Source organism: Scyliorhinus torazame, chromosome 1 (assembly GCF_047496885.1).
Source record: "Scyliorhinus torazame isolate Kashiwa2021f chromosome 1, sScyTor2.1, whole genome shotgun sequence".
NCBI lineage: Eukaryota > Metazoa > Chordata > Chondrichthyes > Carcharhiniformes > Scyliorhinidae > Scyliorhinus > Scyliorhinus torazame.
The window spans coordinates 13,855,067-13,999,245 of NC_092707.1; the positions used below are offsets into that span (position 1 = coordinate 13,855,067).

Genomic DNA, 144,179 nt, shown 5'->3' on the forward strand with positions numbered 1-144,179 from the left:
ACCCAGCGGGGAATCGAACCTGGGACCCTGGAGCTGTGAAGCCACAGTGCTATCCACTTGTGCTACCGTGACCCACGCAGACACGGGGAGAATGTGCAAACTCCACACGGACAGTGACCCGGAGCTGGGATCAAACCTGGAACCTCAACGCCGTGAGGCTGCAGTGCTAACCCACTGCGCCACCGTGCTGCCCCCTTTGTCACCATTCATAAGGGCTTCCTTCACATTTGTTTCCACTTTGGGATGTAGCAGGGACTTGGGAACAGGGATCATGTTCCTGCAGAGCCGGGAGAGCATTCTCCAGGGCAGACCTTTCCCTGGCAGCCTGCGCAGACGAAGCAATGCAGCATAAATATCTGAGCTGTCCTGGATTAATTTGTTGAGGTGGTGTTTTGCTGAAGGTACTTCACACTCGGCTGCACCATTCGATTGTGGATAAAGAGGGCTGCTTGTGACATGTACAAAGTGCCATGTGCGTTTGCAAAGTCCTTGGACTTTGGCAGGCACACAAACTGCCTGCCATTGTCTGATATTATCCGTTGTGGAATGCCATGCACAGTGAAGTGTCTCTCCAGCTTCCCGATTACTGCAGTGCTCTTCACGTCAGGTAAGTGATCAACTTCAAACCACCCTGAGAATGAACCAGCAAGGTCTCGATGATATTTCCCATTCCAGTCAAATGTATCTGCTGCAGCGAGGGACCATGGAAGCTCTGGAATCTCATGAAGGTGCAGTCAATCTTTCGCTCGGTGGGACCTGGGCTTGTTGCATGGTGCACATCTGGACACTTCCCTTCTCATGCCAGTATGACACAGTGCTACAGTGGTTAAGCACTGCTGGCTCACAGGCGCCAGGGTCCCAGGTTTGATTCCGACCTCGGGTGACTGTGTGGAGTCTGCACTTTCTCCCCGTGTCTGCGTGGGTTTCCTCCGGGTGCTCCGGTTTCCTCCCACAGTCCAAAGAAGTGCAGGTTAGGTGGATTGGCCATGCTAAATTGTCCTTAGTGTCCAAAATGGTTTGGTGGGGTTACGGGGATAGGGTGGAGTTGGGTGCTCTTGACAAGGGCCGGTACAGACTCGATGGCCAAATGTCCTCCCTCTGCACTGTAAATTCTATGATTCTAAGATGGCTCCGTAAAACCTACTCATTGACCAAGTTCTGGTCACCTTTCCTAATATCTCCTTATGTGTCTTGGTGTCAAATTGTTTGAAAATGCTCTTGTGAAGTGTCATGGGATTTTTCATTACACTAACGGTGCTGCATAAATTACTGTTATGTTGCTAATAAATTAACAACATGGAGAATAGATCCCGAATAGGTTTTAATGCCTGTCTGGGAGTATCAGACAGACGAAGGTCATTCAAACACATTCGTTGTTCACTCATTTACATCAATAACGCTCGATTCTAGGCTATCATTCTGTCAGAGTGGTGCAGCTGAGTGAGATAGAACTATCATTAACATGTGAGATGTGTTAACGAATGGAATGTATCCTTTCATCAAGTGAGCAGCTAAGAGTCCAGCTCTTATAAATTTTATGCCCCGGTATTTAACATACGCTTGGTAAAAGTTTCCATTACCTACACTAAGTAAAAACAAAGTATTGTCCACATTGTCTAAACTCCAGAATTCCCTCTCTGCCCCTCTACCTCACTCTCTTCATTAATCCCAGTAAATTGGCCAACGGTCAAAGATCTGGGGCGGGATTCTCCGCTCACCGGCGGGGCGGGCCGTACCAGCGCCGAGGAGTGGCGTGACCCACTCCGGCGTCGGGGCGCCCCGAAGGTGTGGAATCCTCCGCACCTTCGGGGGCTAGGCCGGCGTTGGGGTGTTTGCCGCCTCGCCAACCGGCGCCGAAGGGCCTCCGCCGGCCGCCGCGAGTTGGCGCATGCATGGGAGCATACGCAGAACCGCTGACGTGATCCCAGCGCATGCACATGGGGTTTTTTCTCTGCGCCGGCCATCGCGGAGGTTCACAGCAGCCGGCACAGAGGGAAAGAGTGTCCGCACGGCACAGGCCCGCCCGCGGATCGGTGGGCCCCGATCGCGGGCCTGGCCACCATGGGGGCCCCCCCCACCCCGGGGCCAGACCCATCGCGCCCCCCCCCCCGAGGACTCCGTAGCCGCCGCAGAGCCAGGTCCCACCAGTATGGACCTTGCGTAATTTATGCCGGCGAGACTGGCCGAAAACGGGTGGCCATCCACGAGGCGGAGAATCGCTGGGGGGCCGCGGCCAGCGGCCGCCGACTGGCGCGGCGCGATTCCCGCCCAAAACCCCAGCGCAGGAGAATTCGGCAGCCGCCGTCGGGGCGGCGGGGCGGGATTAACGCCGCCCCCCCCCCCCGGCGATTCTCGCCCCTGAGTCTTATGCAATACTAATTTGATAATTATTGAAGAACAGTATTTATAAAAAAAGGGAAATGCCATCAACACCTGGTCAACCACAACCACACACATTTATATAGTGCCTCCAGCAAAGTGAAACAACCCAAGATGCTTCTGTAGAGATTTGCAAAAGGGTCATTTAGATCTGACACATTAACTCTTGTTTCTCGTGGGGGCGGCAGGGTGGCACAGTGGTTAGCTCCGGTTCAATCCCGGCCCCGGGTCACGGTCTGTGTGGAGTTTGCACATTCTCCCCGTGTCTGCGTGGGTTTCACCCCCACAACCCAAAGATGTGCAGGTTAGGTGGATTGGCCACACTAAATTGCCCCTTAATTGGAAAATAGAATTTGCGTACTCTAAATTTATTTAATTTTAATTAATTAATTAATTTTTTCAAAAATCCTTGGCCGGGATTCTCTGAGCCCGCGCCGGCTCGGTGAATCGCTGTGCGGGCTCTCGAATCCCTCCGCACAGCCCGCCGAATCGGCACACCTGGCGCGGCGTGCTGGTCCCTGAGCATCCTGCGCGTCTCCGGCCGTTTCTCTGCTGATGGCGTCAATTTAACAGCGATGCCGCGCGGCGTCAATTACTACATTTAAAAAAAGAATATTCCGGAGTTGGGCGGCGGGGAGGGGGGGGGGGGACGGGGGCTGGTGGAGGGGGAGCCATGGATGGATTTGAAAACAAGGACGCAAATGCTAATACTCGAGTGGATCTAAAATCATTAGTTTCCCCCTGAAGCTGGAAGGAATCTATCTCGCAGCGAGTTGTGAATGAAAAGTGACAGATGAAATAACTGCTTGTTAATCTTTCCTGTGCAAATGTGAAATATTGATGCAACAATTTAATTTGTTATTCTGTTTCATCAGTATCAGGTAAAAAAGATAAAAAACCTCACGTTGGCTCTCTCCCTCCCTCTCTGTCTCTCTCACAGCAGAACTGGCAGCTTCAAAAACTATTACAAAATCATGAGGTTACAGAATAAATAATGAGGTCATTGGAGAGGCACTCAGCAACCAAAATATTTCAATAAATTCTGTTTAACTTTAGACAAACCGGGAAGCTCTCTTCAGTTCTGAGTCCAAGATCCATGCTGTTCATGAGGAAAAGTGGTCAATTTTTTTAACCCTTCAGATGCAATGACCTTCACCTGAGGTTTCCAGAATTAACTCCTTCCATTTTACAAAATAGGACCTCTGAGATTCTATTCAGAACCAAGCAGACCATAAGACCAAACTGAGGAGCAGGAGTGGGCCATTCGGCCCATCGAGTCTGCGCTGCCATTCAATCATGACTGATCTGATGTGAAAATCCTCAACTCCACTTTCCCGCTTTATCCCCATAACCCTCGATTCCCTCACTGATTAAAAATCTGTCTATCTCAGCCTTGGATATACTTTTTAAAAAAAATTTAGAGTGCCCAATTATTTTTGTTTCCAATTAAGGGTCAATTTAGCGTGGCCAATCCACCTAACCTGCACAACTTTGGGTTGTGGGGGTGAAACCCACGCAGACACGGGGAGAATGTGCAAACTCCACACGGACAGTGACCCAGAGCCGGGATTCGAACCCGGGTCCTCAGCACCCAGTCCCTGTGCTAACCACTGCGCCACATGCAGTGTGGTTAAAAAAACACACTTTTTTTTTTTTTTAAATTTTTATTCTCCTCCATTTTCACATTTTCTCCCACATTTACATCCATCAACAATAAACAATAATCAGCAAGATATGTCAGTCCCCATAATAACAACGATCCCATTCCCCCACCAACCCCCAAACCTCAACCCGCATGTTTACATAAACAAATGGCAAAAAGGAATCAGGGATTACCCATAGTCACCCTTAATCTTACACAGCTCTCCTGCTCCACCCCCCCCCCCCCCCCCCGCCCCCCAGGTCTCCAGCTCCTCCTGTCCACTGCCTCTTGTAAAACTCCTCCCCCTACCCTCGGTTCCTCCCCCCCAACTTTCCACCCCGGCTAGACCACTCGGACCCTGTTCGGTCAGGCTCCGATGGCCACAGCCCCTCCCCCCACCTCACTCCCGTTCACTGGCCGGCTTAAACCGGCCAGCGTGGAGGCCCCCACCCGGGTCCCTTTCCCCCTTGCCCGGCCCCAGGAAAGCCCAAAGATCCCCTTTTAGCACACAAACCCCGCATATCCACCTACACCCCAAAGAACTCTCATTTCGAGTGAAAGTCCCGTCCCTTCCCTCGTCCAAATATATACCACATTGGCTCCTTTAATCTCTACACCCACGCGCAGTGATACAAAAAAAAAGAAAATACAGTCATGAGGTTACATCGGCACATGACCATTCCTCAATTTGTCAGTTCTGCCACAGTCCTTCTGCCTTCGCAAACTCCTCCGCTACTTCCGCCGTTCCAAAATAAAAGTCCCTGAGCTTGTAAGTCACCCTCAGCTTCGCTGGATATACAATGCCGCACCGCACCTTGCTAATGTACAGTGCCCTCTTCACCCGGTTGAAGGCAGCCCGCCTCCTTGCCAGCTCCACCGTAAAGTCCTGGTATACACGTATACCAGCTCCAGCCCACTGCACCACCCGCTTCTGCTTGGCCCAGCTCAGGACCTTCTCCTTCACCCTGTACCTACGGAAGCACAGAGTCACTGCCCTTGGCGGCTCACTCGCCTTTGGTACAGGCCTCCACGACCGATGAGCCCGATCCAGTTCATATCGGGAGGGGTCCTCCCCCTCCCCCAATAGTTTCGCCAGCATCACGGCAAAATACTCAGTCGGCTTCGATCCTTCAACTCCTTTGGGCAGCCCCACAATCCTCAAGTTCTGTCGCCTGGATCTATTTTCCAGGTCTTCCATTTTTCCTCGCAGATCCTTGTTAGTGTCCACCACCTTCCGCATCTCTTTCCCCATCGAGGCAAGTTGATCACCGTGCTGCAATAAAGTCTCCTCCACTTCCTTCAGCACCTCCCCTTGCTCTCGCACCTCCGCCACTGCGCTCGCCACCTCCGTCCTCACCGGGGAAACCGCCTCCTCCACCAGCACACTCAAAGCCTCCCTCATCTCCTTCCTCGCCGTCTCCATGCATTTCGCAATCTGCGCCAACTGCTTTTCAAATTCCGCAGCCATCACCTTAGTTATTTTTTCAGCCGTAAGCAGGGAGGCCTTCCCTGGTGGTCCAGCCTCCATTTTTCCTGGTGACCCCACGGTGACCTTTCCACTCCCCGACGGACCTCCAGCTGTTTTTTTTCCGGCCGTTTTTCTGCTGACCCTCGACATTTTTCTTTGTTCTTTTTTCCTCCTGTGTCTTCTCAGTGCCTCCTCCGTGCCTTCTCCCTTCTTCTGCCGCCTCCGCGGACCCTGGGACCGGGCTTAAAGCCCCAAAATTGCCGTTCCCGAGCGGGGGCTCTCCATTGTGCGGCCGCCTCCCGCCCGCCATCACCGGAAATTGCCTTGAACACACTTAACGACCCAGCCTCCACAGCTCTCTGCGGTAAAGAATTCCACAGATTCACTCCCCTCTGAGAGAAGAAATTCCTCCCCATCTCTGTGTTAAATGGACAACCCTTGGGGACTTCCGGTGGTGGCCATGAAGGAGTAGGTCGCACATTTGGTGGCTCCCGCTCGGGTCGGACCTTTGGACCTTTTCCCCGATTTTCTCTTGAATTTTACTTGAAAAATTGATAGTGGACACGACTGTAAGGAGGAGTCCCACACCAGTGCATGGCGAGGCGGACCAGGAGTGCTCGCAAAGGAAGAAATAGGCGAACAGAGAAGGCCTGGGTCGAAGCTGCAGCAGGAAAAAGCATGGCGTGCGACCGCTGTCCTGGCTCGACGACCCAGTGGTCGACGGAGCAGTTGATGCAGTTTATACAGGAGGGCTTCGTCAAGCAGAAACAGGAATGCTTGGACCCGATTAGGGAATCGATCGCCCGGCTGGAACATAGACTGGATGCTCAAGATCGGGCGATCCAGAAAGTGGAGAAGGCACTGAACGAGCATGAGGAACACCAAACAGCAATGGAGGTGGAGGTGAAGATGCTGAGGGACCAGGAGAAAAGGCTCCTGGAGAAGGTGGAGGATCTAGAGAATAGGTCCCGCCGGCAGAACTTGAGGATCGTTGGTCTCCCGGAGGAGTCCGAAGCAGCGGATGCGGGGGTATATATAGCGGGTATGCTCGAGAAGCTAATGGGGGATGGGATGTTCACCCGACCCTTGGAGGTGGACAGGGCGCACAGAGCATTAGCGAAGAAGCCGCGTTAGGTGACCCCCCCCCCCCCCCCGAGGCAATGGTGATGTGATTGCACAGACACCTGGATAAGGAGCGTATCTAAGCAGACATGGAGCTGTACGTGGGAGAACAGCATCCAGCGCATTTATCAAGACCTGAGCGTGGAAGTAGCCAGGAGAAGAGCGGGATTCAACCAAGTAAAGTCGACCCTTTTCAAGAAGAAGGTGAAGTTTGGACTGCTGTATCCAGCCCATCATTGGGTCACTTATGAAGAGCAACACTTCTATTTTGAGTCGCCTGAGGAAGCGATGGACTTTGCCAGAAGGAAAGGGCTGGCAGGGGACTGAGGTGTTTGAACTTTGCTGCAGTGTACACGATAAAAATGTTTTTGGACTATATTTGTAATGCCTTCTGTATCGATCCTGGAGCTGCCACGTATTTGTGTAAGTTAAAGTTTGCATTGGTACTGGTGGGGGATGGAGGTGTGAATTTTGGATGTGGGGTTTTTCTCTGCTTTTTGTTTCTTTCGGTTAACTGGGCTGGGAATACTTTCACTTGAATATGTATGTCCAAACGGGGGTGGGGGAACAATAGGTGGGAAAATGTTTGGCGCCATGGGCGGGGGCTACCAAGCTAGCTTGCGGGCTAGCTCACAGAAGCGCAGTGGGGGGTGAGCAGATGTTATGCTTGCTGAAGTGGACTATTTTTACGCTGCTGTTATTGGGGGGAGGGGGAAATTGCTCTGCAGACGGGGGAGGGACTGTTGCAAGGGACAAAAGGGAGGTCGGGGACGGAGGCTGCACAACACGGGCAAGAAGCCCCCCCGACCAGGCTGATCAGGTGGAACGTTAGAGAGCTAAATGGGCTGGTCAAGAGGTCACGCGTGTACGCGTGTTTGAGGGGATTGAAGGCGGACGTGGCAATGTTATAGGAGGCACATCTTAGGTAATCGGTCAGACTAGACTAAGGAAGGGATGGGTTGGGCAGGTATTTCATTCGGGGCTGGACTCTAAGACTAGACTAAGATCTTGATCCTGATTAATAAGCGAGTGTCATTCAAGACGGGAAGAATAGTTGCGGATGTGGGAGGTCGGTACATCATGGTTAGTGGGAAGCTGGAAGGGCTGCCGGTGGTACTCGTGAATGTGTATGCGCCAAACTGGGATGATGTGGAGTTTATAAGGCGGATGTTGGGGAAAATCCCGGACCTGGACTCAGGACGGAGAGATGCGGAGACCCCAGAGGCAGGGCTTTTAAGGGAACGACGGAGGCTACAGGCGGAGTTTGGCTTGTTAACTACAGGGAGGGCGGTGGAGCAGCTGAGGAAAGCGAGGGGGGCGATATCTGAGTATGGAGAGAAGGCCAGCAGAATGCTTGTGTAGCAGCTTAGAAAGAGGGAGGCAGCCAGGGAGATTGGGAAAGTGAAGGACAGAGACAGGAACTTGGTCGGAGATTCAGCAGGGATTAACAGGGCGTTCAAGGAGTTTTATAGCAGGTTATATGAGTCAGAATCCCCAGCTGGGCCGGAAGGGATGAGGCAATTCTTAGGGGGGCTGAGGTTCCCGAAGGTGGAGGAAGGGCAGGTAGAAGGGATGGGGGCCCCGATCGGGTTGGAAGAGATAGCAGATGGCCTGAAGGCCATGCAGTCGGGTAAAGCCCCGGGACCGGAGGGGTACCCAGTGGAGTTTTATTAAAAGTTCTCTGGGATGCTGGGGCCACTGCTGATGAGGACATTTAATGAGGCAAGGGAGAGAGGGGGGCTTCCCCCGACAATGTCACAGGCCACTATCTCATTGATCCTGAAGCAGGAGAAGGACCCGGAGTTATGCGGGTCCTACAGACCGATCTCCTGACTAAATGTTGACGCCAAACTGTTGGCCCAAATCCTGTGCTCTAGGATCGAAGACTGCGTTCCGGATGTGATTGGGGAGGACCAGACGGGATTTGTTAAGGGCAGGCAGTTGGCGGCCAACGTTAGAAGACTGTTGAATGTGATCATGATGCCCACAGAGGGTAGGGACGTAGAGGTACTGGTCACAATGGACAGAGAAGGCCTTTGATCGGGTGGAATGGGACTATCTGTGGGAGGTGCTGGGGCGGTTTGGGTTTGGACGGGGCTTCACCGACTGGGTTAGGCGGCTGCATCAGGCGCCTGTGGCGAGTGTACGGACGAACAGGTTGACATCGGGCTATTTTAGGCTGCACCGGGGGACGAGGCAGGGATGTTCCCTCTCCCCACTGCCATTCGCGCTGGCCATAGAGCCACTGGCACTCGCGCTGAGAGCCTCAAGGGGCTGGAAGGGGAGGGGTGAAACTTAGAGTCTCGCTATACGCAGATCACCTGCTCCTACATGTTTCTGACCCACTAGAGGGGATGGCAGAAATTATGAGGATTCTGGGGGAATTTGGCCGGTTTTTGGGTTATAAATTGAACATGGTGAGATGTTCGGGATCCAGGCAAGGGGGCAGGAGAGGCGACGGGGGGGGCTGCCGTTTCGAGTGGTAGGGGAATCTTTCGGTATCTAGGCATCCAGGCAAGGGAATGGGAACGGCTACATAAGCTAAATTTGACCCGACTGGTGGACCAAGTGAAGGAAGACCTCCGAAGGTGGGACATGCTCCCGCTATCACTGGCTGGGAGGGTGCAGACAGTGAAAATGACGGTCCTCCCGACATTCCTGGTTGTTTTTCAGCGTCTCCCCATCTTTATTCCACGGGCCTTTTTTAAACGGGTAAACAAGGTGATCTCTGGCTTTGTATGGGCGGGTAAGACCCCGCGAGTAAAAAAGGGGATGCTGGAGCGTAGCCGGGGTGGGGGGGGGGGTTGCTGGCACTGCCGAACCTTTGCAATTACTATTGGGCGGCGAATAGAGCCATGATTAGGAAGTGGGCGGTGGGGGGGGGGGGGGGGGGGGGGGGGGTGTCGGTGTGGGAGCACGTGGAGGTGGCATCATGTAAGGGCACGAGTTTGGGGCCCTGGTTACGGCGCCTCTGCCGTTCCTGCCGGCACGGTACTCCACCAGCCCCACAGTGGTGGCAGCCCTGAGAATCTGGGGGCAATGGAGGAAACATGTGGGAGCAGGGGGAGCATCGGTCTGGTCTCCAATCTGCAATAATCATCGGTTTGCCCCGGGGAGGCTGGATGGAGGGTTTCGGAGTTGGCATAGAGCAGGGATCGAGAGGATGGGAGATCAGTTCATAGAGGGGAGCTTCCCCAGCCTGAGGGAGTTGGAGGAGAAATTTGAATTGATGGGAGGGAATGAGTTTAGATACCTTCAGGGGCGGGACTTCCAACGCAGGCAGGTCTCAACCTTCCCGCTCCTACCACTGAGGGGGATACAGGACAGGGTAGCTTCCACAGTGTGGGTGGGAGAAGGGAGGGTTTCGGACATCTATAAAGAGCTCGTGGGATCAGAGGAAACGCAGACCGAGGAGCTGAAACACAAATGGGAAGAGGAGTTAGGAGAGATAGAGGATGGTCTCTGGGCGGACGCGTTGAGTAGAGTCAACGCGTCCACAACATGTGCCAGGCTCAGCCTGATACAATTTAAGGTTGTTCACCGGGCTCACATGACAGTGGCCCAGAAGAGCAGGTTATTAGGGATAGAAGACAGGTGTGGAAGGTGTGCAGGAGGACCAGCGAACCATGTCCACATGTTCTGGGCATGTCCGAAGCTTGGGGGATTTTGGCAGGGGTTTGCGGAGGTCATGTCCACGGTGTTAAAAACAAGGGTGGCACCAAGTCCAGAGGTGGCGATTTTCGGGGTGTCGGAAGACCCGGGAATCCAGGAGGAGAAAGAGGCAGACGTTCTGGCCTTTGCTTCCCTGGTCACCCAGAGACGGATACTATTAGCTTGGAGGGACTCAAAGCCCCGAAGTCGGAGACCTGGCTATCGGACATATCTAGCTTTCTCTGTTTGGAGAAAATCAAGATTGCCTTGAGAGGGTCAATGTCAGGGTTCGCCCGGAGGTGGCAACCGTTCGTCGACTTCTTGAGGGAAAATTAACCGTCAGCAGAGAGGGGGGGGTTAGTGTGTAAGAAAGGTGGGACCTGTGAGGTAGGAAGACGACCGTTGCACTATGCTTGTATTTGTTTGTACACTGTTTCTTCTGTTATTGTTACAAAATCACAAATACCTCAATAAAATGTTTATTAAAAAAAATGGACAACCCTTGATTCTGAGATTTGCCCCCGATCCTCGACTCTCCCACAGGGGAAACAAACTCTCAGCATCGATCCTGTCAAGCCCCCTGAGAATCCGATGGCTGCGAACCAATGGCCATGTTGTGCCCACATTATCTGCATATTAAACGCACATTAACGGCGTTCAAAAGGTATCTTGGCAAACACATAGATAGGATGGGTATAGAGGGGTATGGCACAAGGAAGTGCTGAGGGTTTTGGCCAAGGTTGGTATCCTGACCGGTACAGGCTTGGCGGGCCGAAGGGCCTGTTCCTGTGCTGTGTTGTTCTTTGTTCTTTGTTAAAGTGAGACAGCTAGTCTGACGTTAATGTGCAGATTCCCGGGTACCTGAGGCTTTGGGATACTACTTGGGTGCTAGCCTGGCACTGCCAAGGCACCCAGGTGGCACTGCAAGCTGGCATGGGCACTGCCAAGCTGGTATTTTCTGCATGGGTGCGATCGGGCTGAGGATGCCCCTGCGTGGGGGGTTGGTGGAGTGCGGGTGGGGTGGGGGAGGCGGGGACCCTTCCATAGTGCGTTCGGACTGAGGGGGGTGGTCGCTGCTGTGGCCTCGGAGTTTGCAATACCATTTTTAAATCTCTCGCTACACTGGGGAGTTCCGGCGGGACGCAACTCCTCTGTGCAAAATGGGGCTATGTACGGCCTCGGCCGTGTGTTCCCCGCTGAGGCCCCTTGTACAAAGCGAGTCGTGCTGTATAGCCATGTGTTTTTGGCACTGCGAGTGGTAGGGAAGCACGCGGATAAATGCGCTCACTATGAGACTTTATTCCCAATTAGTTGAATCGAGCCCTATGTGTCCCAAATGGTCACCTCTCATTCTTCTAAACTCCATTGAGTACGGGCCCAACCTACTCAACCTCGCCTCATCAGAAAATCCCTCCGTACTCGGGATCAACCTCATAACCGTGAACCCTTCTCTGGATGGTCTCCAATGTCAGTATATCTTTCCTTGGGTAAGGGAACCAAAACTGTTCACAGTATTCCAGGTGTGATGTAACTAATGCCTTGTATAGTTTTCCCTCGACGTCCCTATTTTATACTCCATTCCCTTTGAAATAAAGGCCAACATTCCATTTGCCGTCCCAGCTACCCGCTGAACTTGCTTTTTGTGATTTATGCAGAAGGACCCTCAATCCCCCCTGTGCTGCAGCTTTCTGCAGACTGTCTCCATTTAAATAATATTCAGCTCCTTTATTCTTCCTACCACAGTGCACAACTTCTGACATTATTTTCCTACATTATATCCTCTTAATTAACCTGCCAATCCCCCCTGCAGACTCTATGGCCAGGATTCTCCGACCCGGCGCCGGGTTGGAGAATCCCCAGGGGGAGGAGCGAATTCCCCGCCACGCCGGTCGGTGTCCGTTGACAGCGCCCCCCCCCGCGATTCACCGGGCCCTGATGGGCCGAGTGGCCGTAAAGTTTTGGCCAGTCCCGCCGGCGTGAATTACTCACCTCACGCACGTGCGGGGACCTGGCAGGTAAGTGTGCGGGGGCGGTCCTGGGTGGGGGGGGGGGGCGCGGGGGGGTTCTGACACTGGGGGGGCCCCACGGTGGCCTGGCCCGCAATCGGGGCCTACCGATCTGCAGGCGGTCTGGTTCCGTGGAGAGCCTTCTTTCCTCCCTACCGGGCCCCTGTAGGGCTCTGCCATGTTGCCCGGGGGCTGGCGCGGAGAAGGGAGCCCCCGCGTGCGGAAATACGCCAGCCGTTCCGCACACGCGCCAACTCGCACCGGCCCTTCGGCGGCGGCTGAAGCAGCGGGGTCGACTCCAGCGGCAACATAGCCCGCTAGAAAGGTGAAAGTTCCTCACTTTGGGGAGCCGTTGACGCCGGAGTCGTTGGCGCGGGGACATAGCCCCATTTTCAGAGAATCCCGCCCTATGTGGCTACTTCACCACTTACCTTCCCATCTATCTTTGTGTCTTCCTCACAGAATCCCAGCCGACATCCTGATATTCCAGGAAATTATTCCAGCACTTAATCTCAGGATGTGGAGATGCCGGCGTTGGACTGGGGTGAGCACAGTACGAAGTCTTACAACACCAGGTTAAAGTCCAACAGGTTTGTTTCGATGTCACTAGCTTTCGGAGCGCTGCTCCTTCCTCAGGTGAATGAAGAGGTCTGTTCCAGAAACACATATATAGACAAATTCAAAGATGCCAAACAATGCTAGGAATGCGAGCATTAGCAGGTGATTAATACAGATCCAGAGATGGGGCAACCCCAGGTTAAAGAGGTGTGAATTGTCTCAAGCCAGGACAGTTGGTAGGATTCGCAGGCCAGATGGTGGGGAATGAATGTAATGCGACATGAATCCCAGGTCCCGGTTGAGGCCGCACTCATGTGTGCGGCACTTGGCTATAAGTTTCTGCTTTGCGATTCTGCGTTGTCGCGGGTCCTGAAGGCCGCCTTGGAGAACGCTTACCCGGAGATCAGAGGCTGAATGCCCTTGACTGCTGAAGTGTTCCCCAACTGGAAGGGAACATTCCTGCCTGGTGATTGTTGCGCGATGTCCGTTCATTCGTTGTCGCAGCGTCTGCATGGTCTCGCCAATGTACCCACGCTTCGGGACATCCTTTCCTGCAGCGTATGAGGTAGACAACGTTGGCCGAGTCGCACGAGTATGTACCACGTACCTGGTGGGTGGTGTTCTCACGTGTAATGGTGGTATCCATGTCGATGATCTGGCACGTCTTGCAGAGATTGCCATGACAGGGTTGTGTGGTGTCGTGGTCACTGTTCTGAAGACTGTGTAGTATTGCTGCAAACAATGGTTCGTTTGAGGTTGCGCGGTTGTTTAAAGGCAAGTAGTGGGGGTGTGGGGATGACCTTGGCAAGATTTCCATCGTCATCAATGACGTGTTGAAGGCTGTGAAGAAGATGACGTAGTTTCTCCGCTCCGGGGAAGTACTGGACGACGAAGGGTATTCTGTCGGTTGTGTCCCATGTTTGTCTTCTGAGGAGGTTGGTCCGGTTTTTCGCTGTGGCGCGTTGGAACTGTCGATCGATGAGTCGAGTGCCATATCCTGTTCGTACGAGGGCATCTTTCAACGTCTGTAGATGTCTGTTACGCTCCTCCTCGTCTGAGCAGATCCTGTGTATACAGAGCGCTTGTCCATAGGGGATGGGCTTCTTTAATGTGTTTAGGGTGGAAGCTGGAGAAGTGGAGCATCATGAGGTTATCCGTGGGTTTGCGGTAAAGCGAAGTGCTGAGGTGACCGTCCTTGATGGAGACGAGTGTGTCCAAGAATGCAACTGATTTTGGAGAGTAGTCCATGGTGAGTCTGATGGTTGGATGGAACTTATTAATGTCATCGTGTAGTCGTTTCAATGATTCTTCGACGTGGGTCCAAAGGAAAAAAATGTCATCGATGTATCTGGTGTATAACATCGGTTGAAGGTCCTGTGCGGTGAGTAGGTCCTGTTCAAACTTGTGCATGAAGATGTTGGCGTATTGGGATGCGAATTTGGTCCCCATGGCTGTTCCGTGCGTCTGGATGAAAGAACTTGTTGTCGAAGGTGAAGACGTTGTGATCCAGAATGAAGCGGATGAGTTGCAGAATTGCATCTGGAGATTGGCAGTTGTCGGTGTTGAGTACTGAGTACTTAATCTCAGGAGGCATGGATTGTCTTACCCATGCCTCCTTCGACATCACCTTCTGAACACACAACCTCCACCACCTAGAGGGACAACCGCAGCAGACTCATGGGAACATCACCACTTCCAAAATTGCCCTCCAAGTCATTCGCCGCCCTGACTTGGAAATATACCGCTGTTCCTTCACTGTCACTGGTTCAAAATCCTGGAAATTCCTCCCTAACTGCACTCTGGGTGTACCTACGCCACATGGACTGCAGCGGTTCAGGAACGCAGCTCACCATCACCTTTTCGAAGGACGACCAAGGATAGGCAATGGGCGCCATCCTTGCCAGCAATGCCCATGTGATGGGCGCCATCCTTGCCAGCAATGCCCATGTGATGGGCGCCATCCTTGCCAGCAATGCCCATGTCCATTGGATGAATTTTGAGTGATCTCCTTTAGGGACAGGATGATTTAAAGTGCCCAGTTAATTCTTTTCTAATTAAGGGGCAATTTAGCGTGGCCAATCCACCTACCCTGCACATCTTTGGGTTGTGGGGGTGAAACCCACGCACACACAGGGAGAATGTGCAAACTCCACACGGACAGTGACCCAGAGCCGGGATCGAACCCGTGACCTCGGCGCCGTGAAGCAGCAGTGCTAACCACTGCGCCACCGTGCTGCTCAGGATGATTTCTTAAACATTTGTTTCTTTCGTCTGGGAAGAGCCCCAATGCCACAACGGCCCCTGGGGAATGGTTAATGGAACATCAGGCTAGCCATCGCAGCCCACACCTACAGTCCCAATAATGTCCTCGCAGCAAGTTTCACCGGCTCTGCATCAAGGCCCAACATCAGACTAACTGCCTGGTCCTCCATTCCTCTAACACTGGAGAATCCACCTACCCTGCACGTCTTTGGGTTGCAGGGGTGAGACCCACGCAGACACAGGGCGGGGTGGGGGGGCGGGGGGGGGGGGGAATGTGCAAACTCCACAAGGCCTGTGGACTTTTATGACAGGAAAGTCGGCGCTGCACCTGGACCGATTCCGGTAACGGTGAGGGGCTGGCACCGGTGCCGCGAGGAACCCCATCGAACCCCATGCAGAACGGTGCGGGACTCGCTGGGTCCTTAATCGGCACTCGCAGGGCTGACAAGCTGCAGTCGCGCTTAAATACACCCCCCCCCCCCCCCCCCCCCCCCGCCACACACAGACTGATGGGGACGAAAAGACGGGACAGAATAGGGCAGCACGGTAGCATAGTGGTTAGCACTGTGGCTTCACAGCGCCAGGGTCCCAGGTTCGATTCCCCGCTGGGTCACTGTCTGTGCGGAGTCTGCACGTTCTCCCCGTGTCTGTGTGGGTTTCCTCCGGGTGCTCCGGTTTCCTCCCACAGTCCAAAGACGTGCAGGTTCGGTGGATTGGCCATGTTAAATTTCCCTTAGTGACCAAAAAGGGTAGGAGGGGTTATTGGGTTACGGGGATAGGGTGGAAGTGAGGGCTTAAGTGGGTCGGTGCAGACTTGATGGGCCAAACGGCCTCCTTCTGCACTGTATGTTCTATGAATGTGCTGGAGTGCCCATACAGCTGATGGAGCAGTTGGGTCCAGAGGGGGGTCACCTATACGACATAGGTGGTTTAAAGTGGGCTGTCGACGTTTTTAAGGTGAAGGAGCATCGCAATTTGGTGTCAAACCGGCGGCTGCCGCGATTTTGGTATCAGAACCGATTCTCCGCCCGATCGCACGCCCCAATTTCGGCATCAGCTGATGGAGAATCGCGCCCATTGTATCTCACTCCACCATTGGTATCCATGGCTTCAGCTGCCTGGGCCCCATGCTCAGGGAATTCCGTCCCTAAACCTCTCCAGTTGTCTCTCTGTCCCTTCTCCTTTAAAATCTCATTCTCTGGCTAAGCTTTTAACAAGCTGCCTTTGTATGGCTCAGTATGTAACTGGTGTTTGATAACAGTCCTGTGTAGTAGCTTTGGATATTTTACTGTGTTAAATAAAGGCACCTTCCCGTTGCTGTGCTCTGATTTACTGTCCGACAGTTCAATCCAATGTGATTTGATCGGAGCTAATGCTGTGATAGTTTTCCATTCCTTCATACTGTCATTACAACTTTGATTTTTAATTCCTTTAATGATGTCATTGGAGACCGACAGAGGTCACCCCTGCCTAAAAGCTGAAGAGCAATCCAGGCAGGACAATGAAAAATCACTGCATTTTCACTTACCCTTCAGCACTGCTGCCTCACGGCGCCGAGGACCCGGGTTCGATCCCGGCTCTGGGTCACTGTCCGTGTGGAGTTTGCACATTCCCCTCCCCCCCCACCCTGTGTCTGCGTGGGTCTCACCCCTGCAGAGATGTGCAGAGTAGGTGGATTGGCCACGCTAAAATTGCCCCTTAAAAAAAAAACTTTCACTTACCCTTCCCTAAGATCTGTTGCCTCAGACAGACGTGGTTAAAGCAGCAGATGTTACAAGCATCAGAGGCCTGCTCAAAAGTCAAGTACACTTGAAAGGGCTTCAAATACCTCAAATCTTCCACTGTTCAACCCAGTGTCAAGATTGGACAGACAACTGCTGCAAAACATTATTGCCTTATAGTGAGGTAGAAGCACCTCAGCGTAAACAGGGACTGAGGTTGTCGGTAATCAAGTGATGCTTTTGCTCCGTTCCTGAGGCAGAATAATTCCATTGGAAGCAGTCCTTCTGGCGGTTTGATCAGCATAAACGTACTTTCAGGCCTGATACTGAAGCCTACAGACCAAGAGTACATCCACCTAATTTTGACCCTGTCTTGTGTGTTGTGTTGAGAGAGAGTGTATGTGGGCCTCAATTCAAGGTCTTCTCTGAAAGAAGGCCCTCTGACAGTGCAGCACTCCCTCGGTACTACACTGGGAGCGTCAGCCCAGATATTTATGCTCAGGTCTCTCGAGTGGCTCTTATCCCACAGCATTGTGACTCCCAGATAAGCATGCTAACCGATAAGCCATGACTGAAGGCAACTTGTTGCTGGGCAATGGAAGGATCTTCCTCAGCTTTCTTGAGGGACAGGACCACAAAGATCCCTCTCGTCATTTACACCACTGTGTTTGAAGAGCTTGTTCTCCCAGTTGGGCAGTTTAGTGTTTTTCTCTGTTGCTGTTTATCTACAAACCCCCCTGACGATTAAGTTACAAAGTACGCCAGCTGCACATGCCTTTATTGACAGAAGAGGAACAGCTTTATTTAATTTACACTGTTCCTTTTGTAGAGCATGAGTTATTAAATACTCAGCATCTGAAACTTGTTGCTGAAGGCTAAATTCAGCGCCATGCCAGACACAGGTTCGAAGCTCCATGCTGCTTGCACTGAAAATCGTGTTCCCCTTGCTCCCCGCAAGACACTCCGCCAACCTCTCTGCCAAAATACAAAATGCAAACAGGATGTTAAGAAAAAAAAAGAAAGAGTTGCATTCATATAGCACCTTTCGCAATCTCAGAATGTCCCCAAGCGATTTGCAATCAATCAAATACATTTGAAGTGTAATTGTGGTTGTAATGTGCATAGCAAGCTCTCACAAACAGCATGGTGTTGAAGACCTGATAATCTGTTCTTTATAAATAAAATTTAGAGTACCCAATTCCTTTTTGTTCCAATGAAGGGGCAATTTAGTGTGGCCAAACCACCTACCCTGCATAGCAAACATGTTATGATTTTGCAATTACTCGAGAGGTGGTAGATGCGCCTTCAGATTAACATCGCCTCTAAACGACTGTACAGCGCTCCTTCGGAACTGTACTGGCCCTGTATCGGCCGTGAAAAAACAGAATTGGGTTCTCGAAATTTATATTTCAAATAAATAAATAAATGCAAGTCTTTCTTTTCGGGAAGTTATGAAGCTTTTAAAATTGTCGTTGGTAATCCTATCTGTTCTCCACAGCATGCCCCACTTCCCTTGTAGAATCTTCTTGTCAAGGGAAAGTAATCTAATTTCCTGTTCCCATAGAAGAAAGAAAAATGTTGGCCTCAGCCACACTGACACCTTCCTCGGGGTAGGTATCGAATGTCTCATAAACTCCACTACCAATATCGGCATTTAATTGGTTGCTCCTTCTGGTTTTTGGCTGCTTATTAAAGCGTTAGTTTGATGAGAGTGCCCGTGTGTTACATTAGCAACACCCTAAAAGCACTGTTTATGCTGATTGTTATTCGATGACACCGAGACCTCAGTCAATCAAAATGGCCACAAGGTGAATGTGTGTCAAACACTAAAGAAAAGCTTGCCTTTCTGTAGCTGCCTTCATAACCTCAGGGTATCCCAAAGCGATGGACAGACGCTGAGCCAGGTTTGGTCTGAATGATGAGTCTGGAGGTGAATTTTAAAGATGGAGAAGTTGGGAAAGACGATTTGGCGGCGAATCTGTTGTGACGTCGAAATCGGGCTGGTTTAGCACAGTGAGCTAAACAGCTGGCTTGTAATGCAGAACAAGGCCAACAGCGCGGGTTCAATTCCCGTACCGGCCTCCCCGAACAGGCGCCGGAATGTGGTGACTAGGGGCTTTTTACAGTAACTTAATTTGAAGCCTATTTGTGGCAAGAAGCGATTATTATTGTATTATCGTGGCGGCCGCTGCGTTTCACGCCAAATCGCAATTTCCGGTGCCTCGACAGCGGCGTCAATGTGTCCCACTCCGCACGTACGGTAAACGTCAGTGGCATATTATCAGGCCTGACCCAGTATTCTCCGGGGCCTCCGCGATTCTCCATCTCCACCAATGGTCTTCCTGGCGGTGCGGTTCACCTGCAATTTCAAAAGTCATGAAGCTGGTGCCGTGGCTGCTGAGGGGGAGAGAGGGGGGACGGAAAGTGTCCCAACATCGCCATAGTTTGCTGACAGTCGTGCCGCTGGCCGGGGGGGGGGGGCTTCTGCCAGGGCTTTTGGTGGGGGGGGGGGGAGTAGCGGGGGGGGGTGGCCAGGAGGTGGGCTGTGGTTAGGTGGATTGGCCACGCTAAATTGCCCCTCAATTGGAAAAAATAAATTGGGCACTCTAAATTTAAAAAAATAAATAAAAATAAAAATAAAAAAATAAAAAAATTTTGTCAGAAGGAATCTTATTTATTCACCCTCACTCTTGGCAGCATGACATCTTGTTGGCTGGGATGAGTGTGTGTGGGGAGTGTAATGTGTGTGTGCGGCTGAGATGAGTGTGTGTGGGGAGTGTAATGTGTGTGTGCGGCTGGGATGAGTGTGTGAGGGGAGTGCGATGTGTGTGTGCGGCTGAGATGAGTGTGTGTGGGGAGTGTAATGTGTGTGTGCGGCTGGGATGAGTGTGTGAGGGGAGTGCGATGTGTGTGTGCGGCTGGGATGAGTGTGTGTGGGGAGTGCGATGTGTGTGTGCGGCTGGGATGAGTGTGTGTGGGGAGTGTAATGTATGTGTGCGGCTGGGATGAGTGTGTGTGGGGAGTGTAATGTATGTGTGCGGCTGGGATGAGTGTGTGTGGGGAGCGTAATGTGTGTGTCCGGCTGGGATGTGTGTGTGTGTGGGGAGTGTAATGTGTGTGTGCGGCTGGGATGAGTGCGTGTGGTGAGTGCAATGTGTGTGCGCGGCTGGGATGAGTGTGTGTGGGGAGTGTAATTTGTGTGTGCGGCTGAGATGAGTGTGTGTGGGGAGTGTAATGTGTGTGTACGGCTGGGATGAGTGTGTGTGGGGAGTGTAATTTGTGTGTGCGGCTGGGATGAGTGTGTGTGGGGAGTGTAATGTGTGTGTGCGGCTGAGATGAGTGTGTGTGGGGAGTGTAATGTGTGTGCGCGGCTGGGATGAGTGTGTGTGGGGAGTGTAATTTGTGTGTGCGGCTGAGATGAGTGTGTGTGGGGAGTGTAATGTGTGTGTGCGGCTGGGATGAGTGTGTGTGGGGAGTGTAATGTGTGTGTGCGGCTGGGATGAGTGCGTGTGGTGAGTGTAATGTGTGTGCGCGGCTGGGATGAGTGTGTGTGGGGAGTGTAATGTGTGTGCGCGGCTGGGATGAGTGCGTGTGGTGAGTGTAATGAGTGTGTGCAGCTGGGATGAGTGTGTGTGGGGAGTGTAATTTGTGTGTGCGGCTGAGATGAGTGTGTGTGGGGAGTGTAATGTGTGTGCGCGGCTGGGATGAGTGCGTGTGGTGAGTGTAATGTGTGTGCGCGGCTGGGATGAGTGTGTGTGGGGAGTGTAATGAGTGTGTGCAGCTGGGATGAGTGTGTGTGGGGAGTGTAATGTGTGTGTGCGGCTGGGATGAGTGTGTGTGGGGAGTGTAATGAGTGTGTGCAGCTGGGACGAGTGTGTGTGGGGAGTGTAATGTGTGTGTGCGGCTGGGATGAGTGTGTGTGGGGAGTGTAATGTGTATGTACGGCTGAGATGAGTGTGTGTGGGGAGTGTAATGTGTGTGTGCGGCTGGGATGAGTGTGTGAGGGGAGTGCGATGTGTGTGTGCGGCTGGGATGAGTGTGTGTGGGGAGTGTAATGTGTGTGTGCGGCTGGGATGAGTGTGTGTGGGGAGTGTAATGTATGTGTGCGGCTGGGATGAGTGTGTGTGGGGAGCGTAATGTGTGTGTCCGGCTGGGATGTGTGTGTGTGTGGGGAGTGTAATGTGTGTGTGCGGCTGGGATGAGTGTGTGTGGGGAGTGTAATGTGTGTGCGGCTGGGATGAGTGTGTGCGGGGAGTGTAATGTGTGAGTGCAGCTGGGGTGAGCGTGTGTGGGGAGTGTAATGTGTGTGTGCGGCTGGGATGTGTGTGTGTGTGGGGAGTGCGATGTGTGTGTGCGGCTGGGATGAGTGTGTGTGGGGAGTGTAATGTGTGTGTGGCTGGGATGAGTGTGTGTGGGGAGTGTAATGTGTGTGTGCGGCTGGGATGAGTGTGTGTGGGGAGTGTAATGTGTGTGTGCGGCTGGGATGAGTGTGTGTGGGGAGTGTAATGTGTGTGCGGCTGGGATGAGTGTGTGTGGGGAGTGTAATGTGTGTGTACGGCTGGGATGAGTGTGCGTGGGGAGTGTAATGTGTGTGTGCGGCTGGGATGAGTGTGCGTGGGGAGTGTAATGTGTGTGTGCGGCTGGGATGAGTGTGCGTGGGGAGTGTAATGTGTGTGTGCGGCTGGGATGAGTGTGCGTGGGGAGTGTAATGTGTGTGTGCGGCTGGGATGAGTGTGTGTGGGGAGTGTAATGTGTGTGTGCGGCTGGGATGAGTGTGTGTGGGGAGTGTAATGTGTGTGCGCGGCTGGGATGAGTGTGTGTGGGGAGTGTAATGGGTGTGCGCGGCTGGGATGAGTGTGTGTGGGGAGTGTAATGTGTGAGCGGCTGGGATGAGTCTGTGTGGGGAGTGTAATGTGTGTGCGCGGCTGGGATGAGTGTGTGTGGGGAGTGTAATGTGTGTGTGCGGCTGGGATGAGTGTGTGTGGGGAGTGTAATGTGTGTGTGCGGCTGGGATGAGTGTGTGTGGGGAGTGAAATGTGTATGTGCGGCTGGGATGAGTGTGTGGGGAGTGTAATGTGTGTGTGCGGCTGGGATGAGTGTGTGTGGGGAGTGTAATGTATGTGTGCGGCTGGGATGAGTGTGTGTGGGGAGTGTAATGTGTGTGAGCGGCTGGGATGAGTGTGTGTGGGGAGTGTAATGTGTGTGTGCGGCTGGGATGAGTGTGTGTGGGGAGTGTAATGTGTGTGTGCGGCTGGGATGAGTCTGTGTGGGGAGTGTAATGTGTGTGCGCGGCTGGGATGAGTGTGTGTGGGGAGTGTAATGTGTGTGTGCGGCTGGGATGAGTGTGTGTGGGGAGTGTAATGTGTGTGTGCGGCTGGGATGAGTGTGTGTGGGGAGTGAAATGTGTATGTGCGGCTGGGATGAGTGTGTGGGGAGTGTAATGTGTGTGTGCGGCTGGGATGAGTGTGTGTGGGGAGTGTAATGTATGTGTGCGGCTGGGATGAGTGTGTGTGGGGAGTGTAATGTGTGTGTGCGGCTGGGATGAGTGTGTGTGGGGAGTGTAATGTGTGTGTGCGGCTGGGATGAGTGTGTGTGGGGAGTGTAATGTGTGTGTGCGGCTGGGATGAGTGTGCGTGGGGAGTGTAATGTGTGTGTGCGGCTGGGATGAGTGTGTGTGGGGAGTGCGATGTGTATGTGCGGCTGGGTGAGTGTGTGTGGGGAGTGTAATGTGTGTGTGCGGCTGGGATGAGTGTGTGTGGGGAGTGTAATGTGTGTGTGCGGCTGGGATGAGTGTGTGTGGGGAGTGTAATGCGTGTGTGTGGCTGGGATGAGTGTGTGTGGGGAGTGTAATGCGTGTGTGCGGCTGGGATGAGTGTGTGTGGGGAGTGTAATGTGTGTGTGCGGCTGGGATGAGTGTGTGGGGAGTGTAATGTGTGTGTGCGGCTGGGATGAGTGTGTGTGGGGAGTGTAATGTGTGTGTGCGGCTGGGATGAGTGTGTGTGGGGAGTGTAATGCGTGTGTGCGGCTGGGATGAGTGTGTGTGGGGAGTGTAATGTGTGTGTGTGGCTGGGATGAGTGTGTGTGGGGAGTGTAATGCGTGTGTGCGGCTGGGATGAGTGTGTGTGGGGAGTGTAATGTGTGTGTGCGGCAGGGATGAGTGTGTGGGGAGTGTAATGTGTGTGTGCGGCTGGGATGAGTGTGTGTGGGGAGTGTAATGTGTGTGTGCGGCTGGGATGAGTGTGTGTGGGGAGTGTAATGTGTGTTTGCGGCTGGGATGAGTGTTTGTGGGGAGTGTAATGTGTGTGTGCGGCTGGGATGAGTGTGCGTGGGGAGTGTAATGTGTGTGTGCGGCTGGGATGAGTGTGTGTGGGGAGTGTAATGTGTGTGTGCGGCTGGGCTGAGTGTGTGTGGGGAGTGTAATGTGTGCGCGCGGCTGGGATGAGTGTGTGTGGGGAGTGTAATGTGTGTGAGCGGCTGGGATGTGTGTGTGTGGGGAGTGTAATGTGTGTGCGCGGCTGGGATGAGTGTGTGTGGGGAGTGTAATGTGTTTTTGGGGCTGGGATGAGTTTGTGTGGGGAGTGTAATGTGTGTGTGCGGCTGGGATGAGTGTGTGTGGGGAGTGTAATGTGTGTGTGCGTCTGGGATGAGTGTGTGTGGGGTGTAATGTGTGTGTCCGGATGGGATGAGTGTGCATGGGGAGTGTAATGTGTGTATGCGGCTGGGATGAGTGTGCGTGGGGAGTGTAATGTGTGTGTGCGGCTGGGATGAGTGTGTGTGGGGAGTGTAATGTGTGTGTGCGGCTGGGATGAGTGTGTGTGGGGAGTGTAATGTGTTTGTGCGGCTGGGATGAGTGATTGTGGGGAGTGTAATGTGTGTGTACGGCTGGGATGAGTGTGTGGGGAGTGTAATGTGTGTGCGCGGCTGGGATGAGTGTGTGTGGGGAGTGTAATGTGTGTGCGCGGCTGGGATGAGTGTGTGTGGGGAGTGTAATGTGTGTGAGTGGCTGGGATGAGTGTGTGTGGGGAGCGTAATGTGTGTGCGCGGCTGGGATGAGTGTGTGTGGGGAGTGTAATGTGTGTGTGCGGCTGGGATGAGTGTGTGTGGGGAGTGTAATGTGTGTGTGCGGCTGGGATGAGTGTGTGTGGGGAGTGAAATGTGTATGTGCGGCTGGGATGAGTGTGTGTGGGGAGTGAAATGTGTGTGTGCGGCTGGGATGAGTGTGTGTGGGGAGTGTAATGTGTGTGTGGCTGGGATGAGTGTGTGTGGGGAGTGTAATGTGTGTGTGCGGCTGGGATGAGTGTGTGTGGGGAGTGTAATGTGTGTGTGCGGCTGGGATGAGTGTGTGTGGGGAGTGTAATGTGTGTGTGGGGCTGGGATGAGTGTGTGTGGGGAGTGTAATGTGTGTGCGCGGCTGGGATGAGTGTGTGTGGGGAGTGTAATGTGTGTGCGCGGCTGGGATGAGTGTGTGTGGGGAGTGTAATGTGTGTGCGCGGCTGGGATGAGTGTGTGTGGGGAGTGTAATGTGTGTGAGCGGCTGGGATGTGTGTGTGTGGGGAGTGTAATGTGTGTGCGCGGCTGGGATGAGTGTGTGTGGGGAGTGTAATGTGTTTTTGGGGCTGGGATGAGTTTGTGTGGGGAGTGTAATGTGTGTGTGCGGCTGGGATGAGTGTGTGTGGGGAGTGTAATGTGTGTGTGCGTCTGGGATGAGTGTGTGTGGGGTGTAATGTGTGTGTCCGGATGGGATGAGTGTGCATGGGGAGTGTAATGTGTGTATGCGGCTGGGATGAGTGTGCGTGGGGAGTGTAATGTGTGTGTGCGGCTGGGATGAGTGTGTGTGGGGAGTGCGATGTGTATGTGCGGCTGGGTGAGTGTGTGTGGGGAGTGTAATGTGTATGTGCGGCTGGGATAAGTGTGTGTGGGGAGTGTAATGTGTGTGTGCGGCTGGGATGAGTGTGTGTGGGGAGTGTAATGTGTGTGTGCGGCTGGGATGAGTGATTGTGGGGAGTGTAATGTGTGTGTGCGGCTGGGATGAGTGTGTGGGGAGTGTAATGTGTGTGCGCGGCTGGGATGAGTGTGTGTGTGGAGTGTAATGTGTGTGCGCGGCTGGGATGAGTGTGTGTGGGGAGTGTAATGTGTGTGAGTGGCTGGGATGAGTGTGTGTGGGGAGTGTAATGTGTGTGCGCGGCTGGGATGAGTGTGTGTGGGGAGTGTAATGTGTGTGTGCGGCTGGGATGAGTGTGTGTGGGGAGTGTAATGTGTGTGTACGGCTGGGGTGAGTGTGTGTGGGGAGTGTAATGTGTGTGTGCGGCTGGGATGAGTGTGTGTGGGGAGTGAAATGTGTGTGCGGCTGGGATGAGTGTGTGTGGGGAGTGTAATGTGTGTGTGGCTGGGATGAGTGTGTGTGGGGAGTGTAATGTGTGTGTGCGGCTGGGATGAGTGTGTGTGGGGAGTGTAATGTGTGTGTGGGGCTGGGATGAGTGTGTGTGGGGAGTGTAATGTGTGTGCGCGGCTGGGATGAGTGTGTGTGGGGAGTGTAATGTGTGTGCGCGGCTGGGATGAGTGTGTGTGGGGAGTGTAATGTGTGTGTGGGGCTGGGATGAGTGTGTGTGGGGAGTGAAATGTGTATGTGCGGCTGGGATGAGTGTGTGTGGGGAGTGAAATGTGTGTGTGCGGCTGGGATGAGTGTGTGTGGGGAGTGTAATGTGTGTGTGGCTGGGATGAGTGTGTGTGGGGAGTGTAATGTGTGTGTGCGGCTGGGATGAGTGTGTGTGGGGAGTGTAATGTGTGTGTGGGGCTGGGATGAGTGTGTGTGGGGAGTGTAATGTGTGTGCGCGGCTGGGATGAGTGTGTGTGGGGAGTGTAATGTGTGTGCGCGGCTGGGATGAGTGTGTGTGGGGAGTGTAATGTGTGTGCGCGGCTGGGATGAGTGTGTGTGGGGAGTGTAATGTGTATGTGCGGCTGGGATGAGTGTGTGTGGGGAGTGTAATGTGTGTGTGGGGCTGGGATGAGTGTGTGTGGGGAGTGAAATGTGTATGTGCGGCTGGGATGAGTGGGTGTGGGGAGAGCGATGTGTATGTGCGGCTGCAGCTTGTCGGCCTCCCGAGTGTCAATCATGGACCCGGTGAATCAGATGCCATTTTTCATTGGAATCGGTCGTGTCCCCATATGGTGCTAGCCCCTCAATGGTCGCTGAATCGGCCCAGATGCGGCGCCACCTTTGCTGTCGTAGAACTCCACAAATCCTGCCTCAGCGTCAACACGCAGTTTCAGGAACGAGGAATCCAGCCCATCAAGGTTAAAGGGCGTCTCATCCACCAGCCAAGCTGGGGCCAGAATTTGAACTGACAAGGTAGAACAGAATAAAGTGTTGTGTCACTTTTGCTACTGAGTCTGTCTGCCACAAGAGAGCCACGGTTGGATCGCACATCTAAAAAGACGGAAAGAGTGAGCTGAGCTAACATTTATTTAGCACATTTCACAGCCCCAGTGAAATGAGCAGACGTCCCAACAGAATGAGTCAACATCGCCAATTGTTGAGGTTGATGGCATTTTACTGCTCCCATACACTCGCCGCTGTTCTTAGCTCCGTCCTCATTCACCAACTACAGTCGCTGCCTGGTCTTATGGAGACTCAGTGAGTGAACAGAAAGACTTGCATTTATATAGCACCAGATGTCTCAAAGTGCTTTTCAGCCAGTGAAGCACTTTTGAAATGAGGTCATTGTTGTGATACTGGGAAGAAACTCGGAGGGAATCACACAGCAGCAGACTAGATTGTAATTCCATCCCCACTATAACTAAAAACATTGGCTGAAAATCTCCGGTGCTCGGGGTACACGTCTCCCGCCAGCAGCGCACCGCTGCACAAGGGTTTTACGGCGGCATGAGGTAGCTTCAATGAGAAATCCCATGGACAAGCAGCGGGAAGAAAAAAATCCCGAACCAGTGCGCCCCCAAGAAACACACAGCTGGGGACCCGGAGAATCCGGCCCGTTTTCAACAAGGAAGTGGAAAGTTTCTCCACCATTTAAAGCGAGGACCTTCCAATGTTCCCAAATTACCAGTTAAATGATCTTGAGTTGAGAAAAGGCAGGGGAGTTCCAATTCCATACCTCTGCATTCAGTGCCAGCAGCTGCATGGCAAGCGCAGTTCCAGTTCCGAATTGGATGATCAGGAAGATTGAAACAAGAAAGAGGCCATTCAGCCCCTCGCAGCTCTGCAACCAATTAGATAATGGTTGATCGGCACTTCAACCTGTGGCCATCTAAAATGGCCGCCCGCAAAGGACGATGGGAATTGTGGTCAAGTTGGGACACAGATGGTACACAGCCCCTGTGTATTGTGCAAAGGAAAACCAGATTGAATCTCCGATTTCCCCAGGACAATAGCCTCAAATCAAGGAATAGCAACAGTAGCAGACTCACCGGCGCCACTTCCCCTTATTTGGAAAGGCCTACGTACTCGGGACAATGGTAACTAGGACCCGCCCAGCCAGCGAGGTACCCGCCCCTAATTGACCAGAATCGATTAGGGTGATCGAGACCCTATCGACCCAGTGGATCCTGAGTTAGCACCGCCGCAAAGGCCGCGAAAGAGGAGAAGGATAAGTGCACTAGGGATCGATCTATTTTGGGACCGGCCTGTGCCCACACCAATTGCAGCATAACGACCAGCCAAGTTCAAGACCCGCGATCGCTACCAGAGAGAGACGAGCCGCAGCCGAGACGAACCTGGTGACTTCCAGCCGACACACGTGGGGACTCAGATAAAGGCCTTATCTACCCGCACAGAGCCAGTCATCCAGAAGTTAAGTAAAGGTCATCTTAGTTGATAGGTGTAGTTTAATGCGTAGCTGCGTGTACCATTGCACAGAGAGATAAGTCTTGTGTTCAATAATAAACTGTCCTTTGAACTAACATCCTGGTTGTGTGGTCATTTGGTCAACACAAGAAACATACCCGCAGCTTGTGGTTTGTTAATAAAGATAGCAACAAACCCCATTAACCCCCTTAATCCGGTCGTCCTGAATACCCTTGCCTAACAACGATCTGCCAATCTCAGTTTTGACATTTTTAATTGATCCCCAGCCTTGAAAATCTTTTTCAGGGTGAGAGTTTACAATTTCCACGACCTAAAAAAGGCTGGAGGGGTATAATGACCTCCTCCTGTTCTTCGGAGCAGCAGGTTTCCTGACTGAAGGACATTAGTTGGATTTTTCAAGACAACCTGGAGATTTCCTTGGTCAGTTACTTATGCAGACCACAAATCACTAAATTATAGAATTGAATTTACCCACGGTGGTGTTTTAATTGAGGACGTAGCCACTAAACCACTTTCAGAGCAATGGTAGCAACACAGGGATGGACATCGGGAAATGGCGCGACCTCTTTTAGACTGACCTTTATCACTTTGACCAGCAGCAAAAAAAACAATCAAACAAAAAACCCGCAAAGAAAAGATTCATTATTTGTATAAAGCTCTGTACGGCAAAGACTGTTAACACACCCCCTCACAATCTAAAGCGAAATGCAAACCCCCCTGCGTTCTCCCCTCATTTATTATCCAATCATTGGTCTTGCTGCGTTGATGGTTCAAAGTTTTCTTAAAATGTCACACACCACCGCTTACAAAGTCGATCAGAAATAAATTATTGGAACAAGAAGAAAAATATGACAGGAAGAAAAGAACAGGAGACTTCTGCCAAAAACATATTTTTATTTATGATTTGCAACCTTGAATGAATAATTCATGTTTGCGTGCAACCGAATGGATGAAGGTTGGGGTTTTTTTTTGCTACGATAATAGCTTTGTTCCTGATACGCCTGATAAATTTTCATTAGAGATATGGAAACATTTATCAATTGCCTGAAAGGAATTTGCTGCTGAAACTATCCATGGAAAGGAAAATCAAACCCGGGAGTGAACCAGAATTCTGATTTGCTAGCATCCAGTTAACGATATCACCCAGAAACAGCATTTTGGGCAGCATTTTAAAGTTTTTTGCATGGGAGGCTGTGCTAATCCTGTGTAAGTCACTGGTTAGCCCACGGAAATAAAAGAAAGGTTTGTACTTCCATAGCAGCTTTCAAGACCTCAGGCGGGATTCTCCGACCCCCCGCCGGGTTGGAGAATCCCCGGGCCCGCCCCGACGCTGGCTGCCGTATTCTCCGGTGCTGTTTTTCGGGCGGGGGCGGGGTTCACGCCACGCCGGTCGGGGGCCGTTGGCAGCGACCCCACAACAATTCTCCGGGCCCCGATGGGCTGAGCGGCCGTCCGTGTTTGACCAGTCCCACCGGCGTGGGTTACGCACGGTCCCACACGGCGGGACCTGGCAGGTAAGTCGGCTGGGGCGGTCCTCGGGGGGGGGGGGGGGGGGGGGGGCGTGGGGGGATCCGCGGTGGCCTGGCCCGCGATCGGGGCCCACAGATCTGCCGGTAGGCCTGTTCCGTGGGGGCACTTCTTCTGTCCGCGCCGGCTCCTGTAGGGCTCCGACATGGCTGGCACGGAGAAGAGAACCCGCACATGTGCCAAACCCTTTATATTGTGAATGAATGCGGCCGACAAAAAGTGCTGCAAGATTCAAAGCAACACCCCTCATATCACACCCAGTAATGCACTGGGCTGTCCCACTGGAACTAAAGCTGTAAGATGTCACACGCAGGCTTCCTGTTGCTTGCCGTTTTAACACAAGACCCTGCTCCCAGGCCCACATGTCTGTTCTTGGCCTGCTGCAATGTTCCAGTGAAGCTCAACGCAAACTGGAGGAACAACATCTCATCTTCCGGCTAGGCACGCTACAGCCTTCCAGTCTCAACATCGAATTCAACAACTTCAGATGATACAGAGATCTTAGAGGGACAGGTAGTGTTGAGGAAGCAAAGCGGTTGCAGAAGGACTTGGACAGGCTAGGAGAGCGGGCAATGAAGTGGCAGATGAAATACAATGTGGAAAAGTGTGAGGTTATGAACTTTGGAAGGAGAAATGGAGGCATAGACTATTTTCTAAATGGGGAGATGCTTTGGAAATCAGAAGCACAAAGGGACTTGGGAGTCCTTGTTCACGATTCTCTTGAGGTTAATGTGCAGGTTCAGTCGGCAGTTAAGAAGGCAAATGCAATGTTAGCATTCATGTCGAGAGGGCTAGATTACAAGACCAGGGATGTACTTCTGAGGCTGTACAAGGCTCTGGTCAGACCCCATTTGAAGTATTGTGAGCAGTTTTGGGCCCCGTATCTAAGGAAGGATGTGCTGGCCTTGGAAAGGGTCCAGAGGAGGTTCACAAGAATGATCCCTGGAATGAAGAGCTTGTCGTATGAGGAACGGTTGAGGATTCTGGGTCTGTACTCGTTGGAGTTTAGAAGGATGAGGGGGGCCTCATTGAAACTTACAGGATACTGCGAGGCCTGGATAGAGTGGACATGGAGAGGATGTTTCCACTTGTAGGAAAAACTAGAAGCAGAGTGATGTGTTGGGTGTTCTGGATCACATACTGGTCACCAACACTTGAAATAGTGCAACACTATTCTATTGAATCATTAACTGTTTAAACATACTTAGACTGTGGGTGAATACGATACTAGCTTTAACTAAAGACCTTTGCCTTGTCCTAACCAGTCGATGCACTCAGCACATGGTGAATGTCTGTGTTGCAGGCTGTGAGCTCTGTCCTCCTAGCTAGCTGCTACTCGAATGAGCGGGAACTCTGATGCCCCCTGTCTTTATAGTGCGTGTGCTCTCACTGGTGATTGGCTGCTGTGTTGTGTGTGTTGATTGGTCCCACTGTGTGTCCATCAGTGTGTGTCTGCACCATGATATACTAGTGTATATTATGACACAGGACACCATCTCAGACTAAAGGGACGATCCTTTAAGACTGAGATGAGGAGGAATTTCTTCAGCCAGAGGGTGGTGAATCTGTGGAACTCTTTGCCGCAGAAGGCTGTGGAGGCCAAATCACTGAGTGTCTTTAAGACAGAGATAGGTAGGTTCTTGATTAATAAGGGAATCAGGGGTTATGGGGAGAAGGCAGAAGAATGGGGATGAGGAAATATCAGCCATGATTGAATGGCGGAGCAGACTTGATGGGCCGAATGGGCTAATTCTGCTCCTATGTCTTATGGTATAATGGTCTTATTAGCTCTACCCCACCTCGACCCCTTTGTTTTCATTCCGTTGCATTTTAACTATCTTTTACCTTTTATTTCTTTCTAGTCTTTCTTTATATATATTTCCCCTCCACTCTTTCCCCCCATCTTATCCCCCCTTTCTCGACCTGCAGAGGGCCTGACCATCACAGCTCATTGGACATTCTATCCCGTGATCAGATCACAGAAGTGTTGGTGTTCGATAGCGACATTAAACCATGGTTTCCCACTGCCCTCCCTGGCAGATGTCAAAGATTCCACTATTACCAGGACGGGTGCCCTTGGCCAAAATTTAACTCTCATTTAACATCAATGAAACAAAGTATTGTTTATCTGGGCATTGTGGCATTGCTGTTCGTATGATCTTGCTGTGTTTAAACTGGTTGCCATATTTCCTACATTACAACAGTATCTAGACTTGGGGGGCAGCACGGTGGGTGCAATGGTTAGCATTGTTGCCTCAGTGCCGAGGACCCGGGTTCGATCCCGGCCCTGGGTCACTGTCCGTGTGGAGTTTACACATTCTCCCCGTGTCTGCGTGGGTTTCACCCCCACAACCCAAAGATGTGCAGGGTAGGTGGATTGGCCACACTAAATTGCCCCTTAATTGGGAAATTAAAAGAATACAGTAACTAGACTTTAAAAGTATTTCATTGGCTGTAAAGCACTTTGGGAAGTCCTAAGGTTGTGAAAGGTGGGTAGCACTGTTGCTTCACAGCGCCAGGGTCCCAGGTTCAATTCCCGGCTCGGCTCACTGTCTGTGTGGAGTCTGCACGTTCCCCTTGTGTCTGCGTGGGTTTCCTCCCACAAGTCCCGAAAGACGTGCTTGTTAGGTGAATTGGACATTCTGAATTCTCCCTCCGTGTACCTGAACAGGCGCCCGAGTGTGGGGACTATGGGCTTTTCACAGTAACTTCATTGCAGTGTTAATGTAAGCCTACTTGTGACAATAAAGATTATTATTAATATTAAATGCAAGCTCTTTCTTGAACCACTGCTGAATCTGCAGCACAGTTCGGTATAGTTTGCTACAATAATCAGTAATCTTATACTCTTTGTGTATTATAGTTGAACTCTTCGCCTGCAGAATAAACAGGAAGAATATGCAGCTGGCAAAACAAAATGTTGCAACAAGCAGTGAGCGCTTGGCAGGAATGTAATTCCATTATAAAATAAAAGTGGTTAAGAGATCCTGCTTCAATTAATCAGCGGACAAACTTTGCCAGGCTCATGCCAACTTCAGTTCTCTTACTTGTTTTTGAAAACCCACCATGGCGTCGCTTCTCACTCCCTCTGTGACCCCCTCCAACCCCACAAATCTCCGGGGTTTCTAAGCTCCTCCAACTCTTTTTTTTTAAATTTAGTGTACCCAATTCATTTTTTCCAATCAAGGGGCAATTTAGCGTGGCCAATCCACCTACCCTGCGCATCTTTGTTTTGTGGGGGCGAAACCCACACAGACACGGGGAGAATGTGCAAACTCCACACGGACAGTGACCCAGAGCACCACCGTCCTGCCCTAGCTCCTCCAACTCTTGACCATGTCTAATTTAATCGCTCCACATTGGCGCCCCTGCCTAGACCCTAAGCTCTGGAATTTCCTCCCCAAACGTCTCCCGCTCTCGTTCCTCCTTTACGGCACTCTGTAAAACCCACCTCTTTGAGCTTTTGGTCATCTGTCCTAATGGGCTGGATTCCCTGCTGCCGCCGCCGGTGGGGGAGTTCCCAATGCGTCAGAACATCCAGCATCAGGGAAAAGGCGGGATCGGCACTCCTATATTCCGGTCCCCCACTGGCGGCAGTGTCAAGGTTCATTGCCCCGTCCCAGCGGGAGGATGCAAGTAGGACCCATTTGCATCCTATTCATGGGCTGGGAACCAGATTCTCCGAGCCTCCGTGACTCTCCCGCCTGCTGAGCCGGGATTCACACGGACGTGGATTGGTTCAAGATTTCTCAGCGTGGCTCCAATGCGGTGGACCTCACGGTGGGCCAAGGGGGTAAGTATATCAGTTGGGAATCCCCAAGTCCATCAGAGAGCCTCCTCCCCCACATTGCAAATCCTGCCCAGCCCACCCACCAGACCCTGCCCACAGACACCCGTCCCATCTGACCCCCTCCAACCAGACTCCCCCCACCAGATTTCTACCAAAGACCCCAACAGACACCCCCTCATCAGTCACCCCTGCCTGGAAGCTAAAGAGCAGTCCAGACAAAAACACTAAAAAAAAAATCACTGCTTTAAAACTCAACTATCACTCACAACTGCTGCCTCAGGCAGAGAAAGCAGCAGCTGTAACTTCAGAGAAAGTGAAAACCACATCACCAGGGTTTAAACCACCTCAGATCCTTTGATCTGCAAGGCTCTTATTCACTTCAAAGAGAAATAGCTTTTACTATGCTGTAATTGACAGCTTCCAGACCAGTCAGATGTCTGGATTGTTTAATTAATTTCCCTTGACGCTTGAATGGATCTTTTGAACATCTTTGACATCCACTTGCCTCATTATTATTAGGACGTCCCTTTAGTCGGCCTCATATTCTGACCTTGAGCACCACACCCAAAAAGACCCCCCTCCCACCTCAAGGGGTCTCACTAACTGACTAACAGTTGGATAAAGAATGCGCAACACCTTTCAAATTCACTCCACTACCTCCTACCCTCCCCTACCGTGCACCAACTTTCCCTCATCACCATAGACCCACCCGATATCACCATTCCTCTCCTCTCTGTGACCCTCAAACCTCCTCTCCCCCCTTAGCCTGGACCCTATAACAATCGACCACTTTCCCTCGCCTCAGAGTCGACACCTGTTGCCATCCCCATGTCTACCCTGACCCTGCCCCCTGCCGTTATCCAAACCAGCCCAGTTTGGCCTCCCTCCATGACCCACCCGATAAAACCTTCACCTACCAGACTCTCATCCTCGACCTGCCACCCTATCGCATCCCTCTTTCCCCTCTGACTGTGGCTGTTCCCTCCGATGACTAGTATGCTGAGTTCTCTCCCCAGGACCTCAACATTGACAGCACCAACCCTTCGCTACAAGACAGCCCCCCGCCCTCCACTCACTTCCCCGAACACCTGCCCCCCACCCCCCCCCCACCCCCACCCCCGCTTTCCCAGCAAACCTGCCTACACTGTCCAACCTTTGCTCCGCCCCTACACACTTACCCCCTCCCCTTCCAGCCATGATAGTGCTTGCTACAACTCTCCATCTGATTATATGAGGACCCCAAGAAGGAGAAAGGAACACCTACGTGCCTCAAAGTCGCGGAAGAGGAGAAGTTCGCCAGGCGCACACCGCTTCAATAGCAATACAACTGAATAAATTCTCACTGGTGGGCAACTTAATTTGGAGGAGGAGCTTAGTTCTGGTGAGGTGGCCTTTTAATGAGCTCGCCAGGAAGCTCAACCCACATTTAACCCACCTTGAAAGGCAGGAGGACACAACTTCATCAGTCTATTCTCCTGGGACGAAGCAAAGATTTTGCCCCCCTCTCAATGAAGTGCCCTCGCCCACCATGAGCCGCACTACCAGTACGAGTGGAAAATCCAGCCCAAATGTGGAGAATGTGGAGCTTCTTGAGATGCTACACCCAGGTGAGTGGCGAGCATTCATCAGACACCTGACCTGAAGCTGGTAGATGGTGGGGAGGTTTTGAAGGGACAAGAGTTGAATAAAACTCTTGGCACAATTCCAACTTGTCTGTCTCACCCATTCCACTGCTATTTTCTACCTTCCACCTCATTCCCATTTACTTTGCAGTTTGGGTTATTTTTATTGTACATCTTTCCAATACCTTTTCACCACTGTACTTAGTGACATTTCGCTTAATGCCTTTCCATTGTACATCATCCACCCATTTTCAGGAAACCTGTTGTCAGTCTATTAACATCATTCAGTGTTGTGTGACAGTCGTCAGTATTCACTGGTCCCTTGTCCCGTATCCTTTGTTGTGATTCTTAAAGGACTCATTTATCCCCTTCTGCCTGAATCTGTCTCCTCATTGTTTAAAATGCTGACGTACTCTGCTGTGTATTCCCAGTAGGATCATTGGGCTGGAGTTTTCCTGAAAATAGAAACATCGGCCTGAGGTTTTGGGAGGCAGTGAAGGAACGGTGATATATTCCCAAGTCAGGGTGGTGAGTGACTTGGAGGGGAACCTCCAGGTGGTAGGGTTCGCAGGTAACTGCTGCTCTTTCCCTTGTAGACGGTAGAGGCCGTGGGTTTGGAAGATGCTATCGAAGAAACCTTGGTGAGTTCCTGCAGTGCATCTTGTAGATGGTACACACGGCAGCCACTGTGCGTCGGTGGTGCAGGGAATGAATGTTTGTGGAAGGAGGGGCAATCAAGCGGGGCTGCTTTGTCCTGGATGGTGTCGAGCTTCTTAAGCGTTGTTGGAGCTGCACTCATCCAGGCGAGTGGAGAGTATTCCAATGCACTCCTGATTTGTGCCTTGTAGATGGTAAACAGGCTTTGGGGAGTCAGGAGGCGAGTTATTCACCGTAGGATTCCCAGCCTTTGACCTGCCCTGGTAGCCACAGTATTAATGTGGCTAGTCCAGTTCAGTTTCTGATCAATGGTAACCCCCAGGATGTTGATTGTGGGGGATTTCAGTGATGGTAATGTCATTGAATGTCAAAGGGCGGTGGTTAGATCCTCTGTTGTAGGAGATGGTCATAACCTGGCACTTCTGTGGCACAAATGTAACTTGCCACTTCTCAGCCCAAGCCTGGATATTGTCCAGGTCTTGCTGCATTTGGACACGGACTGCTTCATTATCTGAGGAGTCGCGAAGGTGCTGAACATTTGCAGTCATCCGCAAACACCGCCACTTCTGACCTTATGATGGAAGGAAGGTCATTGATGAAGCAGCTGGAGATGGTCAGGCCTGAGGGTGTAAAAGATGTTCTCTAAATTTATTATTTTATTCCCCGAGTGGATTTGATGAAGTGAAATTAGTTTCTCCTGATTCACAAGGCTGGTAGCTCCATTGATCAGTGTTGCTACAAATATGATTTACCAGCGGCCAGCGACTGATGTTAATATTGATCTGTGTGAGTGTTCTCAAATTACAAGGGCTTCAGACTAATTACTTTGGATCTGAGTCTGACTCACAGTGACAGGATCCATTCCCTGATGTTAGCAGAGGCTTAACTGCAAAAGGACACACATCAGCAAATGGATTTTGTGGTTTAATCTCTCTACACATTAACCTACAGGTACTTACTAAACTACTCATTTCAGTAATGGAATAAATCAGACTTATGAAAGCGACTCTATTTGAACATTAGAGTGTGATTTTCACTTTTTATTTATTGCATTTTTGTTTTTAAAATAAACAGTCGATATTTGAAGGGCACTGAACAGATGAAGTATGATGGTAAATATTATTCACAACCTTTGTAACGCTGGGTGTACACAACACAAGGCACAAGCTAATATGACACAGCATGGTCAGGAGGGAGAAGAGAGTTTTTAAAAAAATTTACAGTACCCAAATTTTTTTTCCAATTAAGGGGTAATTTAGCGTGGCCAATCCACCTACCCTGCACATCTTTGGCTTGTGGGGGTGAGACCCACGCAGACACGGGGGGAATGTGGAAACTCCACACGGACAGTGACCCAGAGCCGGGATCGAACCTGGGACCTCGGCGCCGTGAGGCATCAGTGCTAAGCACTGCGCCACCGTGCTGCCCCAAATGAGGGAAAGGCAATGCTGGAGACGCCCTCACATATTGGGCAGCACGGTTGCTTCACAGCTCCAGAGTCCCAGGTTCGATTCCGAGCTTGGGTCACTGCCTGTGCGGAGTCTGCCCGTTCTCCCCGTGTCTGCGTGGGTTTCCTCCGGGTGCTCCGGTTTCCTCCCACAAAGTCCCGAAAGACGTGCTGTTAGGTGAACTGGACTTTCTGAATTCTCCCTCTGTGTACCCGAACAGGTGCCGGAATGTGGTGACTAGGGGCTTTTCACAGTAACTTCATTGCAGTGGTAATGTAAGCCCAATTGTGGCAGTAATAAAGATTATGCTTATTATTATCTATGTGGCATCTCCCAGTCAACTGCACACAGATGCATTAGGGAGGTTACAGATGCCCTTATGCGATGGTCCTCGTGTAAATCAACTGAGGCCAGGGCCAGGAGAGCCGACACATCAGGGCCGTGGCATACTTCTCCTGCTTAGCTGGCATGCCCCAGGGGCAGGGAGGGATAGGCTGCACCCACATGACCCCGCAGTCGCCATGGCAGCAACATGCTGGACCAAGGGATTCTACTCCCTCAACATCCAGATCATCTGTGACCACTCGCGCGCATAATGCAGCTGCACACCCATTTCCCGGGGAGCGTCCATGACAGTCAAATCTTGGGACGTTTGCAGATCACAGATGTTTTTGAGGGAGAGCAATGGCTGAGGGACGACTCCTCGGCGACTGGGGGCACCCACTCAGGATGTGGCTGATGATACCAGTGCGGAGGCCAGACACGGCTGTGGAGACTCGCTGCAAACAGCCCTCATGCTTCACCACGCAGGCAGGTCGAACAGGTGATTGGACAGCTGAAGATGCGGTTCCGGTGCCTGGACCGGTCCGGGGGGCGGGGGGAAAGAGTGTTGCAGTGTTGCCCTCCTGAGTGTTCGGGACTGGCGGTCTCAGGACAGACAAACACCCAGTAGAGTGGGCGTCGTATCGACCTATCTCACTCTTGAACGTGGATGTTAAGTTACTTGCCAAGGTGCTGGCACTGCGGCTGGAAACCTGCCTCCCAGAGGTGATCCTGGAGGATCAGACAGGCTCCGGTAAGGGTCGGCCATATTTGGGTTATGGGACTCGCTGGTGCTTCAGTCGGGCGTGAAGGTGGATGTCCTCACCTTCGCCTTGTTGATAACCCGGAGGCGGGTTCTGCTTGGGTGGAGGTCTCCTACTCCGCCCAGTGCCTCCGTCTGGTTGGCTGACGTCATGTCTTTCCTCCACTTGGAGAAGGTTAAATGAACCGTTAGAGGGTTGGTGGAAGATGGTTAAAGTTAATGGGCGCAATTTAACAAAAGAATTTCCAAGTGTCATTCTGGGCAGGTTTGGTGGGTTTCCCACTTGTGTGGCACTTCACAAGCTGCAGCCCACAAATGAGGTCACAGATGCCCCGTTTGCCTAGACAGCAAACTATAGAAACTTTGATGTGGACCAGGCCCCACAGGATGCCCGGGCAACAGGATTCTCTGCCATCGACGGGACGCCCCAGGCCCAGGGGGTAATAGATGGCACGCATGTCGCCATGCACTCACTGGGCTATCAGAGAATGCCCGACATCAACAGAAAGGGATTCCACTCCCTGAACATCCAGCTCATGTGCGACCACCACATGAAGATCATGCCCATGTGTGTGTACGCTTCCCAGGGAGTGTGCAAGACAGCTACACCCTGGGGCAGTCGGACATCGTCGGACTCTTCGAGGACCACCCCAGGATGGCCATTTGGCTCGTGGGGCAAAAGGGGTACCCGCTGAGGACCTGGCCAATGGTACCAATATGGAGGCCAGTGCAGAGACCCGATACAATGAGGCCCATGAGGCCACCTGGGTTGTCATTGAACTGTGCATCGGACTCTTCAAGATGTCATTCCGATGCGTTGACCACCCTGGTGGTGCCCTGCAGTACACCCCCCGGAGGGTCGCCCGCTTTGTGGTGGTCTGCTGTGCCCTCCACATCCTGACACAGCAGAGGGGCTTTGGAGGTGAGGGAAGATGCGGCCACCTTCAAGGAGGATGAGGACGAGGTGGGGCTGGAAGACGAGCCTGGGGGGGACCCGCAGGACTGCTGGAGGATGGGGTACAGGCAGCAGCGGCGAGGGTCTGGCAACCCTAGAGAATCAGGGAGGCCCTCAACCTCGCTCGTTTCACATAGGACGTGGCTTCGTCCATCATCGCACCACCTACCCCCCCCCCTTCAATGCAACTGGCGGGCGTCCACTTGCTGGCGGCACATGCCACGCCATGCCACCCTGTTCCAGGGGCTGACTCCAAGACAACCTTCGGGCCCCAGCTGCCCCTGCACCATTTGGCTCTGCCAGCGCTAGCGGCTCCCCAATGTCTGCGGCATGATGTCAACGCCCTCGACGATGCTCCTCAGTGACTGGGACAAGCCCTGGAGCTCCCTGGTAATGCCCACCTGAGACTGGGACATGCTCCGCAGCCCCTCAGGAAAGGAGAATGTTGAGTTGATTCTGCGGGTGTGACAGAAACCTGGGTGGTGGGGTTCAGCGGTAGGCAGGCTGTGGGGGAAAAGCAGCATCACAGAGGTGAAAGTGGGCGGGCTTGTCCCTGGAGTGGAGTGCAGGACAGAAGCTGGTCCCGGGGTGAAATAGACTCGAGAGAATGTGAGCGGGAAAACTGGGAATAGATGAAGAGTTAGAATGACGACTTTAAGTAACTGCGTAAATAAAAAAAGTTATACTGGAGCCAGTGTGACAGATAAATGACTCGAGTTCTTTCCACTGTCCTGTCACTGCCTAACCTAGATGTTCCTGTACATCTCCCAACATTATTCAAAATAAAAATTAAATTCAAATGCTGAACTAAAGGAGGCCGCAGATGTGAAGCATTATCTTATCTGCTCTCTCCATGCCTGCACTGCATATTTTAATATTTGATTTGTCCTTTCCTGTTCCAGGCATTAACATGGCCTGCTCTGTATCTACTAAAAGTATTCTGATTCCCCCCACACTTTTATTTTATTTTCAACATGAAGACCCCCCCAAACTCCGCCATCCTCCTATTCCGAGTTTCTCGTATATCCCACGCTCCCATCACTGGCAGCGGTGCCTTCAGCAGTCTGGGAATCCAATCGCTGGAATCCCCTCCCTAAACCCTCCGCCTCTCTACAAACCTACTCCTTTGATTGAGTCTTAAGGTTTTCTCTCCCAAAGTCTACCGGCAGGACTGGAAAATCCTAGCACATAAACGCTGCATGAACTAAGTTAACACTTCAGATGAAAGAGGAAAGCAATCTCGATAAATGGATTGACGGTTTTTATAACATTCTATCAGAAAATGGTCTCCAAAAGCCAAATAGCTGTAAGCACTCAGCATCCCAGCATGTCACAAAGCCTCTCAGGATGGAGGAACAGGAGGAAGCCATTCAGCCCCTCCAGCTCATTCCACCATTCAACAAGATCAGGACTAACCTTTATCCCAGTTCCATATGTCCACCTCAGCTCTGGATCTCTTAACACCTTTGGCTCACAAAAATCTATCAATATCGGTTTTAGATTTAACAATCGATCCAGTGTCAATTGCTCTTTGTGGGAGACAGTTCCAAACTATTTTTGTGTGTTCAAGTGTTTCCTACTTTCAGTCCAGTCGAGTCTCCCTTACCAGCGGCAATATATTGGCCTGGTTTTAATGAAGTCAGGGAGACTCCATGGAGGGGTGAAAATGGCAGCTGGGAACCAATTCCGGGATTCCCGAGATTTCCCATCTCTGGATGCAGGTGAATGGTACGGGCTGTGCCGCGGATTCCAGACCTAACCGGCTCTGTTGTGGGGAGAGATATATCCTGGTCAACCACGATTTCCAAGGAGTCAAGCCAGCTTTTCAAAGAGTAGAGGTTCACGACCCCTCTGAAGTGTCAAGAGCTGTACTCTGCATGAGGGAACCTTTAGAAAGGTACGTTCAAACGGTCTTCCTCATACTTACCATGCCATACCCATATGCACACCCTCCACCACCCCCCCCCCCCCCATGACCCTCATCTCCTACCTGCCAAACTGTGGCATTTCCACAGACATTCACCCCACAATGCACTGAATAGAACCAATGAACCCCATAGTGACAATCGGAGTATTTTTAAAACATTAAAACAGTCATTAACTCAGAACTTTCACCAGGGGAGGTGGATTGGCCACACTAAATTGCCCCTTAATTGGGAAAAAAAAAGAATTGGATACTCTCATAACTTTCACGGGTGGCACGGCGGCGCAGTGGCTAGCACCGCTGCCTCACGGCGCCAAGGGCCCGGGTTTGATCCCAGCCCCGGGTCACTGTCCTTGTGGAGTTTGCACATTCTCCCCGTGACTGCGGGGGTCTCACCACCACAACCCAAACATGTGCAGGGCAGGTGGATTGACCACGCTAAATTGCCCCTTAATTGGACAAAAAAATAATTGGGTACACTAAATTTATGTTAAAAAAAGTACCAACAGCAGAAATTGTAAACAACTTGAAATTTCTTTACCTTGTGTAAATTCATAAGATATAGGAACTGAATTAGGCCATTCGGCCCATCGAGTCTGCTCCGCATCAGCAATGTTCAATTGACAAAAGAGATCAGAGAGCCAGAGCTGTCAATCAAGCAATAATTTCTCTGGGACTCAGCTGCTTCAACAGTCTAATGGATGAATGGACTGTTATCCAAGAATGAGCCTTGGTTTAGAACCCGGATATCAATTAGAGTACTTAAGCCAGGTGGAGTCGATATAGAGATCAATCATGTTCTTACTGAATAGTGAACAGGTTCAACGGGCTGAATAGTTTCCCTCTGTTTCGATCTTCAAGTTTTGTAAAGGACTTTGATAGTTAATAAGTCAAAACTGTTTCCACTGGTCGGAGGATAAATAACCAGAGAATACAGATTTAAGATAATTGACAAAAGAACCTGAGGGAGAAATGAGGAGGAATTCTTTTATGCAGCGAGTTGTTGTGATCTGGAAGGCGCTGTCTGAAAGGGTGATGGAAACGGTTCAATAACAACTTTCAAAAGGGACCTGGAGAGATATTTGAAAGAGAAAACGTGCAGGGATCTCGCCAAGGGGAGGGGGAATGGGGCATGACAGGTGCAAGGGGCCGAATGGCCTGTAAAATTCTGTTTTTCCAGTGTTTCTTTTTTCTGTTTCTGGAATGCTGTGTTTGTTGTATTTCACATAAGTGTCAGTAAAAGGTTTAGAACATAAGAACATAAGAACTAGGAACAGGAGTAGGCCATCTGGCCCCTCGAGCCTGCTCCGCCATTTAATGAGATCATGGCTGATCTTTGTGGACTCAGCTCCACTCTCCAGCCCGTACACCATATCCCCGAATCCCTTTATTCTTTAGAAAGGCATCTATCTTTTTCTTAGAAACGTTTAAAGAAGGAGCCTCAACTGCTTCACTGGGCAAGGAATTCCAGAGATTCACAACCCTTTGGGTGAAGAAGTTCCTCCTAAACTCAGTCCTAAATCTACTTCCCCTTATTTTGAGGCTATGCCCCCTAGTTCTGCTTTCACCCGCCAGTGGAAACAACCTGCCCGCATTTATCCTATCTATTCCCTTCATAATTTTATATGTTTCTATAAGATCCCCTCGCATCCTTCTAAACTCCAATGAGTACAGTCCAGTCTACTCAACCACTCGTCATAATCTAATCCCCTCAACTCTGGGATCAACCTAGTGAATCTCCTCTGCACTCCCTCCAGTGCCAATATGTCCTTTCTCAGGTAAGGAGGCCAAAACTGAACACAATACTCCAGATCTGGCCTCACCAACACCTTATACAGTTGCAGCATAACCTCCCTAGTCTTGAACTCCATCCCTCTAGCAATGAAAGACAAAACTCGATTAGCCTTCTTAATCACCTGTTGCACCTGCACACCAACTTTTTGCGACTCGTGCACCAGCACATCCAGGTCCCTCTGCACAGCAGCATGTTTTAACATCTTACCGTTTAAATAATAATCCATTCTGCTGTTATTCCTCCCAAAATGGATAGCCTCACACTTGGCAACATTGAATTCCATCTGCCAGACCCTAGCCCATTCACCTAACCTATCCAAATCCTTCTGCAGACTTCCAGTATCCTCTGCACTTTTTGCTTTACCACTCATCTTAGTGTCGTCTGCAAACTTTGCCACATTGCACTTGGTCCCCAACTCCAAATCGTCTATGTAAATTGTGAACAACTGCGGGCCCAACACTGATCCTTGAGGGACCCCACTAGTTACAGGTTGCCAACCAGAGAAACACCCATTTATCCCCACTCTCTGCTTTCTGTTAGTTAACCAATCCTCTACCCATGCTACCACTTTACCCTCAATGCCATGCATCTTTAGTTTATGCAGCAACCTTTTGTGTGGCACCTTGTCAAAAGCTTTCTGGAAATCCAGATATACCACATCCATTGGCTCCCCGTTATCTACTGCACTGGTAACGTCCTCAAAAAATTCTACCAAATTAGTCAGACACGACCTACCCTTTATGAACCCATGCTGCGTCTGCCCAATGGGACAATTTCCCTCCAGGTGCCCCGCTATTTCCTCCTTAATGATAGATTCCAGCATTTTCCCCACAATCGAAGTTAAGCTTACCGGCCTATAATTACCCGCTTTCTGCCGACCTCCTTTTTTTAAACAGTTTGGTCACGTTTGCTACTTTCCAATCCTCTGGGACCACCCCAGAGTCTAGTGAATTTTGATAAATTATCACTAGTGCGTTTACAATTTCCCTAACGATCTCTTTTAACACTCTGGGATGCATCCCATCAGAGCCAGGAGACCGGTCTACCTTTAGCCCCATTAGCTTGCCCAATACTGCCTCCTTAGTGATTACAATCATCTCAAGGTCCTCACCTATCATATCTTTATTTCCATCAGTCACTGGCATGTTATTTGTGTCTTCCACTGTGAAGACTGACCAAAAAAATCTGTTCAGCTCCTCAGCCATTTCCCCATCTCCTATTATTAAATCTCCCTTCTCATCTTCCAAAGGACCAATATTTACCTTATCCACTCTTTTGTGTCTTATATATTTGTGGAAGCTTTTACTATCTGCTTTTATGTTCTGAGCCAGTTTACTTTCATAGTCTACCTTACTCTTCTTTATAGCTTTTTTAGTAGCTTTCTGTTGTCTCCTAAAGACTTCCCAGTCCTCTAGTCTCCCACTAATTTTTGCCAGTATGTTTTTTCCTTCAATTTGATACTCTCCCTCGCCTCCTTAGATATCCACGGTCGATTTTTCCCCTTTCTACAGTCTTTCTTTTTTGTCGGTATGAACCTTTTCTGAACACTGTGAAAGATCGCTCGGAAGGTTCTCCACTGTTCCTCAACTGCTTCACCATGAAGTCTTTGCTCCCAGTCTGCCTTAGCTAGTTCTTCTCTCATCCCATTGTAATCGCCTTTGTTTAAGCACAAAACACTAGTGTTTGATTTTACCTTGTCATCCTCCAACTGTATTTTAAATTCCACCATATTGTGGTCGCTCCTTCCAAGAGGATCCCGAACTATGAGATCATTAAATCAATCCTGCCTCATTACACAGGACCAGATCTAGGACTGCTTGTTCCCTTGTAGGTTCCATTTATGTTATAATCTCACAGTGCACATAAAGCACAGTGGTTAGCACTGTTGCTTCACAGCGCCAGGGTCCCAGGTTCAATTCCCGGCTTGGGTCACTGTCTGTGTGGAGTCTGCACGTTCTCCCCGTGTGTTTCCTCCCACAGTCCAAAGATGTGCAGGTTAGGTGGATTGGCCGTGATAAATTGTCCTTCGTCTCCAAAATTGCCCTTTGTGTTGGGTGGGGTTACTGGGTTATGGGGATAGGGTGGAGTTGTGGACTTGGGTAGGGTGCTCTTTCCAAAAGCCGGTGCAGACCCAATGAGCCGAATGGCCTCCTTCTGCACTGTAAATTCTATGATTCTATGGTTAGCACTGTTGCTTCACAGCGCCAGGGTCCCAGGTTCGATTCCCGGCTTGGGTCACTGTCTGTGTGTAGTCTGCAAGTTCTCCCCATGTCTGCGTGGGTTTCCTCCGGGTGCTCCGGTTTCCTCCCACAAGTCCCGAAAGACGTGCTTGTTAAGTGAATTGGACATTCTGAATTCTCCCACGGTGTACCCGAGCAGGCACCGAAATGTGGCGACGAGGGGATTTTCACAGTAACTTCATTGCAGTGTTGGTGCAAATCTATTTGTGACAATAATAAAGATTATTATTATTAATAACGGTTAGGTCACTGAAAACATTGAAATGTCTGTTGGGAATATTCAACATCTTGAAACCTGCGGTGTAATTCCAGCCATCGGATAGTTTTAATTGAAAACAGAATTCCAGAAATACTCAGCAGATCTGGCAGTGTCTATAGAGGGAAAAACAGAGTGAACATCACAGGGCAATGACTTTGCATCAAAACAGGAAGATGTCCAGATTTAATCAATCGTACAAGTACAGAGGCTGGGAAAGGTGGGGGAGGGAACCAAGGAGGGAGGGAAAGAACAAAATCTGTGATAAGGTGGAGAGCAGGAGGGATTAAAGGACAAAACGGATGATACCATTAGCACAGTGGGCTACACAGCTGGCTTGTAATGCAGAACAATGCCAGCAGCGCGGGTTCAATTACCGTATCGGCCTCCCCGAACAGGTGCCGGAATGTGGCGACTAGGGGCTTTTCACACTAACTTCATTGAAGGCGACTTGTGACAATAAGCGATTATTATCAGACCAATTAGAAGCCGGAGTTGACCATTCAGCCCCTGCTCGGCCATTCAATAAGATCCTGATCACGGCCTGAAGTGTTGGTGCGAGGCTCGAGGCTGATGGGAAGAGTCAAGGACGTCAAAGATCGCTCCAGAGGAGGTTCAAATGGGGGAAAAACAATCAGCAAAAACTGTTATCTGAAAAGAATGGGAGCGTTTGTTAGGATCAGAAATTGTTGGACTCCGCCTCGAGGCCAGGAAGGAAGGAGTGTCTCATCGGACGACGAAGTCCTGCTCCTCAAGGTTGTGTTGAGCTTTACGGAAACAATGCAAGAGGCTGAGGACATCGAGGTGAAGACTGAAAACGATCAGCCACTGGAGGCTTTGGTCACACTTGGGGCTGGAAGGTGTTCAGCAAAGCGATAGCCCAGTTTGCTCTCCCCAGTGATGAGGGGGAGGTTTCTTTAATTTCAGATGTTTGCACCTGGCCGATTCACGCTCACCTGGGATGATGAAAAAGGGGTTGTGAAATAAAGGCAGACAATTCTGGAAACATTGTGCACGTCAGCGTGGCATCTGTGGAGACAAAGAGAGAGAGACGCAAGGTCGTGTTTCAAGCCAATTCTGGCAACACTGTTCAACCTGAAATGTTAATTCTGAATTTGTCTTGGAGCTGTCTGACCTGCTGTCTAATCCCAATGTTTCCTCTTTGTGTTCCAGGTTTCTAGTGTCTGCAGTCTTTCCGAATAAAAGGATTACGTTTCGGTTTGAACATATTAAATTCAGATCATTTGCAGTTAATTAAAGAGCTTTAACATGGATAATGTATCATTACACCTCATATCTTCTGATGTAAGACAGGCTGAATTGGTGATGAAGGTTCAGAGGAAAACCCATCAGCTCCCAATAATATTACTTCCCACCAGACAGAGCAAGAGAGCGAGGCAGGTAGTGCAGGAATCTCCTGTGGCCATTCCCCTGCAGAACAGATATACCGTTTTGGATACTGTTGAGGGGAATGGCCTCTCAGGGGAAAACAGCAACAGCCAAACTCGCAGCATCACGGTTGGTTCTGCTGCAGAGGGAGGGGTGATAAGTGTGACAGTGCAATAGTTCTAGGGGATTCAATTGCAAGGGGAATAGACAGGCGTTTCTGTGGCCGCAAATGAGACTTCGGGAGGTATGTTGCCTCCCTGGTGCTAGGATCAAGGATGTCTCGGAGCGGGTAGAGGACATTCTGGAGGGGGAGGGTGAACAGCCAGTGGTCGTGGTACACATCGGTACAAACGACATAGGTATAAAAAGGGATGCGGTCCTAAAAGCAGAATACAGGGAGCTAGGAAGGAAGTTAAGAAATCGGACCTCGAAGGTAGTGATGTCAGGATTACTACTGGTGCCACGTTCTAGTCAGAGTAGAAATGATAGGATACATAGGATGAATACATGGCTGAAGGGATGGTGTCAGGGGGAGGGTTTCAGATTCCTGGGGCATTGGGACCGGTTCTGGGGGAGGTGGGACCTGTACAAACTGGACGGGTTACATCTGGGCAGGACTGGAACCGATGTCCTAGGGGGGGTGTTTGCTAGAGCGGTTGGGGAGTGTTTAAACTAATGTGGCAGGGGGATGGGAACCGATGCAGGAAGTCGGAAGGTAGTAAAACAGGGACAGAAACAAAAGGCAGTAAGGGGGAAAGTGTAAGGCAGAGAAGCCATAGTCAAAAATCAAAAAGGGCGACAGTACAAGGTACAGTGACTGAGGGGAGCTCAGTGAATAGGACCAGGAATACTAAAAGGAATAAAACGGGAAGTAAAAACATAAATGGAAAGCGACGCGGCAGGTTGTTACATGAAGATATGGGTTCAACGACAAGGAAAATTAGGAGAAAAGTTAAGAGGTTACTGATCAAGGCGTTAAGATTCAAAACAGAGGTATGAAAGCAAACATAAGTGTACTTTACCTGAATGCTCGTAGTATTCGGAATAAGATAAATGAGTTGATGGCGCAAATCATCGTGAATGACTATGATTTAGTGGCCATTACTGAAACATGGTTAAAGGATGGTCATGACTGGGAGTTAAATATCCACGGGTATCAGACTATTCGGAAGGACAGAGTGGATGGTAAGGGAGGTGGTGTAGCTCTGTTATTTAAGGATGACATCCGGGCAATAGTAAGGGATGACATTGGTGCTATGGAGCATAAGGTTGAATCCATTTGGGTGGAAATCAGGAATAGTAAGGTGAAAAAGTCACTGATAGGAGTAGTCGATAGGCCACCAAATAGTAACATTATGGTGGGGTAGGCAATAAACAAAGAAATAACTGATGCATGTACAAATGGTACAGCAGTTATCATGGGGGATTTTAATCTACATGTCAATTGCTTTAACCAGGACGGTCAAGGCAACCTTGAGGAGGAGTTTATAGAATGTATCCGTGATAGTTTCCTAGGACAGTACGTAATGGAACTTACGAGGGAACAAGCGGTCCTAGATCTGATCCTGTGTAATGAGACAGGATTGATTAATGATCTCATAGTTAGGGATCCTCTCGGAAGGAGCAATCACAATATGGTGGAATTTAAAATACAGATGGAGAGTGAGAAGATAAAATCAAACACTAGTGTTTTGTGCTTAAACAAAGGAGATTACAATGGGATGAGAGAAGAGCTAGCTAAGGTAGACTGTGAGCAAAGACTTCATGGTGAAACAGTTGAGGAACAGTGGAGAACCTTCCAAGCGATTTTCCACAGTGCCCAGCAAAGGTTTATACCAACAAAAAGGAAGGTCGGTAAAAAGAGGGAAAATCGACCGTGGATATCTAAGGAAATAAGGGAGAGTATCAAATTGAAGGAAAAAACATACAAAGTAGCAAAGATCAGTGGGAGACTAGAGGACTGGGAAATCTTTAGGGGGCAACAGAAAGCTACTAAAAAAGCTATAAAGAAGAGTAAGATAGATTATGAGAGTAAACTTGCTCAGAATATAAAAACAGATAGTAAAAGTTTCTACAAATATATAAAACAAAAAAGAGTGGCTAAGGTAAATATTGGTCCTTTAGAGGATGAGAAGCGAGATTTAATAATGGGAGATGAGGAACTGGCTGAGGAACTGAACGGGTTTTTTGGGTCGGCCTTCACAGCGGAAGACACAAATAACATGCCAGTGACTGTTAGAAATGAGGCTATGACAGGTGAGGACCTTGAGAGGATTGTTATCACTAAGGAGGTAGTGATGGGCAAGCTAATGGAGCTAAAGGTAGACAAGTCTCCTGGCCCAAATGGAATCCATCCCAGAGTGCTAAATGAGATGGCTTGGGAAATTGCAAATGCACTAGTGATAATTTACCAAAATTCACTAGACTCTGGGGTGGTCCCGGCGGATTGGAAATTAGCAAATGTGACACCACTGTTTAAAAAAGCAGGTAGGCAGAAAGCGGGTAATTATATGCCAGTTACCTTAACTTCGGTAGTAGTGAAGATGCAGGAATCTATCATCAAGGAAGAAATAGCGAGGCATCTGGGTGGAAATTGTCCCATTGCAGATGCCGCATGGGTTCATAAATAGCAGGTCATGCCTAACTAATTATGTGGAATTTTGAGAGGACATTACCAGTGCGGTAGATAATGGGGAGCCAATGGATGTGGTATATCTGGATTTCCAGAAAGCTTTTGACAAGGTGCCACACAAAAGGTTGCTGCATAAGATAAAGATGCATGGCATTAAGGGGAAAGTAGTAGCATGGATAGAGGATTGGTTAATTAATAGAAAGCAAAGAGTGGGGATTAATGGGTGTTTCTCTGGTTGGCAATCAGTAGCTCGTGGTGTCCCTCAGGGATCAGTGTTGGGGCCACAATTGTTCACAATTTACATAGATGATTTGGAGTTGGGGACCAAGGGCAATGAATGTGTTCAAGTTTGCAGACGACACTAAGATGAGTGGTAAAGCAAAAAGTGCAGAGGATACTGGAAGTCTGCAGAGGGATTTGGATAGGTTAAGTGAATGGGCTAGGGTCTGGCAGATGGAAAACAATGTTGACAAATGTGAGGTTATCCATTTTGGTAGGAATAACAGCAAAAGGGATTATTATTTAAATGATAAAATATTAAAACATGCTGCTGTGCAGAGAGACCTGGGTGTGCTAGTTCATGAGTCGCAAAAAGTTGGTTTACAGGTGCAACAGGTGATTAAGGCAAATGGAATTTTGTCCTTCATTGCTAGAGGGATGGAGTTTAAGACTAGGGTGGTTATGCTGCAATTGTATAAGGTGTTAGTGAGGCCACACCTGGAGTATTGTGTTCAGTTTTGGTCTCCTTACTTGAGAAAGGACGTACTGGCGCTGGAGAGTGTGCAGAGGAGATTCACTAGGTTAATCCCAGAGCTGAAGGGGTTGGATTACGAGAGGTCGAGTAGACTGGGACTGTACTCGTTGGAATTTAGAAGGATGCGGAGGGATTTTATAAAAACATATAAAATTATGAAGAGAATAGATGGGATAGAACGCGGGCAGGTTGTTTCCACTGGTGGGTGAAAGCAGAACTAGGGGGCATAGCCTCAAAATCAGGGGAAGTAGATTTAGGACTGAGCTTAGGAGGAACTTCTTCACCCAAAGGGTTGTGAATCTATGGAATTCCTTGCCCAGTGAAGCGGTAGAGGCTCCTTCATTAAATGTTTTTAAGATAAAGATAGATAGGTTTTTGAAGAATAAAGGGATTAAGGGTTATGGTGTTCGGGCCGGAAAGTGGAGCCGAGTCTACAAAAGATCAGCCATGATCTCATTGAATGGCGGAGAGGCTTGAGGGGCCAGATGACCGACTCCTGCTCCTAGTTCTTATGTTCTTATGTTCCTACAACAAAAAAAATCACAATAGCATCGTTGGCTCAATGTCACTTTCCCTGTTTGCACTGCACATGTTGCAATAGTCTTGAATTCACACAATTTTGACTCCAGGAATATGGCACAAAAACTCGGCTCGGACTGAGGGGGTGCCGCACTGTCACAGGTGCTGTTATTTTAAATTTATGGATTATTCATTGAACTGAGGCCAGTGTTCTAAGATGAGTTGTGGAACTTTGTCTGGTGTCCTGGCCAATATGGGCGACACGGTAGCACAGTGGCTAGCACCGTTGCTTCACAGCGCCGGGGTTCGATTCCCGGCTTGGGTCACTATCTGTGCGGAGTTTGCAAGTTCTCCCCATGTCTTCATGCGTTTCCTCCGGGTGCTCCGGTTTCCTACCACAAGTCCCGAAAGACGTTCTTGTTGGGTGAATTGGACATTCTGAATTCTTCCTCTGTGTACCCGAATAGGCGCTGGAGTGTGGCGACTAGGGGCTTTTCACAGTAACTTCATTGCAGTGTTAATGTAAGCCTACTTGTGACAATAATAAAGATTATTATTGATCCGTCAACCAACCTCACTAAAACAGATCATCTGATCATCGTCACATGTGTGGGAGTTTGCTGAGTGCAAATTGGCTGCTGCATTTCCTTCTTTTAAATTTGTATTTTATTATGAACATGTATCAAAACAGGTTACAGCAAACAAATACCCCGGGAAACATACTTCCCAGCAATTAACTATACAATCTGTACAGATGTTTTCCCTTTTTCACCCCTCCCCCCTACAATGAACAGCTCCTCAAACACGGTCACAAACATCCCCCACCTTTTCTCAAAACCCCCTGCAGAGCCCCTTAACTCATACTTTATCTTCTCTAACCGCAGGAAGTCGTACAGGTCACCCAACTAAGCCGCTACCCCCCCCCCCCCCCCCCCCCAAGGCGATGCCGACCGCCACTCCAGTAAAATTCGCCGCCGTGCAGTCAGAGAAGCGAAGGCCACGACATCGGCCTTCCTCCTCTCCATGAGCACCGGCTTCTCTGAAACCCCAAATATCACCACCAAAGGGTCCGGGTCCACTCCCTCCTCCACTATCCTGGCTAAGACCGCGAAAACTCCCACCCAGACTTTTCCCAATTTTTCACACCCCAAAATATGTGCGCGTGATTCACTGCCCCCCCCCCCCCCCCCCATACCTCTCACACTCATCTGCTGTCCCCTGAAAGAACCCACTCATCCTCACCCGAGTCGTATGCACCCTGTGCACCACCTTAAACTGTATCAGGCTCATCCTTGCACAAGAGGAGGTCCCGTTTACCCTTCGCAGTGCCTCACGCCATACTCCCCAATCGATCTCCCCTCTGGCTTCTGCATTACCTACATCATAACAGTGACCACATCTCAAAAGTACTTAACTCGCTCTAAAGCGCTTTGGGACGTGAAAGGTGCTACAGAAATGCAAGTTCTTTCTCAAGTAACCTATCCCCTTTCAGTGTAACTCAAATCAACCTGGGAAAACTCTTCCCGGTCAGACAGGTGGCTATGAGAATGAAGTAATGGAGCAGAGCTTTGGGCCTCTACAAACACTATGAGCACAAGGTCAGCGACCCCTTTCCCTCCCCCCCTCCACCCCCTGTGTGCTGAGTGTGGCACTGAACAATGATAGGTTATCAGACTTTGCTCAGATACGGTCGAGTATTGTCAGCACAGTTACAATCTGGAAACTGCTACAATCACAACCATTAAAGTGGGTTGCACCAATATACTTTGCAAGATTCACTTGGAAATTAATTTAGACAACAACAATTACTAATTAATAAATACAGGCAAAACTGTACATGTTGTAAAACTTTTAATTTTAACTAAAATATAAAAAAGGGTCACATCAAAACGATATTTAAATAACCACTATCAGCAAGGCAGTATTTGTCCAGTAAATTGTAAATAGCATGGAGCCGTCAAACAAACTCTCTCTGGAATCGGTTTTAGATTTCCCACTCAAAAACAATAGCAGTCATATGATCAAGAGCACGTTCTCCCCGTTTAGGAGAGTGGTCCAAGAAATGGCTGATGAAATTCAACGTGGGCAAGTGCGAGGTCTTGCACTTTGGAAAAAACAATAGAGGCATGGACTATTTTCTAATCGGTGACAAAATTCATAATGCTGAAGTGCAAAGGGACTTGGGAGTCCTAGTCCAGGATTCTCTAAAGGTAAACTTGCAGGTTGAGTCCGTAATTAAGAAAGCAAATGCAATGTTGTCATTTATCTCAAGAGGCTTGGAATATAAAAGCAGGGATGTACTTCTAAAGCTTTATAAAGCACTAATTAGGCCCCATTTAGAATACTGTGAGCAATTTTGGGCCCCACACCTCAGGAAGGACGTACTGGCACTGGAGCGGGTCCAGCGGAGATTCACATGGATGATCCCAGGAATGGTAGGCCTAACATACGATGAACATCCGAGGATCCTGGATTATATTCATTGGAGTTTAGGAGGTTGAGGGGAGATCTAATGGAAACTTACAAGATAATGAATGGCTTAGATAGGGTAGATGTAGGGAAGTTGTTTCCATTAGCAGGGGAGACTAGGACCTGGGGGCACAGCCTTAGAATAAAAGGGAGTCACTTTAGAACAGAGATGAGGAGAAATTTCTTCAGCCAGAGAGTGGTGGGTCTGTGGAACTCATTGCCACAGAGGGCGGTGGAGGCCGGGAGGTTGAGTGTCTTTAAGACAGAAGTTGATAAATTCTTGATTTCTCGAAGAATTAAGGGCTATGGAGAGAGAGCGGGTAAATGGAGTTGAAATCAGCCATGATTGAATGGTGGAGTGGACTCGATGGGCCGAATGGCCTTACTTCCGCTCCTATGTCTTATGGGTTTCCTCCGGGTGCTCCGTTTTCCTCCCACAAGTCTCGAAAGACATATTGTTAGGTGAATTGGACATTCTGAATTCTCCCTCTGTGTACCTGAACAGGCGCCGGAATGTGGCGACTAGGGGCTTTTCACAGTAACTTTATTTCAGTGTTAATGTAAGCCTACATGTGACACTAAATCCTACACACTTATTCTGTGAATTAAGGATCACGCGGGTAAAAGCTCTGATTAGTAAACATCACACACAAACACCTCTCACTGAATATAAGTAAACATCACACACAAACACCTCTCACTGAATATATCTCACTCAATGCTTAACCATTGGATCGAAGGGCAGCACGGTGTGCGCAGTGGGTTAGCCCTGCTGCCTCACGGCGCCGAGGTCCCAGGCTCGATCCCGGCTCTGGGTCACTTGACCGTGTGGAGTTTGCACATTCTCCCAGTGTTTGCGTGGGTTTCGCCCCCACAACCCAAAGATGTGCAGGCTAGGTGAATTGGGTACTCTAAATTTATAGTTAAAAACATTGGATCTAGAATTGGGACTGGATCTAGTTCAAGATCTGGACTTGAACACAGACCAAGATGTGGACCAGGATCCTGAGTTCAATCCTGGTGCATTATTGGGCCTCTGATGAAAACAGGCAGTGGCCTCACCCCTCTCCATCTCTGTAAACTCCCCCAGTCCCCATAAAACTCCCAAATGGAGCTTCCCCAATTCACACTTCCTCAGTAACGTCAATTTTATTCCCCAATCATTAGCAGCTGTGCCCCCAGCTGCCTGGGTCCTAACCTCTGAATTTCCCTCCATAAATCTCTCCTACTCCTCTCCAACTCTCCCCCCTCCCCCTCACTTCTCTCCTCTCCTCTCCTCCCCCCTCCTCTCCTCTCCTCCCCCCTCCTCTCCTCCCCCCTCCTCTCCTCTCCTCCCCCCTCCTCTCCTCTCCTCCCCCCTCCTCTCCTCTCCTCCCCCTCCTCTCCTCTCCCCCCCCCTCCCCCCTCCCCTCCCCTCCCCCCTCCCCTCCCCTCCCCCCTCCCCTCCCCTCCCCCTCTCCCACCCTCCCCCCTCTCCCACCCTCCCCCCTCTCCTCTCCCCTCCCCCTCTCCTCTCCCCCCTCCCCTTCCCCCCCCCTCTCCTCCCCTCCCCCTCCCCCCTCCCCCTCTCCTCTCCCCTCCCCCCTTCCCCCCCTCTCCTCCCCTCCCCCCTCCCTCCTCTCCTCTCCCCCCTCCCCTTCCCCCCCTCCCCCTCCCTCCTCTCCCCCCTCCCCCCTCTCTCTCCCTCTCTCCCCCCTCTCCTCTCCCCTCCCCCCTCTCCTCCCCTTCCCCCCCCTCTCCCTCCTCTCCTCTCCTCTCCTCTCCTCTCCTCCCTCCTCTCCCCCCTCCTCTCCCCCCTCCTCTCCCCCCTCCTCCCCCTCATCCTCTCCCCCCCTCTCCTCTCCCCCCCCTCTCCTCTCCCCTCTCCCCTCCCCCTCCTCTCCTCTCCCTCCCCCATCTCATCTCCTCTCCTCTCCCCCCTCTCCTCTCCCCTCCCCCCACTCTCCTCTCCCCCCCTCTCCTCTCCCCTCCCCCTCTCCTCTCCCCCCTCCCCTCCCCTCCTCCTCTGCTCTCCCGTCCCCCCTCCCCCCTCTCTCCCTCTCCCCTCCCCTCCTCCCCCCTCCCCCCTCTCCCTCTCTCCTCTCTCCTCTCTCCTCTCCCCCCCTCCCCCCTCCCCCTCCCCTCCCCCCTCCCCCTCCCCCCTCCCCCCTCTCCTCTCTCCTCTCGTCCTCTCTCCTCTCTCCTCTCTCCTCTCTCCTCTCTCCTCTCCCCCCTCCCCCCTCTCCCCTCCCCCCTCTCCCCTTCCTCCCCTCCTCCCCCCTCCCCCCTCCCCCTCTCCTCTCCCCTCTCCTCTCTCCTCTCTCCTCTCTCCTCTCTCCTCTCTCCTCTCTCCTCTCCTCTCCCCTCTCCCCTCCCCCCTCTCCCTTCCCCCCTCCCCCCTCCCCCCTCCCTCTCCCTCTCTCCTCTCCTCTCCCCTCTCCTCTCCCCCCTCCCCCTCTCCCCCCTCCCCCCTTCCCCCTCCCCCCTCTCCCCCTCTCCCCCCTCCCCCCTCTCCTCTCTCCTCTCTCCTCTCCCTCCCCCCTCTCCTCTCCCCTCCCCTCTCCTCTCCCCTCCCCCCTCTCCTCTCCTCTCCCCTCCCCCCTCTCCTCTCCTCTCCCCCTCCCCCCTCTCCTCTCTCTCTCCCCTCCCCCCTCTCCTCTCCCCTCCCCCCTCTCCTCTCCTCTCCCCTCCCCCCTCTCCTCTCCTCTCCCCTCCCCCTCTCCTCTCCTCTACCCTCCCCCCTCTCCTCTCCTCTACCCTCCCCCTCTCCTCTCCTCTCCCCTCCTCTCCCCTCCCCCCCTCTCCTCTCCTCTCCTCTCCTCTCCCCTCCCCCCTCTCCCCTCCCCTCCTCTCCCCTCCTCTCCTCTCCCCTCTCCCCTCCCCCCTCCCCTCCCCTCTCCCCTCCCCTCTCCCCTCCCCTCTCCCCTCCCCTCCCCTCTCCCCTCCCCTCTCCCCTCCCCTCTCCCCTCCCCTCTCTCCTCCCTCTCTCCTCCCCTCTCTCCTCCCCTCTCTCCTCCCCTCTTCTCCTCCCCTCTCCCCTCCCCTCTCCCTCCCCTCTCCCCTCCCCTCTCTCCTCCCCTCTCTCCTCCCCTCTCTCCTCCCCTCTCTCCTCCCCTCTCTCCTCCCCCCTCCCCTCTCCTCTCCCCTCCCCTCTCTCCTCCCCTCTCCCCTCTCCCCTCCCCTCTCCCCTCCCCTCCCCTCCCCCCCCTCTCTCCCTCTCCTCTCCTCTCCCCCCTCCCCTCTCCCTCCCCTCTCCCCTCCCCCTCCCTCTCCCCCTCCCCTCCCCTCTCCCTCCCCTCTCTCCCCTCCCCTCTCCCCCCCCTCCCCCCTCCCCTCTCCCCTCTCCTCCCCCCCTCCTCCTCCTCCCCCCCTCCTCCTCCTCCTCCCCCCCTCCTCCTCCTCCTCCCCCCCTCCTCCTCCTCCTCCCCTCCTCCTCCTCCTCCCCTCCTCCTCCTCCTCCTCCCCCCCTCCTCCTCCCTCCCCCCCTCCTCCTCCTCCCCCCCTCCTCCTCCTCCCCCCCTCCTCCTCTCCCTCCTCCCCCCCTCCTCCTCCTCCCCCCCTCCTCCTCCTCCCCCCCTCCTCCTCCTCCTCCCCCCCTCCTCCTCCTCCCCCCCTCCTCCTCCTCCCCCCCTCCTCCTCCTCCCCCCTCTCCTCCTCCTCCCCCCTCCTCCTCCTCCTCCCCCCCTCCTCCTCCTCCTCCCCCCCTCCTCCTCCTCCCCCCCTCTCCTCCCCCCTCTCCTCCCCCCTCTCCTCCCCCCTCTCCTCCCCCCTCTCCTCCCCCCCTCCCTCCCCCCTCTCCTCCCCCTCCCCCCTCTCCTCCCCCCTCCCTCCCCCTCTCTCCCCCCTCTCCTCCCCCTCCCCCCTCTCCTCCCCCCCCTCCCTCCCTCCCTCCCCCCTCCCCCCTCTCCTCCCCCCCTCCCTCCTCTCCTCCCCCCCCTCCCTCCCTCCCTCCCCCTCCCCCCTCTCCTCCCCCCTCCCTCCCTCCCTCCCCCCCTCTCCTCCCCCCTCCCTCCCTCCTCCCCCTCTCCCCCTCTCCTCCCCCTCCCCTCCCCCCTCTGCTCTCCCCTCCCCCCTCTGCTCTCCCCTCCCCCCTCTGCTCTCCCCTCCCCCTCTGCTCTCCCCTCCCCCCCTCCCTCCCCCCCCCTCTGCTCTCCCCTCCCCTCTCCCCTCCCCCTCCCCTCTCCCCCTCCCCCCTCTCCCCCCCCTCCCCCCTCCCCCTCCCCTCCCCTCTCTCCTCCCCCTCCTCCCCTCCCCCCTCCCCCTCCTCTCTCCCCTCCCCTCCTCTCTGCTCTCCCCTCCCCTCCCCCTCCTCTCCTCTCCCCTCCCCCCTCTCCTCTCCCCTCCCCCCCTCTCCTCTCCCCCCTCTCTTCTCCTCTCCCCCTCTCCTCTGCTCTCCCCCCTCTCCCCCCTCCCCTCCCCCCCTGCTCTCCCCCCTCCCCTCTCCCCTCTCCCCTCCCCCCTCTCCTCTCCCCCCCCGTCTCCTCTCCTCTCCCCCTCTCCTCTGCTCTCCCCTCTCCCCTCCCCCCTCTCCTCTCCCCTCCCCCCCCCTCTCCCGTCTCCTCTCCCCCTCCCCTCTCCCCCCTCTCCCCCTCCCCCCTCCCCTCCTCCTCTGCTCTCCCCTCCCCCCTCTCCTCTCCCCTCCCCCCCCCTCTCCTCTCCCCTCTCCCCTCCCTGCCTCTCCTCTCCCCCCTCTCCCCCCTCTCCCCCCTCTCCTCTCTCCTCTCTCCTCTCTCCTCTCCCCCCTCTCCTCTCCTCTCCCCTCCTCTCCCCCCCTCCTCCTCTGCTCTCCCCCCTCCCCCCTCTCCTCTCCCCTCCCCCCTCTCCTCTCCCCCCCTCTCCTCTCTCCTCCCCCGTCTCCTCTCCTCTCCCCCTCTCCTCTGCTCTCCCCTCTCCTCTCCCCTCTCCTCTCCCCTCTCCCCTCTCCCCTCCCCCCTCTCCTCTCCCCCGTCTCCTCTCCCCTCTCCCCTCTCCCTCCCCCCTCTCCCCTCCCCCCTCTCCCCTCCCCCGTCTCCTCTCTCCTCCCCCGTCTCCTCTCCTCTCCCCCTCTCCTCTGCTCTCCCCTCTCCTCTCCCTCTCCCCTCCCCCCTCTCCTCTCCCCTCTCCCCTCCCCCCCCTCCTCTCCCCCCCCTCCTCTCCCCCTCTCCTCTGCTCTCCCCCTCCCCCCTCTCCTCCCCCCTCCCCCCTCTCCTCCCCCCTCCCCTCTCCCCTCTCCCCTCCCTCCTCCCCCCTCCTCTCCTCCCCCATCCCCCCTCTCCCCTCCCTCCTCTCTCCTCTCCCCCCTCCCCCCTCTCCTCTCCCCCTCCCCCCTCTCCTCTCCCCCCCTCCCCCTCTCCTCTCCCCCCTCCCCCCTCTCCTCTCCCCCCTCCCCCCTCTCCTCTCCCCCTCCCCCCTCTCCTCTCCCCCCTCCCCCCTCTCCTCTCCCCCCTCCCCCCTCTCCTCTCCCCCCTCCCCCCTCTCCTCTCCCCCCTCCCCCCTCTCCTCTCCCCCCTCCCCCCTCTCCTCTCTCCTCCTCCCCCCCCTCCTCCTCCTCCCCCCCTCCTCCTCCTCCCCCCCTCCTCCTCCTCCCCCCCTCCTCCTCCTCCCCCCCTCCTCCTCCTCCCCCCCTCCTCCTCCTCCCCCCCTCCTCCTCCTCCCCCCCTCCTCCTCCTCCCCCCCTCCTCCTCCTCCCCCCCTCCTCCTCCTCCCCCCCTCCTCCTCCTCCCCCCCTCCTCCTCCTCCCCCCCTCCTCCTCCTCCCCTCCTCTCCTCCTCCCCCCCTCCTCCTCCTCCCCCCCTCCTCCTCCTCCCCCCCTCCTCCTCCTCCCCCCCTCCTCCTCCTCCCCCCCTCCTCCTCCTCCCCCCCTCCTCCTCCTCCCCCCCTCCTCCTCCTCCCCCCCTCCTCCTCCTCCCCCCCCTCCTCCTCCTCCTCCCCCCCCTCCTCCTCCTCCTCCCCCCTCCTCCTCCTCCCCCCCTCCTCCTCCTCCCCCCCTCCTCCTCCTCCCCCCCTCCTCCTCCTCCTCCTCCCCCCCTCCTCCTCCTCCTCCTCCCCCCCTCCTCCTCCTCCCCCTCCCCCCTCCTCCTCCTCCCCCCCTCCTCCTCCCTCTCCTCTCTCCCCCTCCTCCTCCTCCCCCCCTCCTCCTCCTCCCCCCCTCCTCCTCCTCCCCCCTCCTCCTCCTCCCCCCCCCTCCTCCTCCTCCTCCCCCCCTCCTCCTCCTCCCCCCCTCCTCCTCCTCCCCCCCTCCTCCTCCTCCCCCCCTCCTCCTCCTCCCCCCCTCCTCCTCCTCCCCCCCTCCTCCCCCCCTCCTCCCCCCCCTCCTCCTCCTCCCCCCCTCCTCCTCCTCCCCCCCTCCTCCTCCCCCCCTCCTCCTCCTCCCCCCCTCCTCCTCCTCCCCCCCTCCTCCTCCTCCCCCCCTCCTCCTCCTCCCCCCCTCCTCCTCCTCCCCCCCCCCCCTCCTCCTCCTCCCCCCCCCTCCTCCTCCTCCTCCTCCTCCTCCCCCCCCTCCTCCTCCTCCCCCCCTCCTCCTCCTCCCCCCCTCCTCCCCCCTCCCCCCCCCTCCTCCCCCCCTCCTCCCCCCCTCCTCCCCCCTCCCCCCCCCTCCTCCCCCTCCCCCCCCCCTCCTCCCCCCTCCCCTCTCCTCCCCCTCTCCTCCCCCTCTCCTCCCCCTCCCCCCTCTCCTCCCCCTCCCCCCTCTCCTCCCCCTCCCCCCTCTCCTCCCCCTCCCCCCTCTCCTCCCCCCCTCCCTCCCCCTCTCTCCCCTCTCCTCCCCCTCCCCCCTCCTCCTCCCCCCTCCCTCCCTCCCCTCTCCCCCCTCTCCTCCCCCTCCCCCTCCCCCCTCTGCTCTCCCCTCCCCCCTCTGCTCTCCCCTCCCCCTCCCCTCCCCCTCCCCTCCCCCCTCTGTTCTCCCCTCCCCCCTCTGCTCTCCCCTCCCCCCTCCCCTCCCCCCTCTGCTCTCCCCTCCCCTCCCCCCTCTCCCCTCCCCCCTCTCCCCTCCCCCTCCCCTCCCCTCTCTCCTCCCCCTCTCCTCTCCCCTCCCCCCTCCCCCTCCTCTCTCCCCTCCCCTCCTCCTCTGCTCTCCCCTCCCCCTCCCCCCTCTCCTCTCCCCTCCCCCCCTCTCCTCTCCCCTCCCCCCCTCTCCTCTCCCCCCTCTCTTCTCCTCTCCCCCTCTCCTCTGCTCTCCCCCCTCTCCCCCCCCCTCCTCCTCTGCTCTCCCCCCTCTCCTCTCTCCTCCCCCGTCTCCTCTCCTCTCCCCCTCTCCTCTGCTCTCCCCTCTCCCCTCTCCCCTCCCCCCCTCTCCTCTCCCCTCCCCCCCCTCTCTCCCGTCTCCTCTCCCCCCTCCCCTCTCCCCCCTCTCCCCCTCCCCTCCTCCTCTGCTCTCCCCTCCCCCCTCTCCTCTCCCCTCCCCCCCCTCTCCTCTCCCCTCCCTGCCTCTCCTCTCCCCCCTCTCCTCTCTCCCCTCTCCTCTCCTCTCCCCTCCTCTCCCCTCCTCTCCCCCCCTCCTCCTCTGCTCTCCCCCCTCCCCCCTCTCCTCTCCCCTCCCCCCTCTCCTCTCCCCCTCTCCTCTCTCCTCCCCCGTCTCCTCTCCTCTCCCCCTCTCCTCTGCTCTCCCCTCTCCTCTCCCCTCTCCCCTCTCCCCTCCCCCCTCTCCTCTCCCCCGTCTCCTCTCTCCTCCCCCGTCTCCTCTCCTCTCCCCCTCTCCTCTGCTCTCCCCTCTCCCCTCTCCTCTCCCCCGTCTCCTCTCCCCCCCCTCCCCCTCTCCCCTCCCCCGTCTCCTCTCCCCCCCCTCCCCCCTCTCCCCTCTCCCCTCCCCTCCCCTCTCCTCTGCTCTCCCCCTCCCCCCTCTCCTCCCCCCTCCCCCTCTCCTCTCCCCTCTCCCCTCTCCCCTCTCCCCCCCCTCTCCCTCCGCTCTCCCCCCTCCCCCTCCCCCTCCCCCTCCCCCTCCCCCTCTCCCTCTCCCCTCTCCCCCCTCCCCCTCTCCTCCTTTCCCCACGTCTCTCTCTCCCTCTCTACACCGTCCCTCTCCCTCCCCTCTCCCTCTCCCTCCCTGCTCCCCCTTTCCTCCTCTTATCTCCCCTCTCCTCCTTCCCCCTCCCCTCCCCCTCCCCTTCTCCATGTGCCCGACAATCCTCCTCTCTGCATCTTACCCCCTCCCCGTCACTCCTCTCCCCGTCCCCTCTCCCCCTTTCCCTCTCTCCCACTCCCCATGCCTGACACTCCTCCTCTCTGCATCTTCCCCCCTCCCCGTCACTCCTGTACTCCCCTCTCCTCCTTTCCCTCGCCCCATTTCCGATTCTCCTCCACTTCCCCTCTCCAACTTTCTTGCTCCCTCTCCGAATTTGCTCCTCTCTGCCCGTTCCCCCTCTTTTGACTCTCCAACTCTCCCCCTCTGCCCTTTCCTCTTCTCCTCGCTCCCCTCCATCTCTCCGACTCGCCTCTCCACCTTTCCGACCTTCCTCTCCTCTTCTCTCCCCTCTCCACCTCTCTCCCTCCTCCTCTTTCCCTCTCCCCTCTTCAATTCTCCATCTGAAATGAAATGAAAATGAAAATCGCTTATTGTCACAAGTTGGCTTCAAATGAAGTTACTGTGAAAAGCCCTAGTCACCACATTCCGGCGCCTGTTCGGGGAGGCTGGTACGGAAATTGAACCGTGCTGCTGGCCTGCCTTCAAAGCCAGCGATTTAGCCCTGTGCTAAACAGCCCCTGATGCAGCTAAAGCATCTCTCCGCTTCTCGTCCTCTCTCCCTCCTCCTTCCCACCTCTCAGATTCTCTCCCCCTTTAAGTTATTCTTTAAACCTGCCTTTTTGATCAAGCCTTGGCTGTCCTTATGTGGTTTGCTGTCACATTGTCTGATGACGCAGTCTCTCGCGTCTTTAAGGCAGTTTAGACGCTACATAAATGCACGGTGCGATGGGAGCTTCTCCCCATCTCTTACATTTTTAATCTCCTCAGCCAGGTTTCCCCTTCCTGCTGCGATTTCTATCCAAGGAGCTGCACAGAAATAAGTTCCACTCTGGAGGATTTTATTTGAATTTGAAAGCACTTTTCACGAATTTTGTTTGTCACAACCAAACTGAATTTCATTTCATTTCATTCAACTGATCAGAATTTGAAGAAACCGCATTAAAGATTCAATTGCAAATTATAGCAAGTGTTTCAGTGACGCTGGAATCTTCCCTTCGGAAGCTGGGGGAAAACCCTGTGGCTAATGATCTCACAGCTGTAGCACATGTTCACACACACACAAAATAGGTACACACACACTAACACACACAAAATAGGTACACACACACTGAGACACACCCACACTGAGACACACCCACACACAGACACACCCACACACAGACACACCCACACACAGACACACCCACACACAGACACACCCACTGACACACACCCACTGACTGACACACCCACTGACTGACACACCCACTGACAGACACACCCACTGACACACACACGCACTCAAAAAGGTACACACACACACTGACACACCCACACACTGACAGACACACACACACAAATAGGTACACACACTGCCACACACACAAAATAGGTACACCCACACTGACACACAAATAGGTACACACACACACACTGACACACACACTGACACACACACTGACACACACACTGACACACACACTGACACACACACTGACACAGACACACACACACACTGACACACACACACACACACACTGACACAGACACAGACAGGCACTGACACACACACTGACACAGACACAGACAGACACTGACACACACTGACACAGACACAGACAGACACACACACTGACACAGACACTGACAGACAGACAGACAGACAGACACAGACAGACAGACACACACACAGACACACACACAGACACAGACACACACACACACACACACTGACACACACACAGACAGACACTGACACGCACACTGACACACACACACACACACTGACACACACACACACGCGCACACAAATCGGTACACACACTGCCACACACAAAAAATAGGTACACCCACACTGACACACAAAAATAGGTACACACACACACACACTGACACACACACACACACTGACACACACGCGCACACAAATCGGTACACACACTGCCACACACAAAAAATAGGTACACCCACACTGACACACAAAAATAGGTACACACACACACATGGACGCACACACACACACTGACACACACATACTGACACACACATACACTGACACACACATACACTGACACACACATACACTGACACATATGTCATGATATACAGACAGGCAGCTAATGGACACAGAGAACAGGACATGACCAATGAGCAGGCAGGACACTCAGGGGTGGTATCTCACTATAAAAGGCACGAGGCACTCACACTCCGCCTCTTTCCACTCTCCCTCAATGCCAGCAAAACTAAAGAGCTGGTAATTGACTTCAGGAAGCAAAGTACTGTACACACCCCTGTCAGCATCAACGGGGCCGAGGTGGAGATGGTTAGCAGCTTCAAATCACCAAAAATCTGTCCTGGTCCACTCACGTCGACGCTACCACCAAGAAAGCACATCAGCGCCTATACTTCCTCAGGAAACTAAGGAAATTTGGCATGTCCACATTAACCCTTACCAACTTTTACAGATGCACCATAGAAAGCATCCTATCGGGCTGCATCACAGCCTGGTATGGCAACTGCTCGGCCCAGGACCGCAAGAAACTTCAGAGAGTCGTGAACACCGCCCAGTCCATCACACGAACCTGCCTCCCATCCATTGACTCCATCTACACCTCCCGCTGCCTGGGAAAAGCGGGCAGTATAATCAAAGATCCTTCCCACCCGGCTTACTCACTCTTCCAACTTCTTCCATCGGGCAGGAGATACAGAAGTCTGAGAACACGCATGAACAGACTCAAAAACAGCTTCTTCCCCACTGTCACCAGACTCCTGAATGACCCTCTTATGGACTGATTTCACTAACACTACACCCTGTATGCTTCATCCGATGCCAGTGCTTATGTAGTTACATTGTATATGTTGTGTTGCCCTATTATGTATTTTCTTTTATTCCCTTTTCTTCTCATGTACTTAATGATCGGTTGAGCTGCTCGCAGAAAAATACTTTTCACTGTACCTCGGTACACGTGACAATAAACAAATCCAATCCAATCCAATCCAATGAACATCTACAGAGTGAGTCAGGGTGTATGTACAGTATCACACCTCCAGCACATGGCTAAGAGCTAGTCTGATTCAGTCAGACAGAGTAACCACACTTAGGTTAGCAGAGAGTCGAACTGTGCTACTGGTTCAATAAATCAGATTGAACCAACTTCAAGGTCTGGAGTATCTTTTGGTTAAAGCTGCATCCAGTTGCAGCCTGTGTTATCCCAGAGTACATAACATATCATGCTACCAGGAGACTGCTTAATCTAGGTGGTTTACCTCAGTCCGTTCCGTGACGACCAGCGAATGTATCCCGGCACCATGGAGAAAATTCAGGCTCCTCCCCAGCTCAGGACCTCTGGCAATCTCAGTGCCAACTGGCGGACATTCAAGCAAAGGTTTCTGCTGTACATCGAAGCTTCAGACCTCGTGGGTGTGTCCGATGCAAGGAAGATCGCGCTTCTCCTCTCAACAGCGGGTGATCAAGCCATTGAACTCTTCAACTCTTTTCACTTCATCGAAGACCAGGACAAGACAAAGTTTCAGACCATCCTGGACAAGTTTGACAGTCACTGTGAAGTGGACACCAATGAAATCTTCGAGCGCTACATATTCAAACAGCGTCTACAAGGTAAAGATTAATCTTTCAACTCCTTCTGAACTAACCTCCGCCTGCTAGTGCTGTCCTGCAACTTTGGTGATATTGCTGACTCCATGATCAGAGGCCAAATCGTTTTTGGAGTTCACTCTGATCCTCTGAGAGAGCAGCTACTGAAGATCAAGCATATGACCCTGCCAGTCACGACTGAAACATGCACAGTGCATGAGCACGCAAAAAATCGCTATGCCCAGTACAAATAGGCTGAAAATGAGAAACTTGCCTCCCTCGAGGCAGAGTGTGCAGGCCATCTCCCGGATGCAGCGCCTCAGCATTGATGAAAGCGGTAATTTTGCGCGCTTTTCCCGAGGCCCAACGCATGCGTGATGCGAACAGGATAATGAAGCGACCAACACCCGCACTGCGTATGTGCGACGACGCGCAGAGTACATAACACATCAACACACACTGACACGGACAGCACGGTGGCGCAGTGGTTAGCATTGCTGCCTACGGCGCTGAGGACCCGGGTTCGAATCCCGGCCCTGGGTCACTGTCCGTGTGGAGTTTGCACATTCTCCCAGTGTTTGCGTGGGTTTCGCCCCCACAACCCAAAGATGTGCAGGCTAGGTGGATTGGCCACGCTAAATTGCCCCTTAATTGGAAATAACGAATTGGGTACACTAAATTTATTTTTTTTAAAACACATGCACACACTGACAGACACACACTGACACGCACACAGACATATGCACACACATACTGACACACAAACACGCACATACTGACACACACATACTGACACATATACACGCACACACAAACACGCACACAAACAAACACACACACACAAACACGCACACACACACAAACACGCACACACAAACAAACACGCGCACACAAACAAACACGCGCACACAAACAAACACGCGCACACAAACACGCACACACAAACACGCACACACAAACACGCACACACAAACACGCACACACAAACACGCACACACTGACACTGACACACACTGACACTGTCACACACACTGATACATGCAGACGGTGGCACAGTAGCACACTGGTTAGCACTGTTGCTTCACAGCGCCAGGGACACTTGTTCGATTCCCGGTTGGTCACCCTGTCCCAATGCAGGGCAGCACGGTAGCACTGTGGATAGCACAATTGCTTCACAGCTCCAGGGTCCCAGGTTCGATTCCGGCTTGGGTCACTGTCTGTGCGGAGTCTGCACATCCTCCCCGTGTGTGCGTGGGTTTCCTCCGGGTGCTCCGGTTTCCTCCCACAGTCCAAAGATGTGCAGGTTAGGTGGATTGGCCATGATAAATTGACCTTAGTGTCCAAAATTGCCCTTAGTGTTGGGTGAGGTTACTGGGTTATGGGGATAGGGTGGAGGTGTTGACCTTGGGTAGGGTGCACTTTCCAAGAGCTGGTGCAGACTCGATGGGCCGAATGGCCTCCTTCTGCACTGTAAATTCTATGATGTGCAGAGTCTGCACATTTTCCCCTTGTCTGCGTGGGTTTCCTCCGGGTGCTCCAGTTTCCTCCCACAAGACCCGAAATACGTGCTGTTAGGTAATTTGGACATTCTGAATTCTCCCTCTGTGTACGGAGTGTGGCGACTGGGGGATTTTCAGTCACTTCATAGCCATGTTAATGTAAGCCTACTTGTGACAATAATAAAGATAATTTATTTCACACAAGCATCCACACAATAAGCACAAGCACGTACAGACAATAATGCAGACACGCGCACACACGCACACACTGACACTCACACACACCGACACCCAGACATACATTGACACAAACGCACAGACACGCACACAGATACACAATGACATACACACTGACAGAAACACACACACAAGCACACAAACACATGCACATACACAGACGCATACAGACACACAGACACACTCACACACTCAATCACAGACTCACCCATACACACAGACATATTCTTACACACACATACAGAGACACTCGCTCGCATACGTGTGTTTGGAAGAACCTCGAGTGAAGGCAGAAAAAAGACACGTTTGAACAGAGTCCACCAGCTCGATAGTTCAAAAAACGAAAACTCATTAGTTTGGTTTCACTTCTTTATTTGGCTGGATTTTGCAGTGATTCGGAGCAAAGTTACTGATATACCAGTGACAGATAAGCAGCAGCCGAACTTCAGCCTTTCGAGTTCCTGCCTGACAACAATGTGTTCCACTCAAAATACTAAAAATGTCCCAAGCTGCTTCACAATCGGACAATAATTGCCACTGAAATGATGTGGCGACGCCGGCGTTGGACTGGGGTGAGCAGGTTTTAGGGACACTTGTAAAAGGAGGGGAGAGAAAAGGAGAGGGGGACAGAGGTTTAGGGAGGAAATCCCAGAGCTGAAGGCCCAGCTGAAGGCAATGATGGAATGGTTAAATTTGAATGCGGTTAGAAGTCAGAAGTGGAGGAGCATGGCGATCTTGGGGAGATGTAGGACTGGACGAAATTATGGAGATGGGGGGAGCTCGAAATCTACAGAGGTGTTGGGGGTTTAGCCAATCAGAGCTGGGCGGGGGGGGGCGCTTGTGCTCCGAAGCACCACTCGGGAAGGCCATGGCTTCTTCTGGAAGGACTGGATTCATGGAGCAACCGAGGCCACAGGTAAGTAATGTGTGGTGGGTGCAGGGAGGTTAGCAACAAGGGTAAGGGGGTGGGTCTCAGCAAGCCCCCTCCCACCGTCCCCCGTCCCCATGCCTAGTCCCTCATCACGTACTGACTTTTTTAAAATTAATTTACAGGATGTGGGCGTGGCTGGTTAGGCCAGCATTTATTGCCCGTCTCTAGTTGCCCTTCAGAAGGTGGTGGTGAGCTGCCTTCTTGAACCGCTGCTGTCCCGGAGGTGTAGGTACACCCACTGTGCTGTTAGGGAGGGAGTTCCAGGACTTTGACCGAGCGACAGTGAAGGAACGGCGATATATTTCCAAGTCAGAGCGGTGAGTGACTTGGGAGGGGAACCTCCAGATGGGGGGGGGGGGGGGGGGTTCCCAGGTATCTGCTGCTCTTGTCCTTCTAGATGGTAGTGGTCGTGGGTTTGGAAGGTGCTGTCTAAGGAACCTTGGTGAGTTCTGCCTTCAATCAAGATTTAAGCATATATTGTAATTCATGTTAAAAATGTGGTTTGAAGTAACCTTGTTAGGTCTGGTAATGCTCAATATTAAACAGCACCCCAACCCCACCGTCCCCTCTCCAAATATTCAGCCCATACCTCTGCAACGATGACGGCACAACACTGACTTCGGAACAAAACTTTGTGCTTGCCTTTGCAAAATGTGAAACCCTTGTTAAATTGAGCAACACATGTCTAAATAGTGCACACACATCGCCAGCGCCCAGTGACAGTTTCAATTACTGTGCTGTAAACAATCTGCTTTGTGTCTTTCGTCATTCCTGCTTAGTGAAGCGTGTCAACACTGCCAACAAATACACAGTTCAGTACTGTACCTCCGCACACTCTGAGCCCACACTGGCAGAGTGAATCCATTTGGGAACAACTGAATTCGAATCTGGGTAGAATTTGCCAGTTCTCCAGGAATTGGGAATCCCTTCCCAGGTCAATGCTGGGACGTTCCCGGGTGAATGCTGGGACGTTCCCGGGTGAATGCTGGGACGTTCCCGGAACGCTGCTGGGACATTCCCGGAACGCTGCTGGGACATTCCCGGGACGTTGCTGGGACATTCCCGGGACGCTGCTGGGACGTTCCCGGGACATTGCTGCGACGTTCCCGGGACATTGCTGCGACGTTCCCGGGACATTGCTGCGACGTTCCCGGGACATTGCTGGGAGGAAGATTATGAAAACAAAATTGTGGATTTTCCCAAAAAATTTTGAACCCTCCCGTTTACTGAATTTTAAGATGTGGAGGGGGTGATAATGAAGAAAAACCTGTTTCACCAGCAGTCAAAATTAATCCAGTTGGGTTCCAAAGAGTCCATTCCATTTATAACTGGCTGTGGGAAGGAACTGGGTATATGGTGTGTACCAAAGGCAGGGTTGTGAGTGGGTGAGGGGGGCGGGGGGGGCGTTGGCCATATGAGGTAAGCTCAGGAATGCGCCCATCCACATTCTCCCCACGTCTCTGGGGTTTCACCCCCATAAAACCCCAAAAAATGTACAGGTTAGGTAGATTGGCCACGCCAAATTGCCCCTTAATTGGGAAAAAATAATTTAATGGCATAAAACGCCGCTGTTCCCATGTCGCCGTGGGGACGTAGCCCCAGAATTGGAGAATCCAGCCCAAGGAGCCTCTCCCCGTGTCTGCGTGGGTTTCACCCTCACAACCCAAAGATGTGCAGGGTAGGTGGGTTGGCCACGCTAAATTGCCCCTTAATTGGTAAAATAAAATAATTGGGTACTGTAAATTTATAAAAAGATTTTTTAAAAACATGCATTGTGTGTCAATGCAAAGAAGGAGGAACAGGATTTTAATTTCTTCTGCACTTCAATCCACTCATTTCATAGAATTTACAGTGCAGAAGGAGGCCATTCGGCCCATCAAGTCTGCACCGGCTCTTGGAAAGAGCTCCCTACTTAAGCCCACGCCTCCACCCATCCCCGTAACCCAGTAACCCCACCTAATCTTTTTGGACACGAAAGGCAATTTAGCATGGCCAATCCATCTAACCTGCACATTTCTGGACTGTGGGAGGAAACCGGAGCACCCGGAGGAAACCTACGCACACACGGGGAGAACGTGCAGACTCCACACAGACAGTGACCCAAGCCGGGAATCGAACCTGGGACCCTGGCGCTGTGAAGCAACTTCCAAATTGAAATTAAATAAATGCTTGGAATACTTTTCTTGTCATCTCACTTGCAAATCATTACGATTTAAACAGGGAATAAATATAAGATAAAAGCAAATTACTGCGGATGCCGGAATATGAAACAAAAACAGAAAAGATTGGACAATCTCCGCAGGTCTGACAGCTTCCGTAGAGAGAGAAGGGAGCTAACGATTAGAGTCTGGATGACTCTTTGTCAAAGCTGCTCAAATGTAAGGTTGCTGTAGATTCCGCCAAAGCTGCCACATTGACCAAGCAGGTAGGAAACAAAGGTGAGGTTTTATTTACCATATTGTGGTAAACCACTGTTGCACCTATATTAGGTGATGTAAGGTAGGACCTGTATGACAGGTTCGCCGGTAGCCCCTGCCTGCTGGCTCCGTCCAGTAGGAGTATAAATATGCATGTCCTCTATTCAGCAGCCATTTTGCCAGCTGCTGTGGGAGGCCACACATCTTACTGCAATAAAGCCACAGTTGTATCCAAACTGAGTCTTTGCACAATTGATTGTGCATCAATTTATTGCAGTAAGATTTTCTAGAAGATGGACCTCCGAATCAAATCAAAGCACTCAACACAATCTTCACTCTGTTAGGCTTCCCCGCCTACATCCACAGCGACAGGGGATCCTCACTCATGAGCGATGAGCTGCGTCAGTTCCTGCTCAGCAGGGGTATCGCCTCCAGCAGGACGACCAGCAATAACCCCCGGGGAAACGGGCAGGTAGAGAGGGAGAACAGGACGGTTTGGAGGGCCGCCCAACTGGCCCTACGGTCCAGGAACCTCCCAGCCTCTCGCTGGCAAGAAGTCCTCCCTGATGCACTCCACTCCATTCGGTCACTACTGTGCACCGCTACAAATAACACACCCCATGAACACCTTTTTGCCTTCCCCAGGATGTCCACATCCGGGGTGTTGCTCCAGACTTGGCTCGCAGCTCCAGGACCGGTCCTGCTCCGTAGGCACGTCCGAATCCACAAGGCGGACCCATTGGTGGATAGGGTGCACTTGCTCCATGTCAACCCCCAGTATGCCTATGTGGCGTACCCCGATGGCCGCCAAGATACTGTCTCCCTCAGGGACTTGGCACCAGCAGGTTCCACTCATACACACTTCTCCGGACCGGTGCCACCCTCCCCTCCCCTCCCCGGCACTCCCACCATTAACCCCACCAGGACCATTCCTCCTTCCCCTACCCACGCAAGAAGAAGAAGAGGATTTTGGCACACTCCCGGGGTCACCCGACATCAGGGCAGCATCGACGTCGCCAGCATCGACATCGCCACCACCGCTATTCGCTCCCAGCGGAACGTCAAGACACCAGACCGGTTGAATCTCTAACTGGCACCGGACTTTCAAAAGACACTTTTTTTTGTCTCCTAATAAAACACTGTACATAAATTCACTACTGTATATAGTTCTCCACCACCCCAGTCGGACTCATTTTTAAACAGGGGGTGAATGTGGTAAACCACTGTTGCACCTATATTAGGTGATGTAAGGTAGAACCTGTACTACAGGTTCGCCGGTAGCCCCTGCCTGCTGGCTCCGCCCAGTAGGAGTATAAATATGCGTGTCCTCTATTCAGCAGCCATTTTACCAGCTGCTGTGGGAGGCCACACATCTTACTGCAATAAAGCCACAGTTGTATCCAAACTGAGTCTTTGCACAATTGATCGTGCATCACATATACAAGATCTCCACTCCCCCAAAGGCTCTCCCTCCTCGACCTGCACCCAGGTGAGGGTTTTCGGACTCGTGATCTAATCCCCTGTTTAGGGGAAGCCCCACCTTCTCGTTACCGGGGAGTTGGTATTCAGTGGCGGTGATGGGGAATCTGATAGTCCGGATACAGTGACCTCCACGAGGGTTATAACAGTCGTCACTAGAAAAGGGAGGAAGAGGTGAGCAGGATTTTTTGTTTGCTGAGGATTGTTAGTTCTGTTGACCACGACAAATGCCCCTTGAGCTACAGAGGGCGAATGTCAGCTGATGTTCCTGCTTCTAATTAATATCCAGTTACCCCGAATGGGGAGGGTGCGTCAGCAACCAGAACAGCAATTTGCATTTATATAGTGCCTATAATGCAGTGTTGCATTGTTATACTATTTGCAAAGAGCTGGGAACTAATGGTCGTGTGAAGATAGGTGGCGGGGTGCCTCATTCATTGTGACACTGCAGTTACCTGCCCAGTAATAATGTATCAACCTATTAGCCACATAGAGAGCAGCAAGAAATACAATCAAAACTCCAGGGCTTGGAGTCTAAAGTGTGACTGTTTGTAACGAATGGAAACCGGAAGACATAACATGAAGTAAAATGTCCCGAAGCCCTTCACAGGGGCCATCACCAAATAAAATTCAACACGGAGCCACTTAAAAGAGATATTAGCACTGGTTAATATCTCATCTGCAGCAGGGGCGGCATGGTGGCGCAGTGGTTAGCACTTCTGCCTCATGGCGCCGAGGTCCCAGGTTCGATCCGGGCTCTGGATCACTGTCCGTGTGGAGTTTGCACATTCTCCCTGTGTCTGCGTGGGTCTCACCCCCCACACCCCAAAGATGTGCAGGGTAGGTGGATTGACCATATCTTTTTATTAAACAGTAAAAAATATATCCAAGGCCAAACGATACAAACACTAATTTTGTGTTGGAGAAACAGGGTACCCTCCGCTCAGTACCAATGTATGGGGGGCGGGGGGGATACTCTGATTATTAAAACAGTTCACAACACGTTTCTACAAATAACAAATGGTACAAGCACTAAACTTTGCGCTGGGGAGACCAGATACCCTCGCCTCTGGACAACAGAAGGGAAGGGGGGGGTGGGAAGAGAGGGGAAAGGAGGGTGGTGGGGAGGGAGGGCCCAATAGGGCACTGCCTGAACTATCTACAGAGGCAGATAAACAAAGAACCATCAATTATGAAGCCAGGAATCCCCCAGAGGGGGTGAGGGGAGACACAGAGTCGGGCACGAGTGAGACCCGCAGCCCGCGACAGAGCGTCTCGTGCACCCTGCGCTCCCGACACTGGGCGGCTGACGGCCTTGAGACATTCGCCCTCCGGGCCCAAGTCCTCCACCACACGAAGTGTGGCGGACGACACGGGCCCATCAACCAACCCAGGTCCTGCTTTGATCCCGCCACCGGAACCATCGACAGGCGGGATCTCCTCAGGCTCCTCCCGGGGTCCCGGGCCAGCAGGAGGCGGTGGAGCAGATGCCTGCTCTGCCCCCGCCGCCTGGACACCGGAAGGCCCAGGTTCTCCTCAGGCTCCTCCCGGGGTCCCGGGACAGCAGGGGGCGGTGGAGCAGATGCCTGCTCTGCCCCCGCCACCTAGACACCGGAAGGCCCCAAAAGTAACTCCGGAAACAGGCCCAGGATGGTGGCAGAGGTGTCCGAAGGAAGCGGTTGGGACAGAGGGTCTTGCAAACTATAACCCGCTGAGAAGCGAAGAAGCAGGGGGTTTAATCGCTGACCCCCTCCCCTGAGAAATTGAATGAGTCCGGGTGCTAAATTGTGCTGGGTGGAACGGGCCCTCTAGGGTGCCGTCCGACCCTGAAGCACCCTGCTCAGGGGGGCAGCGGCAGCCTCCTCACTATCCCTCCGCCTCTTTTCTTTCGGGGACTGGGCGTGACATCTATGGAAAAGAACTTGGATTGACGCCGTTTGCGGGGGAAGAGGGTCACACACCGGGGAGACCTCTATCTCTGGCGACCCCTCCGGGCGGACTCCTTGTCCCTCAATGCTTCTCAGGCTAAATTGCCCCTTAATTGGGAAAAAAATAATTGGATACTTTAAATTTATTTTAAAAAAACATCTCATCTGAAGAAACAATTTATAGAAGGGGCCGGAAAAACAGGTGCTCAATTTAAATCCCTCGACCTTGAGCAGAGCAAGGGAAAGTTTGGAATGGGGGGGGGGGGGGGTAATTGGTTATTTATCACTAAATGAAGCAAATTCCGAGGAGCCAGTGGCGAATCACGAGGTGCATCAGCCCAAAAAAGTACAATCCTTGCTCGCGTTTTTTGCCATCAAAGTGCTTTGCATCGAGCCGAGGGATTAGAGGTGAATGTTAGTCATCATGTTGTAAATTGTGTTTTTTTTTCACTCCTTGAGGTTTTGGTTAATCCCCTGGACGTCAACTTGATGTACTTGAACTTCTTATCTGAAAGAGGCAGAGTGGTGAGCCAGAGGGGTATTAACTGGCACCTGGTCTTCCCTCTTTGTGAACACCGTCAGGGGTTATTGATCCTCTACCTGACAATGCTAAGAACAGGCCGCTATTGTTAGGATAATACCCTAAACAGGCTCCTGTTTTGTGCACAGGGTAAACAGGAGGCACAGTCAGTAAGGGTGAGCTGTCGGAAATCAATACCCCACTTGCTGCACTGCCAACAGTGAACCTGCTATTGATTTAAACTCCTTGTGTTAAAACAGAAAGCATTTATTTTGTAGTCACGTACCAAAAACTTTTGTGTTTCACTCCAATGGTCCCCCCCCCCACCACCCTGAGCAGGTTCAGCTTGCGGCTTCCTGGCAGCTGTGTGAGCCCCAGGGGCCGGCAGCTGGTGGCATCAGCACGAGTTTCATTCTCTGCTCAAACTGCTCCAGGTCTCTCTCTGTTGGCTGGTTGCCCACTGTAAAGATGTGGAGAGCTGGAACGCAAACACACACACAAAGCCGACCATGGGTGTATTAAATGCATTAACAGAAACTGTTAGAAACACTCGGCAAGACTGGTGAAAAGTCACAGATCTGAGCCGTAAACGCTGGCGGAATTTCCCACTCTGGCGTCTCCGTCCAGCGGCGGCTGGGAAAGTTCGGCGTGAATCCCACAGGACAGCGGGATGACGGAATCTTCCATTCTTCAGCCCATTAATTCTGCATCTGCAAGGAGCACAGCGAATCCGGAGATGGGGTGAGCAGGGGGTCACCCGCCCTGTCATTACCTGATGGGGTCAAAGGTCCTGCCGCCATATTTAAAAGGAGCCCAGACAGTCACCCATTGCAGAGCCGGAGCTCCGCATTACTCCCCCTGTGTCTTTGCAGTCGCAGCTCATACCAGAGAGGTTAGGTGTGAGAAACCATACCACTGTTGTGTTCTGTGATCTTGTCGTTGCAATGATGTACGCAGAACCAACATCCAGTTGTTTAACTAGAAAGATGATTTATTAACAAACACTGGGAAAGATGACTAACAGATTGCTATCCAGACAAAGGCTACTAAACATATTCCGCAAGTTCTCAAGTGCAACTATCCTCTCATACCTCTTACTACCAACTGCTCGGTACTCAAGTCATGTGATGTATCTCTGACACCACCAGCTGGTTGGAGGTCGCATTGCTAACTATCTACAGAACAGTGCACAGGCATATCACCACAACCATGAGACATAATAATAATCTTCATTGTCACAAGTAGGTTTACATTAACACTGCAATGAAGTTACTGTAAAACATCCCTTGTCGCCACATTACGGCACCTGTTCGGGTACACTGAGGGAGAATTCAGAATGTCCAATAAAGAAAGTCTTTCAGGACTTGTGGGAGGAAACCAGAGCACCCAGAGGAAACCCATGCAGAGACGGGGAGAACGTGCAGACTCCACACAGGCAGTGACCCAAGCCGGGAATCGAACCTGGGTTCTGGAGCTGTGAAGCAACAGTACTAACTACTGTGCTGCCCAACATACGAGGGCGTCTCCAGCATTGCCTTTCCCTCATCTCTAGATGGGAGCACCGCCAAGGATACAGCCATGTTCAGGCCATTGCTCACCATTTCAGTGTTCCGTGTTCACCGGCATCTTGACCTGGAGCCCCGGCTGCCTCTTGCTGCTCAGGCCCTTTTCCTCATGGCCCTGTGCCAACTGGTGGTGACAGGTCCGCCTTCTTCTCATCTGGATAAGGAGCATTACCAAGGCAAGGGATGCCTGCATCATTGAGGCCTCAGTAGGCGTGTGCACAAATTGGGCATATCTATCCGAGGGAAAAACCGATGATTGGAGCGATGTAAGAAAGGAAAACTGCAAATGGAGGAAATCTGAAATAAAAATCAGATAAGAATTGGTTTTTAGCAGAGATGTTTTGCCAAAACCTTTGCTGTCAGGTGAGTGGATACGGAGGTCACATGAAATGAAATGAAAATCGCGTATTGTCACAACTAGGCTTCAAATGAAGTTACTGTGAAAAGCCCCTATTCGCCACATTCCGGCGCCTGTTCGGGGAGGCTGTTACGGGAATTGAACCGTGCTGCTGGCCTGCCTTGGTCTGCTTTCAAAGCCAGCAATTTAGCCCTGTGCTAAACATGCTGGGAGTCTCGGACAGTACAGATGAGTTGATGGGGCAGGCGAGGAACATCGGAGCCCAAAGGCTATTTGAAGTAATTCATTGTCAACAGATCACATTTAAAAAGAAAGCAACTCTACCGAAACATTTATTATTGGAACCAGCAGTGCAACCAGCTCTTACGTCTCAGCAACTGCCTTTGATGTTATCAATCAGTTCCACTGCTTACAATAAGAAATTCTCGACAGAGCAGGGACATTGATATTTAGCGCTGTAATAAATGTCTCCTTCTGTAAATCTTGCAGCATTAAATCATTGAAGGAGTGATGACCGGTTTCTAATGTGCGTCTCACTGTTTCTTGTGTCTGATGTTTCTCACTTCTGTCTCTACCATCTCTGCCCTTATATGTCCTTCTGATGACAGCTCTGTACTATGTCTTGTTGACTACCTTTGTGGATAGATAAGTGTGATTATGAAACAGTCAGGCCGGCTTTATCCAGTGCCTCCTTATCGCTGCGCATATTTTATAAAATCGCTTAAAAATATTAAATATTTTAAAGAGTGTGATTCATCACGCTGCATTTTTAAAAAATAAATATTTTTATTTTAATTTTCCAACTTTTTCACGCGGCATTTCTGATTTTGTGGCCAATAGTTAGTTCAAAAAGAGTTCAATGGTATTTGCGCCTTCTTCCACAGTTCTGCTGTCTGTTACGACACCCTGGGCTAGTACACGGTGAATTCCAACCCCACTTGACTCAGAGTCACAACGTAAGTGAATTAACCAATAATTCTTCGAAAAATGGCCGAAGGATTTGACCCTTGGCTGTCCAATAATTACAGTCACCAGGTTTGTAAATGTAGGGGCGGCACGGTGGCGCAGTGGGTTAGCACTGCTGCCTCACAGCGCCGATGTCCCAGGTTCGATCCCAGCTCTGGGTCACTGTCCGTGTGGAGTTTGCACATTCTTCCTGTGTTTGCGTAGGTTTCGCCCCCACAACCCAAAGATGTGCAGGGTAGGTGGATTGGCCACACTAAATTGCCCCTTAGTTGGAAAAAATGAATTGGGTACTTTAAATTAATTTTTAAAAAAGGTTTGTAAATGTAAACACAATTACTGTTTATTTATAACAACAATTATAATGAAATATGCAACAAATACAATTGGGTAGCTAATAATAATAATCACTTATTGTCACCAGTAGGCTTCAATGAAGTTACTGTGAAAAGCCCCTAGTCACCACATTCCGGTGCCTCTTTGGGGAGGCTGGTACGGGAATTGAACCCGCGCTGCTGCCTTGTTCTGCATTACAAACCAGCTGTTTAGTCCACTGTGCTAAACCAGCTATTATCTAATCCCCAATTCCCCACTTTAAAAAAAATTTAGAGTACCCAATTCATTTTTTTCCAAATAAGGGGCAATTTAGCGCAGCCAATCCACCTACCCTGCACATTTTTGGGTTGTGGGGGCAAAACCCACGCAAATACGGGGAGAATGTGCAAACCCCACATGGACAGTGACCCGGGGCCAGGATCGAACCTGGGTCCTTGGCGCCATGAGGCAGCAGTGCTAACTACTGTACCACCGTGCTGCCCTCTAATTCCCCACTGAAACCTGCCCCCAAACCTCCACAAACACAGGACAGACAAACACCGAGGGGGAGAAAGGGATGACAAATCATAAAAGGAAAAAAAGTCTTGGTTTCAGGTGATGGTTTTTAGCACCTTACTCTTCTTCAACCTTTGCTTTCAGTTTGAGGTTTTACTGTAGAATCATTCAGGTCGCTGTAGTTTCAGAAATACAGCCTTCACAGTCTTTCTGGAGAGAAAGAGAGCAGGTTCCTGTCTTTGTTTGCAGCCTGTGATGGTTCCCCTGTAGATTCATTCATTTAGGTTCTCTGCAGCTTCAGGAATACAGCACTCACAGCCTTTCTGGAGAGGGCAAAAAAACAGTTCCTCGTCTTTCTGTGTCTCAGACTTAATTGCTCCCTCAGGTCTCTGAGAACCATTCCACTGTGATACCCTCTGTTACCAGGCAGAGTACAGCCTTTTGGCCAATTCATTGGCCACCAGTCAATCAATCAAACTGAGTCCCACTCCATCTGAAAATCCTGTTCAAACTGGCAGAGACTAGCAAGAGTGTTCTCTCCTGTAAATCCCTCACTCTCTCTGCTGCTTGACTTAAAAGATATATGTCCATTAATGACCCACGGATCAAAAATAATAATGGCAAAATATGGGAACAAACAGGAAGGGTCCTTCCATGTGCATATCTTAACTCTCACAAAGTCCCCGTCACCCATCACCCCTGATCTTGGTGGCCCTCAGACTCCAAATCCAGGTAGCTCTCTTATGTTTTCAAATCCTTCTGTGACCTTGAACCTTCACATCTCTTAACCTCCTTCAGCCCTACACCACTCCTCTTGTATGTCCCAATTATAATCGTCCCACCACTGGCGGTTGTGCCTTTAGCAACCGGGCCCCCAATTGCTGGAATTCACTCCGTAAACCTCTCCATCTCTCGGTCTCCTCCTTGAAGATGCTCCTTAACCTTTCTCCTCTGACCGCGTTTTTGGTCACCTTTCTTAATATCTCATTAGGTGGCTCAGTGGTCTGATTTTAAAATTTGCATCCCTGTTTATGAATTCCTCCATGGCCTTGCCCTCCTCCCCATCTTCCTCCAGCCCCACAACCGTACAAGATCTCTGCATTCCTCCAATTCTGGTATCTTTTGCGTTCCTGATGTCCATCACTCTGCCATTGGCAATCGCTCTTTCCACCGCACCCCTCCCACCACCACCCAGAGCCATGCCGGTCCACCTGCTGGATTCAGACTATCATAAGGAGCTGGTTTAGCACAGGGTTAAATAGCTGAGTTTTAAAGCAGACCAAGACAGGCCAGCAGCGCGGGTTCAATTCCCGTACCAGCCTCCCCGAACAGGCGCCGGAATGTGGCGACTAGGGGCTTTTCACAGTAACTTCATTTGAAGCCTACTTGTGACAATAAGCAATTTTCATTTCATTTTCATCAGTGGGGGAGTTGGGGGGGGGGGGGGTCTAGGATTGTTTCCCTTATTTCTGGCCCCCAATGGACCAGAACAACAACCTACTGGAATTAGTTTCTATCCCAGCACGGAATGATTTGAAAAACAGTCAGAGTGCCTCTTTGGATCCACCCCAAATGGATTCCGCCCGCAATGATGTTGTGGCCCACTGCGCACCTGAACTTTCTGCTATGTGTACCTCACTGGCAGTCAGAAGGTTACATGGTAACTGGGAACTAGAAGTAGAGGGCAGCACGGTAGCATAGTGATTAGCACAATTGCTTCACAGCTCCAGGGTCCCAAGTTCGATTCCCAGCTTGGGTCACTGTCTGTGCGGAGTCTGCATGTTCTCCCCGTGTCTGCGTGGGTTTCCTCCGGGTGCTCCAGCTTCCTTCCACGGTCCAAAGATGTGCAGGTTAGGTGGATTGGCCATGCTAAATTGCCCTTAGTGTCCAAGATTGCCCTTAGTGTTGGGTGGGGTTACTGGGTTGTGGTTATGGGGATAGGGTGGAGGTGTGGGCTTTCCAAGAGCCGGTGCAGACTCGAGGGCTGAATGGCCTCCTTCTGCACTGTAACTTCTATGATTCTATGATAAGTGAGACCAGTTTCCCATCTCAAAGTCGCTCACTTTCAACACTTCCCTCAGGATATCCTGAGCACTTCATTCTAAAAAACTGCTAGCCAGACAGAACTTGTTCTTCAGACAATCTTTAATCACTGACCTCAGCTGATGAGACCCCCAAAAAATTCTCATCTTAGAAGCTGCAAGGAATTTTGCAATGATTACACTTGTTTCGCTACTTCTTAAAACTTCATTCGATAAATTGGGCAACGTAGAGTTAAAGGTTTCAGATCAGCAATTTTAAGTAGCCTTGATCACAGTTTCCATGTAATCCCACTATAATCTGGGTCATTTTAAATGTTCTGGCAGATGTGCTTGAAGTGCAATAAATCACTAAATGCAGACGCAGGTTAATGAGATCCAGAAAGCCTTTGACAAGGTGCCACACAAAAGGTTGCTGCATAAACTAAAGATGCATGGCATTGAGGGTAAAGTGGTAGCATGGGTAGGGGATTGGTTAACAAACAGAAAGCAGAGAGTGGGGATAAATGGGTGCTTCTCTGGTTGGCAACCTGTAACTAGTGGGGCCCCTCAAGGATCAGTGTTGGGCCCGCAGTTGTTCACAATTTACATAGACGATTTGGAGTTGGGGACCAAGTGCAATGTGGCAAAGTTTGCAGACGACACTAAGATGAGTGGTAAAGCAAAAAGTGCAGAGGATACCGGAAGTCTGCAGAAGGATTTGGATAGGTTAGGTGAATGGGCTAGGGTCTGGCAGATGGAATTCAATGTTGCCAAGTGTGAGGCTATCCATTTTGGGAGGAATAACAGCAGAATGGATTATTATTTAAACGGCAAGATGTTAAAACATGCTGCTGTGCAGAGGGACCTGGATGTGCTGGTGCACGAGTCGCAAAAAGTTGGTGTGCAGGTGCAACAGGTGATTAAGAAGGCTAATCGAGTTTTGTCTTTCATTGCTAGAGGGATGGAGTTCAAGACTAGGGAGGTTATGCTGCAATTGTATAGGGTGTTGGTGAGGCCGCATCTGGAGTATTGTGTTCAGTTTTGGTCTCCTTACCTGAGAAAGGACATATTGGCACTGGAGGGAGTGCAGAGGAGATTCACTAGGTTGATCCCAGAGTTGAGGGGATTAGGTTATGACGAGAGGTTGAGTAGACTGGGACTGTACTCATTGGAGTTTAGAAGGATGCGAGGGGATCTTATAGAAACATATAAAATTATGAAGGGAATAGATAGGATAGATGCGGGCAGGTTGTTTCCACTGGTCGGGGAAAGCAGAACTAGGGGACATAGCCTCAAAATAAGGGGAAGTAGATTTAGGACCGAGTTTAGGAGGAACTTCTTCACCCAAAGGGTTGTGAATCTCTGGAATTCCTTGCCCAGTGAAGCAGTTGAGGCTCCTTCTTTAAAACGTTTTTAAGAAAAAGATAGATACCTTTCTAAAGAATAAAGGGATTTGGGGATATGGTGTACGGGCCGGAAAGTGGAGCCGAGTCCACAAAGATCAGCCATGATCTCATTAAATGGCGGAGCAGGCTCGAGGGGCCAGATGGCCTACTCCTGTTCCTAGTTCTTATGTTCTTATTAAAGAAACAAACCCTGGGTTTCATTTCAAGAGGGATAGAATTGAAAAAAAACCAAAGAATTATGTTAAATGCACAAAGAGTTTGATCATTAGATGGCACCTGGATTACGGTGAACAATGCAACAAAATGAATGTAGAGGCACTGGAGAAGGTGAAAAAGAGATTTACAAGGATGTAACTGAAGCGGAGGGGGAAGAGTGGTTAGATTGTAACGCTGAGAAGGCCAAGGATGACCTGGTAGAGCTCTTTAAAATTATGAAATAGTTTGTTAGGGTTTGTGGGGATGACACCACAACTAGGACCCATAAAATATACAATAGACACTCATAAATCTATTGGGGAATTCAGGAAAATTAGGGCAGCATGTTGCGTCACAGCGCTAGGGTCCCAGGTTCGAATCCCGACTTGGGTCACTGTCTGTGCGGAGTCTGCACGTTCTCCCAGTGTCTGCGTGGGTTTCCTCCGGGTGCTCCGGTTTCCTCCCACAAATCACAAAAGACATGCTTGTTAGGTGAATTGGACATTCTGAATTCTCCCTCGTGTACCCGAACAGGCTCCGGGACGTGGCGACTGGGGGATTTTCACAGTAACTTCACTGCAGTGTTAATGTAAGCCTACTTGTGACACTAAAGATCATTATTATTAAAACTTCTCAAAGAATGCTGAGAATGTGGAATTCACTATCGTGGTTGAGACAAATATCATCGATATTTTTAAAGGGAAGCTGGACAAACACATGAGGGAAGAAAGGTATTCTGATAGGGTGAGGTAACGAAGGGGTGGAGCATAAATGCCAGGATGGAGCCATTGGGCTGAATGACCAGTTATTGTGCTGTAACTACTGTGCAATTGTCTGCAAAATACACTTGACAAATGAGCTGCTGTACTTTTCACTCAGTAAAAATGCCTGAAATGGCCCAAGGGGTTCTGTATTTTATACAAAGAGTGTCTGTCACACTGACACACTGCCTGAACTCCCAGTGGGCTGAAATCAAACGTAGCGTCAGCCTGCGCTGTGTCTCGAGTCTCACTTCACCGGATACCCAACTTTAATCCTTTCTTGTGAGGGTACTTTGTAATGTCGGAGGAAAATATTTTCTTTCCTTACACACCGGATTATCACAGAATTTACAGTGCAGAAGGAGGCCATTCGGCCCATCGAGTCTACACCAGCCCTTGGAAAGAGCACTCTACCCAAGCCCACACCTCCACCCTATCCCCGTAACCCCACTTAACCTTTTTGGACACGAAGGGCAATTTAACTTGGTCAATCCACCTAACCTGCACATCTTTGGACTGTGGGAAAGGGCGGCATGTGGCGCAGTGGTTAGCACTGGGACTGCGGCGCTGAGGACCCAGGTTCGAATCCCGGCCCTGGGTCAATGTCCGTGTGGAGTTTGCACATTCTCCCCGTGTCTCCGTGGGTTTCACCCCCACAACCCAAAGATGTGCAGGTTAGGTGGATTGGCCACACTAAATTGGCCCTTAATTGGAAAAAAATAATTGGGTACTCTAAATTTAATTTTTTTTAAAAATCTTTGGAAGGTGGGAGGAAACCGGAGCACCCGGAGGAAACCCACGCAAACACGGGAAGAACGTGTGTGTCTGCGTATGTGTAAATCTTTGTGTGAGTGTGGGTCTGTGAAAACCAGCATTGTAAAAGGGAAGCGGGGTGTACATTTATAAAGACCTTAAGTGCCATTCATCGTAACTCAAACATCATAAAGTTGAGGACTCCCTGTATTTACCTAATTCACTGTTGAAAGTTATGATTGAATTTGCCCTTTCATGTATTGGGTTCCAGACCACGTTAAAAATCACTGTGCCAAAAAAAAACACCTCCCCTTCCGCCAGGTTCTTCGCCTTTATTTAGTTTAAATCGAGTTCCTGTGATCACCTGCCATCCACCACTGGAAGCAATTTCTCCTTATTCACCTTATCAAGGCAACACTGGGAGGAAGGGGTTTGGGGGGAAAAATAGCAGAGGAAAAATGCTCGATCCCATTGTAAACGATAGACGTCATGAAAATTCAGAAGGATTTTGATCGGTTCTAGTCGGTTATTAGGGGATTCCCCGTTAGATTCTTTGCCTCCGCTTAAATTCAGCAGGTTGCCACGTCTGATCCACTTTGTGGGGCAGGTGAATAGGGAATCAGGGATAACCTCTTTACGCAGAGGATACCGAGAATGTGAAAAGCACGATCCAGAGGGGATATGCTGATAGGGGGAGATGAGGCAAGGTGGGAGGAGGCTTGTGTGCGCAGCATAATCGCCAGCTTCGAACCAGATGGGCCGAATGGCCTGTGTCGACCGGGTGGTCACATGGAGGCTGGGATGACGCAGGTACAAAAGGGGACAGGTGTCCCCGGAGCGCAGTCAGACAGACAGCATGTCAGAGCTGCTCAGAGTTAACAATAAACCGCGATTGTTCGAACCCTTGGTCGGCAGTCACTGCAACCCAGCACTTCCACAGCCTGTTTCTGTAAAACTGCCAGTCTGTGCCACCAGCAAAGCCGAGGAGTAGAATTCATCAAGTATTAAACCCAAAGTGAACAATCACCGCGGTGCCCACAGGATTTATAGGGCCTTTGCTTCCTTCAGCAATTAGGCATATGTTAGATTGTGGTACCCAAGCAGGGCACCAGCGGCTCAGACACTCCGAAATCCATCTCAGATGAATCAACCCATTCGGTGGCAGCTTTCCATCAGGATTATTTTGGAAGCCCTGCAGTTCAGGAAAGATGCAGATTACATTCCGGCATCTGTACCCTGCCATTCTCTCCGTTGCCATGCTGATAATGTGAACAGATGCTTCCTGCAGTCACACTGACACAGAGAGTGAGCGTCAGATATGAGAGCTCCCTACTTAAGGAATCATGTTGCGCAGCTTAGAAGCACAATATCTTGAAGTGTCAAGGGGAGAGGCGAGAGTTGGCAGCTGAGGCCGCAGTGGGTAGTCCTCCTGCCTCAGAGTCAGGAAGCTGTGGGTTCAAGTCCCACGCCAAAGGCTCGAGCGCGTAATTTAGTGCAGTACTGGAAAGAGATGCTGCGCCAGCAGAGATGGTGTCTTCCAGGCGAGGTATTAAAAGGAGATCCTTACTGCTCTCTCTCAGGTGGATGTACAGGATCCCGTGGCTACATTTAAAGAAGAGCTGGAGTTCTCCCCACTGTCCTGGGCAATACAGTCAACATCACCAAAACAGGCAGCACGGTGGCGCAGTGGTTAGCATTGTTGCCTACGGCGCAGAGGACCCGGGTTCGAATGCCGGCCCTGGGTCACTGTCCATGTGGAGTTTGCACATTCTCCTCGTGTCTGCGTGGGTTTCGCCCCCACAACCCAAAGATGTGCAGGATAGGTGGATTGGCCACACTAAATTGCCCCTTAATTAGAAAAAATAATTGGGTACTCTAAATTATAATCCAAAAAAATAAAAATAAAAAAAATAAAAAATCACCAAAATAGACCATCCTCACTTTGTTGGCTGTCGCATTTACTCCATTAAAACAGTGACACTTTAAAAAGCACTTCATCAGTTCCGGTTGCAGCTATGCCGAGGTAAGTCGCACGTTCGGCAGCTCCCGCTGGGAACGGACTTTTGGGTTCTCCAGAGGGGCCCCAACGGCAATTGTTCGACGGCTTCCAGTGTGGGAAGGTGACAGCAGGGTCCCCCCGACATTATATGGATTGGACCAGGAGTGGAGCGGTGAAAAAAGTGATCTTGGAGCAGCGAAAAGAGAGAGGGAGGAAAAGCAAGATGGCGACGGGTAGAGACCAAGCAGCCTGGGCGCAGTGGTGGCAGGAGCAGCAGGAGTTTCTTAAACCCTGCTTTGAGGAGCTGAAGACAGAAATGCTGGCGCCAATGAAGGCGGCGATGGAGAAGCTAGTGGAGACCCAGAAGGCCCGAGGGGCGGCGATCCGGGAGGTGCGGCAAAAAGCCTCGGAGAACGAGGATGAGATCTTGGGCCTGGCGGTGAAGGTGGAGGCGCAGCACAAGAGGTGGGTGGAAAAATTCAAGGACCTGGAGAATAGGTCGAGGAGGAAGAATCTTCGGATTCTGGGTCTCCCTGAAGATTTTACGAACTATCGTCCACCCCTGCGAAGGGACTCATTCTGGACTTGGTCAGGCACGCCCTTAAAAACTACCCTAAGTTGCATCAAACCAAGCCTCGCTCATGAGGATGTGGAGTTCACACTGCGAAGGGCCTCAGTCCACATCTTGGATATGGGCCCCAACTCCTCCTCCCACCAATCCTTAACCCCCTCCACTGACACAGTCTTCTGACAAAATCTGACCATAAATACCGGAAATGCCCCTTTCCTCCAACCCAGTGGGCAAAAGAATCCTCTCCATTTGAGATGTTGGCGGCGCCACCGAAAATGTCGGGAAAATCCACATCACAAAATCGCGAACTTGGGAGATACCGGAATGAATTTGAACTAGAGAGTCCAAACCTTTCCATCAATTCCTCTAGACTGGCAAATTTCCCCTTCAGGAACAAATCGCCCACTGTCTCCAGCCCTTTCCCTTCCCACCCTCCGAATATGGCATCTAGTCTCCCAGGCTTGAACAGATGGGAGCTAGCTTTGACACGGACCACAATTTAAAATGTTGTTGAAATTGTCTCCATATCTTCAAAGTGGAAACAACCACTGGATTTGGCGAATACTTTGTCGGTGAGACCAGGAGCGAGGCCGTCACTAATGCCCCCAGTCCAGACCCCCTGCATGACCTTGATTCTATCTGCACCCAGGTAGCCCCAGATCACCACACCAACCCAACACCTGCCCTGCATTAGCTGCCCAATAATAAAATAGCATGTTCGACAACGCCAGGCCTCCGACTGTATATCCCTTTGACGAGTTCATCGGAAAACACTCTTTTCCAGATTTAATTTATATCCCACCCCTTCGTTACCGGGGAAACTCCTATTCAGTGGAGGTCACGGGGAATCTGATTGTTGTGATGTAATGATCTCCAGGAAGGATTTCTTTTAAGTGTTAGGGAAGCAAAGGCAAGGGCCTCAGCCCCCTTCCCCATGGGGAGTTCTGGCTGGTCCGATATCTCAAAGACTGCCACTTTTGGGCTTGGTTCCACCCTCACCCCCACCACCTTGGACATTGCTGGTCCAAAACCTGACAAGTCTGGGGCATGCCCAGAACACGTGGGCGTGGTTGGCCGGGCCTCCCTGGCACCGTTCACACTTGTCCTCTGCCTCCAAGAAGAGCCAGCTCATTCGGGTTCTGGTCAGGTGCGCTCTGTGCACCACTTTCAATTGCATGAGGCTTAGTCTTGCACAAGTGGAGGTGGAGTTGGCCCTGTTCAGTGTTTTGCTCCAGAATCCCCACCCTATTTCTATCCCTAGTTCCTCCTCCCAGGTTCCCCGTGTATCGTTCAGTGGGAAGCGTGCCCTTTCCAATAGTCATCCATACAGGTCTCCACAGATTCCCCCCTCCCAGATTGCCTGCACCCAGTAGTTCTCTAACACAATAGGCTGCATTCTCCTCACCCTCGTGCCGAAATCGCGGCCGGTGCGGGGGCGGAGAATCCAGTTTGACGCCGGTTTCGCCGATTCTCGGGGCACCAAAAAGCGGCGTCACCGGGGAGTACGCCACACCGCCTGGGGGCACTGCCAGAGGCCCGCTCCGACATCCTCCGTCCCCGACTGGCCGCAGTCCAACGCCGTTGATCTAATCTGGTCCTGGCGGTTGGAATACTCACGTGGCCGCTGTGGACTCAGTCCGCGGTTGCCCTGGTCGGGGGCGGGTGGACCTTATATGCGGCCGGGGAATATTCGTGGAGGGGTTTTCCGGCGTGGCGGCGATCCCGCTGGCACCCGGAAAATGGAGCCAGAGAATAGGGAAGCAGGCATCGGGGCGGGATTCACGCCTCCCCCCGGGGATTCTCCGATCCGACGCAGGGCCGGAGAACCCCGGGCTTAGTCTCCAGAATGGAGAATTCAGCCCAGTGTGTCTCCACGAAGGTTATAACACCAGTCCCCTATTCTCCTTCTCCCAGCCCACCTTCAACACCCCCCCCACCCCCTCACTCAACCCCTGCTCACACCTCTCAAAAGTTACAATGAAGGCTGAAGTTTTAAAAAAAACATTTTAAACCGCACTATCCCACCATTACCTGGAATGAAAGAGACCATACAGCACAAAAACAGACCATTTGGCTGAGCTCATGTTTATGGAGAGCGTATGAGGTAGACTGATACGCTGCAGGAAAGGATGTCCCGAAGTGTGGTACATTGGCGAGACCACGCAGACGCTGCGACAATGGATGAATGGACATCGTGCGACAATCGCCAGGCAGGAATGTTCCCTTCCAGTCGGAGAACACTTCAGCAGTCAAGGGCATTCGGACTCTGATCTTCAGGTAAGCGTTCTCCAAGACGGCCTTTAGCACGAGCGGCAACGCAAAATTGCCAAGCAGAAACTTATAACCAAGTTCCACACACGAGTATAGCCTCAACCGGGACCTTGGATTCATGTCGCATTACATTCACCCCCCACCATCTGGCCTGGGCTTGCAAAATCCTACCAACTGTCCTGGCTTGAGACAATTCACACCTCTTTAACCTGCTCCATCTGGACCTGTAACGACTTGATTACCTGCAAAGACTCGCATTCAAATATCGTCTTGCATCTTTGACTTTGTCTATATATATATGCGCTCCGAAAGCGAGTGACATCGAAACAAACCTGTTGGACTTTAACCTGGTGTTGTTAGACTTCGTACTGTGCTCACCCCAGTCCAACGCCGGCATCTCCACATCTATATACATGTTTCTGGAATCCACCTCTTCATTCACCTGAGGAAGGAGCAGTGCTCCAAAAGCTAGTGATTCGAAACAAACCTGTTGGACTTTAACCTGGTGTTGTAAGACTTCTTACTGTGCTCACCCCAGTCCAACGCCGGCATCTCCACATCATGTATATTGAAGGAGGAGCAGGGGAGCTCTCCCTTTGGCCCAGGCTCTATTTATCCTTCACCCGACATCAGCTGGTCATTAGCACATTGCTGTTTGTTGGAGCTTGCGGTGTGTACATTGGTCGCTGTGGTTGCCACTTTAGCACAGTGATCACAATTTAAAAGTATTTCATTAGCTGTAAACTTGCTTGGGACATCCTGACAATGTAAAAGTTGTGATAATCTTCTGCTTTTTTTTTTATAAATGTTTTATTGAAAATTTTTTCCCAAACAACAATTTTTCCCCTCTTACAAAGCAAACGCAACAATAACAATACAGAAATTTTAAACAATACACAAGTAACAAAAATCTTCTGCTTTTTTAAACCAGTCTCTTGGCTACTTTTCCCTGAAGCACCCTGGGGCTTTGACTGCATTACAGGTTCTATACAAATGCAAATTGTTATTTCATCTGAACTAATCTGTCTATAATTTAATGACATTTTCATGTGAATAGACTTCCGGCTATTTCCCAGCCCTCTCCTTTCCCTTTTCTTCATTTCTGATCTGTATTTTTCAGTTCCTTTGATCAAATTCCTTGTAGTCTCTCTTCTTTAGTTGCATTCCGGCCCCGAACAGGCGCCGGAATGTGGCGACTAGGGGCTTTTCACAGTAACTTCATTTGAAGCCTACTTGTGACAATAAGCGATTTTCATTTCATTTCATCCCCTTATCTGAGTTTTAAACAAGCCTACTCAATGTCAGTGGTTCTATAATGAAGGGGCACCGAGGGCTGCACGGTGGCGCAGTGGTTAGCGCTGCAGTCTCACGGCGCCGAGGTCCCAGGTTCAATCCCGGCTCTGGGTTACTGTCCGTGTGGAGTTTGCACACTCTTTTTTTTTTTTAAATTTAGAGTACCCAATTCACTTTTTCCCAATTAAGGGGCAAATAGCGTGGCCAATCCACCTACCCAGCACATCTTTGGGTTGTGGGGGCGAAACCCACGCCAACACGGGGAAAATGTGCAAACTCCACACGGACAGTGACCCAGAGCCGGGATCGAACCTGGGACCTCGGCGCCGTGAGGCAGCAGGGCTAACCACTGCACCACCGTGCTGCCTGTGTTTGCGTGGGTTTCACCCCCCACAACCTAAAGATGTTCAGGGTAGGTGGATTGGCCATGCTAAATTGCCTCATAATTGTAAAATGAATTGGGTACACCAAATTTTTTTTTAAATGAAGGTGTCCCATTCCATGAATTCAAGAGGGTTTTAGAGTAATAATAATAATAATCTTTATTGTCACAAGTAGGCTTACATTAACACTGCAATGAAGGTACTGTGAAAAGAGGATTGTTACCTTGAATATACATTTATCCCTCAACAAATATGACTGCATCAGATTACAAAAGAGTATTGTTACCTTGAATCCCACGGCACTGATCAAAGGAGAGCAGCGGCATTCTGCCTAGCCTCCCCCTCAACCAACATCAGTAAAACAGATGATAAAGCAGGCCTTGGTTTGAAGTGTAATCCGAAAGACAGTACCGCTGACAATGCGGCACGCCCCCAGTCCTGCATGGACGGTACCTGCTTCGATTGGGTGCTGAACATTCTGAACCTATAACCTTCGGCCTCAGAATGCTTCGGACTAAACCATGACTGACACACGGCAGTTACTTGGAAGGCATAGTGCGCATGTCTGAAAGTTACAGTGGTGCTGGGAGAGGCTTATTAGACTGAAAACAGCTTGAAACTTCAACTTTGTAATTTAAAGATTGTGTCTATTCGGTTTACAACCATTAATAGAAAAGAACCTTCTATTTTTTCAAAACATATTGGGCGAGATTCTCCACTCACACGCCGAAGTGGCCGCGCCATCGTGAACGCCGTCGAGGTTCACGACGGCGCGGAACGGCCCCGGTCCCGACCGATTCAGGCCCTGACAATGGGCCAGTATCGGGGCCGCGTCATCTACCCGCGCCAGGCCTTGTCGCCCGCGTAAAAGCGGCGCCGTATAGATGACGCGGCCGGCACCGCATAACGGACGTCATTCGCGCATGCGCGAATTGGCCGGCGCCAACCCGCGCATGCGTGGTTGCCGTCCTCTCTAAGTCCGCCCCGCAAGAAGATGGCGAACGGATCTTGCGGGGTCGCGGAAGGAAGGAGGTCCTCCTTCAGAGAGGACGGCCTGACGATCGGTGGGCACCGATCGCGGGCCACCCCACATTCCAGGTGAAGCCTGGTGCAGGATCCCCCCTCGCCCCCCCCCCACAGGCCGTCCCCCACGACTGCAGCGACCAGGTGTGAACGGCGCCGGGGGGAACCCGCCGTTTTGGCCTGGCTGCTCGGCCCATCCGGGCCTCAGAATAGCGGGGGTGCCGGAGAATCGCCATTTTCGGTGTCTCCGGCGATTCTCCGGCCTGCGAATCTCGACCGGGCCATTCCCGCCGCTCGGGAGAATCGCGGGAGGGCGTCGGACCGGTGTCCCCGGAAATCTTGGCGGTCCAGGCAATTCTCCCAACCGGTGTGGGAGTGGAGAATCGCGCCCATTGTATTTCAAACACGCAGCTACATTCACAAACAGTAATCAACTTGCAACGGGTTACAAACAGCTTGAAAAAAATGTTTCCCTATTTTTCCCTCCCCAAAGTAACTCCTTATTCCCTCCTCCTCCAACCCCTAAGCACCCCCCCCCCTCCACCCCACCCTTTAGCAATGAAATTTCCTTGAAACAGGAATAGCAAGAGGTTGCATCTCACGAAGAACCATTCTTCCAACCCCCTGGGTGCATATTTACTTTTCTCTAACTAAAGGATTTGACCAGATCTCCCAGCCATGCCGAAACCCCCGTTGGCACCGCTGATCTCCCAACTCAATAGGAATTGTCGAGGCGAAGGCCACCACGTCAGCCCCCCATCTCCTCCAAAAGCTCCGGCACCTCTGAAACCCCAAAGATTGCCACCAAAGGGCACGGTGCCAGCTTTACCCCCACTATCTCCGATATTGTGCCAAAACACAGCAGCCCAGAAACCGCTCACCTTTCAGCACTCCCGGATCACGTGCGAATAGTTTGCCGATCCCCTCCCTCACCTTTCATGCTCACCTTTTACCTCTGGGGAAAAACCTGCTCATCCGGCCCCTTGTCACGAGTCCTGTGCACTACCCCGAACTGGATGAGGCTCATTCTAGCAGAGGATGAAGTTGAGTTAATTCGGTGCGTGATCGCACTCAAGATCGCCCCTCCAAGCTCGATTCCCAACTCCCCCTGCCACTCCAATTTTTAAAGAATTTTTTTTAAAAACTTCCCGATTAAGGGGCAATTTAGCGTGGCCAATTCACCTACCCTGCACATCTTTGGGTTGTGGGGGTGAGACACACGCAGACACAGGGAGAATGTGCAAACTCCACACGGGCAGTAACCCGGGGCCAGGATCAAACCTGGGTCCTCGGCGCCTTGAGGCAGCGGTGCTAACCACTCCACCACCGTGTCGCCTCTCATGCCTCTTCTTCCTTATTTCTTCCATCAGTTCCCAGTAACCACCCATAACAAGAATGATCCCTGGAATGAAGAGCTTGTCATATGAGGAGCGGTTGACGACTCTGGGTCTGTACTCGTTGGAGTTTAGAAGGATGAAGGGAGGGTCTTATTGAAAATTACAGGTTAGTTACTGCGTGGGCTGGATAGAGTGGACATGAAGAGGATGTTTCCACTAGTAGGAAAAACTAGAACTGGAGTGCACAACCTCAGACTAAAGGGACGATCCTTAAAAACGGTGATGAGGAGGAATTTCTTCAGCCAGAGGGTGGTGAATCTGTGGAACTCTTTGCTGCAGAAGGCTGTGGAGGCCAAATCACTGAGTGTCTTTAAGACAGAGATAGATAGGTTCTTGATTAATAAGGGGGTCAGGGGTTATGGAGAAGGCGGGAGAATGGGGATGAGAAAAAATATCAGCCATGATTGAATGGCGGAGCAGACTCGATGGGCCGAGTGGCCTAATTCTGCTCCTCTGTCTTATGGTCTTAAAAATGTCTCCAGTCTTCCCCTCTCCCATGTCGTCCCGAGTCAACAATTTCTCCAGTAGTGTCCGTTCCGGAAATTAAGGAAACAATGGTAGTTCCTTGCTTGCAAAGTTCTGAACCTGAATGTATCTAAATTTGTTCTCCCTCGGCAACTCACATTTCCCATGTAATTCCTCCAATTCGCAAACTTTCCTTCAATTAACAGGTCCCTCAACCAATCTACCCCTTTCCTGTACCACCTACCATACATCGCATCCATCTTTCCCGGCATAAACCCATGATTCCTACACATGGGGCCAGTGTTGACATGCCTCTAGCCCAAAGTGCTTCTTTTCACCCAAGGTACAAAGAGCTTTATAGATGAGAACACCACATTGGTCATCTTATTAAAACACAGCTCCATCGAAAAGGTTAAGTCACATGGTGATAATCTAATTGTCGCAACTTCCAAATTATTTTCGAGTTTGTTGATTAAAAAGCAGAGTTTCGGTCAGTCCCAAGACTCGTGTCCCTCACATGGTCCCAAATCTGGAGGTGGATGAAACCTCACCTCCTGTAAACCCCAAAAGACACAAAGCTGAACAGAATGGTGATGCCAGCAAGCGAAATGGTGGCGGGACGGGGTGAAGAACTGCCGATAGCTTATCTGGTAAATACCACAGCACCGAAAGCACGAGGAACGAGACAGGCAGCATGAGGACGCCAATGTTTTCAGAGAATCTACAGTGCAGAAGGGGGCCATTCAGCCCATCGGGTCTGCACCGGCCCTTGGAAAGAGCACGCTACTTAAGCCCACACCTCCACCCTATCCCCATAACCCAGTAACCCCACCTAACCTTTTTTTTTTGGACACGAAGGGGCAATTTATCATGGCCAATCCACATAACCTGCACACCTTTGGACTGTGGGAGGAAACCGGAGCAGCCGGAGGAAACCCACGCAGACACGGGGAGAAGGTGCAAACTCCGCACAGGCAGTCACCCTGGGTCCCTGGAGCTGTGATGCAGCAGTGCTAACCATTGTGCCGGGTGGTCTCAGTGTGCTCAGCTGCGTGACTCCCTGTAGGAGAGGGAGGATTGGCATTCTGCGAGATGTGGCAATGCACAACACAGTTGTTAATGATGTAAAGCGAAGAGAGGGTCTGTGTGTCGTTAGCTGACCCTGGTACATCAGCCAGATCTGGTGTTCCTGATGGGGGAAGTGGTCCTCTTAATATGTCCAATTGTGTCTTCTGGTCTAACGCAAGCTATTCTCTCACTGTCATTCAAACACTTCAGTCTCAGCACCATGGAGCTGTCCACAGAGTCAGTCAGGGGGTTGGTCACTTGTGGATTGGATTGGATTTGTTTATTGTCACGTGTACCGAGGTACAGTGAAAAGTATTTTTCTGGGAGAAGCTCAACAGATCATTAAGTACATGAGAAGAAAAGGGAATAAAAGAAAATACATAATAGGGCAACACAACATATACAATGTAACTACATAAGCACTGGCATCGGATGAAGCATTCAGGGTGTAGTGTTAATGAGATCAGTCCATAAGAGGGTCATTTAGGAGTCTGGTAACAGTGGGGAAGAAGCTGTTTGAGTCTGTTCGTGCGTGTTCTCAGACTTCTGTATCTCCTGCCCGATGGAAGAAGTTGGAAGAGTGAGTAAGCCTTGTGGACAGTCTCAAGATCTTTCCTAACACTTGCAGAGGTTATTCGCTGATGTAACTCTATCTGATGTAACTGTGGGCATCACCATAACACAGTGGTTAGCACTGTTGCTTCACAGCGCAAGGGTCCCAGGTTCAATTCCCGGCTTGGGTCACAGTCTGTGCAGAGTCTGCACGTTCTCCGTGTCTGCGTGGGTTTCCTCCGGGTGCTCCGGTTTCCTCCCACAAGTCCCGAAAAGCGTGCTGTTAGGTGAATTGGACATGCTGAATTCTCCCTCCGTGTACCCAAACAGGCGCCGGAATGTGGCGACTCGGGGCTTTTCACAGTAACTTCATTGAAATGAAATGAAAATCGCTTGTCACAAGTAGGCTTCAAATGAAGTTACTGTGAAAAGCCCCTAGTCGCCACATTCCGGCGCCTGTTCGGGGAGGCTGGTACGGGAATTGAACCGTGCTTTCAAAGCCAGTGATTTAGCCCTGTGCTAACCCAGCCCCAACTGGGTTGTGTCAAGTGTCAATTCAGACTCATTCAGCGGATTCTCTGTTCCCAAGGCTAAGTGTTGACGACGGGGCAAGATTCATGGACTTCCACGACAGCAAAACCTACGCCGCACCTGGACCGATTCAGCGACTGCGGAGGGGCTAGCACCGGCACCACGTGGAACACAATCATTCCCAATGAAAAACGGTGCGGGTTTCGCCGGGTCCCTGATTGACACTCAGGAAGCTGACAAGCTGCAGCCGCACATACACATTGTACTCCCCACACACACCATCCCAGCCGCACATACACATTGTACTCCCCACACACACCATCCCAGCCGCACATACACATTGTACTCCCCACACACACCATCCCAGCCGCACATACACATTGTACTCCCCACACACACCATCCCAGCCGCACATACACATTGTACTCCCCACACACACCATCCCAGCCGCACATACACATTGTACTCCCCACACACACCATCCCAGCCGCACATACACATTGTACTCCCCACACACACCATCCCAGCCGCACATACACATTGTACTCCCCACACACACCATCCCAGCCGCACATACACATTGTACTCCCCACACACACCATCCCAGCTGTTATGGGAGAGGTGTTTTCAGAACCCCAAAATGTATCATGGAGTTCAACCAACCTCCACCTTTAATGGATTGTTGCTTTTGAAGCACACGACTTGTTCCCCAGGTGTGCTCAACACCCCTTACTTCATAAGATAACCCCGAAAATAATACAACGCTACCCAATCCTGCAAACTGTTCCTTTACACATCCAAAAGACTTCACCTTCACAAAAGCAGTAACACACCAGGTTACAGTTAATATATATTTTCTATTGGATGGCAGAGATATATCAGCTTGGTTGACTTCAGCTCCAGCACCTTGCTTTTTCTTCATGCAGCTCACAGCCAAAAAAAAGTCACACCCAAGCTGCTGTCTCAAACTGAAACTAAAACCCAGAACTAACCTGAAAATGGCCGAACTGAACTCAGCTCCACCCACTCTCTGACATCATTATTTTCTTTAAGGTACTCCCACATGACACAGCCAACAAGATGGCACTGGTTACACTGGAGCGCAGCCATCCCGTGGGGTCGGCTGGGGCCAGAGGGCACCTAGAGGGCTGCCCTTGTGGTTGAGGGGGGGGGGGGGGCCATAACGTCTGTGGGCCTAAGTTCACAGTGGACTGTCAGTGACGTGCGCAGCTGCGTGGCTACCTTGTCGGCTGTGGCAATGGTGTTCTGTGTCCATCCACCTCGACCCCACAGCCCACCTCCTGGCCACCCCCCCGCTACTCCCCCCCCCCAGCCCAACTGTCAGCACACTGTGGCGATGTTGGACACTTTCCGTACCCCCTCGCTCTCTCTCAGCAGCCATGACGCCAGTTTCCCGATTTTTAAAAGCACAAGTGAACCGCGCCATCGGGAATCTGCCCCAGTGGAGGCGGAGAATCGCAGAGGCCCCGGAGAATACCGGGTCAGGACCATTAATTATACGCCAATGGCGTTTACTGTACGGAGTGGAACGCATTGACGCCACTGCCGAGGCAATGGAGAATTGCGATTTGGCGTAAAACTGGCGGCCGCCACGATTACGGAGTCAAAAACGATTCCAGCGTCAAAAACGATTCCCCGCCCAATCATGTTTTCCGCTTCTGGTGTCAGCTGACGGAGATTCCCGCCCTTTGTCAACCTCTCAACTCCTTTCTCTGCAGGTGTCTCATGTTTGGCTCAAAACTCTTCCTCCACCTCATTTCCCTCTCCTGCTTTTCCACCTCTTTGCTCTGCTTTCTCTCTGGCTCCTCGCTCTGCTGTTCCCTCTCCTCATCTCCACTCTGTTCTTCCTTCTCGTCCTCATTCGGGTTCTGCTCTTCCTTCTCGTCTTCGCTCTGTTCTGTCTCCTCTGCTTTGAGCAAAGAACAAAGAACATTGCAGCACAGGAACAGGCCCTTCGGCCTACGCCAATCCAGATTCCTTATTTAGGCCTGCTACTTATTTCCCAAACGATCTATATCCCTCCATTTCCAGCCCGATCATGTGTCTATCAAGATACATCTTAAACATTGCTAACGTGTCTGCCTCCACCACCTCCACTGGCAACGCGTTCCAGGCACCCACCACCCTCGGCGTGTAAAACTTTCCCCGCACATCTCCCCTAAACTTTCCCCCTCTCACCTTGAACCTGTGCCCTCTTGTAATTGTGCCTTCCACCCTGGGAAAAAGCTAATGACTATTCACCCTGTCTATACCTCTCGTAATTTTGTAGACCTCAATCAGGTTTCCCCTCGGCCTCCGTCTTTCCAACAAAAACAATCCAAGTTTATTCAACCTCTCCGTATAGCTAATTTAAAACAAATGTAGTGTGCCCAATTCATTTTTTGCCAATTTAGGGGCAATTTGGCTTGGAAAATTCACCCACTCTGCACCTCTTTTTGGGTTGTGGGGGCGAGATCCATTCAGACACGGGGAGAATGTGCAAACTCCACACGGACAGTGACCCGGGGCCGGGACCGAACCCGGGTCTTCGGCACCATGGGGTGGCAGTGCCAACTGCTGCGCCACCGTGAGGTGAATTTCATACTTGCCAATCTTCTCCCCGGTCTCCCCAGAGTCAACCCCCTGATCTGTCAAACTAGGCCCCCATTACCGAGAGTCATCTCTCCCCCACCCTCCCTGGTCTCCTCCGAATCTTCCCCCCCCCCCCGACCAGCCCCTTCCAGTGTTACCCCCGCCTCCCTGAATACCTTCTGACTGGGCCCACAGCAACCTTCCAGCGCACCCCGGACTTTACCACTCTCCGTCGAGTCAAAGGTCTGTTGCCCTGAGTCAAAGGGTGGTCACTCACAGCGAGAACCAGTACCCCCCCCCCGACCCGAGTCAAAGGACAGGGCCTCCACGATGGCCAGGCCCACGATCGGGGCCTACCGATTGGCAGGAGAGCTAATCCCCGGGGGTGGGGCCGATGTTCCTCCACGCCGGGCCCCTGTAGGGCTCCACCACGTTGCCTGGGGGCTGGTGCGAAGAAGGCCACCCATGCGCGGACCCGCGCCACCCATGCGCGGACCCGCGCCACCCATGCGCGGACCCGCGCCACCCATGCGCGGACCCGCGCCACCCATGCGCGGACCCGCGCCACCCATGCGCGGACCCGCGCCACCCATGCGCGGACCCGCGCCAACCATGCGCGGACCCGCGCCACCCATGCGCGGACCCGCGCCACCCATGCGCAGACCCGCGCCACCCATGCGCAGACCCGCGCCACTCGTATCGGCAGCTGGAGCTGCATAAAGCGCTCCAGTGCCGTGCTGGCCCCCTGTGCGGTGCAGGATCGCTGCTCCTAGCGGCCAGGTGATGCCGTCGTAAAACGTTCCGACGTTTACGACGGCGTCAACAGTCTGCCGCAGGAACGATAATCCCGCCCCACGACCTCTGTTGTAATGTCGGAAATGTGGAATCCGGTTTTCCTACAGAAAATTGCTGCAAACAGTGATGGGATGATGACCAGAATCCGCTTCAGTGATGCTGGACAAGACAGTGGGGAGGACTCCCTCCCCTACACCTCTTCAAATTAGTGTCTTGGAATCTTCTATATCCACCCGATAGGCCAGGAAGGTTTTAGTTTAACATCTCACCTGAAGGAGTTGACTTTGGACAGTGCAGCCCTCCCTCGGTATTGCACTGAAGGGTCAGGTTGGAATATTGGAATATAGTGTCAATGTCTCCAGAGTGGGCCCGGGACCCACAACCTTCAGATTCTGCAGGGGGTTGCAGACTGGGTCATGGCTATTACACGGATGGATTGCTTTTTGATTTGAAGTTTTATCTCAAACCTTTATTATGCCACTTTGTCAGAGGCTCCAGTCTACATGGCACGTTACAGCACTGAAAAGGCACTGCGTTTGTGTGCGAGGAGAATTAAAAGAGAAAGCAAGCACAGAACATAGCTGGCTTACAAAGTAATGATAATGAAGCGCTGGGAGCATGGCTGGAACGAGAGAATAGATGGAGAACTGTCATTTTATCTGCTGTGCTACTGAAGAGCAACATGATAATAAGGATGTAGTGGTTGCGACTGCCAATAGGATGAAAGAAAGGACTTGCATTTATACACTGTTTCATCACACTTCTTGGAAATATCCCAGAGCACTTCACAAACAATGAGCAGCTCTCAAGTGCAGTCAGTGTTGTTATGCAGTCAAAGTGCTTCAGGAGTGGCAATCTGGAGACTGTGCTTCATTTGCCTATTTTAAGGCCACCTCTGGGCCAGTCCACCTAGCCTACACTTCTTTGGGTTGTGGGTGGTGGTGGGGGTGGTGGAGACCCATGCCGCAGACAGCGGGGGGGGGGGGGGGGGGGGGGGGGGGGAGAGAGAGAGAGAATGAGTAAACTCCACACGGGCAGTGACCCGGGGCCAGGATCAAACCCGGATCCTCAGCACCGTGAGGCAGCAGTGCTAACCGCCGCGCCACCTTGCCGTCCGGGCCTTTAATTTCTTTGCCAGGATGTGGAACTAGTTACTTATGTACATGTTGAATCTCGCCATAAAGAATGAGGATGCATCAAAGGTACATTTCCATTGAGGGTAGATAAGGCGAAACCACTTCCTCTGACAGCAATTTAACCTCAAGATGAGAGTGAGGATGTTCGGGGCAGAGGGTGGGGGAGGGGAGCTCAAAGAACAAAGAACAAAGAAAAGTGCAGCACAGGAACAGGCCCTTCGGCCCTCCAAGCCCGCGCCGACCATGCTGCCTGACGAAACTACAATCTTCTACACTTCCTGGGTCCGTATCCCTCTATTCCCATCCTATTCATGTATTTGTCAAGATGCCCCTTAAACGTCACTATCTTCCCTGCTTCCACCACCTCCTCCGGTAGCGAGTTCCAGGTACCCACTACCCTCTGCGTAAAAAACTTGCCTCGTACATCTACTCTAAACCTTGCCCCTCTCACCTTAAACCTATGCCCCCTAGTAATTGACCCCTCTACCCTGGGAAAAAGCCTTTGACTATCCACTCTGTCTATGCCCCTCATAATTTTGTAGACCTCTATCAGGTCGCCCCTCAACCTCCTTTGTTCCAATGAGAACAAACCAAGTTTATTCAACCTCTCCTCATAGCAAATGCCCTCCATACCAGGCAACATCCTGGTAAATCTCTTCTGCACCCCCTCTAAAGCCTCCACGTGCTTCTGGTAGTGTGGCGACCAGAATTGATCACTATGCTCCAAGTGTGGCCTAACTAAGGTTCTATACAGCTGCAACATGACTTGCTCCTGAAAGCTCTTCTCCAGACAAAGGGCAATGGAAATTTGGAATAGATTCTCACCGAAAACATGTTGAGGCTGTGGGAGTCAATTGAAATTTTCAAAACAAGATTTTATAAGGCAAGGATATTGAGCATTTCAGAACCAAGTTGGGCAGTTGAAGTTGACGTATTGATCAGCCATAATCTAACTGAACGGCGGAAGAGGTTCAGATGGCTGAATGCCCCCCCCCCCCCCCCCCACCCCACCCCAGCTTCCAAATTTATCTGTGTTGTAATGCAAGCTCCTCAGTTTAAATCCCTTTGGATTTATGTAGCTGATTCACCTTTCACTAGACTTCAATGCCAGAACCCAACAGATAACGCTGGCCATGGGAATATGGTTTACACCCCTGTAACGCTGAACACTCACTCCCCTAACCCAGATTCTCTCATTCATGAACCCGGAGAGAGTGTAGCTTCCTCGTGGAAGCACGGGGCTGCAGACTTGTCCTGCAAAATTATCCACCCATTGTCACAGATCATCTACTGCTGAAGCACTCAGCAATGCCTCTGTTACCTCTATCATCAATTATTCCAATCCTCCTTTGGCCAGCTTCCCATCTTATACCCTCTGGAAACTTAAAGTCATGCAAAGTTCTACTGCCCGAATTTGCTCTCCTATCCCAAACTCTGATATCCTAACTTATACCAAATCCTTTTCACCAATCATACCTGTGGTCATGTCTCACTCTTAAAATTCCTGTCCTTGTTTTCATATCCCTCCATGGTTTCACCCCGCCCCATCTCGGAAATCATCTCTGACCCCACCACGTTCGGAGATCTCAGCACCCATTCAGTCCTGGCCCTGTGTGCATTCCCGATTTTCAACGCTCATTCATTGATGGACGTCTTCAACGGCTGCGGTCTTCTGCTCCGAAATTCTCCTCATTAACCTCCCACCACCACACTTTCCTCCTTTAAGACAGACCCACCTCTTTGACCAAGCTTTTGGTGACCTTTGATATGGCCCAGTATCAAATTAGGTTTGATAACACTCCTGAAAAGCATTTCAGTGTTTTTACGGCATGGAAAATTCCATTTCAATGCAAGTTGTCGTTGTGGCACCTTCATGCCGGAGTCATTCTGCAAAACCAACCAGTTCAAAAGTAATTTAAGCCCAGGCCGTGATATTGTGTTTTCTGCCACTCAGTCCATTGTTCCTCTAATTCAGGGGAAAGTTGGCGTTAACGGAGATGGATTTATTTACATGTTTACAACAGTCTGCGTAATGAATGCAGCATCTCACTCCCAGCACAATCCTAGCTGGGAGGACCGGTCTCTGCAGGCCCTGAGTTGGGCCTGCTTTTATGCCTTGCTCATAACAAGCCCCAGTTGGTTGGCCTCCGTCCCCTACCTGGAAAGCTCGTACTCGGAGTCCCAGGGGGAGGTCAATGACCGTTTGCCCCTGGTCCTCGTGGGGGTGATGACACTTTCCCTGCTGCTTTATTGGGCAGATCCAAAATTTAATATCACTGCAACCAAAAGGTTGAGATCACGCTGTGAACGACTGACTAACATCACCTGGTTGCACCCTTCTCCGAAAACAAAGCAGAGTTTGCTGTTCTTATAAGGCTCCTCATTGTTTTCTCTCACTCAGTAACCAGTGGTAATCCTGTCAAGTTCTTACAAATCTACCACACGATTTGACACGTAATGATAATGTTCTGCAAGATTTGACAAACAGTGACATGAGGGCTCATTTAGTTGGATTATGGAAGAATGTCATACTCCCTTCTATTAAGAAACAACCGCCAGCAGTCAGGATGAAGGAGATGATATCCTTGAAGCCTAAATAAGCAGGGTCTGAGACAGTCAAATGCTGTGATGGAAGCACTGAGGGTAATTCTGCTTGGATGAGCTAGGAGATGGGCTGACTGCCCTTTCTCAATGTGGTTCTCTTGTGAATTACTCATTGCACTCCCAGAGAAAAGTGCTAGGACCACCCATGCTGAGCCTTAAAGGTACCAGAGCAAATAATGAAATATCCCCAAATTACCAGTGACAGAGCTTTTAATGATACAAGTGGCAATTTTATGAACCCTAAATGCAAGTTTTAATAATAATTTTTAAAATAAAAATAATAATCTTTATTGTCACAAGTGGGCTTACATTAACACTGCAATGAAGTTACTGTGGAAAGCCCCTAGTCACCACATTCCGGCACCTGTTCGGGTACACGGAGGGAGAATTCAGAATTTCCAATTCACCTAACAAGCACGTCTTTCGGGACTTGAGGAGACCGGAGCAGACACAGGGAGAACGTTCAGACTCCGCACAACTGTGACCCAAGCTGGGAATCGAACCGGGGATCCTGGCGCTGTGAAGCAACAGAGCTACCCACTGTGCTAGCGTGCTGCCCAAAAAGGATACAGAGGCATTGGAGAAGGTGCAACCTCGGAGGAGGCAGTGGCATAATAGTATTGTTCATGGACTAGTAATACAGAGGCCCAGGGTAATGCCCTGGGGACCCGAGTTCAAATCCCACATGGCAGATGGTGACATTCCATTAAAAAATCTGGAATTAAATGTCGAATGAAGACCATGAAACCATGAGCCTCTTCCCACACTACTTCATCCCATCATCAATATCTTTCCATTCATTTTTCCCTCATCCCACTCCCCTTTAAACGGATCACTATTATCCACCTCAACTGTTCCATGTGGTAGTGAGTTCCACATTAGAACATAGAATTTACAGTGCAGAAGGAGGCCAATAGGCCCATCGAGTCTGCACCGGCTCTTGGTAAGAACACCTTACTTAAGCCCACGCCTCCACCATATCCTCGTAACCCAGTAACCCCACCTAACCTTTTGGACACAAAGGGCAATTTAGCACGGCCAATCCACCTAACCTGCACGTCGTTGGACTGTGGGAGGAAACCGGAGCACCCGGAGGAAACCCATGCAGACAGGAGGAGAACGTGCAGACTCCGCACAGACAGTGACCCAAGCCAGGAATCGAACCTGGGACCCTGGAGCTGTGAAGCAACTGTGCTAACCACTGTGCTACCGTGCGGCCCCATTCTCACCACTCTCTCGAGTTATAATTTGTCTCAATGCCAGTTCCCTGTGACTAACCTCCTGTTCTGTCAGTACTGCATCTGACGTCGATTGTACATCTCCCATTCACCGCCCAAGTCCAGTGCAAATTCCTCATGTTGAGCATCAGGTTGGCACTCGCCTGCAAATTAGCTAAATTAGGGAGGAGGCAAGTGTCAATATTAGTCTTGTGAGTCAGTTTGAATCATCAGACTGATCCTGATCCGAACGGAATGTGATCTTGGTGTTAAGCGAGAGCCATGAAAGTCAGGAAATAAAACCAACATATTGCACATGCTGGAAATCTGGAATAGAAAGTGCTGGAACAACCAGCCTTTCTTTCTGTTCTACCTGACTCTTTTCAACAGCATAAAACCCATCACATTTCTAACTCTCTTCAGTTCTCCGAAGACGGGTCACATTGGACACAATTGAACCAAATTGCAACAGGGTCCCATGACGATCGCGTTTAGCCGGGTGTTGAGAAACATCACACTATCTATCGGGACTTTGTTGCAATTCGGAGCCTCAGTGGGGAAAGCTCCTCCAAGGTCGTACTTCGTCCAGTTTCCTGTACGGAGGAGCTCCGCTCGCCGGAAACTACTCAGTACAGGAAGAGATCAGGATGCCATTTCTCTCGACACCCACCCACCCCACACACAATCCCTGAACCCTCCCAAAGCCCCAACACACCTATAAAGGGGGGACCTTAGGACCCCCCACACACGTGCAGGGAGTCCCCGGGCCCGATCCCCAACAAGGGAAAAGTGCCAGCCTGGCAGTGCCAGGATGGCTCCCAGGTGGCACTGTCAGGGTGCCCAGGTAGCACCAGCAATGCCAGGGTGCTACCCTGACCAGAGGGCAACCATCTGGGGGCCTCCAATCCCCTGGGAAGTCCCCCCAAGTGCCATTCCGTCTGGTCCCTGACGGACCAGCACTGAACGGCATTCTGCCAAGGTCTCCGACGCGAAGGGGTTAGATGCCAGGGCCTCGGTAAATCCGGCGCGTGCACATTAGAGTCGGGCTACCTGTCTCGCTCTAATATGCAGATTTGCAAGATAGTGATCCCACCCACAATGGGTGGGATTCAGATTGCGACGTCTCGTCACACCACGTTAGATTTCTCAAGGCACGGCGAGCCGGGTAGATCCCGGAAGAGGGATCTCCCGACATATACCAGCCGTGCCGCCTTTCAAGCACAAGGCAACTGGTAGATCGTGCCTGTTAGCTCGGTTTTCTCTCCCCACAGATACTTCCAGTCCTATTTCCATGAAAATGTGGAACTTTTTCTTTCAAAACAGCCGTTGAGGATGCTTTTTGTCAAGTGAAAATGCCAAAACTGAGATTGATAAGACTTTTGTTAGAGGGTTTATGGGACCTTGTGGGTAGAGAGATTTGATTTCAAATCCCCCCCCATGGCCTCACTGCCTGCCTATAACCTCATTCAGCCTCACAACCCCCTGGATATTGCTGCAATTCTAACCCCTTGGCCATCCCCGATTTCCATTGATACACTGCTGAGGGTCACATTTGCAGCTACCCGAGTCTTAAGCTCTGGGTTTCCTCCTGAAACCTCTCTGCTTCTTTCTCCTCATTTAAGATGCTCCTTCGAATTTAACTCTTCGACCAAGATTTTGGTGATCTGCCCTAATATCTCCTTACATCATTCAGTGTCAAAGGTTGGCTGTTAACAATTCTGGTAGGTGCCTAGGGAATTTTATTATAATAAAGGCAATAGATAAGGGAAAATTATTGTTGTAGAGATCAGCCATGGTCTAATTGACTGGTATTGGATTGGATTACTGTGTACAGAGTACAATGAAAAGTATTGTCCTGCATGCAGCTCAGACAGATCATTCCGTACATGAAAAGAAAATACATAATAGGGCAAACATAAAATACACAATGTAAATAGATAGACACAGGCATCGGGTGAAGCATACAGAAGTGTAGTACTACACAGTAGAGAAGACGTGTGAAGAGATCAGATCAGTCCACAAGTCCATCAGTCCATAAGAGGGTCATTCAGGAGACTGGTAACAGCGGGGAAGAAGCTGTTTTTGAATCTATTAGTGCGTGTTCTCAGACTTTTGTATCTCCTGCCCAATGGAAGAAGTTGGAAGAGGGAATAAGCCGGGTGGGAGGGGTCTTTGATTACGCTGCCCGCTTTCCCCAGGCAGCAGGAGGTGTAGACAGAGTCAATGGATGGGAGGCAGGTTTGTGCGATGGACTGGGCTGTGTTCACAACCCTCTGGGTTTCTTGTGGTCTTGGGCTGAGCAGTTGCCATACCAGGCTGTGATGCAGCCCGATAGGATGCTGTCCATGGTGCACCTGTAAAGGTTGGTAAGAGTCAATGTGGTCATGCCAAATTTCCTTAGTTTCTTGAGGAAGTATCGGCGCTGTTGTGCTTTCTTGGTCGTAGCGTCGACGTGGGTGGACCAGGACAGATTGTTGGAGATGTGCACATCCAGGAATTTGAAGCTGTCAACCATCTACACCTCGGCCCCGTTGATGCAGACAGGGGTGTGTACAGCACTTTGCTTCCTGAAGTCAATGACCAGCTCTTAGAATAGATTTGAGGGGCTGAATGGCCTCCTATTGCGGTGTTCAGTTTCACACCACCACCACACAGTAAATTCCTAATCTTTTTAAAAAATAAATTTAGAGTACCCAATTATTTTTCTCCAATTAAGGGGCAATTTAGCCTGGCCAATCCACCTAACCTGCACGTCTTTGGGTGTGGGGGTGAAACTCACGCAGGCATGGGAGAATGTGCAAACTCCACACGGACAGTGACCCAGGGCCGGGATCAAACCTGGGTCCTCAGCGCCGCAGTCCCAGTGCTAACCACTGTGCCACATACGGCCCTGTAAATTCCTAATCTTGATCAGAAAGTCTGGAATACCTCAGACCTAGAATGATAAAATAAGATCAATTGTGAAGCATTGTTCATCTTCGGCTCGGGCATTCTGAACAATTGAGAGAGGAGGAAGAATTGATAAGTCAACCCATCAGGTCTGCATTCTCATCCAGAAAATAGCATTCATAACAACTTGCATTTCTAGAACACCTTTAATGTTTCACAAGAAGGTTCTCTGAAAAGATGCGACGCCAAACCACACAAAGAATTATTAGGATGGATGGTCAAAATCTTGGTCAAAGAGATAGGTTTTAAAAGGAGTATCTTAAAGAAGGAGATAGACGTAGAGATTTATGGAGGGAATTCCAGGGATTGCTGTTCAGGCAACTGAAGACATGGCTATTAACAGTGGAGAATTGAAAATAGAAGATGAATGTTGTGACTGCCAGACTTTACAAGACAGTTACGTTTTAAACTGTCTCTTTTAACTGAAGGTAAAAAAAAGGGATTGTGTGAAGGTGCACTGAATCATGCCTGACAACAGGGCCATGCGATCTGATTGCCAGGGGATGGGGTCCAGGTTAAAACCTACTGAAAATCAAGTATGAACAAAATGACCAGGAAGCCGCTGTAGCCCTACGCATGTTGCTTCGGGGCCGGCGTGGAGAAGGGAGCCACCGCGCATGCACAGCAATCGCGCCGGCCCCACTGCGCATGCGCAGACCCGCGGCACCCATCTGACGCCGGGATCGGCAGCTGGAGCGGCGTGGGTCGCTCCAGGGCCGTGCTGGCCCCCTGTAGGGGTCAGAATCGCTGCTCCTGATGCCATGTTGACGCCGTTGAGAAACACGACGGCGTTTACGACGGTGTCAACACTTAGCCTCAGGATCAGAGAATTCCGCCCAGGGACACTCCGATTTAAAAAAAAGAAATTTAGAGTACCCAATCATTTTCTTCCAATTAAGGGGCAATTTAGCGTGGCTAATCCACCTAGCCTGCACATCTTTGGGTTGTGGGGGCGAAAACCACGCAAACACAGGGAGAATGTGCAAACTCCACACGGACAGTGACCCAGAGCCGGGATCGAACCCGAGACCTCGACGCTGTGAGACAGCAGTGCTAACCACTGCGCCACCGTGCTGACCATCGGACTCTCAGATTCAGTCACACATCAAGATTGGATTATTAGTTGCCTGTAATCTTTAGTTGATGTTGACTTTAGTTTGTTGGCAAAGTCCTAAAATGTGAGATCTCGCCGTGTGAATCCTTGCATAGGACACAGGGAAATTTACACCTTTTTAAAATATGGATCCGTCTCTACAGCAATCAGAATTGGAGGGGCTCGAGTTCGGAGAGGGCGCAGGTCATGAGGCGATAGAGGAAGGAGAGAATTATTTGTAAATAAAACATAAAATAGAAACTACAAATTGGAATAATAGCATAAACCGAAGAATGATAACCTTGGCGAACTGATGTAAATGTTGTTAAATCGCTCAAGTGAATTAACCCAACGAAAAGCTGAGTCAATCAGGTGAGGTGATTTGTAGCTTGGGTCCCTGGCCTTTGCTGAGGCAGCCAGTCTTTGCCAAAGGGCAAACAGAGTGTGATTATTTTGCTCAGTGAGGAAGGAAAGATCAGCTGAGATTCCGGTTTGTGGTTGCTGCTCAGTGACTGAGTGGAAACGGCTGTGACAGGTGAGGATCAGACTGGGCTCAGTTGTAATCGCGCGCGCACACGCACGCACACTCCCCTACACACACACACACACTCTAGGCTTAGCTAACTTTTCAAGAGGGGTGGAACGTAGAACATAGTGCAGAAAAAGGAGGCCATTCGGCCCATCGAGTCTGCACCGACCCACTTAAACCCTCACTTCCACCCTATCCCCGCAACCCAATAACCCCTCCTAACCTTTTTGGTCACCAAGGGCAATTCATCATGGCCAATCCACCTAACCTGCACGTCTTTGGATTGTGGGAGGAAACCGGAGCACCCGGAGGAAACCCACGCACACACGGGGAGAACGTGCAGACTCCGCACAGACAGTGACCCAGCGGGGAATCGAACCTGGGATCCTGGCGCTGTGAAGCAACAGTGCTATCCACTTGTGCTACCGTGCTGCCCCAAACTCGCAAGCAGCAAGGATTCAAAGCCTCTGAAGGAAAGGGGAAACGTGCGCCAAAGAAACCTCAATAAGAAGCCTGTGGAATTCAATGATGGAAGGAACTTTGTCAGGGTGTTTAATGATTTTTGAGGTTTAAACAAAGGGGAAGAGATATTAACATTTGCCCATGTATCACTTCTGCTTCATGAGATATTCTTCCTGAAAGTTGCCAGTAATTCCAAACCCTGGACTTTCCAAATTACTCCAAAGCAAATGAAGCAGATTGACTCTTTATTAACAGTCTTACTGCCAAGCACTGCAGGCCTCCTATTCTGTGCACAGAGTTGCACATTGCACCAATCTTGCCTCTCCACACATGGGCTGTAACAGCTGTTCGAACATTCAAACAATCCTTCCAAAATCAAGAAACTATTCTCCCAATACATACAGAAAAATAGGGCAGGACTCTCCAACCCCCCGCCGTGTCGGAGAATCCCCGGGAGGGGCGGCGCAAATCCCGCCCCGCCGCCGACTGCCGTAATCTCCGCCGCCGTTTTTCGGGGGGGGGGGGGGGCAGGGTTCACGCCACACCGGTCGGGGGCCGTTGCCAGCAGTCCCCCCCCCGGAAATTCTCTGGGCCCCGATGGGCCGAGCAGCGGTCCGTTTTTAGCCAGTCCCACCGGCATGAATCACTCAGCTCACGTACCGGCGGGACCTGGCAGGTAAGCTGGCAGGGGCAGTCCTCAGGGGGGTCCGACCCAAGGGGGCCCCCCACGATGGCCTGGCCCATCGATCTGCGGGCAGGCCTGTGCCATGGGGGCACTCCTTCCTTCCGCGCCGGCCCCTGTAGTGCTCCGCCATTGCCGGTGCGGAGAAGAGAACCCCCCGCGCATGTGGCAAAATGCGCAGGCCGGCGGTTCCGCGCAAGATCACGCAGACCCTTTGGCACATGCGCGAACTCGTGCCATCCCTTCGCCGCCGGCTGGGGGGGCGCCAACCCCTCCGCTGTCCACCTACCCCCCGAGACAGGCAAGAATGCTTCACCTTGGGGGCCTGTTGATGCCGGAGCCGTTGGCCGAAGGGAGAATCCTGGCCATAGAAGACAGGAGCAGGAGCAGGCCATTCAGCCCTTCGAGCCTGCTCCGCCATTCGTCACGATCATGGCTGATCATCCAACTCAATATCCTAATCCTGCCTTCTCCCCATAACCCTTGATCCCAATAGAAGTTAATGCAGGCAATTTCAGGATCCAATGTCGTAAGACAAAGATTTAATCCCTCCCCTTCCCGCACCTCCTACAGTATTCTTGCATTGGTAACATATTGTGCCAACCTCTGTTGGTGACATTACGAGAATTTTCCCTCTGGGGCCAAGAAGCAGAGGTTGGAACTGCTTCCGGCTCCTGAAACTGCCCCGGGAACAGTCATTCATTGGGATTTTCAAGGGGGGCTGCCTTTCCAATCGAGGATCATGGGCAGGCTCGCGAAGCTGGAGGACCAATCAGAAGGCTGACAGCAGCAAGAGCAGGCTGTATTGAAGAGAGAGCGTACGGTCATGTGAGAGTACCTTGAAGAAATGGTTGTTTAAGAAATGTACCTTTAAGAAATGGGTGTTTATCAGTGATCTCAGGGTGTGGGTGGAGCTGGGCTGTGTCAGCTTTTTACTTTCGTTGTAGGCGGTTTGCTGCAGGGTATGTTTTAATTTTGTTTTCCATGTTGGAGCTGAAGCCAGACAAAGCAGGTGTACTGTTGATCTCTCTGCCATGAAAAGACTATCTGTTGATCATTTGGTATACTCAGAATTATAAATGTTTTCAGTAGTGTATGTAAACCTGATGCGCGTCTGTTAAAAAGGTGTTTCTTTTGTCTTCTGGATGTTGTTTGGGAAGTTAAGAATTACTTAGTGTTGTATTCTTTGGGGATTGTATTTGAATTAATGGTTGCTCAGATGGTCACTATGTTTTAAAAAGGTTAACTTGAGTTCATAGAATAAACATGGTTTTGTTTTGCTTCTGCTCTACCACACCTGTAGAGTGGGCCGAGTGCTCCCCATACCACAATCTATTAAAAGTTGTGGGTCAGGTGAACTCCATGATACACTTTGGGGTTCTCTAAACCCTGGCCCATAACAGTATTCTTAATTTCAAATGAGTTTGTCAGCCAGGCCATAATGGTGGAACTCCTCGCCGGGAAGGTTGCGCCTGCGCACCATTGAGATGGAAGTTGGGAGTGGAGGGAGAGCCTTGGCTCCTGCCATCAGCAGGAACTTGGAGGCGGACTGGAAAACCTCCTATAATTGGCCTCAATTAGCCGCCGAAGGAGACCGAGCGGCTCCGCTTCCGAAATTGAACATGACAATCACCCAATCTCCCAAGAAGGGTGACAAGAAAGGGCAGAAGAAGGTGACAACAAAGGGTGGCAAGAGAAGGACGAGACCCAGGAAGGAGAGTTACTCAATCTACACGTACAAAGTGATGAAGCAGGGACGCCGCGGTGGCACAGGGGTTAGCACAGCTGCTTTGCGGCACCGAGGGCCCGGGTTCGATTCCAGCCCCGGGTCACTGTCCTGCGTAGGTCTCACGCCCACAACCCAAAGATGTGCAGGGTAGGTGGATTGGCCACGCTAAATTGCCCCTTAATTGAATTGGGTACTCTAAATTTATTTTCAAAAAAGTGATGAAGCAGGTTCGCCCTGACACTGGCATCTTCTCCAAGGCCAAGAGCATCATGAACCAGTGAGTCATCGACAGTTTTAAAAAACAAATGTACTCTCGGAGCATAAACTGCAAAACATTGGTCTACAGTAACCAAGTACAGGATTATACTCTTTGGTCATTGCGTTAAAGAGTTTTTGGATGTTCGCCAATAAAACCCACTTTCAAATGACCAGGAAGTCATCAACATTTTTGAGCACATCCCAGGTGAGGCTTCTCATCTGGCCCATATAATAATAATAATCTTTATTGTTGTCACAAGTAGGCTTACATTAACACTGCAATGAGATTACTGTGAAAAGCCCCTAGTCGCCACATTCCAGCGCCCGTTCAGGTACACAGAGGGAGAATTCAGAATGTCCAATTCACCCAACAGCACGTCTTTCTGGACTTGTGGGAGGAAACCTGAGCACCCAGAGGAAACCCACACAAACACAGGGAGGATGTGTAGGCTCCGCACAGACAGTGACCCAAGCCGGAAATCGAACCTGGGACCCTGGAGCAGTGAAGCAACAGTGCTAACCACTGTGTTACCATGCCGCCCATTACAACGTGTGCAGCATCATCAGCCCCCGGGAGATCCAGGCCACCGTGCACCTGCTGCTGCCTGGGGAACTGGTCAAGCACGCCATGTCAGAGGGCACAAAAGAGGTGACCAAGTACACCAGCTCCAAGTAAAACAACACCAGGTGTATTGATCCCATCACTGCAAAAATGGCCCAGAGATACGGTGGAGATGTGGAACTGGAAGGTGGATCCAGCCTGCCTCTGTTCCTGTTCCCAGCAGGAGCTGAAGGCCCATTGTTAGATCCAGGTGTTTAGTGGAGTAGAACAGGAATAGACACATATCATCGAGAAAACAGACCAGGGAAAGGACAGATGTGGACCAAAGCACAGCTAGGGAACAGTAGCTGTTACGCTGCACTTGGGAAGGACCCATGTGCTACCCGTGTTTGTATCTGAACATTTATTAGGCAGCGATATTCCGACTATTTAAATCTCACCATCCCAACTTTATACATATTGGGCACAGATAACAACAAAAACAGTATGCATTTAGTTTCTTTAAACCTAGCGAATGTCTCACAACACTTCACAGGAGCATTATCAGATAGAAAAAAGTGAGTACCCAATTATTTTTTCCCAATTAAGGGGCAATTTAGCGTGGCCAATCCATCTAATCTGCCCATCTTTGGGTTGTGGGGGGCGAAACCCACGCAGACACGGGGAGAATGTGCAAACTCCATACGGCCAGTGACCCAGGGCCGGGATCAAACCCGGGTCCTCAGCGCCATAGGCAGCAGAGCTAACCACTGCGCCACCATGCCACCCCAGACAGAATTTAACGCACAAGGATGTTGAGGGCATTGTGGTAATACTGAACACTCTCCAAACAGGAAATGCTTAGGATTTATCTGTAGCCCTTAATTCATATAAAAGATCACAAAAATCTTTTGCTAAATCCTACAATTCACGTGATTTGGCGTTGAAGGAAATCAGAGGTCTCAGGGGGGAATAGGGCTGGAGATGATCAGAGATTTAGGAAGAATTGAAAACAAGGATGAAAATGATAAAATCAATGGTGTTTCTGGGCCAGGTGCCATTGCCAATTAGCAAGCCCAGAGGCAGGGGATGGATCAATGGGCCTTGGTGTGAGTTAGGATACCGGCTTAGAGGTTATTTTCCAATTCTGGCCTCTTTCACTGCTCCAACATTGGCGGCAGAGCAGTCAGATTCCGGGCTCCAAGCTCTGGAATTTCCTCCCTAAAACCCCTCTACCCTCCCTTTAATGTGCTCCTTAAAGTCTGCCTCTTTAAACAAATCTCTTCTCACGGGGTGGCGTGTTAGCACAGTGGTTAACACTGTTGCTTCACAGCTCCAGGGTCCCGGGTCTGATTCCCGGCTTGGGTTACTGTCTGTGCGGAGTCTGCACGTTCTCCCCGTGTCTGCATGGGTTTCCTCCGGGTGCTCCGGTTTCCTCCCACAAGTCCCGAAAGACGTGCTTGTTAGGTGAATTGGACATTCTGAATTCTCCCTCCGTGTACCTGAACAGGCCCCGGAGAGTGGCGACTAGGGGATTTTCACAGTAACTTCATTGCAGTGTACTACTTGACAATAATAAAGATTTTGATTATTATTACCTGCTCCAATATCTCCTTGTGTGACTGAGTATTAAATTTTGTCTGAATAACACTCTCTAGAAACACCTTCGGATGTTTTACTACATTTCAGGCACTTTACGAACGCAAGATGCTTATAAGATAAGTTTGTTCTGTTTTCTCAGGCAACTGGAGGTGGCTGGAACCTCTCACATGCTGCTTCTACTGACGGTGGAGACTTTGCATTGAAAGATTATGTAACTGCAGAGCCGTTTTGATACCAGAAATGATCCTCAGGAAAAAGTTGTCTTAATTATGGCAAACATACAGGCTGATCGTTAAGCCTGCCAAAAAAAAGTAGTTTTAATGTAATTATCGTTGTGCAATTAAAAAGGCAATGATGGATTTTTTTCCAAATATTTCAGGATAATTGTGTAATTAGTAGATTTATGATTTAATTTTACATTTAGTCAGAATGCCCAATGAAACCTACCCAACTTCCCCCCTCCCCGTCAACCTCCCTCAAACACATTCATTTCTGGAGCGGTGTCACAGAATGATACAGCACAGGAGGAGATCCATCAAGCCCCTGCCAGGTCTTTGAAAAAACTATCCAAATTAGTCCCACGATACTGCTCCTTGGAAGAAAAATAATCCGGAAAACATTTTAAACTTCCTTCCAGAGTCCCTTTCTCTCCAGAGGCAATAGGGCTGATATTGGGTTACTGATCGACAAACACCTCTCATGGCTTACTGAGGGAGCCAATGTAAGATTAAACAGTGAGTGCACACATGTTCTTTGACAGTTAACATGTGGCAACTGATCCTAATTCTGCACTTGCTCAGATCTTGGCGTCTGCACTTCCAGCAGCAAATCACTGAGTCAATGTTCCACATTATGTGATGCTGAGTCAGTGCCACGTCATGTGTGTCATGTTTCCATCCCAGAATAAACAGCGATTCTGGCACAAATCAGACTGTTTCAGGAGTGATACCGCTCACTGATTCTCTCCCCCGCCATCCTCCCAAACCTGGAACACTGACACTACTATGAGTGTCCCCACTATTAGGCTGAGATTAGTTAACGCGGCACAGCCCTTGGAACTTGCATGGCTGAGAGTGGTTTTATAGCCACAATTACTTTCACTTATACAGCTCCTTTAATGCAATAAAATATCCCAAGGTGTTATTGTAAAACAAAATTTGACACGGAGCCACATAATAGGTGAGGTGACCAAAAAGCTGGTCAAAGTAGAAGATTTTTAGGGGTGTTTTAAAAGGAAGAAAGTGAGGAAGAGAGGTCACGCCAAAACTGAATGGGTTAACCGGAAAAGGCTAACAATTCCAGGGTTCTTCTCTCTCAATAAAATGTTGAGGCGTGTCCTAATAGAAGTCTTTATAGTATCGAACTTGAACATTGATAAAAAGAGAGAGATATGTTGCTGAAGCCTTTTTCTTGCAGTCTTCAGGCCAAATTCAAGAATGCAAAATTTCAAATGACCACAATAATTCTTTTTTTTAAATATTTGAGTACCCAAATATTTTTTTTCCCCCAATTAAGGGGCAATTTAGCGTGGCCAATCCACCTAGCCTGCACATCGTTTTGAGTTGTGGGGGTGAAACCCATGCAAACACGGGGAGAATGTGCAAACTCCACATGGACAGTTACCCAGAGCTGGGATCGAACCCGGGTTCTCAGTGCTGTAGGCAGCAGTGCTAACCACTATGCCACCGTGCCGCCCGACCACAATAATTCATACCACAGGACGGAAAGGGATTGGTTGGCAAGTCGACTGACTGGCCAAGGCATTGCCATGGAGAAAACAAAGGGAACTATGGACTTCCCAAGCTCCCGGATAATTCAACAATGGCACAAGGCTTGATTAATAAGGGGATCAGGGATTATGAGGAGAAGGCAGGAGAATGGGGATGAGAAAAATATCAGGCATGATTGAATGGCGGAGCAGACTCGATGGGCCAAGTGACCTAATTCTGCTCTTATGTCTTATGGTCCAAGGCTTGGACATATTCCTTTTGTTTGCAGAGAATTGGTCCCTGCATTTCCATATAGGTCACTCCTGGGAGTGTAAATGAGTCATTCTCAGAGCTCATAAACATCTCTTACTTTGGTAGTCCCTCAGGGTCAAGGATGACTTGCCTCCACACTGAGCGTTGGCTGAATCGGCCAATCCTGGAGCCGCAGACTCTGCCACAGGTGGAGCAGGTGGTGACCAATGAGGTGGTGAGTGGGACTCTCTTTCCACTGATAACGCTTGGCCTCCATGTACTCCACCCAGTGACGCTCAAGGTGGTTGGCACCTTTACGGATGCTTCATCTCCAGTTTGTGTGTTCTAGTATCCTTGTAGTGTTTCCTCTGCCCTCCTAGTGATCGCTTGCCACTGCGGAGCTCATGTAGGGAGTATTGTGTCAGGCATATGGACAATGGGGCCCACCCATCGCAGGAGTGCTGCCAGTGCCTCTGGGATATTGGCCTGGGAGAGGACACTTACGTTGGTACGCCTATCCTGACAGTGGATTTGCAAGATTTTGCAGAGGCAGCGATTTTGAGATCTCTCCAGGGATTTGAGGTGTCTGCTGTCCATGTTTCTGATGCATAAAAGAGGGCGGGGAGCACGGCTGCTTTTTAGAGCTCGGTGCTGGATTGGATTGGTCTTTGAACACTGTTCCTCAGGTGTCTGAAGTCTGTGCTGGCGCATTGGAGTAGATGTTGGACTTCATTGTCGATGTTTGCTCATGCCGAGGGGTGGCTCCGGAGGTATGGCAAATGGTCCACCTTGCCCATGGGGGGCGCGATTCTCCGAGCCCTGTGCCGGGCTCGCCGCAATCGCGCCATGACGCCGGCGCACGATTCTCCAAGGTGCGGAGAATCGGCACCATTTGCGCCGGCGCCTTTGACGCGGCGCCGGCCGTGGGCCACTGGAATCGGCGGGGCCGCCGCCGATTCTCCGGCCCCGATGGGCCGAGCGGCCGCGTGGAAAAAGCAGAGTCTCGCCGTCACCGTTCACCCCTGGTCGCTGCCGGCGGGAACTCTGCGCGAAGGGTCGGGGCAGCCTGTGGGGCTGGGAAAAGCGCTCCTTCACTAGGGGGGTGGAGGGGGGGCCTCCGATGGGGTCTGGCCCGCAATTGGGGCCCACCGATCGGCGGACGGTCCTCTTCTACCACCCCCCCGGGCCTACTTTGTTGCACGGCTTGCCCCTGAACCCCCACGCCATGTTGCGTAGAGGCCAACACGCTGAAGTCCCCCACGCATGTGCGGGTTGGCGCGGCCCAACTGCGCATGCGTGGGTTGGCGCGGCGCCACTTTGGCACCGGGAAGGAAGGCTGGAGTGGCGTGAACCGCTCCAGTGCCGTGCTGGCCCCTGTGGGGGACAGAATCGGTCAGCCCCGTGCCCGTCTCACGCCGTTGTGAAACCCGACGGCGTTCGCGACGGCGCGGACACTTAGCCCCGCGATCGGAGAATCGCCCCCGTGTTGCTCTTTCCAAGGGACAGTGCTGACTCGATGGGCCAAATGGCCTCCTTCAGCATTGTAAATTCTATGATTCTGTGCTGTACATTCCACAGTGGCTTCACCATCCATTTGTTCCATTCCTGTTGGGCTTTTCCAACCCCTCTCTTTGTGCCAAACTGATTTCATTATGTTTTGACAGGGGAGCAGCTGTAACAACTGTTCCAGACCCAAGCTCTTTCTCTCGTTCTTTCCTGTCTGCTTGGCCAGCTTGAGGCGCGGCGCTGGTCCGGAAAACATAAACAGCAAAGTCCCAAGATGCTCCTACTCATGGGCTGGGTTGCAATTTACTCCGAAGAAGCATTGCAACAGAGCAGCGGAATTAAGCACCGCAAACAGCAAAGGGGTTAGACATGGGCGTCTGTGGAGCAGAAAGACAGTACAATCTGTAATTGCAGTGAATCCCTTTGCAATCTGCACATTGCACCCCAAAGATAGCCAAGAAATCAAAGTACGTTTCATTGGGTAGAATCTCGGTGGTTTTATTCTTTAACCCCCAAGGTTTCTGATGCTTTCAAAAGGGGCAGATTGTTGATAACAGTTTTGAATAGTCCACTGGCAAATGAAAGAGGTTTTTTTTCTTAATAGCGTTTTCTGATTAATAATTTTAGGTTAAAATAAACAATTTTAAGTGTTCTTTTAAGTGGGTTAACAACCGCGTTAAAATAGCGCACAGGGGAATTTTACTCCAGGGGTTAAAAGAATCCCCTTTATGTCGAGGTCGGTTTCTCGGTTCAAGTCAATTCCCCCCCCCCCCGTATGTTTTAGAAGGGGAGAGCATGGTTTCTCTCAATGCCCCCCTGCTCTGAGCCGGTGACCCATTCGGAAACAGTGCCCACCTAGTATGGTTGTTGCTCTTGCCCCTCAAATTGGGTTCAATCCTGTAGGTGCCATGAGAGTAAAAAGAATTGTTTTTAAAAGTCTGTGAGCACAAGGCAGTGAATGATTTAATATCAACACGGTCACCTGGAGCAGGCACCAATTCATTATATTACTGAATATTAGTCAGTAAGTCAGGATTGATGTTACAAATGTCCCAGACGTTTGATCTGAAATACATCAGCAATGTTGTAAAAAGCTGATTAAGTAAGCAGACAGGTTGATAGTTTCAGAGTAACAATACACATAACATTGCAAAAATATTATATTAACAGATAAAAATATGCAAAATCACCAGTGAATGAAGCAAAACCTAACCTTCTCATCCTGGCCAGATTTCGTGTAGCCTTAGAATTGGAACTTTAAATATATACATCTTCCTGTTATACTTTGTGTTAAAGACAGGACCCTCCAGACTGTTGCACTGACTGAGGGGGAAATGATCCTTCTGCATTCTAACAGCCTGGTCCGCGGAAGACCTTCTGTGGTGAGGCGGATGGCGACAGTGTAGGGAGTGAGCAATCGATCCACTGGGACTACATTTGAAGAGAGAGGGAAATAAATTAGATATTGATGAATAAACCACAGCTTGCGTGGGCCTGCCAGTGAGAATTAGGACTCGTCAGTCGTTGAGAGTGTCAATTGTCCAGGCAGGTATTGTTTAAAAAAAAAATAGACTTCGATTATAAAATGTGACCATTTAATATTGTGACAAAAAGTTTAAAAGTCACACATTAGTTTGCTGCAACATATACACCCAGGAAGTTCATTATATTGAACTCGTGTGCAGTGAAATCCTTTTTAGGTAATTACATTGCAAAGTGTCCAATGACTCGGCTGCATACAATTGAATAGAATATCAAATCCTGGGGAGTGTCCATCATCTGGGCAGCTCAAACGCCTGGGAGGGAGGAATACTACCTGGATAAGTGAGTTGGAGCTGGGAGCAGTTTCATTGTAATTGACAAAGAGTCATCCAGACTCGAAACGTTAGCTCCCTTTTTTCTCCACAGATGCTCTGAGACCGGCTAAGACTGTCCAGTATTTTCTGTTTTTGTGTCATTGTAATTGAGGCCTGGGTCATGTTAAAATTTACTCACATGTGGGGTAGGAGGTGGAAAGCAGTGCTCAGATTTGATGCTGGTAGATGAACAAGTCTTAAGAAAATGCCAATTTTATAGACAAAGGTGATTTATCACTTGGGTGTTTGTGTTCTTTTACTTAAAAATATAACTGCTTTTGTTGTCCGGGGTTCACACAAAATTGGAAAAAGGACCACACCCAAAACACAAAATCGTCTCATGTACAGTGGTTAGCACTGTTGCTTCAATGCGCCAGAGACCCAGGTTCGATTCCCGGCTTGGGCCACTCTGTGTGGAGTCTACACGTTCCCCCCGTGTCTGCGAGGGTTTCCTCCCTCAGTCCCAAAAGACGTGCTGTTAGGTGAATTGGACATTCTGAATTGTCCCTCTGTGTATCCGAACAGGTGCCAGAGTGTGGCGACTAGGGGATTTTCACAGTAACTTCATTGCAGTGCTAATGTAAGCTTACTTGTGACAATAATTTTTTTTGTTTGGAAATTTAAGAGCATCCAATTACTTTTCTTCCAATTAAGGAGCAATCTTGGGTTGTGGGGGTGAGACCCACGCAGACACGGGGAGAATGTGCTAACTTCACATGGACAGTGATCCGGGGCCGGGATTGCACCCGGGTCCTCGGCGCCGTGAGGCAGCTGTGCTAACCACTGTGCCACTGTGCCGACTTGTGACAATAATAAAGATTATTATTATGTAAACAGCTCCCAATCACTGCTTTGTTTATAAGGTAATTCCTAAAGAACCTTCTGCACTGTCGATCCGGCAGGTATTGATTGCTCTCTCGTTTTCCCACTCTTGTCCGGATAGTTAGTTGTCTTTAGAGCCACCAGAGGTGACCATGCAGAGGTGACCTATTGATCATTAAAACTATTTAGCATTCCCTACCTGCCATGTTTGTACTTAGTCCCACCCCCCTCCCCCATGAAGGGCGAACAATCTATTCCCCAATGAGCAGCCTTGTGAATACTGCAGATTCATTTTAAAAAAATTATTTAAAATGGTATTAGCATCTCACAGTTCCAAAAATAACTAGATCTGGCTGTTATGTGATAAATTGCAGTTTAGAACTGCCCGGGGCCAATGTATTGTTTATTTTTGGAGACTATTTTCTTTTCACACTTCAGGTTTGCAAGAAGTGAGACAACTACAATGTAGAATCGGAAAGTAATGAAACTTGCCTTGTTTAGTGTAATGTTTAAAATGATCAAAGATCATGTATATTGCATGCGGTGCTTGTGTTGGAAACTTTGCCTGAAATGACTAATCTTTTATCAGCATTCTTGGTGACTAAAAGTTACCTTTCCTCAGTAGTTTCACAGCACATTGAAAACATTAATTTTAATGGTTGCAGACGGAGGGGAAATAAACACTATGATGGGCTGAATGGCCTTCTCCTGCTTCTATTTTCTATGTATGTTTCTATGATGCACAGTGCCAGACTGCTTCACTTGTTCTGAGAGTGCAAGATCCAGGGGTCACGATCATAAAATGTCCTTTCACTGTAGGCAAAGGTCTCTCAGTAACGGTGTGGTCAGTTTGTTTCCCAGTAAGTTGTTTTGTTCAAATTAAATGTGACTCTTTCCTGAGCAGCACGGCGGCACAGTGGTTAGCATTGCTGCCTCACGGCGCCGATGTCCCAGGTTCGATCCCGGCTCTGGGTCACTGTCAGTGTGGAGTTGGCACATTCTCCCTGTGTTTGCGTGGGTTTCACCCCCACAACCCAAAGATGTGCAGGGTAGGTGGATTGGCCATGCTAAATTGTCTCTTAATTGGAAAAAATGAATTGGGTACTCCAAATTTATAAAAACAAATGTGACTCTTTCCTGTTGAAGAAGATGAGATTCTATTATTACTGCAATAATTCCTTAATTTGGGAAATAAAAACTTGCATTTTGCAGATATGGGTAGAATGTGCAAACTCCACCTGCGTCACCCAATGGCAGGATTGAACCCGGATCCCTGGCACTGTGAGGCAGCAGTGCTAACCATTGTGCCACCATGCTGCCGTAATGAAGTACTTTTCACATGTTATCATAGTACTGTTGCAGTGTAAAAAACAAGGCAGCCAGTTTGCTCACAGGAAATGTGCTAACATTCAGATAATTTGTTTTTGTGATGTTGATTGTGGGATAAATATTGGCCCGGATAACAGGGGTAACTCCACTGCTCTTGGGGAAAATGTACTGGGATCCTTTACACCCACCAGAACAGGCAGACGGGATCTTGGTGTAATGACTAATCCAAAAGACAGTACAAGTACCAGCCTTGATTTCTGTGCCCAAGTCCTCGAATGTAACTCATACCCAGAACCTGTGACTCAGATGAAAGTGCTCCCCACTGAGAAAGAGCTGACACAGGGAGATGTGGGCTTGGCTGGAGAACTGCTGATTTTGTCCAATCCTCCTGTGAAGAATAGGGCAGAATTTCACATGCGACATGCAAGCTTGGCAGGTGCAACCAGAAGCAGCTGCAATTCCCAGTCCTGCCGAGATCAATTGAGATTTGTGATATTCTCCTGGCTGGCCACTTAAGTGACAGCCAGTTTAAATCGCGGCCACAATGGGCCAGCAGGGTCGGCGGGTGCCATGCCCAGCAGGGTTGCCGGGCACCACGCCCAGCAGGGTCGGTGGGTGCCACGCCCAGCAGGGTCGGTGGGTGCCACGCCCAGCAGGGTCGGTGGGTGCCACGCCCAGCAGGGTCGGCGGGTGCCACGCCCAGCAGGGTCGCTGGGTGCCATGCCCAATGATGGCCCACTGCAAAGTTTAACGGCGACATGCAGAGCCTACTGAGGCACCACTGCCTGCAGAATAGCCAACGCTGGGATATGAGGGGAGGCAGTGGCATAGTGGTATTGCCACTGGACTAGTAACCCAGAGACCCAGGATAATGCTTTGGAGACCTGGGTTCAAATCCGATCAGGATAGATGGTGGAATTTGTATTCAACAATATAAATCTGGAATTAAAAGTCTAATGATGACCATGAAACCATTGTCGATTGTCATAAAAACCCATCTGATTCACTAATGTCCTTTTAGGGAAGGAAATCTGCCGTCCTTACCTGGTCTGGCCTACATGTGGCTCTAGATCCACAGCAATGTGGTTGACTCTTAACTGTCCCCTCAAGGGCAATTAGGGACGGGCAATAAATGCTGGCACAGCCTGCAACACCGACACCCCCATGGACAAATACATTTTTTTTTAAATTAGGGGGGGTTGAGTTACGGTGGCCAAGCAAGCCCATCATTTCCCAGACAACTAACAGACCACTAATTAGCGTGGCAAGCCACCTAGCCTGCACATCTTTGGGTTGTGGGGGTGAAACCCACGCAGACACGTGGAGAATGTACAAACTCCACACGGACAGTGACCCATGACCGGGATTTGAACCCAGGTCCTCAGCATCGCAGATCCAGTGCTAACCACTGCGCCACGTGCCACCCTCAAAGTCGTAGGCTTCTGCGGCACTGGACCTCTGTCATGACCAAATAGTTTGAACGCTGCCTGTACCCCCTGGCAGCTGGGTAGTGGTACCTTCTGCAGGGCTATGCTTCTTGTCCTCCCGGCTGTCCCTCATGACCCTGTGCCTCTATCCCAGCTGGATGCAGGCGGCCACCAGGCCTCTTCCCTCCTTGTTCCCTGTCCTCCTCCGAGGAGGTGCCCCACGCTGAGTAAACAATACCCATCTGCGTGGCTGACCCCTGCACAGAGGGTGACAGAGGGAACCACCTCTGGTGCCAGAGGAGAGCAATGAACTGAAAGCTCCACACTGTGCTGAACCCAACACAGCAGAACACAACCTCAATTCACTCCCTGAAACTCCCAACCTCTAATCCAGCATTTTCCCCATTCCCCTTTCTTATCCTGCACTTGAATCCAAGAAGTTAATAATCGGTTGGTCTGTTTGCCTGTGTTTTCTGTGTGCCGAGCTTGAAATCACAAGGGGAAAATAAAATCTGTCAATTGTGGATTTAATCCTGGGCCACTGTGCGTGTGGAGTTTGCACATTCGCCCCACGTCTGCGTGTGTCCTCCCCGCCTCCCCTCCACAACACAAAAAATGTGCAGGATAGATGGATTGGCCACGCTAAATTGCCCTTAATTGGGAAAAAGAAATAATTAGGCACTCTAAATTTATAAAATTAAAACAATCCTCTCAACAATTGTCGGCGGCGCTCTGCTAATCCACACCTGCACCCGCTCACCGAAATAGCACGCGTGTGCGTGATGATGTCAGGATAGGTGCCAATGTCATCGCATACATTTAATGCACTTCCGGGTCAGGCACCTCCACAAGTGTAGCACTCTCCGAGTGTGTCAATAAGAGTGTCAGCTTTAATCTGTGCAGAGATAGCAGTTAGTTCAATAATGAGGACACTACACACATTTCAATATTTCCATTACAATTCTTTTCAAACCAATTGGTGCTTCAGTACAGTTTTATACATTTAGTATTAATCAGCCAGGCCGGGGGTTTTACACGGTTACCAGTCCTTTGGTGTACAATTGCTGAAAGGCCTCACACAGTGGCCTTTCCCCATTGCACCTTGGCAGCAGCTGCCCCAAGCTTGAGTGCGTCCCTCAGCACGTCGTCCTGGATCTTGGAATGTGCCAGACTGCAACACTCGGTCGGGGACAATTCTTTGCACTGGAAGATCAGCAAGCTTCGGGCAAACCAAAGAGCATCTTTAACTGAGTTGATGACCCTCCAGCAGCAGTTGATGTTTGTCCCGGTGTTTGGCCCTGGAAACAGTCCGTAGAGCACAGAGTCCTGTGTCGGGATGAACCTCGACAAATACCACTGCATCTCTCTCCAGACCTTCTTTGCAAAGGCACATTCCACAACGAGGTGAGTGACTGTCTCACCACCCCCTCCCCATCCAGGTCAGGGGATAGGGTGGAGGCGTGGGCTTAAGTAGGGTACTCTTTCCAAAGGCCGGTGCAGACTTGATGAGCCGAAGGGTCTCCTTCTGCACTGTAAATTCTATGGTTCTATGATCTGATGGGGAGGGCTCTTCTGACCACCAGCCAAGCCAGGTCTTGGTGCTTGTTTGAAAGTTCTGGTGATGAGGGGTTCTGCCAGATGACTCTGACAGTTTGCTCAGTCATCTGACCAGGATCCACTGCCTCCCTAAGGGCCTCGAGGACATTGCGTGCAGGCCACTGCTTGATCGCCTTGTGGTCAAAGGTGTTTTTCTTAACAAATGTTTCCATGAGGGACAGGTGATACGGCACGGTCCAACTCCTTGGAGCGTTCGGCGGCAACATGACCAGACCCATCCTTCATAACACCGGGGACAGGTTGAACCTCAGTACGCAGTGACGCTTGGTATTTGCATACCGGGGGGTCCACGCACAGCGTGATGCAGCCGCACACAAAGGTGGCCATCAGGATAAGGGCGGCATTGAGTACGTTTCTCTCTCCCTTATCCAGAGATTTGTACGTGGTGTCCCTTCGGACGCGATCCATCTTGGATCTCAGTGTTTCAAGTTTTTTTTTTTTTTTTTTTATAAATGTTTTATTGAAAATTTTTTCCCAAACAACAATTTTTCCCCTCTTACAAAGCAAACGCAACAATAACAATACAGAAATTTTAAACAATACACAAGTAACAAAACCCCTTTATCTTTGACCTAAACTAAACCCCCCCTCCCCCCCCCCCCCCCCCTCCCCCTGGGTTGCTGCTGCTGGTCATCTGTCTTCCCTCTAACGTTCCCCTAGGTAGTCGAGAAATGGCTGCCACCGCCTGGTGAACCCTTGAGCCGATCCTCTCAGGGCAAACTTTATCTGCTCCAGTTTAATGAACCCCGCCATATCATTTACCCAGGCCTCCAGTCCGGGTCAGTGTTTCAAGTTGTTGGCCCTCTCTCAAAAACCGTGAGATGGTACGCGTGCATGGCACTTAGAAAAATCAACACGGTGATTAGATGCAAACAAAGCATCTTTTGGAGGTGCTGTCTTTCACATGAGACTTTAAATTGCTGCCTTTCAGGTTGATGTACAAAAAACCCCGTGGCACTATTTCAAAGAAGAGCAGGAGAGTTCCCCTTGATGTTCTGGCCAATTATTATTTCTTAATTAACATCACAAAAGCAGATTATGGGGTCATTATCATATTGCAGTTTTTAAATATAAATTTAGAGTACCCAATTTTTTTTTTCCCCCCAATTAAGGGGAAAATTTAACTTGGCCAATCCACCTACGCTGCACATAAAAATACAATAACCTTTATTGTCACAAGTAGGCTAACATTAACATTGCAATGAAGTTACATGAAAATCCCCTAGTCTCCACATTCCGGCGCCTGTTCGAGTACACAGAGGGAGAATTCAGAATTCTCAGCTGGTATGGGCATTGAACCCGCGCTGCTCGCCTTGTTCTGCATCACAAACCAGCTGTCTGGCCCACTGAGCTACATCTTTGAGTTGTGGGGGTGAGACCCACGCAGACACTGGGAGAATGTGCAAACTCCACTCGGACAGTGACCCGGGGCCGGGATCGAACCCGGGTCCTCGGCGCTGTGAGGTAGCAGTGCTAACCCACTGCGCCACCGTGCCGCTCATCATATTACTGTGCACAACTGGCATTTTCTAATCTACATTGCAATAGTGGGTATATTTCAAAAGTACTTCATTAGCTGTAAAATGCTTTGGGTAGTTGTGAGGCTGTTGAAAGGCGCTACAGAAACGCAGGTCCACTTTTGTTTGTTCTATCAACTGACCACCTTGTGGGGTGGGAGTGCTCCGTGTCCTGGGAATGTGCTGATTGGTCACAATGATGGCACCGCCAAACCCAGCTGCTTCACCCATGGTGGCGTGTTTACCGGCAGTGGTGAGGAAGACCCAGATTGGAAATAAATCACATGACCAAGGACAAGGAATGCCAATCCAGGAGTTTAGATTTTGACGTGTCAGCTACCTAAGACAGCATTCCTGCACCTCCTCAGCTTCCCCTGAGAGCAGTGCTCGCAGAGAGGCACTGCCACCGCCTGCCCCGACGGAATGGTTTGTGCGTCTGAAGGGCTCTGGAGGGAAGAAAAGATGTGGAAAGGGCAATCCTATTGGTTTTTTTTTAAAAGCACCATGGAAAAAACTGTAACATTGAGGAAGATGCCAGTGAAGAACCTTGCAGAGAACAGCACAGAAACAGGAGGAGGCATTCGAGTTTCTCCAGCATCCACCACCATTCAGTCAGGTCACAGCTAATCTGTACTTGAGTTCCATTCCCTACCTATTAGCAGAATCGGGGCGTGTCGTTATGCTTGTTGTTGACCTGCTTTTTGTTTTCTTCTTTCACTAGACTCCTGGGAGCCTGCTCCAAGCTGCTTTTTTTTTTGAAGCTTCCCTTTCTCCCTCTTCAGCTATTCTCTGTCTCACACATGTCGCCTTTTTTCTCTTCTCTCGTTAGACCTCCTTTTTGTCTCCTGTCAACGTCACATCTGCCACTTAATCATCTGTCATGCACCCAAACACTTCACAGCTCATTTTGTTTCTTTCCCTGTGTGTTGGTGTTTTTCTTCCCCGTTCCCTCGCCGTTTGTAAACGCCACTCATCTGGAACATCTCCTGGTCTTGAGAGAGGGCCAACAGCTTGAAACATTGACTGCTATTTATCCACAGATGCTTCCGGACTCCTGAGTGGTTCCAGCTTTCTGCTGTTTTCTTTCCTTTCTCTCTCCTCCTCCTCCTCCCCCCCGATAACTGCAAGTTCTTTCTTTGGATTACCATTTTTATTGGACTCAATTGCTACATTGCTGGAAGGAACTTTAAAAGTCTCATCCCTGTTGTCAAATCCCTCCATGAATTCCACCTTCCCTACCTCTGTCGCTTCCACCAGCCCTACAACCCTCTGAGATCTCTGTTCTCCTCCAATTCCTGCCTACTGCACATGAAAATCGCTTATTGTCACAAGTAGGCTTCAAAATGTTACAGTTTTTTCCTTGCCACTTTTTAATGAAAAATAATAGGATTGCCCTTCCCACATGAACCCGCGCTGCTGGCCTGCCTGGGTCTGCTTTAAAAACAAGCTATTTAGCCCTGTGCTAAACCAGCCCCGATTTTCACTGCCCCACACCCTCCATTACCAGCGTTCCTTTAGCTGCCTGGGTGCTAAGCTCTGACATTCCTTCTTTACAACAACCCTGATTCTCCACCTCTTCTTTCAGCTTCTCCTGTTTTACTTGGGAGTAGCCACAATGCCGGTTGATCACCTTCTCCATCTCCTCCTGCCAGTCACCCATTCCTCCTCCAATCCCTCTGGGTTTAAGTCTCTCACCACCGCATAGTCCTTTCTCCTCTTCTTCTAGCCACTTCCATCTCCATCTCTCACTTCACCACTTTTCCACGCTCTCTTTCCACAACAGATGAGTATATCATTTCAATATCCCCTTTACTGTATTTGATGCTCCCATGATTTTCAGTGACCCCCTGATGTGCTAGTTGTTGACTTTTGTCCTTGCTCGTTACTCCACACGTCCATCTCAGCATCTGAATCACATCAGTGTCCAGCCGTTGCTTTACTCACCCTGATATTACCCAGGTTTCTTCACTGTATAGCAAGACCGGCATCACATCCATCTTGTAGATTCTTCCTTTGTGTTTCAGCCATACTTTCCTATCACATAACACCCCAATGGACTTCTTCCAATTACTCCAATCAGAGTTAATCCTTTGCTTAAATTCTATTTCTATACTTCTATCTTCTGCCACCACTGAGCCCAGGTATTTTTAACTACTCATTATCCCCAAATCTTAACTCTGACCATCCTCCCTCGGTTCAAACTGATGGTCCATAAATTGGGTCTTTGGTCAACTGATCTTCGTGCCTCTGTCTTCCAGTGCTTTCCTCCAGATACTCGGTTATCATCTTCCCCACCACATAGCACAGTATCATTGGAAAACATTATTGATCACGGCAATTCCTGACTCATATGTTCAGTTAGAATATCCGTGACAATTTGTGAAGAGGATGGAGCTCAATACAGATCCTTAGCTTTTGGGCACCTGTCCTAATCTCCTCAGGTGACTTAGCATCAAATTCTGTTTGATTTTTTAAAAAAAATATTTTATTGAAAATTTTTGGTCAACTATCACAGTACATTGTGTATCCTTTACACAATAATATAACAGTATAAATAACAATGACCTGTTTTATAAACAAAGAATAAATAATATATAACAAAAACGAAAACTAAAACTAAATGGCAACTGCCTTGTCTCAGATAAACACTCTCCAAAAATATGATTTAACAGTCCAATATACAATTATTTATAGCAACGACCTATACATATTATACATATATATTAACAACCCTGAGAGTCCTTCTGGTTCCTCCTCCCCCCCCCCCCCCCCCCCCCCCCGGGCTGCTGCTGCTACCTTCTTCTTTTCCATTCCCTCTATCTTTCTGTGAGGTATTCGACGAACGGTTGCCACCGCCTGGTGAACCCTTGAGCCGATCCCCTTAGGACGAACTTAATCCGTTCCAGCTTTATAAACCCTGCCATGTCATTTATCCAGGTCTCCACCCCCGGGGGCTTGGCTTCCTTCCACATCAACAGTATCCTGCGCCGGGCTACTAGGGACGCAAAGGCCAAAACATCGGCCTCTCTCGCCTCCTGTACTCCCGGCTCTTGTGCAACCCCAAATATAGCCAACCCCCAGCTTGGTTCGACCTGGACCCCCACTACTTTCGAAAGCACCTTTGTCACCCCCATCCAGAACCCCTGTAGTGCCGGACATGACCAGAACATATGGGTGTGATTCGCTGGGCTTCTCGAACATCTCGCACACCTATCCTCTACCCCAAAAAATTTACTGAGCCGTGCTCCAGTCATATGCGCCCCGTGTAACACCTTAAATTGAATCAGGCTTAGCCTGGCACACGAGGACGATGAGTTTACCCTACTTAGGGCATCCGCCCACAGCCCCTCCTCAATCTCCTCCCCCAGCTCTTCTTCCCATTTCCCTTTCAGCTCATCTACCATAATCTCCCCCTCGTCCCTCATTTTCCTATATATATCTGACACCTTACCGTCCCCCACCCATGTCTTTGAGATCACTCTGTCCTGCACCTCATGCGTCGGGAGCTGCGGGAATTCCCTCACCTGTTGCCTCGCAAAAGCCCTCAGTTGCATATACCGGAATGCATTCCCTTGGGGCAACCCATATTTCTCGGTCAGCGCTCCCAGACTTGCGAACTTCCCATCCACAAACAGATCTTTCAGTTGCGTTACTCCTGCTCTTTGCCATATTCCAAATCCCCCATCCATTCTCCCCGGGGCAAACCTATGGTTATTTCTTATCGGGGACCCCACCAAGGCTCCCGTCCTTCCCCTATGACGTCTCCACTGTCCCCAAATTTTCAAAGTCGCCACCACCACCGGGCTTGTGGTGTATTTCTTCGGTGAGAACGGCAATGGGGCCGTCACCATAGCTTGTAGGCTAGTCCCCCTACAGGACGCCCTCTCCAATCTCTTCCACACCGCTCCCTCCTCTTCTCCCATCCACTTACTCACCATTGAGATATTGGCGGCCCAGTAGTACTCACTTAGGCTCGGTAATGCCAGCCCCCCCCCTATCCCTACTACGCTGTAAGAATCCCTTCCTCACTCTCGGGGTCTTCCCGGCCCACACAAAACTCATGATACTCTTTTCGATCCTTTTGAAAAAAGCCTTCGTGATCACCACCGGGAGGCACTGAAACACAAAGAGGAATCTCGGGAGGACTACCATTTTAACCGCCTGCACCCTCCCTGCCAGTGACAGGGATACCATGTCCCATCTCTTGAAGTCCTCCTCCATTTGTTCCACCAATCGCGTTAAATTTAACCTATGCAATGTACCCCAATTCTTGGCAATCTGGATCCCCAAGTAACGAAAGTCCCTTGTTACCTTCCTCAGCGGAAAGTCCTCTATTTCTCTGCTCTGCTCCCCTGGATGCACCACAAACAACTCACTTTTCCCCATGTTCAGTTTATATCCTGAGAATTCTCCAAACTCCCGAAGTGTCCGCATTATCTCTGGCATCCCCTCCGCCGGGTCCGCTACATATAACAACAAATCATCCGCATATAGAGATACCCGGTGTTCTTCTCCTCCTCTAAGTACTCCCCTCCACTTCTTGGAACCCCTCAATGCTATTGCCAGGGGCTCAATCGCCAGTGCAAACAATAGTGGGGACAGAGGGCATCCCTGCCTTGTCCCTCTATGGAGCCGAAAGTATGCAGATCCCCGTCCATTCGTGACCACACTCGCCACTGGGGCCCTATACAACAGCTGCACCCATCCAACATACTCATCTCCAAAACCAAATCTCCTCAGCACCTCCCACAGATAATCCCACTCCACTCTATCAAATGCTTTCTCGGCATCCATCGCCACCACTATCTCCGCTTCCCCCTCTGGTGGGGGCATCACCATTACCCCTAGCAGCCTCCGTATATTCATATTCAGCTGTCTCCCCTTCACAAACCCAGTTTGGTCCTCATGGACCACCCTCGGGACACAATCCTCTATCCTCATTGCCATTACCTTGGCCAGAATCTTAGCGTCTACATTTAGGAGGGAAATAGGTCTATAGGACCCGCATTGCAGCGGGTCCTTTTCCTTCTTTAGGAGAAGCGATATCGTTGCCTCTGACATAGTCGGGGGCAGCTGTCCCCTTTCCTTTGCCTCATTAAAGGTCCTCATCAGTAGCGGGGCGAGCAAGTCCACATATTTCCTGTAAAATTCAACTGGGAATCCATCCGGTCCCGGAGCCTTCCCCGCCTGCATACTCCTAATTCCTTTCACTACTTCCTCTATTTCAATCTGTGCCACCCTTTCCTGCTCCTCCACCTTGGGAAATTCCAGCCGGTCCAGAAAGCCCATCATTCTCTCCCTCCCATCCGGGGGTTGAGCTTCGTATAACTTTTTATAAAATGCCTTGAACACTCCATTCACTCTCTCCACTCCCCGCTCCATCTCTCCTTCCTCATCCCTCACTCCCCCTATTTCCCTCGCTGCTCCCCTTTTCCTCAATTGGTGGGTCAGCAACCTGCTCGCCTTCTCCCCATATTCGTACTGTACACCCTGTGCCTTCCTCCACTGTGCCTCTGCAGTACCCGTTGTCAGCAAGTCAAATTCTACGTGCAGCCTTTGCCTTTCCCTATACAGTCCCTCCTCCGGTGCCTCCGCATATTGCCTGTCCACCCTCAGAAGTTCTTGCAGCAACCGCTCCCGTTCCCTACTCTCCTGCTTTCCTTTATGTGCCCTTATTGATACCAGCTCCCCTCTAACCACTGCCTTCAGTGCCTCCCAGACCACTCCCACCTGGACCTCCCCATTATCATTGAGTTCCAAGTACTTTTCAATGCAACCCCTCACCCTTAGACACACCCCCTCATCTGCCATTAGTCCCATGTCCATTCTCCAGGGTGGGCGCCCTTCTGTTTCCTCCCCTATCTCCAAGTCCACCCAATGTGGAGCGTGATCCGAAATGGCTATAGCCGTATACTCCGTTCCCCTCACCTTCGGGATCAACGCCCTTCCCAAAACAAAAAAGTCTATTCGCGAATAGACTTTGTGGACATAGGAGAAAAAAAAAGAAAACTCCTTACTCCTAGGTCTGCTAAATCTCCACGGGTCTACTCCTCCCATCTGCTCCATAAAATCTTTAAGCACCTTGGCTGCTGCCGGCCTCCTTCCAGTCCTGGACCTTGACCTGTCCAGCCCTGGTTCCAACACCGTATTGAAATCTCCCCCCATTACCAACTTTCCCACCTCTAGGTCCGGAATGCGTCCTAACATACGCCTCATAAAATTGGCATCATCCCAGTTCGGGGCATATACGTTTACCAAAACCACCGTCTCCCCCTGTAGTTTGCCACTCACCATCACGTATCTGCCCCCGCTATCCGCCACTGTAGTCTTTGCCTCAAACATTACCCGCTTCCCCACTAATATAGCCACCCCTCTGTTTTTCGCATCTAGCCCCGAATGGAACACCTGCCCCACCCAACCTTTGCGTAGTCTCACCTGGTCTATCAGTTTCAAGTGCGTTTCCTGTAACATAATCACGTCTGCCTTAAGTTTCTTAAGGTGTGCGAGTACCTGTGCCCTCTTTATCGGCCCGTTCAGCCCTCTCACGTTCCACGTGATCAGCCGGGTTGGGGGGCTTTTTACCCCCCCCCTTGTCGATTAGCCATCCCCTTTTTCCAGCTCCTCACCCGGTTCCCACGCAGCTGTGTCCCCCCCAGGCGGTGCCCCCCCACCCATCCCACCCCATGCCAGCTCCCCCCTCTCCCCAGCAGCAGCAGCCCAATAATTCCCCCCTCCCACCCCCCCCCCCCCCCGCTAGATCCCCCACTAGCGTAGTTACACCCCCCATGTTGCTCCCAGAAGTCAGCAAACTCTGGCTGACCTCGGCTTCCCCCGTGACCTCGGCTCGCACCGTGCGCCGCCCCCTCCTTCCTGCTTCCCTATTCCCGCCATGATTATCATAGCGCGGGAACCGAGCCCGCGCTTCCCCCTTGGCCCCGCCCCCAATGGCCAACGCCCCATCTCCTCCACATCCTTTCCTCCCCCCACCACCTCCTGTGGGAGAAAGAAAAGTCACCACATCGCAGGATTAATAACATAAAACTCCTCTTTCCCCCCTTTTGACCCCCCTCTTCGCCCCCCATACTCGCCCCACCACTTTGTTTCAAACGTTCTTTTTTTAATAACCCGCTCATTCCAATTTTTCTTCCACGATAAAAGTCCACTCCTCATCCGCCGTCTCAAAGTAGTGGTGCCTCCCTTGATATGTGACCCACAGTCTTGCCGGTTGCAGCATTCCGAATTTTATCTTCTTTTTGTGAAGCACCGCCTTGGCCCGATTAAAGCTCGCCCTCCTTCTCCAGTCTTGGTGTACGCGGATCACCGCGTTCTCCCACTTACTGCTCCGAGTTTTCTTTGCCCATCTAAGGACCATCTCTCTATCCTTAAAACGGAGAAATCTCACCACTATGGCTCTAGGAATTTCTCCTGCTCTCGGTCCTCGCGCCATCACTCGGTATGCTCCCTCCACCTCCAGCGGACCCGCCGGGGCCTCCGCTCCCATTAACGAGTGCAGCATCCTGCTCACATATGCCCCGTCGTCCGCTCCCTCCGCACCTTCAGGAAGACCAAGAATCCTTAGGTTGCTCCTCCTCGCGTTGTTCTCCAGCGCCTCCAGCCTTTCCACACATCGTTTATGGTGTGCCTCGTGCATCTCCGTCTTCACCACCAGGCCCTGTATGTCGTCCTCATTCTCGGCAGCCTTTGCCTTCACGACCCGAAGCTCCCGCTCCTGGGTCTTTTGCTCCTCCTTTAGCCCTTCGATCGCCTGTAATATCGGGGCCAACAGCTCCTTCTTCATTTCCTTTTTGAGTTCTTCCACGCAGCGTTTCAAAAACTCGTGTTGTTCAGGGCCCCATGTTAAACTGCCACCTTCCGTCGCCATCTTGGTTTTTCCTTGCCGCTGCTCTAAAGGATCCACCGCAATCCGGCCACCTTCCTCTCCTTTTTCCATCCGTTTCCAGGGGGGATTCCCTTCTGGTTCACCGCACAGTACTTTTAGCCGTTAAAATTGCCATTGGGGCTCTTATTAAGAGCCCAAAAGTCCGTTCCACCGGGAGCTGCCGAAACGTGCGACTCAGCTGGTCATCGCCGCACCCGGAAGCTCCAAATTCTGTTTGATGATGGTCCTGCAAAGCGACTTGGAACTTTTATTATGTCAAAGGCACCATATAAATGCAAGTTGTCGGTGTGTGTACTTTTGAAGAAAAAGATCACGTGCCAGCTCGGAATTGTAGATAAACGGTTTGCACAGATGAACTGTTGCAGGCTGCCCTTTATGCTGCTTTAATGAGTAGCACTCTGGCTCCTGGGTCAGAACGTCCTGGTTTCCACCCAGAGATTTAAGCACAAGATCTGGGACGATACTCTGATGGGTGGGAGTAAAAGATCCCACAGTGCTATTAAATAAATAGTAGGAGAGTCAATTCTGTACATTCACAAAGTCACATTGCTGCTTGGGGATCGTGCTGTGCACAAAATGACTGCGGAACCTAATAATAATAATAATCGCTTATTGTCACAAGTAGGCTTCAATGAAGTTACTGTGAAAAGTCCCCAGTCGCCACCTTCCGGTGCCTGTTCGGGGAGGCCGGTACGGGAATTGAATCCGCGCTGCTGCCTTATTCTGCATTACAAGCCAGCTGTTTAGCCCACTGTGCTAAACCAGCCCCTGCAACATAAGGACAGCGCCTAAACATCAAAGGTTTTTTGTTGGCTGTAAAGTGTTTTGGGATGTCCTGATGTTAAATTTGATCTATAAAGTCAAGTCTGTTAACTTTGCAGTCATACTGTACTGCACCTAGTTTTGGAAGAGAGGTATCTGTTCACCGCTGTCTCACTTGGGACTGGGTCTCTTGCATTTGCATTACTTAAACTGGCTTGTGACACAACTACAGACTCCTATTTCCTTGTGCCTGTGATGCCTGGCGATTGAAGAGAGTCCAACTGTCGTGTGCTATGCACTGGGTATCCTTCTGTTGGCTGCACAGGTTGGTTGTGCAAATCCTACTGGACCTTGGACTCATGGAGCCGGAGGCTATCCCGGGATAAACTTTTCAACACGTTGGGCTGGTTATCTCCGTCTTCAACAAAAGGTGGAGTCACACGGGATCAGAGGAGAGCTTGCAACATGGATACAGAACTGCCTCGGTCATAGAAGACAGGGGGTAGCAGAGGAAGGGTGCGATTTTGAATGGAGGGCTGTGGCTCGTGGTGTTCCGCAGGGATCAGTGACCTTTGTTGTATATATAAATGATGTAGAGGACAATCTAACAGGTTTGATGAGTAAGTTTGCGGACACATAAAGTTTGGTGGAGGTGCGGATAGTGAAGAGGATTGTCAGAGGATACAGCAGGATATAGATCGGTTGGAGATTTGGGCGGAGAGATGGCAGATAGAGTTTAATCCAGACAAATGTGACGGAATGCATTTTGGAAGGTATAATACAAGTGGGAATTATGCAGTAAATGGCAGAACCCTTAAGAGAGAGATCTGGACATACAGGTCCACATCACTGAAAGTGGCAACACAGGTGGAGAAGGTAGTCAAGAAGGCACGTGGCATGCCTGCCTTCATCAGTCAGGGCATTGAGTTTAAAATTGGCAAGTCATGCTGCAACTGTATAGAACCGTGGTCAGGCCACATTTAGAATATTGTGTTCAATTCTGGTCACTACACCACTGTGGATGCTTTGCAGAAGGTACAGAAGAGGTTTACCAGGATGTTGCCTGGTATGGAGGATATTAGTTATGAGGAGGATTGTTTTCATTGGAATGACGGACGTTGAGGGGCGACCTGATAGAAGTCTACAAAATTCTGAGTGGCGTGGATAGACAGAGGCTTTTTCCCAGGGTGGAAAAGTCAATTACTAGGGCCATAGGTTTAAGACGCGAGAGACAAAGTTTAGAGTAGATGTGCAAGGCAAACCTTTTACAGAGGGTGGTGAGTGCCTGGAACGTGCTGCCGGGGGAAGCAGATACGGTAGCAACGTTTAAGATGGATCTTGAATACATGAACAGGATGGGAATAGAGGACCCCGAAGTGCAGAAGGTTTTGGTTTAGACAGGCATCATGATCGTCACAGGCTTGGAGGGCCGAAGGACCTGTTCCTGGGCTGTACTGTTCTTTGTAAGGCTCAAATTGGAGTTCGTAGCCAGCAAATGTACGGGAAGCAAGTCACTCGGTGATGTTCCTCTGAGCAGCCAATTAATGGTTAGTCTGTAGGCTCGCTGTCCAGTTAAGTATGGTGGCAGGCTGTTGAAGCTGGAGGGCCAATCAGCTTGAAAACCACAGCACACATCCATAGCGGGCAAGTAAAAGAGAAAGAGCTTCAAAATGGAGGCACTGTCTAACATTTTTTCAATTTTAAGCAAAGGAAAATGGCTTTTGTAGGTAGGCCACCACTGGGGAGGGAACCACTCTACAGAGCGGCCTGTGACTTATGCTGCACCCGAACAGGCAAAGAGAGTCTCCAAGCCTGGAGCTCAGCCCCTCTGGTCTGATCTGGAAAATTCAGGTTGGCCCTTCTTCAGTTGGCCTTAAGTGGCCATCAACAAGCTGAATCAGCGGGCAGCACGGTGGCACAGTGGGTAGCACTGCAGCCTCACGGTGCCGAGGTCCCAGGTTCGATCCCGGCTCTGGGTCACTGTCCATGTGGAGTTTGCATATTCTCCCCTTGTCTGCGTGGGTTTCACCCCCACAACCCAAAGATAATCTATGATTAATCTAGGACAAAGGTTCGGCACAACATCGTGGGCCAAAGGGCCTGTTCTGTGCTGTATTTTCTATGTTCTATGTTCTATGTGCAGGGTCGGTGGATTGGCCACGCTAAATTGCCCCTTAATTGGAAAAATGAATTGGGTACTCTAAATTTATAAAACAAAACAAGCTGAATCAGCTAACCACCATGTGCACGCAGATTGCACCCTCCTATCCCGCCTTCGGGAAAATGGCCCGGGTGTGGGATAGAGCAGGGGAGCTGGTGTACCGCTGGTGGTGACTATTTTTAGTCCCCGGTCAGTTTCCAGCCCTGGCACGGGCTCAAAAGCTCTGTGCTTCTTTCACATCAGACACTGCCTGACCTACTGAGCTTTTCCTGTATCTTCCTGTTCTCATTTCAGAGTTCCACAAGCACCAGTATCTTACTTTTGTTCCAAAATAAATATGTTGGATTTTCTGAATGCAGCTCACCTACCTAATTACTAGTTACCGTGCAAGTTTGCTTTGGTGTTGCCAGCAATAGCATTGGAACCGGCAACACCAGCATAGAACTTCATAGAATTTACAGTGCAGAAGGAGGCCATTCGGCCCATCGAGTCTGCACCGGCTCTTGGAAAGAGCACCCTACCCAAGCCCACACCCTATCCCCCTAACCCAGTAACCGCACCCAACACTAAGAGCAATTTGTGGACACTAAGGGCAATTTAGCATGGCCAATCCACCTAACCTGCACATCTTTGGACTGTGGGAGGAAACAGGAGCACCCGGAGGAAACCCAGGCAGACACAGGGAGAACGTGCAGACTCTGCACAGACAGCGACCCAGCCGGGAATCGAACCTGGGACCCTGGAGCTGTGAAGCAATTGTGCCAACTACTATGCTACCATGCTGCATATATAAGGAAAGAGTAACTACCTGTTGGGACTCTAGTTGAAGTTGTGCCTGCCATGTTTGCAATGGCAAAATATAAGTAGTAGTTGTAACAATTTAAGTAATCCACTTCCAACAAATCTTGCTCTGAAGAAGATTTGGATTGGGTTTGTTTATTGTCACGTGTACCGAGGTACAGTGAAAAGTATTGTTCTGCGTACAGTCCAGACTGATCGTTCCATACATAAAAAACATTGGACATACGATAAATACACAATGTAAATACATAGACACAGACATCGGGTGAAGCACACGGAGTGTGGTACTACTCAGTAGAGAAGATGTGTGGGGAGATCAATTCAGTCATAAGAGGGTCATTCAGGAGTCTGGTAACAGCGGGGAAGAAGCTGTTTTTGAACCTGTTTGTGCGTGTTCTCAGACTTTTGTATCTCCTGCCCGATGGAAGGAGCTGGGAGAGAGAATAACCCAGGTTGGAGGGCTCTTTGATTATGCTGCCTGCTTTCCTCAGGCAGCGGGAGGTGCAGACAGAGTCAATGGATGCCATATGGACTCAAAACGTAACCTCTGTTTTTTCCTCCACAGATGTTGCCAGACCTCCTGGCTTTTTCCAGCATTTTACTTTTTTTATTTCAGACTTCCAACACCCGCAGTTGTTTTATATTTGTGTCTCATTCCAACAAAAATGGTTGTTGTCAATAGACTTCATAGAATCGCGCGTAGGTGGCACGATAGCACAGTCGTTAGCACTGTTGCTTCGCAGCGCCAGGGTCCCAGGTTCGATTCCTGGCTTAGGTCACTGTCTGTGCGAAGTCTGCACATTCTCCTTGTGTCTGCGTGGGTTTCCTCCGGGTGCTCCGGTTTCCTCCCGCAAGTCACGAAAGACTTGGGTGAATTGGACATTCTGAATTCTCCCTCAGTGTAGCTGAACAGGCGCCGGAGTGTGGCGACTAGGGGCTTTTCACAGTAACTTCATTATAGTGTTAATGTAAGCCTACTTGTGACACTAATAAAGATTATTATTATTAGATTTTTTTTTAAATTAAAATAAATTTAGAGTACCCAATTCTTTTTTTTTCTAATTGAGGGGCAATTTAGTGTGGCCAATCTATCTAACCTACACATCTTTGGTTTGTGGGGGTGAAATCCACGGAGGCACGGGAAAATGTGCAAACTCCACACGGACAGTGACCCGGGCCGGGATTGAACGCGGATCCTTGGGGGCCGGGATTGAACCCGGATCCTTGGCGCAATGAGGCAGCAATGCTAACCACTGTGCCGCCCTTGAAGACTTCTTTAAATAGCATTATCCGGGCTCCTTTCTGCTATACTGACTGGCATGTTCAACAGTGCAAGGTTAAAGAGGATGCTAATTAATGTGAAGAGGTTCAAAATGGCAGGTCTGGTGTTACGTATTAAAAAGACTGTGGACAGCTGACATTGCTAAGTGTTAACTCTTGATGGTCAATTAGTTTGACAAGCATGAGCCTCAGGGATGTTAGAGGGCAGAATTGCTTTATGCTAAATCCCGCCCTCTGTCTTTGGCCATACTTGTCTTTTTTTTAACATAAATTTAGAGTACCCAATTCATTTTTCCCAAGTAAGGGGCAATTTAGCGTGGCCGATCCATCTACCCTGCACATCTTTGGGTTGTGGGGGCGAAACCCACGCAAACACGCACAGTGACCCAGAGCCAGGATCGAACCTGGGACCTCGGCGCCGTGAGGCAGCAGCGTTAACCACTGCGCCACAGTGCTGCCCTGTCCATGCTTGTCCTAATATGTGGCTCTGTGTCAGATTTTTAAAATTCTTGCATGAGTTGTGGGCATTCATTGGCAAGGCCAAAAGTTGTTGCCCATGCCCTTTTGCCCTTGAACTGAGTGGCTTGCAATGGATCTGGAGTCGCAATGGACCTGGAGTCACAATGAGGCTAGACCAATTGAGGACGGTAAGAGCATGACGGAACCAGATTATGTCTTACAAAATTCTGTGATGGTTTCATGGTCACTATCGGACTAGTTTGCAATTCCGGATTTCTTTATTGAATTTAAATTCCATCAGCTGCCATGGTGGGATTTGAACCAATGACCCGAGAGCATTCATGGACAGTACGGTAGCACTGTGGTTAGCACAATTGCTTCACAGCTCCAGGGTCCCAGGTTCGATTCCCGGCTTGGGTCACTGTCTGTGCGGAGTCTGCACGTTCTCCCCGTGTGTCCGTGGGATTCCTCCGGGTGCTCCGGTTTCCTCCCACAGTCCAAAGATATGCAGGTTAGGTGGATTGGCCATGCTAAATTGCCCTTAGTGTCCAAAATTGCCCTTAGTGTTGGGTGGGGTTACTGGGTTATGGGGATAGGGTGGAGGTGTGGTCTTGGGTAGGATGCTCTTTCCAAGAGCCGGTGCAGACTCGATGGGCCGAATGGGCTCCTTCTGCACTGTAAATTCTATGATTCTTATGATTAGCTTGGTCTCTGAATCACTAGCCCTGCGACGTTGCTGCTATGCCAGCAACTCGCCTGTTTTTGTTTGTAAATCCTCCTGTGAAGGGCCTTGGGATGTTTTCCTCCATTGTTAATTTGCTGAATGCATTGATGTGTTGCGAATGAGGAATTATCCTGTTAATTAAGTGGTACAAGGCAGCTTGTGTAGCAGTGTTCTGTGGAACAGAGGATTTTCCCACTCTGCCAGACCACCTGGGGATCCATTATGTGGAGGCAAAGTGCTTCGCTGGGTGATGAGTGAAGACAGAGGATGAGTCAGATTTCCTGGCAGGGGCACTGGAGGCCGCTTTATTTTTATTCTTCAATGGGATGTAGGCATTGTACGCAAACCAGTATTTGTTGCCCATCCCTAATTGCCCTCGAGACGGTGATGGTGATCTGCTCCATTATGAGCTGCGGTAGTCCATCTGGTGCAAGTGCTGCTGGGAAGTGAGTTCCAGGAGTTTGATCCCACCACCGTGAAAGAGAGGCAATATGATTCGAAGTCAGGATTGTGTGTGACTTGGAGGGGAATTTGCAGCTATGTGATATCCCTGCTGCTAAAATATCCCTGACAGTCACTGTTGTAGATTGCATGTGAATAACAAGCTGCTTGGCAAAGTAATAACAGTAATCTTTATTTCATTTCATTTCATTAACGTCACAAGTAGGCTTACATTAACACTGCAATGAAGTTACTGTGAAAAGCCCCTAGTCGCCACACTCCGGCGTCTGTTTGGGTACACAGAGGGAGAATTCAGAATGTCCAATACACCTAACAAGCACGTCTTTCGGGACTTGTGGGAGGAAACTGGAGCACCCGGAGGAAACTCATGCAGACACTGGGAGAGTATGCAGACTCCGCACAGACAGTGACCAAGCCAGGAATCGAACCTGGGTCCCTGCCGCTGTGAAGCAGCAGTGCTAACCACTGTGCCACCGTGCCGCCCTTAAGTAGTAGAGCCAGTTCCCACAGAGCTGCCAGCACCTTCAGGAGAGGAGTGGGAACCTGTGACAGGAAAATGTTGGTTGACACATTTAACAGCTAATTATTTTGGAAGGTGCATTTTTAGAAGTGCTGAATGGAGACATGCAGGGTGTTGGAGTGACGCTAGGCGGTGTGGATTGGGAAGGCGGAGGATGCATTCTATAATGAATGCTGAGCGAATAGCTCTTGACTAGCCCAGTGGTGGTGGTGGGGGGGACAGATGGTCGGGCGACAAGAGAGGCTTCTTGTTGCTAAATTACCAAGTGTTAAGTATGTGGGGACAAGTTTAGTCTCCACTGTATTGGAGTCACTGACTTTCCTTTATGCACCAAACCCCCATCACTCAATTTTAAAAAAAATCAATAACCTACTGGTACTCATTGTCTAAACGCTCACATAAAGAACAGCCACTTGGATAAGAAAGGAAGGTCTGAGACCCACACCAGTTTTTAAGTACAAAATTCAGGATGCAATTTAATCACCGTGAGGCGCCCGGCGCAGATCTGGGAGCGGCGGATAAATATCTGGAAAGGCCGATCTAACCGGCCTGCTGCCGATTGGGCGTTACGCATCCCGCCCAAATATGGCAAGCATACAATTAACCCTCACTTGCATTCATTTCCAACTCATTAGCAAGATTGAAGTCGAACGCAATGGCCTCGCGGGAATTAACCCAGCTCCCTCGGCGACGTTTACCGTTCCTTTTTAAAAGCGTGAAGCTGGAGCATTGGCTGCTGAGGGGAACTGAGGAGGTGAGTGGCTGTTTCCATTTTAAGGTATGCTGCTCAAGGGCACCGGATCTGCTGCCCGGGGGGGGGGGTTGAAGTGTTCATTCCAGGGTCAGGGGTCGCCCTGTGGTGTGGGGGAGGGTGCTTATCGTCTGTGAGGCCTCTGAGCTATGTTTAAATATTTTGGATACCCATAGCAGGCGCAACAACACTGCTGCCTGTCTGCGCTACCAAACATTTCCAGGACAGAGCCCTGCTCTTGATTCTATGCTGAAGGTCACTTTAACTCCCTTTGACTGTGAGCAGCCTCTAGCTTCACAGCTGCAGGTTGTGTTTTCTGCTTGCTCTTGCTGGTGGCTGCAGATGCCTGGAGGCTGCTGTTTCCTTCCTTCTCTGTAGCCAGAAATAAATAATTTTTTTTTCTAAGTCACCTGGGACCTGGAACACCGGGCTCAGGGGGGACGATGTGTCCGGAAGGTAATCTGGTTTGAAGCAAGAAGATGCTGCAGGACCGGGTGCACGACATTCATCCAAACGGGCCACCTACTAACGCCATTGAAGAAATGCTTTCGCGGACTGCTGATGCTCTTGTTGCTGGTGTGGTGAGTGCTGCACGTGACTGCCGCGTCACTGCGGGTAAACACGCTGGAAGGCAAGGTTATTCAACTGCACCTTGAACGGCAGTGGAATATGTGGCTGCCAGGATTCGCTCCGGTGAGATTGGGCTGTGTGGGACAGTTCCTGGATGGAGAATAGCACTGATACGTGGAACAAGTCACACATTGATGGACAGATCATTTTTATGTCAAAGTTCTGGACATGTCAACAAATTCTCAGGCTTATCTTCCGTTTTTGTTGAGGAATCTGCGAGGGGTGATACCATGTGTTTGGTTTTCGTGAAAATGAGCTGATGTAGCTTTGTATTGGTGCCAATAGGGACTGGTGACGTTTCCTTGATGTTTAATGGTTAGTATGATATGTGAAATGTTACATAATTGATTTTCAAATCTTTGTTACTGTTGACCGTTTAATAAACTAAATATTCTCAAGTGGTACTGCAGTGTGGTCAGCACGGTAGCACAGTGGTTAGCACTGTTGCTTCACAGCTCCAGGGTCCCAGGTTTGATTCCCGGCTTGGGTTATTGTCTGCAGAGTCTGCGCGTTCTCCCCGTGTCTGCGTGGGTTTCCTCCGAATGCTCCGGTTTCCTCCCACAAGTCCTGAAAGACGTGCTTGTTCGGTGAATTGGACATTCTGAATTCTCCCTCTGTGTACCCGAACAGGTGCCAGAATGTGGCGACGAGGGGCTTTTCACTGTAATTTCATTGCGGTGTTAATGTAAGCCTACTTGTGACAATAAAGATTATTAAAAACAAAAGTTGTGTTTGCTGCTTGCTCCTTCTTGTGGCTGCAAATGCCTGGAGGCATACGGAAGCATACAGAATGCTTGCCTTCGTTGGACGGAGTATCGAGTGTAAAAACTAGCAAGTCATGCTACAGTTGTACAGAACTTTGGTAAGGCCACACTTGGAATATTACGCACAATTCTCATTGTCCACTACCAGAAGGATGTGGAGGCTTCGGAGAGGATGCAGAGGAGGTTTACCAGGATGTTGCCTGGTCTGGAGGGTGTTAGATATATGGAGAGGGGCAACATGGTGGCGCAGTGGGTTAGCACTGCGGCCTCGCGGCGCCGAGGTCCCAGGTTCGATCCCGGCTCTGGGTCACTGTCCGTGTGGAGTTTGCACATTCTCCCAGTGTTTGCGTGGGTTTCGCCCCCATAACCCAAAAAGATGTGCAGGGTAGGTGGATTGGCCACGCTAAATTGCCCCTTAATTGGAAAAAATGAATTGGGTACTCTAAATTTAAAAAAAAAAGAAGGAGCTATGTGGAGAGGCTGAATAGACTCTGACTGTTTTCATTAGAAAGACGGAGGTTGAGGGGCGGCCTGATAGAGGTCTACAAGATTATGAGGGGCACGGATAGAGTGGATGGGCAGGCACTCTTTCCCAGGGTGGAGGGGTCAGTCACCAGGGGACATAGGTTTGAGGTCCGTGGGGCAAAGTTTAGAGGAGATGTGCGAGGCAGGTTTTTTACGAGGGGGTGGTAAGTGCCTGGAACGCGTTGCCAGGGGAGGCTGTGGAAGCAGAGACATTAACGCCGTTCAAAAGGCATCTTGACAAACACATGGGCAGGATGGGTATAGAGGGATACGGCACAAGGAAGGGCTGAGGGTTTTAGCAAAGGTTGGTGTCATGACCGGTATTGGTGACCCTGATGCTGGTCCTCCGACCCCCTCAGGGGAACAGGATGTCCTGTCTCACATCGATGTTGTCGAGAAGCCTGGCCAGGTCGGCATCCCCAAAGCGAGGAGCAGGTCTGCGCGCTGCCACGCTTGTGTGTTGACTGGGAGTGAGTGGTGAGGGAACGTTCAGAGCAACTCCCTCGCGTTAGCGGCCAGACGCTGAGGTGCGAGTCTGCTGAATCAGATGGCGAGACAGCCAGTATAGGCAAGAAGCTAGTGGTTCCAGCACTAAGTGCGTTAAATATGGGACACGATCTCGCCAACACAGCTGTCGATAAGCACCCCGCCAAACACGCCCAAAAAGACACTTAGAAATGTTTCCGTTAGGGACTTCCGGTGGCGGCTGTGAAGGAGTAGGTCGCACATTTGGTGGCTCCTGCTCGGGTCGGAACTTTGGACCTTTTCCCCCGATTTTTTTTGTCGGATCTGAAGTGGAAAGTTGATGTTGGATGCAATTGTGAAGAGGAATCCTACATCAGTGCATGGAGAGGCGGACCAGGCGTGCTCATAAAGGAAGAAATAGGCGAACGGAGAAGGCTTGGGCTGAGGCTGCAACAGGAGAATGCATGGTGGAGGACCGGAGTTCTGGCTTGTCGACCCAGCGGTCGACGGAGCAGTTGATGCCGTTTATACAGGAGGGCTTCGCCAAGCAGAAACAGGAATGCTTAGACCCGACTAAGGAATCGATTGCGCGACTGGAACTCAGACTGGATGCTCAAGATCATGCGATCCTGAAAGTGGAGAAGGCACTGACTGAGCAGGAGGAACATCAAACTGCGGTGGAGTTGGAGGTGGGAATGTTGAGAGACCAACAGGAAAGGCTCCAAGAGAAGGTGGAGGATCTAGAGAATAGGTCCCACCGGCAGAACCTGAGAATCGTGGGTCTCCCGGAAGGAATGGACGCAGGGGCATACACAGCGGGTATGTTTGAGAAGCTACTGGGGGAGGGGACGTTCTCCCGACCTTGGAGGTGGACAGGGCACACAGAGCGCTCGCGAGGAAGCCGTGTGTAGGTGACCCCCCTCCGAGAGCAATGGTGGTGAGATTCCACAGGGACCTGGACAAGGAGTGCATTCTACGATGGGCCAAGCAGACACGGAGCTGTAAGTGTGAGAACAGCGTCCTGCGTATATATCAGCACGGAACTGGCCAGGAAAAGAGCAGGGTTCAACCAGGTAAAATTGACCCTTTTTAAGAAAAAGGTAAAGTTTGGACTTCTGTACGAAGAGCAACATTTCTGCTTTGAGTCGCCTGATGAACTTCGCGAGATGGAAAGGGCTGGTATCGGACTGAGGTGTTTGACTGAACTTTGCTACAGTGCTCGTGTGTTTTGTTTTCTTTTTTCTCTTCAGTTATTTTCTTTTAAAAGAAGAAAAGTTTTGGTCTTTGGATGTGGCTTGTAATGCCTTTTGTATTGAGTTGGGGTCTGCGGACGAGCTGCTGGAGTTATAATTTACATTTGCACTGATGGGGGATGGAGGTGTGAATGTTAGATGTTTGATCTTTTTGATTCTTTGCGTGTTTCTTTTGGGCAATTGGGTTAGAACATAGAACATTACAGCGCAGTACAGTCCCTTCGGCCCTTGATGTTGCGCCGACCTGTGAAACCACTCTAAAGCCCATCTACACTATTCCCTTATCGTCTATCCAATGACCATTTGAATGCCCTTAGTGTTGACGAGTCCACTACTGTTGCAGGCAGGGCATTCCACGCCCTTAATACTCTCTGAGTAAAGAACCTACCTCTGACATCTGTCTTATATCTATCTCCCCTCAATTTAAAGCTATGTCCCCTCGTGCTAGACATCACCATCCGAGGAAAAAGGCTCTCACTGTCCACCCTATCCAATCCTCTGATCATCTTGTATGCCTCAATTAAGTCACCTCTTAACCTTCTTCTCCCTAAGTCCCTCAGCCTTTCCTCCATACCAGGCAGCATCCTGGTAAATCTCCTCTGCACCCTTTCCAATGCTGCCACATCCTTCCTATAATGCGGTGACCAGAACCAGGGTTAGGATATGTATGTCCGAGC

General features: G+C 50.8%; 2 long non-coding RNA genes and 1 pseudogene across 2 annotated transcripts; 1 reads left to right on the top strand and 2 right to left on the bottom strand.

Moving 5' to 3' along the window:
- Positions 1–541: 541 nt before the first annotated feature.
- Positions 542–32,143, top strand: LOC140385647 (uncharacterized). Its single transcript, XR_011933414.1, has 3 exons — positions 542–607; positions 12,731–12,858; positions 32,022–32,143. It is a non-coding gene; the product is annotated as an uncharacterized lncRNA (long non-coding RNA).
- An 11,074-nt stretch (positions 32,144–43,217) lies between these two features.
- Positions 43,218–116,791, bottom strand: LOC140385690 (uncharacterized). Its single transcript, XR_011933427.1, has 3 exons — positions 116,690–116,791; positions 75,013–75,276; positions 43,218–45,958 (listed from the first exon to the last, which is right to left on the bottom strand). It is a non-coding gene; the product is annotated as an uncharacterized lncRNA (long non-coding RNA).
- Positions 92,217–99,829, bottom strand: LOC140428924 (transmembrane and ubiquitin-like domain-containing protein 1; annotated as a pseudogene).
- Positions 116,792–144,179: the final 27,388 nt, after the last annotated feature.